Below are 144,179 nucleotides of genomic sequence, written 5' to 3' on the forward strand. Positions count from 1 at the left end.
ACTCTCTCCACTCACTGCCCATTCACAATTTTTCCACCTCACTCAGTTTTTACTCACCATTTGCTTTTTCAACTTCCGACTCTTGGGTTCAACGCCTCTTCAATCAGCCTCTTCAACTTTCCATCTGCTCAGCTTCCTGTAGAATTCGGGAGGGAGATTCTGCCTGAAAACAAGGGACCCATCTCACCTACCCTTGCAAGCATTATTTTAAACTAATTTCCGCTATCTACAGGGAGCTTCACGTCCTTTCAGCCAAATGGCAGAGGACATCCGATATTGCCGGGACCCCAAAGCTTAATATGTCGACTGTTCTTTAACCATCATCTCTGCTACCATGTGAACTGGGACAGCTGACTCAGCTCTTTAAAACGAGGTAGCAATACTTTGAGATGAGTGGGGATGCAGAAGATACTCAAACATCAACAATTAAAACAACCCAGAAAGTTGGCAAAGTTGACTGTTTTAATGTCAATTATCTAAAACAGGGAGTACAATGGATATCAACGGACGTCTCACAGCATTAACTTAAATTAAGTATTAAAAACATGAATTATATAGCGAAAACTTGTCACTACTGACGTTAACCTACGTATTTGCTAACGCCATCCTATGTGGCAACTACAAAATCCTAGTGGCAAATGTGATAGGCTTCAGGGGAACATCTAGGTCATGGGTGCACAACATACGGCCCACGGGCCAGTTGCGGCCCGCCATGCCATTTTGTCCGGCCCGCGAGGCACAAAGACTTTCCTAATGGAGTGCGGCCCACAAGCAGCATCGGCTGCCCTCCATTAGGAAAGTCTTTGTTGTCTTCTGGGCCGGACAAAACACTGGCCCTCATTGGCTCAGCACACACGGACCACGTCACTCCTACGAGCCACGTAGTGCATGTGTATGCACCAATGGAGTGCCAGCACTACGACTGGCGTGGTCCATAAGGCTTGATGCCGGAAGGCATTTCAGTCTTGCCACGCCAGCCGTAGTACGACTCCAGTTTCCTCGCCAGCGTTCCAGCTTACCTGCCTTCCAGCACGTCTCCGGTAAGTGGTCTGTGTGTTTGCGTTTGTGTGTCGGATCTGTTTTGCTGGATGTTTGTGTTGTGTATGTTGAGATGGGGGAATTGGGGGGTGTCGGGTGTGCATGAATGTTTGTTTTTGTATGTTTGTTTTGTGTATGTTGAGATGCAGGGGTGGGAGGTGTCGGATGTGCATGAATGTTTGTTTTTGAATGTTTGTGTTGTGTATGTTGAGATGGTGGGGTGGGGGGGATGTCGGGTGTGCATGAATGTTTTTTTTTGTATGTTTGTTTTGTGTATGTTGAGATGAGGGGGTGGGGATGTGTCAGATGTGCATAAATGTTTGTTTTTGAATGTTTATGTTGTGTATGTTGAGATGCAGGGGTGGGGGGTGTCGGGTGTGTATGAATGTTTGTTTTTGAATGTTTGTGTTGTGTATGTTGAGATGCTGGGGTGGGGGGTGTTGGATCTGCATGAATGTTTGTTTTTGAATGTTTGTGTTGTGTATGTTGAGATGCAGGGTGGGGGGTGTTGGGTGTGCATGAACGTTTGTTTTTGAATGTTTGTGTTGTGTATGTTGAGATGCAGGGGTGGGGGGTTGTCGGATGTGCATGAATGTTTGTTTTTGAATGTTTGTGTTGTGTATGGTGAGATGCGGGAGTGGGGGGGTTTGGATGTGCATGAATGTTTGTTTTTGAATGTTTATGTTATGTATGTTGAGATGCAGGGGTGGGGGGTGTCGGGTGTGCATGAATGTTTGTTTTTGAATATTAGTGTTGTGTATGTTGAGATGCAGGGGTGTGGGGGTGTTGGATCTGCATGAATGTTTGTTTTTGAATGTTTGTGTTGTGTATGTTGAGATGCAGAGTGGGGGTGTCGGATGTGCATGAATGTTTGTTTTTGTATGTTTGTGTTGTGTATGTTGAGATGCGGGGGTGGGGGGTTGTCGAATGTGCATGAATGTTTGTTTTTGTATGTTTATGCAGTGTTTGTTATGGTGGGGATGTGTCGGGTGTGCATGAATGTTTGTTTTGGAGTATAAGTGTGGTGTATGTTGAGATGCAGGGACTGTATGTGTGCATGCTTGCTAGTTTGTATGCTGATTTGGGGGTGGGGGGTTCTGGTCTGTATGGGTACATGCTTGTGAGTGTGTGTGATGAGTTGGGGGGTGAGGGATTCGGGTCTGTATGGGTGCATGCTTGAGAGTGTGTGTGCTGAGTTGGGGGTGGGGGTTTGGGTCTGTATGGGTGAATGCTTGAGAGTTTGTGTGCTGAGTTGGGGGTGGGGGGTTGGGTCTGTATGGGTGCATGTTTGAGAGTGTGCTGATTTGGGGGTGGGGGGTTCGGGTCTGTATGGGTGCATGTTTGAGTGTTGGTGTGCTGAGTTGGGGGTGGGGGGTTTGGGTATGTGAGGGTGCATGCTTGAGATTTTGTGTGTTGAGTTGGGGGCTGGTGGGTTCGGGTCTGTATGGCTGCATGTTTGAGTGTGTGTGCTGAGTTGGGGGCGTGGGGGGTTCGGAGTTGGGGGGTATGGGTCTGTATGGGTGCATGTTTGAGAGTGTGCTGATTTGGGGGGTGGGGGGTTCGGGTCTGTATGGGTGCATTCTTGAGAGTGTGTGTGCTGAGTTGTGAGGGGTGGGGTTTGGGTCTGTATGGGTGCATGTTTGAGAGTGTGTGCTGATTTGGGGGTTGGGGGGTTCGGGTCTGTATGGGTGCATGCTTGAGAGTGTGTGTGCTGAGTTAGGGGGTTTGGGTCTGTATGGGTGCATGCTTGAGAGTGTATGTGCTGAGTTGGCGGGTGGGGGGTTTGGGTCTGTATTGATGCATGTTTGAGTGTGTGTGCTGAGTTGGGGGGGGGTGGTGCTTTGAGTTTGTGCCTGATTGGGGATGGCGCCCCTGATGGGGGACGGGCACATCTCTTCATACAAAGCTAACACAACCAATTGAAGAGGAACTGTATTCACAAGAGAGACTACTTTATTTGCAATAGATTACTATCAAAAGTGGAGCAGGCCAAATTCCTGTTCTACCAAACTCTCTCATGGGCACAAAGCAAGTTCCGGTGCCATGCTCATTTGATCCTTCCGAGATTTGGGCTTAGAGGCCAACACAAGTCAGGAGCTAACCAATGCAGCTGGAAAAGTCTGCATTATTAGTGATGGCACTTATCAATAACGGCATATAACATAGTAAAACATTCATTCAATAACCACCCATTGTTGCATGTGCATGTTGACGGAATTTGATGCCATTGGGATGTTCCAGATTCAGGGTCCTAAAGGCTGAAGATTTCTGCATCAGTACATGAATCCGAATGCTGTCCCACTTGGTTGTGTGATGGGTGCTGGCAAAGTCAAATGGAAGCCACACATTTCTACCCTGCCACTCCACATTGCCCAGGTTCCATTGGAATGTTAGCTGGGGAGAAATGATTGGTGGGTGTCTGTCTACAGGTCTAACTCAAATACCCTGTAAATGTCCGATAGCGACGGCTCATTTAGTGATGCTCTTTGGCATTAGGTGCAGTCCCCTAAAGATCATACTCCTAGGTCCAGAATTGTCCCTGGACCTAGTATGATAGTAACAAATGTTTGCCCCCCACCCCCACTTACTATCCCCTCTCCCTCTCCAGCACTATCTGAAATGTCATCAGGCCTAGTGCGATAATAGCTTGTTTTGTTCCTCTCCCTCCTTTCTCCTCCCCTCTTCCTCACTTTTTGTAATTCTCCGGCTCTACCAGAAATGTTGTCAGGCCTAGGACGGTAGTCGCTGGTCTGGTCCCATTTCCTTCCTATTTGTGTCTTAGCACTTGCACCATCTGAAATGTTGCTAGGCCGAGTACAATAGTTAATTTCGCATTCTTGTTGTTCATGGCCTATAAGAATGTTTTGTATTTTCCCTTGTTCCCTCCCTTGTCGAGAAGCGCCTAGAAACACATTGTGTATAGGCTCTATAAAAATAAACTATCATATCATATCATTAGAGATGTTGGGCCAGAGTGTCAAGGGTCAGTAGTGGGTGTGGTTTATTTGTACATTCCTAAAGCTTTCAAAACCAGCTGCAGCCTTTTCTAGTCTGCTCCTGTAATTTTGCAACTAAACCTCGATCAAGTGTTTGAGAGTGTGGGTAATTGTTACCTTTCTACAACTCCATCAAGCATTGTTTAGGGGGATAGATGCACAATGAAATTGATTAGAGAAAGTAACTGATCTTTGAGGGCAAGCTTAACTGCAAAAGGACACTAGCTGCACACTACGAATCATACATTCAATTAGACAGTTTGAGTTATTTGATCCAGATTTTGTGGAAGGAAATGGCTTGCAATATTCAAACTGGTAGTACTTCCAGAAGAACCTATTTCTCTGGCGCAATATGGTAGGGCTCCTGTCAGTTTTGCCCTGGCCAGGAAGAAACTGAGATCAGTTTCTTTGTATGTTCACTAAAGTTATTGGTCATCCTGTGATAATTCCTTTCAAAAGCTCATAATTTGGCAACAGCTTGTGCTTTGAAATGTTTTTTTTTTAAAGAATGTCCTCAATTTCCACCTTAATCTCAAACATAGCAGTTTGATATGCTATGCAGCCCGCTATTCCTGAAAGTATCAATCAATAAGTGCATGAAAAGGTATGCTGGCAAGGCTATGTTCTTTATCTGATCTTGTTCTTTTGTCGCTTCTAGGCTTCTCAAAAAAGTATATAATTTGTATATACTCTAGACTTGGACCGTCGTAGTGGGAGCATAACAGTGGAGTTTGTATCTTTATCCAAGGATGTCCCTGCCAATGTTCAGTGCAGTAAAAAAAAAGAAAGATTGACCAGCAGCACCGTCAATTTAAGGATGGGTGGACTGAGAAGTTTTTTTTCATCGAGTCCAAACCTAATGTGTACTCCTGTCTCATAGCAGTCCCCAAGGAATATAATATCCGTCGCCATTGTGAAACAAAACATAGTGTTTGTTTGGGGGTGAGGGGCCCATGGGGCATAGTGTTTGGTTGGAGGTGGGAGCCATGGGGCATAGTGTTTGGTTGGGGGTGAGGGGGCCATGGGGCATAGTGTTTGGTTGGGTATGAGGGGGACATGGGGCATAGTGTTTGGTTGGGGGTGAGGGGGCTATGGGGCAAAGTGTATGGTTGGGGGTGAGGGGGCCAAGCGGCATAGTGTTTGATTGGGGGTGGGAGCCATGGGGCATAGTGTTGTACTCCAAGAGTGAACCCAATAATACAGCTAAAACAGGCAGAGTTAGGATATGTACATCCTTTGCTTTTTGAGGAAACCTGACTCAACGAAGGCCATATTCCTCTTGGGCAACCTAAACAGCAAACTATAACCGTCCAAAATAACAGAATGTCCAATCAAGGGTCAATAAAATATATATAATTTAATTAAACAGACGATATACAATAACTAAATAGAAATAAATTATAACAATAGAAAATGTGTAGTACAAAATGTAAGTTTGAAATGCAAACAAAAATCGTTACCCCTCAAAACATATTCTTTTTCCATGTGTTTAATTCAAATTGGGGGTTGAAAAAGCCTCCTGCCACGCCCCGCCTACCGCCACGCCCACATTTACTTTTCGGCCCACTATAGCCCTCATTTAAGGTACTTTCGGCCCTCTGTCAAAATCAGTTGTGCACCCCTGATATATGTTCCATACTAGTCGAAGAAAGTGATAGGCTCCTTAACATCAGGTGGACTGCTAAACCCACCCTTCAAACAGGTCACTATGAACGTCACTAAATATACAATGTCCCATTGGTTACACAAACTATAGGGCCCTTAATTATGCGGCCCTCTACAATTGGTTGGCACTCTTAAATCCGTCAGTACTTTTCCACCCGTGTTAGCAGCACGCAGGCTGGACTTCCAGGTGCTGGTGAGCTGGTCATAACCACAGCTGCCCACCAATGATCATATCATCTATCATCACCTTAGTGGTCTGCACATCAAATAATGCTTTGAAAATAGCCTTGGAAATGTTCCTTGCCCCAAAGAATTCAGGGGAGTAGAGGCATGCTCTGCCTCTCTGCGCAGGTGTGGTTCGTCATGTTTGTCCAGCTTCACCCCTCCATGTGACTGAAGACCACATAGTGTTTGGTTGGGGGTGGGAGCCATGGGGCATAGTGTTTGGTTGGGGGTGAGAGGGCCATGGGGCATAGTGTTTGGTTGGGGGCGAGGGGGACATGGGGCATAGTGTTTGGTTGGGGGTGAGGGGGCCATGGGGCATAGTGTTTGGTTGGGGGTGAGGGGGCCATGGGGCATAATGTTTGGTTGGGGGTGGGAGCCATGGGGCACAGTGTTTGGTTGGGGGTGAGGGGGCCATGGGGCATAGTGTTTGCTTGGGGGGTGAGGGACAGGGGACATAGTGTTTGGTTGGGGGTGAGGGAGCCATGGGGCATAGTGTTTGGTTGGGGGTTGAGGAAGCCATTGGGCATAGTGTTTGGTTGGGGGTGAGGGGGCCATGGGGCATAGTGTTTGGTTGGGTGTGGGAGCCATGGGGCATAGTGTTGCACTCCAAGAGTGAACCCAATAATAAAGCTAAAGCAGGCACAGTTAGGAGATGTGCATCCTTTGCTTTTTGAGGAAACCTGACTCAACTAAGGCCATACTCCTCTTGGGCAACCCAAACAGCAAACTATAGCAGTCCAAAATAACGGAATGTCCAATCAAGGGTCAATAAAATATATATAATTTAATTAAACAGACGATATACAATAACTAAATAGAAATAAATTATAACAATGGAAAATGTGTAGTACAACATGTAAGTTTGAAATGCAAATAAAAATCGTTAACCCTCAAATACATATTCTTTTTCCATGTGTTTAATACAAATTGGGGGCTCAAAAAGCCTCATGCCATGCCCCGCCTACCGCCCGCCCACATTTACTTTTCAGCCCACTATAGCCCTCATGTAAGGTACTTTCGCCCCTCTGTCAAAATCAGTTGTGCACCTCTGATCTAGGTATATGTTCCATACTAGTCTAAGAAAGTGATAATGCTCCTTAACATCAGGTGGACTACTAAACCCACCCTTCAAACAGGTCACTATGAACGTCACTAAATACATGATGTCCCATTGGTTACACAAACTATAGGGCCCTTAATTATGCGGCCCCCTACAATTGGTTGGCACTCTTACATCCGTCAGTACTTTTCCACCCTTGATAACAGCATGCAGGCTGGACTTCCAGGTGCTGGTGAGCTGGTCATATCCATAGCTTCCCACCAATGATCATATCATCTAGCATCACCTCAGTGGTCTGCACATCAAATAATGCTTTGAAAATGGCCTTGGAAATGTTCCTTGCCCCAGAGAATTCAGGGGAGTAGAGGCATGGTCTGCCTCTCTGCGAAGGTGTGGTTCGTCATGTTTGTCCAGCTTCACCCCTCCATGTGACTGAAGACCACAAATGTGAGCTCTGGTGTATTTAAAATACTACTATTTATTGAATCTCTGAGGTTTTCCTTGTTTTCGTCCATGTCTTTTGAACAAGAGTTTCATTATTTCACACAATTGTAACTAATGTCTGCTCATCCCTGTCTGATAAGACCTTAACTTCTTGGGACGAATCCAGCCTTGTCTTTCTGAGATTCACTTCTGTAATTCAATTGTTTTTCAAATGTGACACTCTGGAAAGGGCCTTCCTATTCTGGTCCAGCTCTGCTATAGTACATAGTGGAATCATTAATTCTTTATTTACTCCTACATATATATGTGTGCATGCCACATACTTTTCACTACATAACTAGCCTCAAGAATACTTCATCTGCTTGTGTTTCTTTTGCATCTGTACATGTGTAAAATAGCTTGATATCGTCATTGTTTCTGTAACATAAGCCTCTTCATTTTAAGCCCAAAATGTTGCTTATCTTTGATATTTTCCTCATGCCTTATAGACTGTCTTCACTTTCTTGTCTCTGCATCTCTCCTAGGTGCGTCAGTTTCACTTCGTGTGACATCAGCAATCTGCTCTCCCGTTCATTTTTCCTGTTTCTTCTGGGATTTCATTCAAATGGCCATCATACTATTGTGTATGCAAGTATGGCTTTCTTAACGGGAACCTTGCCTCCAGGATTCTCCTCGGTACCAGTATTTTCACTGGTACTGCTCGTGTTGTACACTCTGGCTCCCAACATATAGGCAATATGGGTGAGATGCTTGACGTGGGGTTATTTAGCTTCTTCTCTACAAATTTAAAAATAAACAAACCCACACTGGCTGGTCAAGGAGGAAAGTATTGTTTGACAAAGGGACAGCAGTGAAAACATAAGAGCAGCTACCTGGAGTGGAAATAGAATGAAGAGCATAGGACCAGGGTTTTGAAGATCTGAAATTGTTTAGAGTATCTGGTGAAGTGTCTACCACCCGGCAAGATCAATCTAGGGTTAGTGGCTAAAACTGTAGAAGGATAGTTGTAAGCTAAGGTGACTTCTGGGCTTGGGGAAAAGAGTATAATGGGACTGGAGGCCAGATTAATTGGAATGGTAGTTGCGCACAATGAAAAGGCTTGGAAGGACACCAAAAATAGGTATCCAGGGTATCAGAGTGTTTGGAGGAACATGTTAGTGCATGATCAAAGGAGCCTTTTGTTAGCTTTATATAGCCTCATAAAGTAAAGTGCCCATATATTAATTATGCGTGCCAGATTTAGCATTGCAGGTATGTTACCAAGTGGCAGTAAAACTGTATTGTCTGTCATGATAGGGTTGTGCATCTTTCAGCAAGAAACCCAAGAAGAGGGTTGGGTTTGTATTTGCAATGTCTTGAAATTGTATGTCTAAAGGGGATGGTCCCACAGTGAAGGCAGCCAATGAGATTGTGGGGATTAGATTACCTTGTACAGGGCTAAACCATTTGTATTTTGGGTGATGACTTATAAGGGAACATGAGGGAAATGTGGGAGTGTGTTAACTGTTCTGGAAATGTATATATATATATATATATATATATATATATATATATATATATATATATATATATATGTATATATATATATATATATATATATATATATATATATATATATATATATATATATATAGTACCTGTTCTATGGTTCAGGGAGACTCGGGTTAGTTCAAGTCCAAGTAAGTGTCTAGCCTCTTACAAGCAGTCATTTTGAAATAAACTTTTTTAACTGACAATGTGCATTCACTTCTTGAAATGTGGACTATTTTAGAGTGTAGATACCTGAGGTCAGCCCTGACAGCCTCTAGGGACGATCAGCGGCAGATGATGGACACCCTGATGTAAAAACTGCATGTGGAGATGTTGGTCTCCAGGGTATCCCAACATCAAGACGTGGAAGCCCATAGTAAATGCCTGCAGGCAGAGATGGTGGCTTTGTGGGTATCCCGAAGTCAAGATGGGTAAGCCCAGAGCAAATGTCTGCAGGCAGGGATGCTGAATCTGAGGGAATCCCAATGTAAAGATGCAGAATCCCATTGCAAATGTATGCAGGTCAAGATGTTGGCATTAGCCAATCCCACCATCAAGGCATGGATACCTTGAGCTAGTACCCGCATGATGAAATCTTTGCGACAAGGGACTTCAACTGCCAAGAGATGGCCTCCTTGAGACCAAATCTCTACTGCAGTTGTAGTTGTCAAGAGTGAGCATGCATAATGACTCTGTGGCCACTACCGATGTACATCATCAGGACATTGTAGAGATTTGGACCCTCACAAGTTGCTGTTGCCAATGAGAACCAGGCTTTGGCACTGCATAGTCAGAGTGCACCATCCAAGGATCCATCACAGACTGCTGATCCCAGATGATCCACGCAGGTGTGTCCCTTGGCCATGTGCACACATACCCTTGGCCTCTTGCCCACACCACCTCTTCTTCATGTACCCTGGTGTCCATGAGCCTGTGGAGGTTGTATGCATTTTGTTTTTTTTTCTTTTACATTTATGGCTCCCCCCATCCCCAAGGTTGACCATTTGTGTTTATCTTTTTTGATTGTTGCCCCCATTCAAGGTGGACTATTTTATTTTGTGTCTTCATTCAGGGTGAACTCTATTGATTTTCATCTACGTCCATGGTAGACTATTTCATTTGATGTCCTCATCCAGGGTGGACTATGTCATTTATTTTGTTTCCTCATGTCAGCGCCTTTGACCTCTCAAGGACCTATTTAGTTGGAGGAATGGTCATGCGCCCATGCACAATGGAGTCAACTGTTGTGATGTTGTGGACTGTTACATTCTATATTCATTTTCATATGTGCAGTCAGTATGACTGATTCCTTTAGCTGTTCCAAACAAATGGCCTATGTTGTTACAGGTATCATGCCTAAGTCTGTTCCCACAGTCACTGTGAGGACCCCCGCCCCCACCCTCCAGCATCATATTTCCACCCTAGTCACTGTTACTGAGGGTGTGAGTTGGCTTACATGTCTGTGAGTCTGCATGTGTTCCTTATCAGCTATGCATGTGCTTTGGGTTTCTGGTTGTACATCCACAACTTGCCGCTTGGAGACAGTCTCCTTGGGATTTTCCTATGCATGTCTGTGTGGTGGGAGCTGATGCAGTAGCTTAATTTTTTGAGCGGTGTTCCATTTACACTCTTGTCATGTCAGCCGTGCATGTCGTCTCATGTCCACTGGCCATTCCATGATCAGCAGTGGACTGGCTTATTGGGCACTGTGGTGAACTCAAGGAAGGCCTCTGTAACCTGGGACTCATTTGTGTGGTGCTTCAAATTTTTCTCATTGGAATATGGTTGGCCTTGTAGGTGAAGTGTGATATGGAGTCACTCTGGGTATCATTTCCATGGCCTCTGTTGTTTCCTGGTGCACCACTACCTGTGTTTCATGGGCATGCAAAACACCATGACTGCCTCTTTCTAAATAGGTGGATGATCCAGTTGACATGTATGCATGTGAAATGGTGTATGTAGTGTGCGGTGCATTGCTGCTGAGGTGCAGGTGTTGGATGCCAGTAATTGCTTCTCATGTGCCATGTTGCTGATGTGTTCCCATTAATATGGTCAATGAATGTTGAGGAAAAGGGGTGTGTTACCATACCTTTTCAAAAATGTGTGTGTATCCTGTGGTTGTCTAGATTTCTTAATGGTATTCCTGGACAGCATCTTCCTGATTGGATGGGGGACATGCTGAGGCCAACAGAGACATGCATGTGGAGGGTATGGGTGGGCAGCTGCTAATTTTCCCCATTGCAGGAGCATGTACATGGCAGGGGTGTTTGAAGGTGAGCAGATTAATCTGCATTGGTGCGGAGGGAGACATCATGAACAGAGCCCCTAGGGCCCCTTTGCACGCTCGCATAGGTATGCAGTGCAAAATGATACATGGACTGGCTTGAGGAGTCCTGCATGGACCTGGGAAATTTTACAGCAATAGTTTACTCAGCAGTGCCCTCAGGCCCAAGGCCCTGCAAAGCTGTAATGCGTTTAGTGGTTGCCTGCCCTGCAAAAAGGCCCTGCAGCTCCACCCTGCCAACTGCCTGGTTTTTGCCTCCCGGTGCAAAGCAGCAGGGGGTGGTTGCTTTGCCAGGAGGACAAGGGGCATTTCAAAATCTCTATTGTGACGCAGCCTGATCTCCAAGATGACTGGAGGTGCTGCCCCCTCCCTTGGGTTCCTGCCTTGCATATGGGTTGACCAAGCCCCCTGCCAAGCTTAAGAGCCTGCGGGCCTATTGTTCCTTTACCAGGATGCCAGGGGTCCTTCCCACATGGAACCATTGGAATGCATTGCACTACGAGATGGCCGCTTTTCGAGACAGGCCATCTGGTAGTGGGCCACAGGAATGGATCGAAGGACCAGATGACTGGCCTGCTCTCGAAGTCTGGATGGGTACCAATTAGAAATATTCATCCAGTTGTGTGTATAAGGCGACTGGACACCTTTGCCCAGACCTCCCCCTATGTGACCTAGGGTACATACATTACAAGAAAGCTTAGTCACTTTTCCCCTGAGTGCTGTGGGTCATGTCTCTGCTCCACTTGGTTCTCACTGCCCAACCCGGGCCATGAGGCACACCCGCCCAAGCCCGACAAGGGCCGCACCCCACGAGATGTCCCAGCAGAGCTTGGCCTGCTGAAGGCCCCCTCATGGCCCATGATGGTAGAACAAATAGCATTTGGTGCTTTTCCTAGTGGCCAACTTTTTTTTCTGACTAGCATGGTGTCTGCCTGAAAGTAGAACCTCAGCTGACTTGCATGTGGATAGCAGTGTGTCCTGCCCATGTGCCTCCCTGCACTCAACAAGATCTATTTGGTGCACTTGGTCCATCTAGGGTGGGACTGCTTTGCTGGACTCGGCTGTCGTTTCAAGCAATTAGCGCCACACATCTTGGGACTTTGCCGAGGGTATGCCCCCTCATAGAGGGCCCACTCATGTGGTTGGCTACCCAGTCAAAGCAGAGCAAAGGTTGAGCTGTCGGGCAGCTCACTAATGGTCATATCAGAGTGGATGGGGTTGGGTGGTGTTAGCCCCAGTGGGGGCCCTTTAACCCACGCTGTAGCCCCTTCTTCACCAAGCACGTTTCTACAGCAGTTCTGAATGACTATTCTGTGGGATGCCAATCCCCCCCCCCGTCACCAAACCAGTGGTGGCACATGTATAAATCCCTCCTGCTTTAAATTGTGCCTGATCCCAGCCTCTCCCCTTTGACTCCCCAGAACAGGCTGTGCCGCTGGGGCACGTGTAGTTGACCTGTCCATCCCCCACAAGTATTAGTGGGGTACACGCTCTGATGCTTGGGGCCTACAGATGGCCCAGATGGTGTGAAGGTCAACCTGAGGTGGCGCGTGGCTTCGCTCATTGCCACCCTCCACCAGGTAAGGATACCGGGCTGATCATGCCAGTAGCATATGCTTGTCTCGAAGATTGAGCCATGGACATGTAAGTAAACACTGCCCTATAGTGACACTGCAAATGGCTCACTGAATTAGTTATGGTTCCAGCAAAAACATGCCGACAAATGCCGACCTACCGGGATGCAGACATTTATCAGACTAAAACTATACCTGGCTCGCACATCGGTTTTGGTGACTCTAGCTAAGCTTGGGAAAATTGCATTTCCCTGTGACAGCGTCAATACATAATGATGTCTGCCCAATCAACTTCCAATTAAACTTCCTGTGCCTACCATGATGACCATGGGTACTGAGGAATCAGGCATTGCTTCCAGATAGAGAGCCAGAGAAATGGCTACCACATCCCAGGAAGGCATCAGGTACGCAAATTATCCAGTCCTGACTCCGGGAGGTAGTGACGGAGAATAACAATACAGAACTCTTTCAAGGCACTGTAATTTTAATGAGTACACTTTAAATCCATGAATGAAGATTAATTGAATGACAAGTCTGATGCCAGCAGCAACGCTAATTCCAGTTCGAGTAACGTATATTAAAGTTGCTGCAATTGATAAGCTCGTAATTGGATTGTGAGATCAAGCTGACATTCCAGCGCAAGGGGGCCTAACACCGGTCCCAGCCCCTGCCTCTCGGTGTCCCCTTGATGCTCTTGACTTTGTGTCCTGGAGGTCAGAAGCATTTACTTTGGAGTGGTCAAAGCACGCTGATCACCTGAATACTTCAGCTAGGAATGATGGAATAGGACTCCAGCTCTTTTTTGTTTGTTAACGTTATTGTTTGTACTGGTGCCATGATTAAGAGGGACAGCCAGGGGCATTCATATTGTGGTGCAAGAGGTGAAATTCTTGGACCGTAGTACTTCCAACCATAAACAATGTCAACTAGTGTTCTGATGGTGTTATTCTCATGACCCGTCAAGCATCTTCCGGGAAACCAGTCTTTGGGTTCCGGGCAGAGTAGGGTTGCAAAACTGATAATAAGTGCCTCATCATGAGTTGAGTGGTAGCCCTTAAATGCGGCGTTAACAGTGTTACTGCTGCATTTAAGACTCTGCCCAATCTCGAGTATGGTGTGTATACCCCCAGCTCAGAGCTCAGAACTGGAAAAATGTGCCTTTTCGGCACAATTATCAATGGACTAACAGCGCCCAAAACATGATCCGGCAGTAATACCGCTGGATGGGTGGGCGCTAATAAAGTTGGGCGGTATCATAGCCAGGGTTTACTGCCCAACTCGTGATGATGCCCTTTGTATTGGAATTGACGGAAGGCCACCACCAGTAGTGGAGACTGCAGCTTAATTTGACTCAACACAGGAAACCTCACCCGGCACAGACACAGATACGATTGACAGATTGTTGGCTCTTTCTCTATTCTGTGGGTGGTGGTGCATGGCCGTTCTTAGTTGGTGGAGCAATTTGTCTGGGTAATCCGATGACGAACAAAATTCCTCCATGCTGACTAGTTCAATTTCTTAGAGGCAAATGTGTTGTTCAGCGACTTGAGATTGCGCAATAACAGATATGTGATGCCCACAGATGTCCAGGCTGCATTTGCACTATACTGAATGGATCAGCGTGTATATTCCTTTTCCAAACAGGTGCAGGTAACCGACTGAACCCTGTTCAGGATAAGGATTCTAGATTGCAATTGTCTTGCATTAACAAGCAATTCCCAGTAAGTGCGAGTCCAAAGCTCATGTTGATTAAGTCCCTGCACTTTGTACACACTGCCCATCACCACTAATGATAGGATGTTTAAGTGAGGTCTTTGGATCTAACCCACCAAGGTCGGCAACGGCCCTGACAGAGCACTGAGAAGATGATCAAACTTGACTATCTAGAAGAACTAGAGGTCGTAACAAGGTGGATGCAGGTGAACCTGCAGAATGATCAATAATGGCACAGCAACTGGAGGAAGGGCTGTGGACCCGACCTCAGATGCATCACAGACATGCAAAGACACATCCCGGGGTGCCCCTTGTGCTATGGTCCAGCTAAGTGGAGCAGTCTGTGGCTGGGGCACATGGGGGAAAAGTTGCCAGTGGGCGGGATCCCTTCTGGTGGAGTCGTCCATGACCCAGACGATGGATGCGGATGTCTGACAGGGTTGGGTTAACCTGACAGAGCATCCCAAACCACGCTCTGGAGAGGGAGCACTGAGCAGACCCCCCTCCTTTGCTAGAAACCTCTGAGCTGCCTAGCCGGCCGGGCACTCCTGTCTCCAGCCCACCAGCGTGCGGGTGTTGGTGGGGGCCCCCCATTCAGAAAGAATTTTCTAAGTGGGGGCAGCTGGGAACTAAGGGAAACCTGGCTATTCTCGACCAATGCCTCCACAGGTGTATGGTGGCCTGGCATGCCCAGGGCTGTGAGAAGATGTGGTGAGGCCTGGGGCAAAACATTTGGTGAGTCCCCCTTACAATTTTTTGCACTCGGCCAGCGGCTGCACCTCCGCAAACAGGAGACTCGAGAAATCTCCCCTTGAGTTTGTGTGCAGGATGCCAAATATTGTTTATTACTTCAACTCCAAATCAACTACAGCAAAGTTAGATTTCTCTACTGAAGAAAGGTTCATGCCAGACTAACTTTTGTATTATATGAGTAAATATATATAAGATGGCATGAGCTCTCCACTGCGCCACCTCCAATTCTCTGAGGGTCAGTCACTTTTCCAAGCAAAGAGTTGAGGGCAGATCTCTTTCTTCGGCTGGGGCCTCCCACTGGAAACAGCCTCCCTGCCTCGCTGAAACTTGAGGAGAACCATATCCGGCTCCGGATGCACCTCAAGACCTGTCTCTTTGCTTCTGCCTTTGCTCTTCCTCTCCCTTGCTGATCACCTGCCTGATCCATGCACTGTCACCTGGTCAAGCTCTGAATTCTAGCCCAGGTCCCTGCCTGTCCTGTTGCAAACCCGCTGTGCCTCTTGGCTCCCCTGCACTTGTGGTCTGTATCTGTAACCCTACAGTTCCTGTTGTTGCTCTTATTCTCCACCCGTTGGCTGCACTTATCAGTACCCACACTTGCCACCCGTTGGCTGCACTCTTGTTTCTTCTTTGTTTCTGCACTTCTGCCTCCTACACCACCCTCGCCACTTCTCCCCTCCCCCCTTCCCTGCTCTTGCACGATCTGAATGACACAAGGCCTAGTAAGATCTGTGTTTTGTCCTACTCTTTTATTTCTCCCTCCTTGCCTTGTCGCACCTAGAAACACTTGTGTACAGACACGTTATAAATGCCATATCATATCATTAAGGAGCACCCTGCCCCTGTGTGCGCATTAAAACACACATCATACACAGTGACAAATGATGTACAGTGGAGGCTGGTACATTTCTGAACTTAAGAGGCTTAAATTTTTGTGTCAATTAGGCAGGATCAACAGAGCACAGTGAAGGAGTCCAAATCAAACAAGCGTTGTTTGAGGGGGGTTCTCACTCCCAAGAAAATGTTTGAAACATTGGGTTAAAAGTATGCATTTTACAGCACTTTCATTGCAAAATTGGGTAGAAATCCATACAGTTTGCAATTGGTTTTGTATGGAAGCACATGGAAATTCCCAATACTTGCAAATCACAAATTGTGCATAGGAACATTTTCCAATACATTTCATGCCGCCTTTCCATGCGAGATATGCTAGTATAAAAATATATTCATGCTGGTTGTTGTAATTATGTCGATGCAGGCTGCATCAATATATGCCATTATTACCATGTATGGACTCCGAGCTAGTAAAAATGCCCACAGAAAGTATATCCAGGCTGACTGTGTACCATAAGTGTTATTACTGGCTAGATTGGCCTACATTCAATGTGGGCCAATTTAGCCAAGTAGTATGTTTGCTTTAACCTTGATGCATAGTCCTGTGCATCAAGGGTAAAGCAAAAAGAGCACTGGCAATGCTAACAGTTTGGGCATTCGTGTAGGCATGGGAAAGGCACTTCTGTATTGGTATTAGCTGGCCATTGATAGTGCCAGTGCAAAATGGTTTGAGTACCTGAGCAGCTAATAGCGGTGCCTGGTAAATACCTAATACTTATACACAAGCCAAAACTGTTGGCTTCACCAATGCTTATTTTTAAAAGAACTTCAGCGAAAGACATGCAGGTTGTTTTTAAATTGAGTGGCCAAAGGCAGACCTGATTAAGACATTTTTATTACACCAGTTCTGTGTTTACAACTCCAATGAAGTCATCAACTCTCAGAAGACTCCTTTGAGGAAACACTTGCTGGCACATTGAGGGCAAAGTTTGATGGAAAGGCATGTTTAAAGAGTTCCAGCGAAGAGGTGTTTTGGGTGGGGAGGACAGGAACTGGGTGAGAATTGCCATAGGGATTAGCATGGCCATGAGAAGTCATTTCACTGTTAGCACCTGCATTCATATCCATACATTTTTACGTAATTGAAATCGTGATGTGGGGTTAGCACTTGCATGCTAGGGGAATGATTAGAAGGGAAGTGGTAACATGAGAGATCTCATTCTCACAGCAGTCCTTAAGTGTGACGTTTCAGAAATGAAGGCAAGAGGTAGCTACTTGTAACATTGACGCTTCACCAGAATAGTCTCATTCGAAATGTGGAAAGATGTTAGGTGCCCCCACACAAGGAAGTTTTGCACCTTCCTCACAGCCTCTGACGTTAGCGCCTCTCACAACATTTGAAGTGTTAGTCCCCTCTCCCCCCTGACATTTTAACCTCAGTGCACCTCTGATGCCATGAACCCACCCCTTAATGATGTGGCCCCCAAGGCGGCTACATTTAGGGGTGGTTCTGAACACACACTCACAAAAAACACTTTTCACCCATGCATTCATCCAGCAGGTACACAACTCCATACATGCATGTATACATAAAACCAAACACAGAATTGACACAAACACCAACATGAACGCATGCATTCATACATACACGTATAAATATTAATTTAATTTAAATACACATATACACTTTTAATTTAAAATAAAAAACACTTACCTTACCTCCATGCACCCTTAAAAAGCATCCACGCAGCCGACACGTAGACATGCTGCCTGACAAGGGAGAACTCCTCTCTCATCAGTCAGCGTGATCACGCTGACAACATGAACACACTGACTGACAGGAGAGGAATCCTCTCCTATCAGTCAGCGTGGTCATGCTGAGTATCATGAATACACTGACTGTCAAGAGAGAACTCCTCTCCCATCAGTCAGCGTGATGACGCTGACAACATGAACACACTGACTGACAGGAGAGGATTCCTCTCCTGTCAGTCAGTGTGGTCATGCTGACAAGAGAGAACTCCTCTGCCATCAGTCAGCATGATCACGCTGACAACATGAACACACTGACTGACAGGAGAGCAGCCCTCTCCTGTCAGTCAGTGTGGTCATGCTGAGCAACGTGAACACATTGACTGACAAGATAGAACTCCTCTCCCATCAGTCAACGTGATCACGCTGACAACATGAACACACTGACTGACAAGAGAGAACTCCTCTCCTGTCAGTTAGCGTGGTCATGCTGAGCAATGTGAATACACTGACTGACAAGAGAGAACTCCTCTCCCACTAGTCAGCGTAGGCACGCTGAGCAACGTTAACACACTGACTGACAAGAGAGAACTCCTCTCCCATCAGTCAGAATGATCACACTGACAACATGAACACATTGACTGACAAGATAGACCTCCTCTCCCATCAGTCAGTGTGGTCACGCTGAGCAACGTAAACACACTGACTGACAAGAAAGCACTCCTCTCCCATCAGTCAGCGTGATCACCTTGACAACATGAACACACCGACTGACAGAAGAGGAGTCCCCTCCTGTCAGCGTGGCCATGCAGAGAAACATGAACACACTGACTGACAAGAGAGAACTCCTCTCCCATAAATCAGCATGGTCACGCTGAGCAACGTGAACACACTGACTGACAAGAGAGAACTCCTCTCCCATCAGTCAGCATGATCACGCTGACAACATGAACACACTAACTGACAAGAGAGAACTCCTCTCCTGTCAGTTAGCGTGGTCATGCTGAGCAACGTGAACACACTGACTGACAAGAGAGAACTCCTCTCCCATAAATCAGCGTGGTCACAATGATAAATGTGAACACACTGACTGACGAGAGAGAACTCCTCTCCCATCAGTCAGTGTGATGACACTGACAACATGAACACACTAACTGACAAGAGAGAACTCCTCTCCTGTCAGTTAGCGTGGTCATGCGGAGCAACGTGAACACACTGACTGACAAGAGAGAACTCCTCTCCCATAAGTCAGCGTGGTCACAATGATAAATGTGAACACACTGACTGACAAGAGAGAACTCCTCTCCCATCAGTCAGTGTGATGACACTGACAACATGAACACACTGACTGACAGGAGAGGAGTCCTCTCCTGTCAGTCAGCGTGGTCTTGCTGAACAACGTGAACACAATGACTGACAAGAGAGAACTCCTCTCCCATCAGTCAGCGTGGTCACGCTGAGCAAAGTGAACACACTGACTGACAAGAGAGAACTCCTTCCTCTCCCATCAGTCAGTGTGATGACGCTGACAACAAGAACACACTGACTGACAGGAGAGGAGTCCTCTCCTGTCAGTCAGCGTGGTCATGCTGAGCAACGTGAACACACTGACTGAAAGGAGAGAACTTCTCTCCCATCAGTCAGCGTGGTCATGCTGAGCTACGTGAACACACTGACTGACAGGAGAGTAGTCCTCTCTTGTCATTCAGCATGTCCACATTGTCAGCTGAATGACGGGAGGCAGCAGAGCTCACTTCTGAGCCCTGCTGTCTCCCATTATTTTGCTGTTTGTTGCAGAGCCAAACGACTTTGCAACAAACAGCAAAATCATTGCAGGGGCAGAAAGCAGACAGCACAGTCCCCCGTGTGAATAAAGGACACAGGAGACTGTGCTGCCTTCCACAGGAGAGGGGGCCACGAGGCCCCCCGCAAGTGCGAGGCCTGGGGCAGTTTGCCCCCCCTGCACCCCTCTCGTGACGGCCCTGGGCATGCCAGGCACACTCTGACCCATGGTGTAGCCATTCATACTCAATAGGCATTCATTGAGGCTCTGGGCGCAAAAAGCCACGGGTTAGTGATGGTCAGGCTCATTGGTGCAGCAGACAACCTTCGCTCGTGTCCAGGTATGAAGAGCACGGCCCTTTGCAGCCATGCTGGGGTTTGAAGACTTTATCGGTCCCTCCTCACCCACCCGAGTCACCTCTGGCCTCCTCTAGGTCCATCCAAAAGGAGAGTATGAGGTCATGGTCGGGGGATGAGCGGTTCGGCCAGGTGTGCCAGCTGCAGAGCAGCCTGCTTCCATTGCTGTGTGAAGCCCAGTTGCGCTGATAAAGAAGACAGTGGATGGGCTTCCAGGGATGAGCGCCTGGAACCAGTTAGTTAAAAACCACAACACTCCCAAATGGGGAACCTAAATGCGGCACTGGTCCGTCTCTCCAGGCATGCAGGACGGGTGGCACTGCCTTCCCACAGCGTCTACTGCACCGGCAGGTTCAGGCCTACGTCTACATAATTGTAAGTTGTCTGTGGCTCAGGCCATTGGATCACTTGGCTTGCGTGTTGATGAAGAACGTAACCAGCTGCAGGAATCAGTGTGAATTTCAGGACAAATTGATCATCAACACTTCAAACATACCTTCAAACATACCTTGCAGTCTTGGAATCCTCCCATGACAATGCCCGTGTGAGGGTCGCTTGAACATCAATCACCCTGTGGTACCTCCCCGCGGTGCAACTGTGACCTTTGCAGGGACCCGGTTCCCTTTGTCCCCAAAGGTTAGACCCTGATCAGCACTGTTGCAGGATCATGGACCTGGTGCAGTGGCTGACATGTTCAGGCCTCCTCGTTTCACCCCTCGTGGGGTGGGGAGGGTCAAATGGCCAGTGTTCCCTGGTGGTGGCGGCAGCTTGAAGACCTGAACGCACCTTCCCCTTCCCCACCGCAGCTGGCTGTGCCGCATGTGGCTGTCTGTGGTCTCCGACAGATGCCTGCATGGGACAAATCTGGAGTGCAGGTCTGGTGACCATGTCCATCAGACATCTCCCCTGGTGGGCTTCGGCACAGATCAGGACAACACACATTCGGGCATGCTGGAAGCAGGGGCCTGGGGCAAACCCATACAGACCCAGCTCTCAAGCTAGTCGCCTGAGCTTTGGCTCCATTACTATGACCTCAGATCAGCATCTCACTAAGGCGAGGAAAAGTACCTTACCAGAATTCCCTGAGTAACGGCGAGTGAAGAGGGAAGAGCACAGTGCTGCTCCATAGGTGGGTGCCGGAAATATGCCATACAGAAGAACGACTCCTCAGATTCATTCAAGGGTCCCAAGTCCTTCTGATCGAGGCCCACCACGCAGATGGTGTTAGCCCAGTGGCAGCCCCTGGTGCACAGAGATCGGGACATCTTTGACTCAGGCTGCTTGGGCTCAAAGTGGGTGGCAAACTCTATCTAAGGCTAAGTATGTGCGCTGGACTTATAGCCAATGAGTACCGTAAGGGAAAGTTTAAATGAACTTGAAGAAAGAGTTCAAGAGGGTGTGAAACTATTGAGAGATAAATGGGTGGGGTCCGTGCAGGCCACCTGGAGGATTTAACATGGTGGGGAGGTTGGTCAGCGGGAATGGCAGACCCCCTTGCGGGACTGCCACCCGGGCACATCTGGCCACCGGGTCAGCTGGGAAGGCCCCCCAGGGCAGGTGGCACTCTACTCTTGTTGAGGGACTTACAGCCCCCTAGCTGCAGTTTTGGCATGTCCACAGGGTTGAGTGTGATTGACTACTGAGGTGCCATCCTCCGGCAACCACCCCGGCCCATCTCGGGGGTTGCCAGTGCAGCAATGGGGGACGGGCCGTCAACTCCCGGTGTAACTGTCAACTTGGGTGTTAACTATCGGTCCCTTCTCACCCACCCCAGTCACCTCCGGCCTCCCCTCTGTACCCCCAAAAGGAGAGTAGGAGTTGATGGTTGGGGGAGGAGCGGATCATCCAGGTGTGCTAGCGGCAGAGCAGCCTGCTCCCGTTGTTCTGTGATGCCCTGTTGCACTGCAACAGAAGACGGCGTGGGGGCTACCAGGGCTGAGTGCCTGGAACCTATTTGTTAAAAACCACAATTGCTTTGGCTGACTCCCAAGTGGGGAACCTAGATGGGGCACTGGTCCGTCTCACCAGACGTGCAGAGCTGGTGGTGCTGCCTCCCCGCAGTCTCACCTGCACCATCAGTTTCTGGCCAACATATAGACAAATGTAAATTGTTTGTGTCCCTTGCAATTGGAACACTTGGCACGAGTGTTGATGAAGAACACAGATAGCTGTGAGAATCACTGTGAATTTCAGGACACATTGATCATCAACACTTTGAACGCACCTTGCTGCCTTGGGTTCCTCTCGTGGCTATGCCTGTCTGAGGGTCCCTTGAACGTCAATTGTTCTGGGGAACCTCCCTGGGGTGCAACTGGGGCCATCACAGGGACCTGGTTCTTTTTGTACCCCAAGGTCAAACCCTGATCAGCACTGTTGCAGGATCCATGGACCTTTTCTAGAGGGAAGGCCACGGGGGGCAGGTGGCACTCCACTTTTATGGAGAGTGTTACAGCCTCCATAAGCAGTTTTGCCAAGTCTATGGGTCGAGTGTGATTGACCACTGAGGTGCCATGCTCCGGCAACTGTTCTGACCCATCTCAGGGGTTGCCGGTGCAGCAATGGGGGATAGGGCCTGTGTGATTGTCAACTGGGGTGGACTGTATTCAGTGTGCCCCGACCGGATCACACCTCTGGGCATGAAGGCACACAAAGGGTGTCAGGGGTCTCCGGTGAAGTTGGTTACAGACCTAACCCGTCTTGAAACACGGACCAAGTAGTCTATCACATGTGCCAGTCAGTGAGCCAAACAAAACCCTGAGACTAAATGAAGGTGACTGCCAGTGTTCGCTGTCTGAGTTGGGATCTCGTTATGCCATCGCATCGCTTACCCCACTGGCCCTTCTCGTCCACTCTGTCGTGGCGGTGGAGCATGAGCTTTTGAGATATGACCCGAAAAATGGTAAACTATGACTAGGCAGGGCTAAGTCAGAGGGAAGTCTGGTGGAGCTCTGCAGCAGTCCTGACATGGAATTTGGTAATCTAACCTGGGTATACGGTATACACATGTTACCTTGCTTTGATGATTTAGTTGCATTCCTGATGTGTGCATCATAAATTATGTTCCATGCATCAATATTGAGAGGCAGGCTGCCAATGTGCCGCCACTCCAGGGGGCACGGTGCCCCCTGGAGTTGGTGTCCTGTTGTATTAGTGATAAATATGTAATAGTGATATTAGTAATAAACACCAATTTTAGAGTAGAATAAGCATCCATTTCGGACTATGTATTTTGCCTTTTGCAAGTTGCAGTAATAGCATGTTTTTTTTCTCCCATTGTCTCTGTTACGATCATCACAAGACATTCCATCTCTGTGTCCTCGATCACTTGACAAAATCCTTGTGCCTAAAAGCTTCTGTACAGTGTACAAATATTTGACCATAGCACATCAAGTGGCCATTGACTTCATTGTGCCACAATGAATGCTTTGTTGTAACCTGTCTATCTTTCCCATCTCACTGGCATGCTGTTCAGGATGTTTGTTTGCATGTATGATGTAACAAGTGCTCAGAGTATGGGATGTCCTGTGAGTGCGCTGATTTCCCTATTTTGCCAACCTCTGAAGCCTGAAAGTAGATGCTTACAGGCTTGACACGCGGCTAACTTTGCACCAGACCTGCAGATGAACTTAACTGGCAAGCTGTTAAATCTCAGTTACCTGTCTAATAATTGCTCATTTTACTTTAGCCGATATGATAGCTCAGTGTGTTGAGTGCTCGCTGCTGCGATGTGTGTGAGATCTGCAGGTTCGAATCCCAGCAAGGCCATCTCAGCCTTTTATCCTTCTTAGGTCAGTAAATGAGTACCAACACAGGTTGGGTGATATTGTATGCAAATGTGTTCTATAAAAAAAGAGCTTAAGCGTAAGTGCTATAAAATAACATATCGTTTGGCCTTGGACATCTGCTTGCATTCACAGAAATTTGACAATATGGATCTATAGACACAGATATTAATGATACATAGGGTGATCCATTCATGTATGAAATGTCTATCACATTAGTGAAATCATAACCATATTTTTAGCATTGTACTTAGGAACAATGCTATTTGATGACACTTCCTGTTTTGTCAAGGTTGTGTTTCATCACTTCCCGGGATGCCACTTTGGGATGGGGTCAAATGACATCACGTCCGGTGATGTCATCAGAGGTCAAGGGTCGTGAGGTGAGGAGTGGGCCACTTTTTTGAAGCGAGGTGTGGGACACTTTTTTGAGGCGAGGGGTGGGCCACTTTTTTTTTGGGTGTCCGTGCCTATTTCTTGTCCCAGTCCAACCCTGCTGCCAGTGAAGGCCCTGGTGGGATTCAGGGTATGGTAAGAGTCCTCAGAAAGTTCTACTGGGGTTCAGCAAGCCAGTCAGGGACCTGGCACTTGTCACACCCTAAGATTATCTCACAATTTCCCCTGATCATGAAAGTTGAATTGTAGTCAACCCTCCCACCTTGATTGGCACAGGTTTCTGGTTTTGAGATAACAGGTAACTCGAGGCAGCCAATGGTGAAGAGGGTTAGGGAGGTGTTGTGGATAGGGAGGGGGAGTTTAGGAAAACCGCAGAAAGGATTAAAGAACAGTGGTTGGATAAGGTATGGGGAATAGATGGTAAAAACATACAACACATGTATCTTGTTGGGACTATCCTTGTTGGCCCTTTTTTGCATAACACTCCTACCCTGACACTATGAGTTGTATACGATTTCACTGACCATACCAAGAAACGTTGCCCTCCTTAATCAAGGAAACCTCCTACCTCCAGAGCATACCCTTTCTTAATTAAGAGTGTGGATCACCATCGTTGCGCCCTCATGCATCTTAAAGCAATGTACAAAACAAACAGTAAGCATATTTAGCAAAGACATAGAACAAATATAGCACGTGGCAAATCTCGACGCTAAACTGATATCAATTGTATTGTACCCTGCATTACAGATATGGAGGCATAAGGATAAGTGTGCCTTTTTCTTTACACATATAAGAGTGCTCTGAATGTAATCGGGGAAGGACGTACAAACAAGAAGCATTAAGTGTAACCACATGGACACATGCACAAATAAGCGTTGATGTTGACCATTCAGAGTGTGCTGTGTGGAACCTTTTATGATGGCTAGAACCCACATCCTGTCCAATGGTTAGTCTTTCCAGTTAGCACAATGCCCTCAATAGTAAGTGCCACAGCTTTCAATGAACTGAGCCCTAGGGAGTCTGTTCGGAACCTCCCCAGGCAAAGCAATGCCGCTGCTGAACGACGAGTAGATGAATAAGTCACTCACCACTCCTGCATACCAGGGGGCGGAGTGGGTGGTTCGGGAGCAAGTGAAAACATACCTTTAGTGTCTCCTTCTCTGAACAGTCGCCACCGCCCCACCTCCTAGGTCCCGGTCGTCACCATCTGTCAATGCTGTTCCTGAACTTCCCGGTCTGTGCCTGCCATCCACCAAAAAACGCAAGCACGCACAGGCCGGGGAGGAGCTTTTCAAGGTCTCCATGGCCTTGCACGTGTGTTACACATGCGTTCCAGGATCTCATGGAAATTGTGGTCCAAAGAGTTCTGGGGTCTCTGCATCCAACACCTCCAGGGCTTATTAGCCCCTGTATTGGGACTCCGGCCACAACACTCCCTATGCCAGACCCCAGCTCCCAATTTCCTCATAGCCCTCTCTGGAGGGCAAAGCTCAAAAGTGTTCCAGCCAGAGCCCCGAGCATCCGCGGTTACTGCCCCAGCCATTGTGCGCCAGCCTCTGATGCAGGGCGGCAGCCCACTAACTCACTGGCAGCCATCTTGGGGGCCACAGCCCTCACTTTCTCTCTCAGGCAAGATCTGAGGCATCAAGGCCAGTGCCCCAGACTGCCATGGGTGCCACCACCCTCTTGGTTGCCTCTGAGCAGACCACAGCTCTCAGGTTTTCCCTGTTCCATGTGGGATGCCTCAAACCAGTCCTGTTCTTTTTCTATCACACACTGCATGTTTATGCGAGCGGATGAGAAGATTTTGCATTCCCTGAGGAAGATGGCATTTCGGTGAGCCCTTTCTTGCAGTTGGTGTATGCCACTCAGGGGAGCACCTGTTATGGTGACATTATGCCTGGGAATGTCTTCACTCTGTTATGAGTTTTGACCTGTGTTGTGTGGAGGTGAGCAGATCCAGCAGCAACAGCAATGGTGCACAGGGAGACATCATGAAGATGGCAGTTAGGTGAGCCCTTTCTTGCAGTTGGTGCATGCCACTCAGTGGAGCACATTTTATGGTGACATTATGTCAGGGGATATCTTCACTCTGTTATGAGATTTGACCTGTGTTGTGTGGAGGTGAGCAGGTCCAGCAGCAACAGCAATGGTGCACAGGGAGACATCATGAAGATGGCAGTTAGGTGAGCCCTTTCTTGCAGTTGGTGCATGCCACTCAGTGGAGCACATTTTATGGTGACATTATGTCAGGGGATATCTTCACTCTGTTATGAGATTTGACCTGTGTTGTGTGGAGGTGAGCAGGTCCAGCAGCAACATCAATGGTGCACAGGGAGACATCATGAAGATGGCAGTTAGGTGAGCCCTTTCTTGCAGTTGGTGCATGCCACTCAGTGGAGCACATTTTATGGTGACATTATGTCAGGGGATATCTTCACTCTGTTATGAGATTTGACCTGTGTTGTGTGGAGGTGAGGAGGTCCAGCAGCAACAGCAATGGTGCGCAGGGAGACATCCTGAAGATGGCAGTCAGGCCAGCCCTTTCTTGCAGTTGGTGTATGCCACTCTGGGGAGTACATAGTATGGTGACAGTGTACCTGGAGCTGGCTTCACTGTGTTTATGATATTATGCGTGTGAGAAGGATACTGTTTTTTCCAATTGCTATGACTATGTAGGTAGTTTATGCACTTGATGTGATAGATGGGGATGGAGTGGCATTGTAGTCTTTGTTTTATTGGACAAGCAGAGATTGCCTCTCACAGATGCATATTCACAGGGTGTTCTTATGGGCAAGATAGATTTGCTCATTTCCTTCTTTAAGGGCATCAGAGGGATGTGGCTTCACTGTGTGTGCTCCAGACGGGTTGCAGTTCAGATGAAGTATGTTTGTACAACCTGATTGTGTGTGCTGTCATTATGCCCTTTGGCCTATTAATGAATGGGTGATGCCTGTGGATGAGGGCAGTGTCCCCCTGCAGCTCTAATACTACGCCACAACCCGTGGCAATATTGTGCAGGACACAACATGCCACAATGATCTTGCATAGTACAACGGGCGCATATCGCAATACACCACCTGAGTGGTCATGGGAGTGAAAGTATGACTTGAGCACCTGGATTGGGTGCTCCATTATGCCCCTACTGGCTGTGTGTGCCATGTTGTAACCTGCATCCCCTGGGGTGGCTGGATTCTTCGATGGGTAACAACAGGAATTTTGAGAGTGGGTGGGCACCCTCCAATACAAATGGAGTAATGGCTGTTGTTAGCATTGATTGTTATTCCTTGTGTTTCTGTGTGTCATGTGACTGCTTGTATGTGCATCAATGTTGATACTCACCCACCAACCAGGTGGGTCCATGTTGCCAAAGATTTCCGATGCCAAAGCACGGTACATTGGGGAATAGTGGTAGAAGCAGCTGTCATGCATGCATCCTGCGCAGTTGGCATTGACATGCATGATGTGTCCCTTAGCATCACAGATCACATGTGCATTAATGGAATGCCAAAGGTTCCAGTTGCAAAAGATGTGCTCAGTTTCCCGGGGCGACTGGAGTGCTACATGTGTGCAGTTGATGGCTCCCAGGACCCATGAAAAGTGTGCAATTGCATAAAATATGTGGCACACACTCTGCCTTGTCCGCAGTGTGGCTGGAATGTATATGTGCCTATGCTCGCATGCTAGAATGCCGTGCAATACTTGGTGGAGGCAGCTGGATTGTGTTGTCTGTGATATGCTCCCAACAATGGCTGTGGTGTGCTGAAATGATTAAGTTGTAGGGAAGTGTAAAGCTGATAGTACTTTCACTAGGGGTGTCACTACCTGTCATCACACGGTGGGTTATGCCAGTTCATTCTCCCACTCTTTGACCGCGTGTAGCATGATATGGGGAGGGAATCAGTATCTTCCATACACCTCCTCATTGGCATCCACATAATGTAGTTTGTGAATGGAAGAGTCTTGCCCTCCTTATCCTCCTCCTCCTTCTATCATGTAGTAGGATCAGTGCTAGTAAAGCTGGGTCCTGCATTGTGGAAGTCCTATGTTCTATGTGGTTGCAGTGCACTTTTATATTTGAGCTTTCATTGCGCTTTGTAATTTGTGACATGAATCAAATAGCAGTAATATCGAGAGCGGTGCATTCTAATTTGGACTCCAGGCAATTGCGCGCCAGCTTCCGTGAATAGGGTTTCCTTAGCGCTTGATAGGGCGTGTTTGTTGTTTGCATGGTGCGTCCCTACCCACGCCCATGCTCTTCCTCATTTTCCATCTTGAATGGGGATTTTGCATGTCCTGCACCGTATTCAGTTCTTTGCGCTGGCACTTCCCACAGATTGTGCTCTGTATTCGTATAAAGCGCTCAAGCGCAGCACAACTTAGGATGGACCAGCGCAAAGTCTGATACGTGAATCGCAAATTAGATTTTAGTGCTGCACAGTCTACTATTAACACGCAAAGTGATTGTGTCACGCCGAATATTTTAAATTTTGACCCTATATGTAGAAACGTTCATCTAGTCTTACCTGTTTGTGTGCCCTTTTCCAAACATGCCCTTGGTTCAACTATATATGAACAACACATACGCCCTGCCCTCTTACCTTTGCTCTAGCATGGCCTACCTTTAAGGTGCATAATATATTTCGAGTGGAAGGGTGCTAGTTGTGACAGCTGTTACACCAGACACAATAATTCCATATTTAGTACGTGGCTCCTTGCTCTTGAAACGCCTACTTTTTAATTTCTTTTGCTGAGGCCTAAATTGCCAGATACGAAAGGTTTGATTCAAGTTTGTTTTTTCTAAGAGATCTCCAATGTTTTTCTATGGGGGATGCAATTGAGATGATTTTCAATTTCACAGCTGGGTATTTGAGGTAGTGGGTTGCCCATCGGATTTATTTGTTACCAAACAGGAGTATGTTTTTCACTTATTCTTGGGTAATGACTCAGATTTTTCCCAATTAATTTTGGAGACCACACATTGGGAAATAATTTAAATTGCCCCCACCTTGTACCCCTGCAAGGTTTTTTTTTACAGCTATTCTGGATCCGACAGTGTTTACGTTATATCAGCAGCATATATGATAATTGCAATTCTCTGGAAAGGTAGCTCCCTCACTTGAAATCATTATTTACAATTTGCAGTGCAGGCCGGAGGTTCTTTGGCCTAGGAAAATAACAGGGATGCTGAGCACCCCCATCTTGTCTCCATTCGCATGGGAAACTGCACCCCTGATTATGATAGCTAGGCCCATCTTCGGAACCCATGTTTGCTGTCTGCACAGCTGTCTGAAGAGAAGAGAAATGAGGATCAAAACTAACCACTGGCGTGCATTTAGAAACGGATTTTGTTTTAATTAATTGGGTGCAAAGGTCTGCAATGCACCCGTCTCAGCCCCTCTGTTAATGCACAAAATGAAGCCTGGGCCTTTGCTAATGCAGTCTTGAATGACAGTCCATCCTAGAAGAAGGAATCCCACTGAGGGCCAGATTCTGAGGGGCATGCACCAATTGAAAAGTGTTGTTACATGGAGGAGCAACACTTTTATTTAAAGTACCATATTCTGTTAAATTAGCAATGTGGCTGCTGATCATCAAAGCCTCGCCGTTCAAATGCACCACATTTTACAGCCTGAGATCAACCCTAATGACCATCATTGATACAGGAGAGGAAATGTGCTGGCATTCTCCTTTGAAGAGGCTTTTCCCTTGATGAAAACATCACTTTTCTAATTTACCGAAGGCTCAACAAGACTTTGATGAATAGGAAAATTGAAATACTTGTATTTATTTATTTTTATCTGTTTTGGCTACACAGTAACATTTACAAAAAATAAACATCTTAGTAAAAATACATAAAATGTCAATGGATTAAAAACAAATACAAGTAACATAACATTTTCTTCCTCAGGCACTTTACATTTTCCCCCCAAAAAAATTTTGCAAAATTTTGCTACAATCTTACCATATTTGTCCTTAAGTTGTTTTTTGACAAGATGGAATATTTGAAATTTAAGACATGATTTTTCCTTAACCCATGATGTTTCATTCTACATTTCTTTAACCCAATCAACACCTGTCGCAAATACATCACAATTCTTACACAGACCTTACATATATAATAATCATACCTCAGCCAAGTAATTGACATTTGTTTTTTTTAAAACGCAGCACCGCCAGTTGCAGTTTAACCCTCGACCCGTGAAGCATCTCCATCCAGAGAGTTTCCAGGTTAACACATTCTGGGTTGGGGACATATTTCAGAAAGTATTCAATGCGTGCTGGTCTAAGTCCCACGCATTGGGTCAGAAGGTGCTCTAGTGTAACATCTCTAGAATCTAAATGACAAAATCTGCATTTCGACCCTACCACTTGCGTACCTTGCCTTATGCTCATGATCTGACCCGTGATCAGTACATTAAAACGGAATCTCGTGAATTCCTGTCTAAGCAACTTGCAAGGGAATTTAATGAGATATAATTCCATAGTGCCCATTTTTTTGTTTTCCTTTACAAGATGTGCATACAGTTTTTTACTAGATATTACACCAACCGTCAGATTCCAATCCGCATGCTGCAAGAGCATCTTAACTTTCAGAGGATTGTTGATAAGTAAATCTTTGGAGACCCCTACTTCTGTAAGTGCTTCCTTAGCCTCCCTTTCCAGTTCATGCAGAACTATGGATAACCCCTCGCCTACAACCAGTGACCTTCCGATAATTCCATAGAGGGTGGACATCTTACCCATAAGTATTTTCCTGTACAGAGATATTCTCCGCCAAAGTATTATACTGGATAATGAGAAAAGCCCAAGCTCATAGCGTATAGCTGCTAATGGGATACATTTGGGGAGGAACCAGACCAGGGACCTCAACAGACGCGCCTCATACTTTGTAAATTCATTTTTAAACCAGAGGGGAGCCAATTCCACTCCGTAGCATAGCTGGGCCACGGTCTTATTGCGGTACACTTTTAAACATGGCAACATGGAACATTTTCCGTATTTATTGTCAATTTTACGCAGTGGCGCACTAAGTGGCCCAATCTTCTGATCAAGGAAGGAACATAGATTTGTCCTGGTTACAGACTCAAAAATGGGGTATCCTAGGTAACAGAGAGCATGACATATAACAAGTTTAGCATAATCTAAGAACCAAGAGAATCTGATTGAACTTTTCTTGTAGCTTAGTCTCATGATGAAAGTTTTTGCATGAATAAAAGCCAATGAGTTTTCACCCGTATATTTCTTAAAAGCGGAGATCACACGCTGCAAACCAATGGGAGTCAGGTCAAAGAGTAATACATCATCGGCATAAGTGGTCCCCACAATTTTAGTCCCTTCAACTTTGGGCGCAGCAAATGATGCTTCCTCCAGAACAGGACCCAATACTTTTTTTTTAGAAATCATTGTACTGACACTGGTGCACATGTAGCTCCCACAAAACAATATTGTATGAGCTTCTGCAGCTGGAAACTACGACTTCTCTCCTCCAATCCTTTACGGTACTGCTGGAAACTGGAGTAAAGAATGCTGTTTGCAACAGTTTTTGCCACAGCTCTGGCCAGAGTGTGAGCTACATATAAAATAGGAAATTCTGATTTGATCATGGAAGGACATGTTTCTCCTTTGCTCCATCTTCTGATCTATAAAAATATAGGCACATATCATGGGGAATGCAAGGACGCTATTCTTATTTTAAATGGAACCCAGAATCCGCCTACTACACAGCAGTCTCCAATGGGAATCGAAATGCGACTCCCAAAATAACTCATAGATCCCAGATTAGATGCAAGGTTTGAACCTTGCCCAGTAATTCTTCCCCCAGTACACATCTCCTAAGGGCATGAGGGCATGATTCTGCGCTCTGCGGAAAGGAAGGGTACCAAGCTGGCATTCTCCCCTACAGTTTCCAGTACCACCAGTCTGAGGAGAGTGGAGGAATTGGAGGGTAGCTGTCGTGCTCTCCAACTGCAACATCTGATCAAAACGATTGCTGTGGGGACAGTACTGCACCAGTGTCAGCGATAGGATTTCTGAAAGGTTTGCCACTCCTCTGATTTACAAAAGTATCCTTGAGCCTTCAGTAAATCAGAGAAGTGGTAATGCTGCCTGGGAAAGGTCTTGCTTATAAACATGTGCACTAGATACTAACAAGACCTCTCTTGTTCCACTATTTAATTCCTTCAACATGTAAAAGTAACCTTGCAGTGCTTGCATTATTAACCATCACCATGTCTGTTGCCAGGCCGTAAATCGGGCACATGCAACAGTCGAGCCTTTGCCGTAAGTGTGCTACATTCTTTCTTTGAAAGAATATGGTGTTTTTAGGAAATGTGGTGTTCTTCCACAGAGCAACACTTTTCTAATTTGAAATTGACATTTGAAATGGGCCCTAGGAGTCCATAAAAAGATGTCCTCTCTATATTCTATCATGCAGCCATTTCGTATGCAATACTCCCAAAATATCAATGAGGGCATTTCACATACAGGAGTCGCGTAATGGAGTCCGTGAGTTGGGGCACCGATGAACTGTACTAGATCAGTGCACTTGCAAGCGGTTGGAGATGCTAATTTGCAGATTTTGGAACCGTTGTACAGAATGTTGGGAGTGGGAGAAAAAACGTTCCATCCACCATTCCTCACATGAGGAAAAATAGGGACTGGATGAAGACCAACCACCTAATCCTCAACCCAGGCAAATCAGAAATTCTAATATGTGGCAAAACTGCTTTGATCCCCTAACCATTACCATGGCCATGGGAGTCCCACCTGCCGCCTCCACCTCAGTTAGAAATGACGGATGAACCATGGACGCAGACACATCTCTCTCCAAATACATCAACTTTGTATCCAGAACCTGCCACTTCCAGGTTTGCTTCCAAAAAAGAAAATCTTTCCCTACCTCTCCTATCCTCAGAGAGCCTTGGCAATACTGGCAATCATCCTCTCCTGCCTAGATTATGCCTCCCTCCATTTCCGCATTCCAGCATGCCAGCTCAGGAAACTCCAACGAATCCACATGCAGCAGTCGGACTGCTCCTTGCTCTCTCGCCCAGAGAACACATCAGCACCACAGCCAGAGTACTACACTGGCTCCCTCTTGGCCTGAGAGCAACCTTCAAAGCCATGTGCATCACACATAAAGCCGTCCCTAATACAGGACCTGAGTTTCTTCAGAGCAAAAGAATTCCAATACCAACCGGGCTCAGCTCTCGTCCTTGCTATTTCCCCTTACCACTCCACCAGAGTTGGTGGCTCTGCTTTCTCTGTTCTAGCTCCCACCATCTGGAACACTCTTCCCCTGCACATCTGCCACACCAAAAACTATCTTTCCTTCAAGAAAAGTCCTCAAAACCTGCCTGTATGCTACATTATCCTGAAACCCCAATTTCCAATCCGAACATAGAAACTTTCAGCACCAGGCGGCACCGGTCACATTCGTAGTGGCCTCAACCTCTCAGCACCTGGCGACGCTGGCTGCTTTTGCGGCGGCCCGGACCACACACACTATCATACACCAATCATGACCCCCACAAGCACCACTAGCTGAAGCACAGTCTCCCATATATAACATTTCAAAAGGATTGATTAATCACTACACCTGGGATGTACAGGCAAACGGGCAATTAACACTCAACTTGGTTGTGATAGAACTACCACCAACACAATCAGATAGATTGGGATGCACTGCAAGCAATTGCCATGGGAGGATGTGTGCCATGTCTCACGCCAGTAGGCCGGGTAGGGGTCCTTTCGTGCATTACTCCAGGAGGGCAATCAAGAACTAGTCCCGGAATCACACTGGAAGGAATTGAGGGATGGAAAGGTATTGCACTTGTTTGAACTATAGGAGGGGCGGTCCATGGTAAATATAATTGCTAAAAAGGTTTGGAAGCGCACAATATCTGTGTGGACTCACCACGGTATCTGCCTAGAAGAAACTGGAACTACAACCCGTGCTCCTTGCGTTGGAAATAGTTTGAGCATAGACTTCGCTGTTGCTAACCATTTCATCGCAGTCGCAAGAATCGACAGAAGACGCCAATATCTGAGCACGCGCACAAATAACTCACCACCAAATCTTCTAGGTAGCTATAAAGCACCACTCCGGTGACACTGACTGCAGGCATGGATACCTGCACACATCAGAATACAGCAAGGACTATGACAAAATGTGGTTGTGCTGGTCATATAATTCTCTGCCTACTTACACCAGACTATTGTAATTGTAATTGTAACTATACCTCAACACCTCTGACATCAGAATGCAACAAAACCTATCAGAAATTTGGGAACGCTGAACACATAGCGAGTGTCTCCACTTACTCATCTCTTGACTCCTCTGAGCACCCACTCACATACCTGACCACATGGGTTGCTCTCTACCAGAGCCTGACCAGCCCTACTAAGCCTTATTTGGCGAAATGCACACACGCATTCTAATCTTACTTCATGACCTCCAACACTTTGGACTCCGGTCCACCAAGGGCGTTTTCACTACCAATTCATTGAGACCATAATAATGGTAAATGCCACTATATAAAAGTACACCAATTTAGATAATGGGGCTTTTAGGCCGGCGATAATCTTGTCCATTTTGGCGATTTCTGCCATGCACACATGACAACTCTAGCCAATGACGAGCCACACAATATTTTAGCTCCCGGATCGGCTGAAATGTTCACACATCTCAAACAAGCCGAGAATAAAGGGGGGCATTCACTATGAATTCCACTTCACTGTCAGATTCGTATTATGGGTGGAATCTACCAATTCGGCTCTGCAAACACATTTTTCGGCCACTCCAATTGGAGAGACTGGACTGAAAGAATAGAAAGGGACGCGCAAGAGTACACTTCCACGCCAGTGTTTACTTGAATATGAGTCCTTTATGTTATAAGAAACTTAATATGTTAGTTCTAGATTTAAAAAAAACTCATTTTATTTTAAATCATGAAGCAGTTCTAAAAGCTTTTTATGCATACTATATAACTGTCTTTTTTATTAAGAGCATGTGTGGCGTCCACACATATCAGTGTCACTTAAAGGGATGGAAATGTAATATGAAAATTGAATTTATTTCAATTTGCCAATGGTTTAATAAATATATGATGTGATGAAGGTTGTTTTCCAATCAATATAATATCTATTTTTTAAATAGTTTGCTGGGTTTGATAATTAGACCTAAGAAGATGAATGAGTCATTAGAAACAAATGCTGAGCAAGCCTTGTTTGCTCATTTTGTACCAAAGATAATAGAGGGCTGCTCTGCCAAATAAGCATGAGATGTATAATTATAGCAACAGAGAGATAGCAAGGTTCAAGGGCAATTAATTACTGGCAAGGACCCTGATACAAAATCTATAGCTGTTGTCAAGTTGGCAGATCAGGCCATAATGACCCTCATAATTCATTGACAGCATATGGGCAAAATGATCTAGAACATTTAGCGGGGGCAGGGGAGCGGCCATTAGGAAGGACATAGTTTACGAACATTCTCCCGTTAAAGCGAACCTGTGGATTTTTGCAGAAAAAGCGTAAGTACTACAGATAACAAGATACCTGTTCTGGTGTCTAAGCAGAGGGTCGCCAATGTTGTTCTGAATCGTACAGTGAAATGTCGGTGATGATGTACAGACAGTTAATCGCCTGAAAAACACCGATCAACATCATTGGATGAAAACATGTTGTGGAAGATTTCACTTAAATATGCCATTCTTGATGCATTTTATCTTTACATAATTCATCCTATAAATATGTTTTCTGCATTTTACGTGTATGCAGTCATGCCCGTGAAATATTGGTGGAAAGAAGACCATGGCCTGTGGAGGTTTTGCATTGCCATAAAGACCTACATTTTAATGACAGAAAGCACAGTCATGTCTGGTAGCATCTACTGGGCGAGTTAGAGTGGTCGCGTTGCCATTTCTGTGGATTGAGGGTGCCAATTTAGGCCTCTGCACCCTGGGCCTCTTTTGTGGGGTAGTTCCAAATGTTCTCATAGGCCAAGATTTGGGCTTTCAGAAAATGTGCAACACGAGGCCACTCTGCAAATTGTTTCGCTTTTGGTTCCAGTCCACCCCTGATTTAGTGATCTAGTTAAAGCCTACTTTAGTCACAACATGTCCCAGGATACATGTCAGTGCATATAGTCAGTCTTTATGTACCCTTTTAGTTAATACAAAAGTCTATTATTGTTTGAGAACCTAGAAACTTTACTAAAACTCTGTGAACGCGGGAGAGTGCTTCCCTTACCTTGCGCTCTGAAACACTTGTGTACGAGCGCGATAGAAATAAAATATCAATATCAAATGAATACCTTTATGTTAATGAAAAGTAGAAATGATAGGATGCTCATCAACTTGACATTATGGCAAACGAGCAGAGTCCCCATATTAAATTTTTGGTTTTGCAACCACCCCCTCCCTCAACGTGCACTCTCTCCAAACCCACCCCCACTCTCTCTACCCCCCCCCACCCCACTCCCACTTTCTCTACACCAAACCACCCACATTACCTGAGCTGGCTGGGTTTTGTTTGGCCTAATTTGGGCTAGCTGTGACTGCTTTGTTCTTCATGTTTTTTTGTCCCCAAACAACTTCCATCTTCCACCCACCCTACACCCACAAACCTTCTCTACCCCACACTACCGCCAGCCACTTTCCCCCAACCTACCCCCGCTGTCCCAACTCACACCCACCTTACCCCCATCCTCTCTACCCCATGGTCCCAACCCTACCACCACCCAACTCTCAATATAGCACCACCAACCCACCCTACCTCTACTTTCTGTACCACAGGCTACCCACCCTACCCCACACTTTATACTCCCACCAACCTTCCTCCGACTTGCTTACCCCCAACCACCCTATCACCACTCCCTCTACCCCCACCCAACCACTCAATCCCTGCTATCTCTACCCCCATCCACACACCCTAATCCGCTCTCTGTACCACCACCCACCCTACCGCTGCCCTGTCAACCCCACACACTCATCCACCCCTTTCTACCGCCACACACCCTAGGCCTGCTCTCATAACCCCAACCACCCACCTTACCCCTGCTCTCTCTATCAAACCCACTCTCCCCAATCCACCCATTCACCCTAGCCCTGCTCACACTACCTCACCCACCCTTCCTACCCCTGCTCTCTCTATCCCAACGTTCCTACCCTCACTCTCTCTACCCTCCACAAACCCACCCTAGCCCTGTGCTCTCTGCCCCCAGCCACCCTACCTATGTTCTATCCACCCCCACCCACTGTACACTGCTCCCTCTACACCCAACCAGACTAATGCTATACGCTCTAAACCCACAGACCCACCCTACCTCCCACTCTCTCTACCCCTAAAGTACCCTCAATCTCTCTATACCCACACAGAAATCCCCTGCTCTCTTTACCCCATCCACCCTACCCCTACTCCCTCTACAACCACAAGCCCTACCCTGATGCTCTGTACCCCCACCCACCATACCCCTGATCTATCTACAAATACCCACCCACACTATTACAGCTCTCTCTACCCCCACCCACACTACCCCTACTCTATCTACCGACACCCACCCACACTATCCCATGTCTCTCTCTACTACCCACCCACACACAGACCCATCCAACCTACACTGTCTCTACCCAAACCCACCCTGCTCCCTCTCCAACTACCTTTACTGATCGACCCTACCCCAACTGCCTCAATAGCCACCCGCCCTACCCCGATGCTCTGTACCCCCACAGACCCTACTGCCCCTCTCTCTAATCCAAAAACCCACCCTAACCCTCCCTCTATACCTCCCCGTCCTAACCCTGCTCTCTCTACCCTCACCCACCCTACCCCTGCTCTATCTACAAATACCAACCCACACTATTCCTGCTCTCTCTACCTGTTATGCTCACCTGGTCTCTGTGGAGGTGTTGGGGCACGGTTGCAGCCCTCCCGGGGGAAGAGGTTGCTCGAGTCCGACTTCGCCCTCTGCGCTTATTTGGTGACTGGTGGTAATAGTTCATGCTGCTCGGGACTGCTCCTGCGTAGAGAATAGGGGGCGAGAGTATACCTACTTGTGTGCCTCATCCCCTTCCAGACCCCTTCTCCAAAACCATGGTACCCATGGGATGCGCTGTCCCTGGAAAGCTCACCTGTTGATTAGTATTGGCGAGTACTCCGTCTTGCTGCTTCTGGCAAGGGCGCTTGTATGATCTGGACTGAGTTCCTTCACTGGTCCCTTGCACGTGGTAGTCCAGTCCTGCTGCGACTAAGCCACTATACTTCAGGTAAGTTTTCCTGTTTGCCTTTGTCTTTCCTCGTCTGTTTTTGTTGTATTGTAAAGTTTGTTGTCTTGTATTGCTGTCCGTTCCACTTTTGATGTTTACTCTCTTGCTTTCTTCCCTTGCAGGTGATCTGGCTGGCCCGGCAGAAGCTCCAGAGCTTGAGGCAACAGCCGGAGGGAATGAGGAACGAAGCTGCAGTGATACAGTAGCAGGTAAGTTGTTAACTAGGGGACGCGCAGGGTTCAAATGCAGCGCAGCCCTAGGCCGGATGTTCTAACCTTGTCTTTCTTCTTCTTCACAGGATCCAAGTTCATGGTTGTGGAGTGTGGTGCTGCAGCATCGGGATCAAGATCACTGGATGTCAGGAGATGAGTCTGCAGATGAAGCGATGAAGCACCGGTTCCCTGGAGGTGAATATGCAGGAGAACGCTTGGTTTGCAAAGGTAAGTAAATGGGTCCAAGTGGCGGTGAGCGTCACGTTGCACGTGAGTGCACAGTAACGCGAAGCACCGGCCTTAAGGATAGAGCAGCTTATATAACTGAGCTTCTGAAGCCACGCCCATCAGGTTCAGCCTGTCTGCCACACTCTGCCACACCCGTTGAGTCAGCACATGAAGACCAGGCTTTCAGCTCCGCGAAGGTTCTTGTTAAAATAAAAGCACTCCTGCACTGAAATAAAGTGTTCCTGCGTTCCTGCTCACATCTCTGAGCATGGAGCCAAAGGCGCCAGGAATTAGTCCAGCCAAGGCCCCTGTGTTTATAGGTCTATCACTAGATGGTGTGGTTTTTGTGTTCTGGGGCCTGTGGCCATGACACTACCCCACCAACACTACCCCAACTCTATCTTCTGACACCCACCCACCCAACAACCAACACCCAGTCTCCCTCTACTACCCACCCACACTCAGACCCATCCAACCTACAATTTCTCAACCCAAACCCACCCTGCTGCCTCTCCAACTACCTTCACTCATCCACACTAACCCTCTCTATCTCTATCCACCTGCCCTTCTCAGACTCTCTCTAATGCCACCCCCACTATCTACACCCACCCAACCTACCCCGACTCTCTCTCTCTATCCACACCCATCCATTCTACCCACACACTCTCTACCCCTGCTCACCCCATCCCCACTCTCCCTACCCACACTCTCTCTACCCCTGCTCACCCAAGCTCCACTCTCTCTACCCCACTCAACCACCCTACCAACATCCTCTCTACCCCACCCTTCCACCCAAAACCCACTCTTACTACCCACACCTACCTGTCCTACCCCACTCTCTCTACACCCACCTGCCCTACTCTACTCTCTCTAGCCCTTCCCACCTCCACTCTCTCTACCCCCACCAACCCTACCCCTCTCTCTATTCTCACGCACCTCTCTAACCCCCTCTCATTTTAGCCCCACGCACCCTACCACCACTCTCTACCACCACCCACCAACAATATCCCCACTCTTTCTACTCCACCGACCCACCTGTAAGGGCGGACCTATAAACTCTGCCCTCTAAAATAGCCCACCTCTCAGGAAGTGAATGCACATTGTCATTAAACCAAGTTTTTTTTCACAACAGCTACTTGGAGATAGAGCTAAACTGAGTCTCCCTGAATAAAAGATCTGATATAGGGCCTCATTACGAGTTGGATCAAGAATCAGCGTTAATTCTGCTGCCGCAGAATTATTGTCATTGCCATGCCCTGCAGAGGAAGTTCCACCATATTCCAGCATGGTGGGCACATGCACACAGCATTGGCGGTAACATAGTTCCACCAAGCGGAATTATCACCAAAATCCGTTGACATGACAGAATTTCCTCCGCAAATTGGTGGAATTACCGTTACTGCTGCATAACATAGTGGAATTTCCACTTACAGAATTTCCGCCAGTGGAAAACCTCACTGCTTTAAAAGGAAGCTCCCTGGTTGCCATTTTGGAAATGAGAATCCGTTGGATATCACAACACTGAAGTGCCATCCAAACACCAAAAAATTGTCAGGAGGAAAGGGGAAGAGCAGGGTCCCAGATATGAGGATGAGGAAGTCCAAGTTCACTGAGACCGAACTGAGCAGGAGGTAGTCAACTTGGAGGAGCTATACAAGTTACATCACCAGAAAGCCAGCTAGCAGAAGAAGAACGCCATATGGGGGGAAATTAGAGACAAGGGGGTGGCTGACGGGCAGGTGTAATGGGAAGCAGACAAAATACAGAAACGGTGGAACAACCAGAAGGTCAGAGTGAGGAGTCTTATCTCCATCCACTGAAGGCAGATGGCAACCGCTAGTGGCAGCAGCGTGGAACCCCTCCAACTTGTACCCTGGGAGGAGAGTGTGAGTAGCATTTTACACATGGCTGGCATATACGGTGTGGGCAATGCAGAAATCTGAAGCAGCAGCCCAGGTGAGTACCTGAGTGGATGACGGTATGAGAGCCCCATAGGTGTCGAACCATGTAGGCATAAACAAATTCTGTTACTGCCATGCATGCATACAACAGCAACCTAAACTATGCATGAAGTGTCCACGTAAGACAGCAGCCCAGAAATAAATGAGTCACTGAAGCCATGACACTCAACACATTTCAACAAATCAGGGTGGGGAGGGGATGAGACAGGCAAGCATCACCGTGGCATGACAAGATGGAAGGAACAATGCACATCCACAAAGCAACTCACAACTACCCATTGCCCACATACCGCCCACCCATGCACAGTCAACACTGCATTGACCGTGTCCAAGACCAACCTTGAACACCAATGGACATATGTTGTGGGATGTTTCAACCCACTAGTCCAGGCCCTGCAACATTACTGTGCATTGCTTGCAGCAGAAACATCAGAACAGCTGCCGGAAAGCATGCTGCTCGCTAAAAATCACCAGAAAGTGTGCAGTAAAAATATGAAAAATAGGCTGCCATCCACTTTTGCCTATGTAAGTGGGAACACAGGAGACCACTTCCAAAACCCATCATTTGGCTGCCCACAGAGCAAACTCCTTGCAAAAGAAACACAGAGCTGTTTAAAAATCAGTTTTTTCGCTGGCTGTCAAAATTGCAAAAATCATGGCTCACAAACAACACAAAAAGATCCAACCTCCTTGTTGGGTGGTGAACATCATTCCACTTCAAGAATCCACATAAATACAATGTCCACAGAAGTATATATTATCTGAACAAAGTCCACTTTTGAGGATGGTTAAGCTGGAAGAATTCTGTCAAAAATGGCTGTTGTACCGTTACTCACCTCTGTCAGAAGCCGGTGATTTAAAACTTGTCATGTGTAAAGTTGTACATTGAACTCAAACTATGCCAAAGAAAGACTTGCTATCAGAAGCCTAAGAGGTGGATACAATTCAAAACTATATTCTAAAAAGGCTTGAAGTAAGAAATTGGTTGAGGTATTTGTTAAAAATGTAAGTTATATTTTAAGACAAGTCAATTTCAGACATTGGGTTTAAAAGTTAAAGTTTCCTGCACTGGGCTTCAAACACATTCCACACCTCCTCCCTAAACAAAGGAACCTGTTCTCCTGTGCTCTGCTAAGAAATTGGCAGGCTGGTGTGAAAAGGAACTGGGAGGGGCACCCTGGCCTGTTGCTCTGAGTGCAGACAAAGGGCTCCCTTGAGCTGAATGGAAATGCTAATTTGGGGCATCAATAGATACTGCCCTGGCAAGAAGGAGGCCATGTGACTCTCTGACTCAGCCAAGACCTTGGTGGCGGCCAGACTGAAAATGCAGATTTGACATTGGATTAAATATATATTTAAGGAAAACACTTCTAAAATATTGTACCGAACTGACAAAAATATGAAACTTAGAGATTATTAAAATGAAAAATGTGCTCACAGTTAAAACTAATCTGCAATCTGTGCGATGATCTGAGACTGAACCACAAACGTTTTTAATATTGTGGCTACTGTGGTTGTGCTAGGAACATGAAAAAATACAGAAGTATGACCAGATGGTATGTGCATGTATATGTAAAAAATTGTACAGATCCGAAAATGTGTAACCAAGCAAAAGCGTGAAAAAACTGTCATTTGTGAACCGAAACTCGTAGGAACATGGGACTTGAACAGAGACGTGCCTTAATTATTCTGTGATGTGTATTTGTAATATGAACAAGTTGTTCAATATGGGAAATATGTTTTTGGGGAAAAATAGATTTTCTAAGTAAAAGCAAAGGGGAGGTTCTTCCCTAGGTTGTAAATGGCAGCATCACTTCGACACATGATGACACACTGTTCCTTTCTCAAATCAGGGGAAAGGGAATTCTCTGACCTATCAGATCCTTAGAGGGTTGGGTATAGACAATCAGCCTCCCCACCCACTTTGGAAAATGGATAAATAGGGACTGCTGAGGACAGGCATGACACACACTTTCTCACTCATCAACTGATCCCCTGGTGAAGCACCCTGCAGGAAGAACCCGACTTTAGATCCAGACTCTAGAACCAGACTCTAGAACCCTGAAGCAGAGGCCTAATCCAAAAAGCTGAACCCTTTTCAGCAGGCCTTCAAAAACATTGCAAACCTGATTTAACCCCTAAACGTCCAAGGGGCACCACAAAATCCAACAGCCTGGCTGAGCTGTTTTGCTGTTCTAGCTAAGAACCTCGTGCTAGAACCAAGATCCAGATCTGTCCGGCAGAGCTCTAACCCAGAACCCATCAGATCCAGTCCAAGAGGCCACGCAGACCAGAGGGCCTTGCTGAGAGCAGAACCCAGTGCCTGAGACCTGTCCGGTGGCAAGAGAATCCCAGCCAAACCCTTGACCAGATCTTTGACGGGCCCATTCCATTCTAAAGCCATAGTTGTAAGTATTTAGTGTAGGACTGTCCATAACCAACCTCTTAGTTTAAAGTAATCCTATTCAATCCATTTCAACCTATCCAGAACTGCATTATAGAATCTTGTGTCCGTCCTGAATTCTTCTCATTATATAGTCTGTGATAATTGTAGCGATAATCATCTGTGCGCTGATATTTTCTGAAGAACATCAAGTGTCCTGGCGCACAGCAATCAGAGCAGAAGGCGCCCTGTTCTGGTGGTTGTCCCGTTGGGTATCTTATACTTTCATAGCTCCTTAGTATAAGTCCATCTTAGTTCATAATCTTTAAAGCGCATCTTTCATTTTGAATCTTGACTCTGTTCCTGAAAAATCTACCTTCACTAAAACCTTCGTATGTCCTAGAAACAAAATTCAAATGTCATTTTGAAGCTCACATCCTCAGCTTTCAAACAAACCCAAAATGACATTCCAATTCCTTATAGTTTGGGGGGAATTGGGACTGAACTGCATTGTTGATTGTTATTCCTGATACCTGTGTGCCCTCATTCCATATCTTTATATTGCATGTTGGGGGGAGCGAGTAGTAACAGAGGGATAGAGTGATTACGCTATCTTTGGTTAAATTCATATCAGGTTTATTTCTGTGTTGCATTCTTTCATATCATTGCATTTCCTTGAACCACAACAAGGATTCTCTGCCACATTATTCTTCCTAGCCCTACTCCTAATTGATTAAAAAGATTGTTGATATTGTAATATTACCCATTGCTGATCATTGTTCATATTCATAAGTGTGATATTCAGATATTATTCATGTTCATAAAACTATAATCTATATATTGTTCAATTCTTCTAATAAATCTTTTAATTTGCAAAACAAACCTATTTCTTGGTTCAGTGAGACCGGGAGAATTCAAAGAGAGGGGCGTTATATAAGGGTAATCATCCAGAATTAAACGAACTTTGACATAAAAATATATAAATATGGGTTTCCATTGGGCATCCCATACTAGGCGTTGACATGGTTGGAGTGCTGGATTGAAATCACTTACAGATTGGGGGCTCATTCTGGATTAGATCTACCACTTGTGCAGCTTAATACAGTGTGCTAACTGACAGGATACATAAATCCTGCTGGGCTACTACGCTGTGTTACGCTGTAAAAGCACCCCTCAAAAGGGAACGCTCTAAGGAAACGGTCTGTTTTGCAAAATAAAATAAAAAACTTCTGTAAATCAGGAAGGAAATTAATAATTCCAAAATGGCAACATTGGTAGACATCAAGATAGCTACAGAACACCTTTTACATAAGTTATTTTTGAGAGGTGAGTGGACTGAGCCGGACCTGAATGTGTGGTTGCAAGCAATCACACAACAGATCACTGCAATTGGGTTAGATATATGGAGAGATCAGGGTCCCTTACATGTGGCCCTGAGTGAACTATACATGGCTCCTAAGGCCAAGGATGAGCAAAATAAGATTGCCAAGATAGCGGCATTTTTATATTTATTCATGGGAGCCATACAGGACAAATATGCTGAAGGCCAATATCTGGCAAGTAGGCAACTGATGGCATTAGAAAAGGCCCAATCTGATCTGGACTCTTCTGAGCAGAGGCTGCAGAGGAGCCAGGAGTCAGAAAATGAAAGCAGGCAGTATATAGGTGAAAATAAAGAGGATATGGGTATCCTGCAACAGAAAAAGGCAGACCAGGATACCAGAATTCTGGCCTTGCAGAAGGAGTACCAAGAAAGTTTGGACTGACTCCCTACTGCATAGCCAGAAAAAGCTGGAACAACAACTGGACTTCAACAGGGCATGCGCAGAGCAGGAAGTCACCCTGCAAAGCCACCTAGATAGAGAGAAGGCAGAGAGCAACAAATTAATTCTGAAAGACCTGGACACCCAGGCAGAGTTTGATGAAGAGCACCAGAAAGCTGGTGCCCTTCAAAGACAGAGGGATGACCTGGTGGCACAGAGGCAGGCTCTTGCTCAGTAAAGGGACACCTTAGGCCAGGAAGTCTGTCACTTAAAAGGGAAGAAAAATACCTGGCCTGCCAGGGACTGGGTGACCTCCAAAAAGAGCATGATAGATTGCTAGAGCACACCAGGAGGGTGGAAGATGCTCTGGCAAGAAAGGAACAGGCCAGTAGGGACAGGACCCAGGAGGTAACCCTCCTGCAGCAAAGACTGGCCCAGTACTCAAAGACAAACCAGGAAGCACAGAGAGAAAATGAGGCTCTCTGTGAGAACAATGATAGGATCCACAGGCAGGTAGCCATGCAAGAGAGACTGATAGAGACTAGTAAGGCCTTGATTGAGGAACAGAAAGCTCAGGTTCTTGCATACAACAGGGAGCAGGGGCTGACAGAGATGAGGTTCGCTGGGAAAGGGAAACACCTGAGCATAACCTCATGAATCCTAGTGCCAGAGGCCTTCATCTCTCCCAGTCCCTGGACTCTTCCACCCCCATGTCCACTGGTGTACATAAGCCCAGGGCCACGGGGATGGCAGATTACTATCCAGTCAGAAATATGGGACTCATAGACCAGCACCTCCCAGGAATGGATGGGTGGGCATCTGGGCATGGGTACCCAAGTACTGTGAAGTTTAGTGTAAAACTCCAGGAGAGTAGGCCCACTAAGGGCATCCTAAAAACCTCCTCCCAGAGAGGACAGTGGGGGGGTACCCATCACATCCTGGGAGCAATGAGGAATCAGAAGACTCCTGTGAGCACCTCAGGCCACAGGAGACTAGGTCCCCACATTCTGCCAGCCATTCCCAGGCTCGCAGAATCTGGGAGAACCTAGAAGACCAGACGGGTACCTCTGGGAGCAGTGCCTCTGAGTCAGAGGATGATTCGACCAGGGGGACCCGAACCAAGAAGGCCACTAAGGCAAAAAGGGCCTTTCTTAAGGACCCCTTAAAACAGATCAAGGCAATAAGGAGCGTCATCACGCCTTATCATAAGAACGCTAAATATTCTATTTGGGAGCATTTAGAGCACTTTGAGCAAATGATGGAAACTTTCCATTTGAAAGACAGTAGTAGCTGCATTCAGTATGTGAAATGGACATTCTCACCAGAATAATCCCGTTTCTTTGTGGGGCTGGAGGACCAAAATCATTCTAGATGGTCCACCTATAGGGCGGTCATCTTGAAGCATTTTTCTGTACACAGAAATCCCCAAGAGGCTCGCAAGGCAGCCTACAACTTGCAATGTGGGGAGGATCAGGCCCCACAAGAATTTGTGCAGGAACTAAAGCATGCCTTTGCGCAGACTACCAGAAGGGTGCGCACGGACAGCAGAGAATTTGTTAATACTTTTTTCCACGCTCTACCAAAGTACATCATGACCCAGCTAGTGAGAGATTTTCATGAGAAAAGATCACTAGACTGGGTCAGTGGACAGGCCACCCGGATCTATGAGGTGCAAAAGCCCAAAAAGCCCATAGACAACAAGAATACTCAAAAAAGCCCCAAAACAACCAACCCCCTGCTGCTGCTAAGGTGGCAGAGGTAAAGGTTACCCCCATTTTAGATTTGGAGGTGGGGGGCCTAAAAACCCGCCTGCACAGCAGAATAATTCCAAGCCCAGAAGGCCCTGGGTTCCCTCACTCCCCTTACTATGTAAGTCCCCGCTACAAGGGGAATAGATCCATCCTCCTCCAGCCCAAGGGGGGGGGGATCCAACCAGGCACCTAACCCAGGGAACTTCCCTCCTAACTTCCCCCAGGAGGGCAGAAACTCCCCAAATACTGGACAGAACTTCTTTCCCAGGTATCCACAAAACATTCAACCCCAAAATCATCCATCCTTCTTTCCCCAATTTCCTGAGCCCAGACAACCTAATCCGGGAGAGGGGAGGCCAAGGGTGGAGGGGTACCCAAATCTTCCCAACCCAGGGTATTACCAGAGAAGGGATAGCTACCCTTCCCGGGATCAGACCAGGGGAGAAATAAGAACCCTCTATCAGCCTGAGCGGGTTTCACATCTAGAGCGCCAGGTCCAAAATATGGCACAGGATCTGGGTCGCATGCTGAGGGCTCAGCAGAACCCTCAGATGGGCATGCCGGCACAGAATGCCTGCAACTCTGGACCTGGTGCTCCTGAACAATGATGGGGGCAGCACCCCGATAACCCACCGGTTCCCAGGGAGGAGGCTCAAGGGGAAGGGGTGTGAAGCCTTGGAGGAAGCTTCCTTCCCCACTTGTAAAAAGCCCCTGGGAACCCAGGAACCAAAGCAAAATGTCCTGACCCTGAAAGCCTGCCACCCAAGGAGAAGAGGGGGGTAGGAGAAACAAAGGATCCAAACAGACCCATTTTGTGGAGGAGGTACAGATCTTCCAATTTGAAGGAGAGGGGTCCTCAGAGGATCCTGGGAAAAGGATCTTCTCCTTCAGAGATGGGGGAACTCCTCCCAAAGAAAAATGGGTCCCAAAGGATTCAAATCCAGACTGGGTAGATGTGGGGACTGAGCTAGCGCCGCCCATCATCCCATCCCAGAACCAACAGCTTCAAAATCCCCTGGTTCAAACCCATCCTGGTAACTGCCTCCAAAAAGAGGGGCGGGGGTGGCCCAGAACTAGAACCAGGGGAACTCAAAACCTCTCCCATCTCTAGTTGCCAACTTTTTCTTTCAGATTCTGTAGGCTCCACACAGAATTCTGCCCAAATCTATTCTCTCTCAATGTCCAAAACTAAAAAACTAGCCCACCAGCTGTAAAAAATTTACATTATCTGTGCCCCCTTGCGGAGAAGGAGGGAAGATACTATGCCCGGGTACAAATACAGGGGCAGGGTACAATTTTGGCACTGGTGTAACCAAGTTCCCAAGCTACCATTCTGTCCAAAAAGGCCTTTGATGAACTGAATTCAGCAAGGGGGGAGAAATACCAAATTCCTCTCACCTCTCTTCCTGGACAACTTCAGAACTTTGACGGGAAGAAAATTCCCATCGAGGGGACTGCGGATTTGAACATTAAAATTGGGCGACACAAGGTGAAGCACCCGGTCATAGTTGTGACTCCGGAGGGCACCCCTTGTTTACTAGGGAATGACCTCCTGATAAGGTTGTCACCCCTAATAAACTGTGTAAACACGGTCCTCTGGACCCAGACTAGCCGACCAATAAAGTTAAAACAGAGTGTCAACCATGTTAGTTTAAACGGCACATGCCACATGGTTGAACAAAAATCTGAGCATGTAGAATTTCACTTCCAGAACAACCAAATTGCAGACGTGACAGTAATAGCAATAGGACAATAAACTGGTGATGAGGGGTCCTCTCTATTTCTGAAAATCAACCTTCCTTCCAGTGTAAATTGGCATTCCACACTGGAAGGAAACACTCCGAAATTCTTTACCAATCCACAATCAGACATTCCCACTCCTGATATTCAGCAAATTGGAGCGCAGTTGTTCATCCCTGTTCAGTTAAATGAAGGGAAGGACTCTGTTCTCGCCCGAGTGTGTGTGAAAAATGGTAAGAGCTTCATCAGCGAAGCCATGTTCCGCCAACTCCCAAAAGATCCAGCCATTCCCACATTTAGACAGATAGGCAAATGGGACATGGATCTGGAAACACCCAATTCCAAACATCTCCTGCCAAGCAGGTGTATGCTCAAAATCTCCATAGGCAACAAGAGCATAGTTCATAATTGTTGGGTTGTGCGAGACGTCACTGCTGCCTTTTACTTAGGCAGTGATATTCTCAATCGCTTTGCCATTAGTTTGGACCTAATAAACTTCAAAGCTTGGTCCCGATTAGTGGATAATCCCATGGGCTTTGATGATCCAGAGAAAGCATTTAGGTCATCTCAACTGCTGCCTTATGCATTTGAAATTCAGATTGGAAAGGAAGTCACCATCCCAGAAAGGACCCGACATTTCTCCCTGGAACTGAAAGTTAAAAGAGGACAGCAATTGAAAACCCCTGATGCTTATATTCATCTAAATGCTTCTCTCCAACAGAAATGGTTGGGGTAAACCCAACACCATTAGTCAATATAGAACATGACACCATTCCAATAGAGGTGGATAACAGCAACTTAAAGAGTATCACTCTAGCCACAGGCACCATTATTGGAATGGCAGTTGATGACCGACATTTTTCCACTGATTTAGGAAATGAACTGTTAGGACCAATCCACAAGGACTGTTTTGACAGTGACAGTGATGACAACACAACACCAGACAGGATCTTTACCTGGCATGGGGGAACTTTCTTGTGTACACTTCCTGCCCTTATGGTAAGGAAGATGTAACTTGTGACTTCAGGAGGGATGAGGTGATTTTCCATGTCCATGAGGGCTGCCTTTCCCACCTGAAGCCACCAGTCCAAATCAGCACTTGGACCAGGGACTTCTCCACCCAGCTGGAGGAGGCTGCTGAGATAGTGAAACCAGAAGTCTTTCCAGGCTCCAGCCAGATGGGTGAAGAGAGAGTCAACCTAGCTGATGCCTGTGAGACTCTGGAGCAGAAGCAAAAGTTGAAACAAGTTTTCTTGGATTTTCAGGATCTCTTTGCGGTAGACTCATATGACTGTGTTTGCACCGACATCCACACAACAACAATTCCCATGGACCCTGGCATGACTCCAGTGTTTGTGAGGCAATATTGCTTGCCTGTCACAGGTTTCCCCCATCTCACCTGTCTGTGTTCTTTCTTCGATGGAGTCTTCCTGCGTACAGTGTGGGTTTTGTATAACCCTGTGCGAATGTCCTCGGGTTCAATCGTGCGTTCAGCGTCGGAGTCCTGGATCGTTCTGAATGCCTGGGAAGTCCTGGAAACAGCGAAGTGTACACTCGGCAGCGACTACTCGGAGGTCCGGGATGCAAGTGAGGGCAAGGGAAGGGAAGAATGTGGAGGTAACAATTGGAGACCAGGAACCAGAAAACAAGAAGTAAACGAGAGCGAACTATGGCAGCACACGTCTAGCCAGAGTAAGCGGTAGCGTTGAGACGTGCAGAGCCGCGGGAGCGTGTCTGCTTTATACAGCGTGATGCATACAACACGGAAACTGGTACACAGTGTTCCGCGTTCGGTGGCCATGTTGGGAGTACTGCTGAGTGCAAGCCTCTATGGGTCAGGGACCAGGAAGTCCAGAAGGGACGAGTCCGATGGTTCATGACAGCATGCCTCCTCCGAAGGCCTGTTCCTCCGGGTTTACCGGGGTGTATAAGGTGGTACCTTTTGAGTAATCTGGGTGCATTGAGGTTTGAGTATGGTTCCCAGGTGCGTTCACTGGGAGGGTACCCCTTCCATTCGACCAGATATTGTAGCTGACCACGTCTGTACCTGGAGTCACATATTCTGGACACTTCATATTTGAGCTGGTCATTGACAATCACAGTGGTAGCCCTTGGAGCAGTCCGGGAGGACTGGACGTGTTGGTTTCAGTAGAGACGTGTGAAACACTGGGTGGACCCTCTTCCAGGAGTCTGGTAGTTTGAGTTGGAAGGCCACTGGGTTAATAATTTCCTTTATGGAAAAGGGACCATAGTACCGGGGAGCCAACTTATTTGGTCGTAAATGCCGAGGCATTAGTTTCGAGGATAGCCAGACCTTATCACCTACTGCATAGGAAGGCCCTGGTCTTCTTTTGGAGTCTGCATAGAGCTTGGTAGTAGCTTGGGCCTTTTTCAAGGTGTTCTTTGGCTTGCTTGTGTCCGTTGATGAGGTTTTCAATCCAGGAGTCGAGTGTAAGTACTGGTGTAGGATGTGGGAGCAAAGATGGTAGAACCGAACGATGGAACCCTTGGCTACAGAAAAAAAGGGCTTGTTTTGACAGCCGAGTGATCTGAATTGTTATAGGCGAATTCAGCCACAGGTATTAAGAGTGACCAATCGTCCTGGACCTTGGTGGTGAAACAACAAAGATATTGTTCCAGGGTTTGGATCACGCGTTCAGTAGCTCCATTGGTCTGTGGATGATAACCTGAGCAGAGGGCACGTTGGATTCCTAGTATACCGCATAGGTGTTTCCGGAATTGAGATACGTATTGAGGTCCCCTGTCTGATATGATTTTGGAAGGGAGCCCGTGAAGTCGGAATATGTGTTCCAGGAAGATTCCAGTGAATTCTGATGAAGATGGTAGTTTATATAAAGGCGTAAAATGAGCCATGTGGGTGAATAAATCAATGGTAACCATGATAGTTGTGTATCCCCTGGAAGATGGCAACTCCACAATAAAGTCCGTAGCAATGAATTCCCATGGCCTTGTTGGTAGTGTTGGTTGGAGTAGGAGACCCGCTGGTCTCTTGTTGTCATGCTTGTTTTGATTGCAGATTGCACAGGCTTGGATGTACCGTTGGACATCAACTTTCATTTGTGGCCACTAAAATTGTCTTTGCATCAAACGGAGAGTGTTGATGATGCCACAATGTCCTGAATGAAGGGTATCGTGGCAGAGGTTCATGATCCTTTGTCACAGTCTTTGTGTGGGGATAACCAAGCCATTATCCTTGAATAAATACCCATCCTTTGTTTTAAGATTCCATCGGTTCTTTCCAGTAAATTCCTTCCAGATCTCGGAGGACTCGGTTTGAATTTTCTCCGAGAAGGAAGATATGAATTTTCGGTAAATGTTTGAAAGCCCTGAGAAGGATTGAATCTGTTTCACTGTGGTTGGGACTGGGCAGGATAGTATGGCTTTTACCTTTGAGTGGTCCATCTCGATTCCTTCTGGACTAAGGACAAATCCTAGATGGTGAACAGTAGAGACATGGAAAAGGCATTTCTTTGGTTTAGCCAGGAGTTTATGTTCACTTAACTGCTGTAGGACTGCCTTAACATGCTCTTCATGCTTCGGATGGTCCTTGGAGTATATCAGAATATCATCCAGGTAAACTATGACGAAGAGGAACAGCATATCGGAGAACACCCGGTCCATGAAACGTTGGAAGACCGCCGGGGCATTGGCGAGTCCGAAGGGCATAACCAGGTATTCAAAATGTCCAAAGGGTGTTCTAAAGGCTGTTTTCCATTCGTCACCCTCCTTTATACGGAATAGATGGTAGGCACCTCTGAGATCCAATTTTGTGAAGGCTATAGCTCCTCTCACCGCTTCCAGTATATCTGAGATTAAGGGTAATGGGTAGCGGTCTTTGAGGGTACATTGGTTTAAACCACGATAATCAAGACAAGGCCTGAGCTCCTGGGTATCTTTCTTGGGAACAAAAAACAACAAAGCTCCCGCTGGAGATTTGGATGGTCGTATGGTGCCATTTTCTAGGTTGATACACAGCGTTCCGCGTTCAGTGGCCATGTTGGGAGTACTGCTGAGTACAAGCCTCTATGGGTCAGGGACCAGAAAGTCCAGAAGGGACGAGTCCGATGGTTCATGACATTCCTTCTCGCATCAATGGAGTCCCTTACTGAAATAATTAAGAACCTTGAGTCCCGTGGGATAATCCGTCCAGTCCACAGCACCTTCAATAATCCGGTGCTGGGGATATTGAAGCCAAACGGCCAGTGGAGACTCTGCGCCGAACTTAGGGAGCTCAACAAATGGGTCCATACTTCCTGATGTCCTCTTCCCTACATTGACTAAGGGCTCGCCCAGATCCAGGGGTCACAGGTGTTCACTGCAATAGAACTGACCAATGGATGCTGGACTGTACCTGTCAGTAGGGAGGACCGATACAAGCTGGCCTTTACCTTTGGGGGGCAGCAGTACACATGGACCTGGACTCCCTTCGGATACATCAACTCTGGCAATGAGTTTAACATTTTTTACATAAGGCCATGCCTGACCTGGGTGAAAGGGGTAACCTGGCTTATGCAGCTGATGTTCTCATCAAAAGCTCAACTGTGGAGGAGCACATAGCGGAGATCTGTTATGTTCTGACACATTAGAGGGCCGCCGGAGCAAAACTTTCCTTCCAAAAGGCACAGTGGTGTAGAACCCGTGTAAATTTCTTGGGGCATGAGATTACTCCTCAGGGTCTCTGTCCCCAGGAAAAGAAAGTGGAAGCACTCCAGAAACTGAAGGACCCCACAACTCTGCAGGAACTAAGGAGCCTCCTTGGACTGACTAATTACAGCAGAAAGTTCATTGTGGGCTATGCAGAGATCGCCAGACCCCTGATTCATTTTTTGAAGGGGGGGGGTCAAGTGGGAATGGGGTCCAGAACAAGCCGAGGCAGTAAGACAACTCAAAAGAAGCCTCTCCCAAGGGCCTTGCCTAGCTTACCCTGTCAGAAACAAGGAACAAGGAGTTCTTCTTGGAGACAGGGTTCTCTAATACATGCTTGACTGCAGTATTATACCAAAAGCATGACAAAGGCAATAAAATAATCTCCTATGCAAGTATAACTTTATCCTCTGTGGAGGAAAGATTCAACGATTGTGAGAAGGCACTCCTGGCAACAGTGTGGGCATTGAAGAATTACCGCCCGTTTATCCAGGGGGAACAGATCATAGTGAAGACTCCAGCCTCTGCAATATCTCCACTGTGACAGAATCTGGGCCGGAAATGTGAGTAATTCCCAAATTACTTCCTGTATTCTGTCAATGCAAGGCTTTCCTCTGGAGGTCAGATATGGCCAAAACAAGAAGAGTCCCCTCGTGCAAGGTCTGGCTGACTTGCATGATTGTGCCAGAGAAAACTGTCTCGAGGATGAAAGTCTAAAAATCAAGGACAACATGGAGGCATACCTCAATTCCCCACACAAAGTCTTTGAAGAAGACAAGTGTGAGGGAATGCCCACTGTCTATTTGGATGGATGCTCTTACCATGTTGACAACAACGGGGAAAAAGAACTTGTTGCCGGTGTAGGGAATGCATGGTGAATGAAACCCCAGAAACCTACTTGGTCCCGAAGTAGTCAAGTGGCAGAGTTGAGGGCTGTGCATCAAGCCATCCTCACTGCTGTCCAACATCAACGCCATGAACTGGTCATAATCACTGATTTGGATTATATACGGAACGGGTTTGTGGAGCACTGGTTAATTGGAAAACCAGAGGCATGTTATGTGCTAATAACAAACCCTTGAAACATGGGAAGTTAATTCAAAATATTGATGATCTGGTCCCCTCGAATGGGATGACCACCTACTGGAAAAAGATCAAGGGTCATTCCAAAGTAGAGGGACCAGACAAAACTGGAAATTACTTTGCTGATCAGCTGGCCAAAACCAGGGCCATCCAAGGGGATCTAATTGAGATTGAGTCCCTGTTGGGGGAAATCCAGGTCACTGCTATCACCAGGTCCCAGACAAATGCTCAAAATGACCTCTCAACTGCACAATGGAGTAAGGAGACCCCAGATGCTGATTTGATTACGGCTTGAAAAGGGGGATCATATAATTGGTAAGTTTTATGAACACATTGAGGAACCTGAAAACTTTCCCCTGACGGATACTGATTACTTCGGGAAACAGGACCTCAGAGTGTTGATGAAATGTCCAAAAAATGTTCCGAATCCAAGACGGTTTGTTGGTGAGGCGATTCCTAGCTGGCCATGATCAGTGGGTGGTCCCTACCTCATTCCGAAGCGGGATGTTAATTCACGCCCATGATGCGGCCACAGCCGGTCATAGGGGGTTTCATAAAACACTTGTTCATTTACTTACCAGTTGTGTATTTGTGGTTTATTAGTGTATGATATTGAGCTACTCTTGCTAATGTAATGTTTTCAGACTGACTGAGTAAATAAATGTATATTATTTTACCAAGAAACCTTGTGTAAGTGTATATTTGCATCACTGTATTGGTTGGTTCTTTGTGTAACTTGTTCTACTGCTCACTAAACTCTTGAGATAAATCTGGCTGCTCAGCCACTGCCACCACATAACTGTGTAGTACAGGATTGTACCAAAGGTGAAATTGTACTGACACGTGTAGACTTAATTGCATGTAGGTACTGCATGTGATTCTGCCTAACAGGTGGGGGTTTAGAGTGTGTGCGTGGGTGTGGCTAGAGAGAGTGGGGGTAGGGTGAGATGGTGGGTAGAGAGAGTGGTGGGTGGGGAGTGTAGAGGCGGTGGGGGTAGAGAGAGTAGGGTAGAGTAGGTGGGTATTGGTAGAGAGGGTGGGGGTAGGGTAGTGCGGTAGAGAGAGTGGGGGTATGGTCAATGGGGTTAGGGATAGCAGGGAAGGGTGGGTGTATGTAGAGAGAGCAGGAGTAGGGTGACTAAATAGGGCTAGAACAAGTAGGGATAGGGTGGGTGACTTGTGGTAAAGAAAGCAGGGGTAGGGTGCATGAATTATGATAGAGAAACCGGGGTACGGTTGGTGGAGGTAGAGAGAGTGGTGGTAGGGTGGGTGGGTGTAGGAAGAGTAGGGGTAGGGAGGGTGGTAATAGAGTGAGTAGGTGTAGGGTGGATGGTGGTTGAGTGTAGGTAGTTCAGGTGGGTGTAAAGAGGGTGTGGTTAAACATGGAGGTGATAGACACTGTGGGCATGTGGGAGGCAGTAGGAAAAGTGGGAGTAGGGTAGGTATGTGGTCTTAGAGAGTGTGGGGATAGGATGGGTAGGTGTAGAGAGGGTTTGGATAGAGAGGGTGGGGGTCAGGTGGATTGGTGGGGGTAGAGAGAGTATAAGTAGAGTGGGTGTGGATAGAGGGGATTGGATAGAGAGAGTGGGGTTAGGGTAGGTGGATTGGTGTAGAGAGAGTGGGGTTAGGGTAGGTGGATTGGGGTCGAGATGGTGGGGGAAGGTACACCCACCCACACTCTATATACCCCCACCCACTGACCTGACCCCCACAATCTCTCCCTTACCCTTTCTACCCAAACCGTCTCTACACCCACCTACCATACCCCCACTCTCTCTAGCACCACATACCTACCCTAACCCCACTCTCTCTACTGTCAACAACCCGCCTACCCTGTCTACCATCACCCTCTTTACACTCACCCACTCTACTCCCACACATGCTACCCATACTCTCTCTACCCCCCGCCCTACCTCCACTCTCTCTACTCCCACCCACCCTATCCCCACTCTTTCTACCCCCACCCACCCAACCACCACTCTCTCTACTCTATGCCCACCCACCAACACTACCCCCATTCTTTCTACCCCAACCACCATAACCCTGTTCTCTCTACAGCAAGCCACTCACCTCATCCCTGCTCTCTCTACCCCATTCAACCACCGTACTCCTGCTCTCTCTCTCTATACCCACCCAGCCTACCACTGTTCTCCATATCCCCACCCATCCTTCCCCGCTCTCTCTACTCACTCCCACCTTACCCACACACTCTATGCCCCCACCCACTCTAGCCCCACTCTCTCTACTCCCACCCACCCTACCCCCTCTCTCTAACCCATCCACCTGAACCCACCCATCCTACCCCCACTCCCTTTACACCCACCGACCATACTCCCATTCTCTCTTGGATCCTCCAATTCTCTGACCCTACTCCCATTCTCTGCAGCCTCTTCTCTGGTGCCTGAGTGTCTGGGGTGGACAGGATGTGACGGAGGTACCTGAAACTCCTAGGAGACCTAAATGCACTAGTGACAGCTAGACTGGAATGCATGGGAGAAAACTGTTTAAAAACAGGTCTCTGGGACTTGGAAAGCAGAGTCGACAACTGGAATGAAAGAACCGAAGAGGAGAGGAAAGAAGAGGACTGCTGCAACTCCTGAATGACCGGTGAAGCCCTGCTGCAGGTCTGTGACTCCTCCACCAGCAGAGCCTGTGTGAGGAACCACTTAGTGTGGTTGAATCCGCTACTGAGGAATCAGAGCTGGAAGAGGACATTGCTCCTGTTGGAGATCTGGATCCTGCAGATCATCCTGAGCTGCAGTCTTTACTGGCAGAAGGTGGACCCTGCAGGGCAGACTTCAGCAGAGGTCAAAGAGAGTGCCCTACTCTTGAAGGTCTTCGCCAACAGGCAACTTCCCAGCTGGAAAGGCAAGAGCCAGGGAAGCATAGGTTATACTGTGAGGATGGCCTCTTCTGCAGTGAACCTACTGAGTGTATTCCATGGGACTACAGAAGACGTGTAGTGCCTCTGGAAAGCAGACAACAGTTCCTACAGTTAGCCCATGAGATTCCTTTGGCTGGTCACTTGAATTTCAAGAAGACTAAGGAAAGGCTTTCTCTGTATTTCTACTGTTGGGTCTGATGTAGATAAATGCTGAAGGATATCTCTGTCATGATGCCTGCCCCCGGGAAGCCAGACCAGGCCCAGCAACCCCGGAAGCAGGCATCATGCCATTTGGAGCTTGCCCAAAAACCCCAGTTAGGGGCTGTTTGGGTGCAGTCCTGGCACCTATGTCGCCAGGCTCATAACGATAAAGTCAGTCCTGGCGCCATTGGCACGAGGCTCATTGCAGAAAACCTACCTAATGCAGACCATGCTGCATACTTACCTGGTGCAGACCATGCTGCACGAAGCCACAAGCCAAATGGGGCTTGGGAGGGACTATTTTACCTAAGGGACTACTTTCTACTCGGCTGGGGGCTGTGGAAGAATACTTACCTGGGACTTCTTCCAAGGCTATTTAAACCACGCCCGGACAGCCGCACGTGCTTCGCGTTATTCTGCATTCAGCAGCGTAACGCTCACTGTGCCTTCAGCAGCTTCCAGTCTTCAGCCACGCTGCTTCAGTCCTGGACCACCTGGAAACGAAAAGAAAGAAGGAGAAGAGGTTTAAACGTGAAACCATACCTGAATTCTGGATCCATCGCGCCATCGATCTTGAAGAAGAAGTCACTGCACGCGCGCTGCCACGTACCTCACAGCGCCGCGCTGAACTCACCATCCAGTGCAGCTTTTCCTCACTCCATCGCGAACTCTGCACTTCCAGACCGCTCTCCGATATCTAAGGGGACAAGAAAAGCCAGGTGAGCAAGGGAATGCAAAAGGGCAATACAAGCTACCCCCAAAGACCTACCGGATTACCACAGGGGGGTACTCACCTCATCTCGGGTCGGCGCAGTTAACTCTGCATCACCCCCACACCCCGGCCCCTAAGGGGAAACCACTGGACATTACAAGCTACCCCCCAAAGACTTACCTGATTCACCGCAGGGGGGTACTCACCTCATCTCAGGTCGGCGCATTTAACTCTGCATCATCGCCGTACCCCTGCCCCTAAGGGGAAAACCACTATAGACTTACCTGACTCTCACCAACTGCCATTTGGACTCTTCGTGGTGGTTAAACCGGCAACCTACAAGGAATCGGAAAGAGTGAAGATCAGACATTTGAACTCTTACAAACTATTGGATTCTAGAGTCAATACTGGAACTCACCAATTCCTCCACGCCAGTGAAGTAACTGGTCGTCTACGTGCCCCTAAGCTCGATGCAGGATGGAGAGCTCATCTTTCCAAACCATCAGGTGAGATTAAGAGGGAACATCAGGAGTGGTCAAAGGGCAGACAACTGGAGTGGAATGTGGGTTAACGCTCAAATTACGGGAGGTTAATCCCCTTTCTCCTTTGCAGAAAGATATTCATACGAGCCGACAAACGAAGTTAAGTGGGTCTGTCCAGTCAGTCATCTCGGCTCTACGTGGCACCAGGCCAGTCCAGATCGACGCCCCCGTGGGAATCAGGTGAGCGTAACAGAACGCAAAGCCTACCCACAAATACCCACCTGGGCGTCATGGAGACCTCGGAAACGGATCAGTTGGCCTAATTATTAGGGGAATTAAGGGCCGAAGTGCATTCTGCCCGCCAAGAAACCAATGCCCTCAGGAGAGAACTGATAGTATCAAACAAACAAATTGATGATTTGGCCAGACAACTATTGCAAAGCCAGGCTGGACAAACACCTCTACCAAGTCTCCGGGCAAGTCCAGCTCCTGTACCACTGAGTAACCCGGTGCAGATAAATCTACCTGGAGCCGTTCCCTTGGCTCCGCCTGAACGCTTTGCTGGAGACCCAAAAAGGTTTGCTATATTCATCAATCAATGCCGCTTGCACTTTTTATGTAGACCTGGAGCCTTCCCGAACGATCAGGCCAAGGTGGCCTTTGTGCTGTCATATCTCAGCGGCAGTGCGGCGGATTGGTCCATTCCACTAGTCAATCAGGATGACCCGATTCTTCGAGATTTCCAGGGTTTTCGAACAAGCATGGAAAGACTATTCGCCCGACACTCCCAAGGACAGGCTTTGGATAACGAACTTTTATCCTTACGGCAAGGTAATCAGGATCTTTTATCTTACATTGCAACCTTTAACAGATTAGTAGTGGAAACCGAATGGCCTGAAGCCAAGCGAATCACATTATTCCATCGAGGGCTTCGAGGAGAACTCAAAGATGTTTTGGCCCAAATCATGAACCCGCCTCAAGACTGTGCTGAATATATAGATTTAGTGGTCCAGTTAGATCACAGACTTCAAGCCAGAAAGGCTGACCGAGCCAAGTTTGAGAATAGGGTGTTGATTAAAACCCACGTAAGCTCCAAGGGAGTAGATGCCCCAGAACCTATGCAACTCGGGGGAATTAGAGGACCCCTAACGCAGAAGGAAAGAGAAAGAAGACGGCAACTGCAATTATGTCTCGATTGCAGAACTACTGGTCATTTTCTCGGAACTGCTCTGTAAAACCACCCAAGAAAACTATAGGAGCAGCAGATGAAAACCATTTGAAACCTGACTCGGGAAACGACAAAGCCCGACAAGTGTAGAGGTCCGCTTGCCGAGCTTAAAAAAGGACACTCTGACCTCGCATTTCACCATACCCATGGTCCTTGTAGATCCAGAGCAGCCATCACGCATGCACGGTAAAGGCATACGTTGATAGTGGAGCCATAGGAAACTATTTGGACTGTGAATTGGCTTCCAGGATGAATCTATCTCTCACCCGAAAGACCACTGCCGATGTCGTCACCACAGTGGATGGAACGGAAATTGTCTCTGGGCCCGTAACTCATTCCACGGCAGAGATGACATTGCTGGGTCAAGATGGGCACCGAGAGGTTATGGTGTTTGATTTGATCAAGGCCCCACAGTTCCAACTGATACTGGGAATACCTTGGTTGGAAAAACATAATCCCTGTATTGATTGGCGAGAGAAGAGACTAACCTTCCCAGAATGTGATCACACCTGCTACCCAAAGAAAACTCTAAACTCAGTCCTGGCCCCAGTAATCCCAGCTGCCATGCAATTACCTGCTGAATACCAAGACTTTCAGGATGTCTTCCAAAAGGAACAGGCAAACACTTTACCACCTCACAGATCATATGATTGTCAAATAGATCTTGTACCGGGTGCACAACCACCTTTCAGAAGAATCTATGCCCTTACGGAACCCGAAAATCTCCACTTGCGCCAGTACCTTGACCAGTACCTTGCTAATGGTTTCATTCGCCCGTCCAAGTCCCCTGCATCTTCAGCTTTGTTCTTCGTACCTAAAAAGGAAGGCGACCTTAGAACATGCATAGAATACCGCGCTCTGAATCAGATAACCATCAAGAATCGATACCCATTCCCTTTGATCCCTGAACTACTAGACCAGGTGATGGACACTTGTATATACACTAAACTAGACCTTCGGGGGGCATATCATCTGGTACGTGTCAAAGAGGGCGATGAATGGAAGACTGCTTTTCGCACCAAGTACAGATTATTTGAGTACCAGGTGATGCCTTTCGGACTATGCAATGCACCAGCAGCCTTCCAATTCTTCATGAATGATGTCCTCCGAAAGCTTATCAATGTTTGTGTGGTCGTTTACATCGACGATATCTTAGTATACTTTTATCAGAATCTGATCAAGTAAAGCATGTCCGAGCAGTCCTAGAGAAGTTACGCCAGCATAAATTATATGCTAAACTGGAAAAATGCGTCTTTCACACTACGGAAGTGGAATTCCTTGGATTTATTTGACCCCAAGAGGAATCAGGATCGATACACGTAAGGTGGACGCAATTCTTAATTGGCCTTCGCCAACCTCAGTCAAAGGCGTCCAAAGCATGCTTGGCTTTGCCAATTTCTACCGCAGGTTTATCCCGGACTTCTCACACATTGTACATCCCATTGCAACGCTATTGCGAAAGAATAAACGCTTTGTGTGGACAGAAGAAGCCGAGAATGCCTTCCAAGAGATAAAAGCAAAATTCACTTCTGCCCCTGTATTAAGACACCCGCACCCTGAGCTTCCATACGTAGTGGAAACGGATGCATCCAGTTTAGCCATGGGAGCAGTGCTCTCCCAAAAGGATCCCGAAACTAACCAGCTTCACCCAGTGGCATTTTGGTCAAGAAGGTTTTCGGCTCCCGAATTAAACTATGCCATTACCGACAAGGAGGTGTTAGCCATCAAGTCCGCCTTCAAGGCTTGGCGGCACTATCTGCTGGGTGCCAGACATACCATTACAGTCATCACCGATCACCGAAACTTGCAATACCTAAAGATAGCTAAGGCCCAATCTTCGCGCCAACTCCGTTGGGCATTGTTCTTCGCCGATTTTGATTTTGTAATAACCTATCGACCAGGTTGTAAAAATGGTAAAGCAGACGCCTTGTCCCGAATTGGAATGGGAGAAACAGAAATAGCCTTAGAGCCTATACCCATAATTCCCGAACAGAGAATCCTTGGCCTGACGTCCATACATACACTGGAGGACATTCAAGAAAAGATCCACCAGCTCTTTGATTCAGTTGCCTTACAGGACTGGGCCAAGAAAGGTCCAGAGTATTCTGTCACCGATGATTTACCTTATTACCAAGGCCGGATATTTCTGCCACAAAAGGAATTGCAAGAACTTGTCATTTCCCGGTACCATTATACCTTACTCGAAGGACATCCTGGTATAGCAAAAACGGAAGCCAAAATTAAGAAACAATTCTGGTGGCCCACCTGGCGCAAAGACATAAACTTGTTTGTCATGTCTTGTGGCATTTGCGCCCAAAATAAAAGTAAAAAGAAAAGACCTGCTGGACTATTACAACCTTTGGACATCCCACCAACTCCTTGGCATACCTTGTCATTAGACTTTATTACAGATCTACCCCCGTGCAATGGCTTTAACACCATTTATTTATTGTGGACCTTTTTTCCAAAATGGCCCACTTTTTTCCTTTAAAAGGGATACATTCAGCTTTAGTCCTGGCCAAAGAGTTCCTTGAAAACATTGTTCGCCTACACGGCTTTCCATCCGTGTTGATTTCGGACTGGGGCAGTCAATTCATTTCGCATTTTTGGAGAAAATGTTGCCAACTGGCGCAGATAGATGTTAGGCTTTCCACCAGTCACCACCCTCAGACCGACGGTCAAACAGAGAGGACCAACCAGACTCTTGAGCATTACTTGCGTTGTATGCTACGTCAGTCTGAGGCTACTTGGAAAGACATTCTTTGGATTGCCGAGTGTGCGTACAATAATTCCGTACACTCGGGAACTGGACAAAGTCCTTTTTTTACCATCTATGGACACCATCCTCGAACCTTGAACCTTGATTCGCCCCAACACTTGGAGATGCCTGCGGTGGACCATCTCCACGCTGTTATTACACAAGCCTTTAAAGAAGCAACTGCACATTTGCGAAAGGCTAAGGAAAAATACAAGAAAGATGCGGATCTGCACAGGAGTGAAGCACCGCAATACCAGATAGGGGACCAAGTATGGTTGGCCACTAAGCACATCCCACTCAAGGGAACACGGACCTTTAACCCTAGGTATTTAGGACCTTACTCCATCAAGGCCATTATTAACCCGGTGGCTTTCAAGTTGGACCTACCTGCTCATATGCAGATTCATCCCGTTTTACACGTGTCCCTTTTGAAGCCAGTACAACCAGGAACAAGACTAACCAAACCACCCGATCCCATCCTCATAGACGGAGAGCCCGAATTTGAGGTTAAGAGCATCTTGGACTCAAAAAGAGTGAGATCAAAAATCTTTTATCTAATCGACTGGAAAGGCTACGGTCCTCAGGAAAGGTCTTGGGAACCTAGTGACCACGTGCATGCACCTCAATTAGTGAAGAAGTTCCACCGAGAATTTCCTAACAAACCAAGGCCAAGGGGAAGAACGACTTTAGGAGGGGTCTTGAGGGGGAGTGCTGTCATGATGCCTGTCCCCGGGAAGCCAGACCAGGCCCAGCAACCCCGGAAGCAGGCATCATGCCATTTGGAGCATGCCCAAAAACCCCAGTTAGGGGCTGTTTGGGTGCAGTCCTGGCGCCTATGGCGCCAGGCTCATAAAGATAAAGTCAGTCCTGGCGCCCTGGGCGCCAGGCTCATTACAGAAAACCTACCTAATGCAGACCATGCTGCATACTTACCTGATGCAGACCATGCTGCACGAAGCCACAAGCCAAATGGGGCTTAGGAGGGACTATTTTACCTAAGGGGCTACTTTCTACTCGGGTGGGGGCTGTGGAAGAATACTTACCTGGGACTTCTTCCAAGGCTATTTAAACCACGCCCGGACAGCCGCACGTGCTTCGCGTTATTCTGCATTCATCAGCGTAACGCTCACTGTGCCTTCAGCAGCTTCCAGTCTTCAGCCAGCCCGCTTCAGTCCTGGACCACCTGGAAACGAAAAGAAAGAAGGAGAAGAGGTTTAAACTTGATTCCTTACCTGAATTCTGGATCCATCGCGCCGTCGATCTTGAAGAAGAAGTCATCGCACGCGCGCTGCCACGTACCTCACAGCGCCGCGCTGAACTCACCATCCAGTGCAGCTTTTCCTCACTCCATCGCGAACTCTGCACTTCCAGACCGCTCTCTGATATCTAAGGGGACAAGAAAAGCCATGTGAGCAAGGGAATGCAAAAGGGCAATACAAGCTACCCCCAAAGACTTACCGGATTACCACAGGGGGGTACTCACCTCATCTCGGGTCGGCGCAGTTAACTCTGCATCACCGCCGCACCCCGGGCCCTAAGGGGAAACCACTGGACATTACAAGCTACCCCCGAAAGACTTACCTGATTCACCGCAGGAGGGTACTTACCTCATCTCGAGTCGGCGCAGTTAACTCTGCATCATCGCCATACCCCGGCCCCTAAGGGTAAAACCACTATAGACTTACCTGACTCTCACCAACTGCCATTTGGACTCTTCGTGGTGGTTAAACCGGCAACCTACAAGGAATCGGAAAGAGTGAAGATCAGACATTTGAACGCTTACAAACTATTGGATTCTAGAGTCAATACTGGAACTCACCAATTCCTCCATGCCAGTGAAGTGTCGATGCAGGATGGAGAGCTCATCTTTCCAAACCATCAGGTGAGATTAAGAGGGAACATCAGGAGTGGTCAGTGGGCAGACAACGGGAGTGGAAGGTGGGTTTACGCTCAAATTACTGGAGGTTAATCCCCTTTCTCCTTTGCAGAAAGATATTCATACGAGCCGACAAACGAAGTTAAGTGGGTCTGTCCAGTCAGTCATCTCTGCTCTACGTGGCACCAGGCCAGTCCAGATCGATGCCCCCGTGGGAATCAGATGAGCGTAACAATCTCACACTTGTCAGATATATGGCAAGAGTGTAGCCAAGAATGTGGCACCCTTGGTGCCTCTCCCAGTGGTAGGAGTTCCTTTTGAAAGGGTAGGAATCGACATTTTGGTCCCTTAGATCCTCCAACTTCTTCAGGCAACAAGTTTATCCTGGTTGTAGTAGACCATGCTACTAGGTATCCTGAAGTAATACCTTTGAGGACTGTTACAGCTCAGGCTGTGGCTAAGGCCCTAATTGGTATTTTTAACAGGTAGGTTTGTCATCTCTGACAGGGGATTGCATTTTATGTCCCATTACATGCAGGCCATGTGGAAGAACTGTGGTGTGACTTACAATTTCTCAACTGCGTACCATCTACAGACAAAAGTATTGGTAGAGCGGTTTAATCATACAATGAAGAGCATGATGGGTGCTTTAGAGGAACCCCTTAGAAGAAAGTGGGATCTTCTATTGCCATGCCTTCTATTTGCTTATAGAGAGGTCCCTCAGGAGAGAGTAGGATTTAGTCCCTTTGAGCTTCCCTATGGCCATCCAGTTAGAGGTCCCTTGGCCCTAATTAAGGAGGGCTTAGAGAGTGCTCCTTCCCCCAAGCCAGTGAGAGTCACTGACTATGTGATAGGTCTCCAGAGGAGAATGTCACACATGATGGCAGAAGCATCAGATAACTTGAAAACAGGTCAGGCTCTGGTGAAGCATTGGCATGACCAGGAGGCCAACATGGTTGAGTTTACTCAACACCAGCAAGTTCTAGTTATGGTTCCTACAAGGCAGAGGGCCTTACAGGACAAGTGGATAGGACCCTTCAAGGCTGTGGGCAAACTTGGAGAGGTCAACTATCTGGTGGTCTTAGTCAATCCTAAGTAGGCTCCCAGAGTCCTTCACACCAACCGTCTAAAAGCTTATGTCTCAAGACCAGAAGAAGGAGCTTTGCTTCTAGCTTCAGCTCAAGAGGAGGGGAGTGAACCTCTATCTGACCTACTCAGAGGACAACCTTTAGATGAGAAGATAGAAGGAGTCAATCTTTCTTCTAATCTGACACTGGAACAACAGGAGGAGTGCAAGTTTCTGTTAAATCAGTTTCACTCTCTTTTTTCAATATCTCGAGGCTTGACCCGTTAGGGCCAGCATGATATTATCACTGAAAACTATTTTGCTGTTTACCTGTTAAAAGCAGAGGTTACATGATGTCAGATCATGTAAGAACACACATAAAGGAGGAGGTCAACAAGATGCTTGATCTCTCCTGCACTGTCCAGGGAAGAGGCCACAAGCTTGGCTAAGCGTCGGTTTATGGTGTGAGTGCCTTAAAGTCCACAAACTGGAATCCTTCTCACTGGCTATCTGGTTTTCAACAGCACTCTGATGAAAATTAGACCAGTATGGAGACGGTGTCCAGGTGGCTTACGAGTTGGTTGGTCCCACCAGCTCAAGGGAAGAAGTCATCCTTGAAGGAGTTTCTCTGTCGATGGAGTTTCAGGTAATTCAGACCTGCAGCAGGGCTTCACCGGGCAAACCAACGGTCCAGGAGTTGCAGCAGTCGTCTTCCTTCAGCTCGTCTTCCGTTCTTTCATTCCAGTAGTCGAATCTGCCTTCCAAGTCCCAGAGACCTGCTTTAAACAGTTTTTTCCCATTCATCCCAGCCTAGTTGCCACTAACCCAACATGTTGGCTGTCCTTGCCGGACAGTCAGCCAGCCAATCTCACCAGAGTGCATTTAGGTCTCCTAGGAGACTAAGCACAGGGAGTTTCGGGCACCTCCCTCACATCCTGTCCACCCCAGAAACTTCAGCACTGAAGCCTGCCAAAGGACATTGGACAAAGGGACCAAACCTGGGTTGGCACATAGAGTTAAACACAAGAAGGACCTTTCCTAAAAGAAATGACGAAAAAAGATGACCAGAGTCTGTTTTTTACTGAGGGGTCATGGCCGCCATATTGAAAAACATGGCTGACCCGATTTTAAGCTACCAGTGTTTGCGGTTGGGAAAAATCATGGTAGTTCATTCTAAAACCACTGCCACCAGCCATTTCAAGAGGAAAGGGTAACACTTAACTGTTACATGACTGTTTAGACACAGGGGATGGTAGGCAACCCCTCCAGCACTCTATAGGAAGATATGAATTTAAAAGGACTAGCAAAGTCAATTTAACATTACATGCTCTGGGAGACGGTAGTCTGTCCCAGAGAAGGTATTTAAACCTTGGGGAGTCTGAAAGACACTCCTATGCCACTGCACTGAAGGTGCTGTGTGACACACAAGAAAAAGATAAAAAGATGATGCCTATGGAGTTGTTTAAAACCCCATATCCGAAGAACACAAAAGTAAAACACATTGAAAATGAAAAGTTCAAAGCCCCAAAATATAGCAAAAGAGCTGGAGGCTCTAAGGTAGAGGGAATGTATCACTTGGGTGAGAATTCTCCCTAACACTACCTCATCCACCCTACACCTAATCTCTCTCTCCCAACCAACCTACCCACCCTCTCTAACCCCACCCTCTCTACCCCCACCCCTTCTATCCCCACCCACCCATCTCCTACTCTCCCTACCCACACCCATCTTAACCTCACTCTCTATTGTTTGCCAATCATAAAGCAAAGACATTCCTTGCACCCTTAGCTGTTCATTTCCAATGTGAGGGTCAGATTAGAATGTTTAGGGACCCACACACAGCTTATTAGCGTATAGACTTGACACAGACGGATCTTTAGTTTTAGCTTCCTAGGCAGGGACACTCTCCTTAGTATAGGGATACAGAGATGTTCATCAAACCCATTTTTATTTAATAAACATGTCTGATAATCAGAAAATTGCAACTTTGTGGCAGCCTCTCATTTCTGACCCATCACAATATAAACAAACGCTTTTATTTTACTTAGCTTCACATGCTGCTACTTTGGGGTCTTCTTGGAGTTCTGGTGTCGAATAGTCACCCCCTCTCACAAATTTTGGTTTGCATGTGTTGTAGGACCCTTTTTTAAAGGGAGTTTGGGCTTACTTTCCTGTAATGGAACTACACTCAAATTCCCTTAGGAAAAAGGCCCCAAAACACATTTTAAAAACAATGGTAATGCCCAGACTGTAGAAATTGTGGGGCCGCTAGCAGAAGCAGAGGTCTCTGCAGTACTTGCTGTGTGACTGGCCAGCATCAGGGGGCCCCCACTTGCCCTGGGGCTCCCCCGCAAAGTGGGAGCTGTAGGGGCCCCTTTTACACCGGCATCGCACATTTTTTTCAGAATGGCAACTTCACTTAATGCATTTTTGCCAAAATGTTTACACTTTTACTCCCTCTCTCCTGGCTCTTTCTATCTCATTATCCTTTTATTGCAGTCTTTCTTGCTCTCTAATAGGAATCTAATAGGAAACTTCCTCTGCTTGCATTCTTAATCTCTCACTCCTTGCATTGCCTGACTCTTTCTATCTGCTTCCACCTTCTCTCTCTCTGCTTGCACTTTATATCACTCTCCTTGCACTGTCTCTGGCTCTCTCCTTGCATTGTTTCTCCACGTTGCCTGTTCCCTAATGCATCACCAGTCTAAGGGTGCTCTAAGGGTGCTCAGCTGTAACCTCTCTTGAGGACAGCCATTGGCCATTTATTCTTAGATAACAGTTTATGTGCTGGCAGCAGCTCTGTTCGCTCAGCAGTTGCCCGCAGCAATGCACTGATGGGCACCCAGTGAATGCAAATGGCAGTTGTATCTGTGCACTTCAGTGGTAAGCCTGCCAGTTGGGTGGGACACTGGTCTTCTGGCATTTTACTACTCAACTCTCTTTTAATGACAGATATGTAAATCGTGTCTGGCCTAATGGCATCTTTGCCTAATCTAAACCTCTCTCTCCTCTTTTCCCATTGCCTGAAACACATTCCATGCTGTTTTCTCCTGAACTTCTAATTTTCGTCATTGAATAAAATACTATTATACAGTTGCAGACCGTGGGAGGGTTTATTATCACAGGACACTGACCTGCCACAAAGTTATGACCTAAGGCAAAGCCGGGGACCATAAGTCGGGAAAGGATTGTTATCTCAAGTGATAATGAACCCACCTGAGATCTGCATGGCTATTAGCATAGAGTGGTATTAGCAAAACATGTTTTGGAGTTTTATTGATGAGAAGAAAACATTAAGGCAAACTGAGTTAACAAATGAAATGTGGTTTTCCTATGTAGTGTTTAAATAGCAAGATTGTTTTAAGTATTTCAATTGTAAACTTGGATGAACTGGAGAAGGTTTAACATCAGCATGGATTCGGTGTCATTCAAAAGTAAACCGTTTATCTATAAGAAAATGAAAGCATATTCCTATATTTTAGCTATTTTAGCTTTCGTTTTGGTGTATTAAATAGAATCTTGCTGTGAAAAAAAGGTCCTCGCAGGAAGGAAGCGTTGTGTTGAAACAAATGTTGCATGGAAATTGCATTGTGGTTTCTCTGTCTTCTTTTGAATTCAGAATGTTTAGAATGCAGTCAATACCAGTAGTTATTGACTGTGTTCAGAGCATCTGGTTGGTAGAGAGGAGGTCAATATTGATCCCCATGTGCTAATACTATTCATTGTCGTTTCAAACATGCTCTGGGACATTTTGACTTCATACTTGATTAATCACCTGATTTCATTTGTATCACAAAGACATGGCTCTCTGACACGTCTGGCACTGCCAATATATGTTTGCAATTCCTCCTGATTTCCAGACTGCTCATGCTGATTGCTTCACCTCTACATGCTAGTATTTTTTGCTGTCATTTCAGGGTGGCAATTGCCCTCTTTCATGAGCATACTGACACTGAAATATTTGGATCCAGGGTTCTATTTCCTTCATTGGTCACTTTCACATTGTTTTTTTTATTTTTATTTTTAGTTTGGGCGATTAAATGTCGCTTGCAACACCTATAAGACTAAACTATTTCATTACAGTGCATATAGGGACCCATGGCATATGAAGAGGGAAACACAGCTTGTAGGTGTTGTTTGGTTATTTGCCCACCCATTGACTGCCCATGGCCATGCTTATCCCTATGGACATTCCCATCCAGTTCTTGCCTTTCCCCACCCAAAACACCTCCTCGTGCGAACTCTTTGAGATCACTTTGTTCAAGACTTACCATCAAACCTGGCACTCAAAATATCTACCATACCAGTGTTTTTCAAAGCAGTCCTCATAGTTTTAATGAATTATTTGGAGTTGTTAACCCGCTAATGGTGTACTCAAATGCATTAGCGCTCTGTGTAGTTTACTGAAGTCCTGTTAAAAACAGGCATTGGCAAAGCCAACACTTTGATGCATTAATCAGGCGCTGCTATTGGATACTCAGGTCAATGGCTGCTTAAAATGACTATGGTTGTGCCTGTCAAGTGCCTTTCCCTGGCCTACACAAAAGCCCAAACTGTTAGTATTGTCAATGCTTGTTTTATCATAGTCCTGGCACAAATGTTTCGTTCTGTGATAGTTTGATGTATTCTACTCTTTTGGCTTCAGCTGATCTTTAACTTTGGGTGGATTTCCCTTCACTCCCTGTTGGGCACTCTCTTCTTGTCAATGTGGAATTCTTCCTAACATGAATCTGGACATACACATGCCACAGGCCATGCCCTTGATTCATCCTATTCACTAGGGCCCTCCTCGTTGAAGTCTCTTTTGCTTTGCTTCTTGCTTGGCTGGATCCTTTGGCTATTCCCTTATCTATCCCTCTACATAACTCTTGATTTGGTCCTTTCTCTTCCACATCTTTCTTCCAATTCTTCTAGTATGTTGGTCCTGGAGGACACATCTAAAATGCAGAGTTGTTCGCTATTGCCAATCCCTTCTGACCCCAACACTGTTCTGACTTCTTACAATGCCTGGCTTAGTGAAGAACTTGATATTTCTGTTCTTTCACTCCCAGTCTAATCATCCTAAATGGTTCACCAACAATCTCACCACCCTTAACACTATCACTAAGCAGAGGAGCGGTGTTGCCTCTACAACTATTCTCCCTAAGCTTTAGTTCTCTATTGCTCTCATCTTAATACCTCTAGCAATGCTATTATTATGCTATTATTTTGCCTAAACACGGTTAAGATTCATCCACTTTGATTCAACTCCTAATCCTAAAAAATAGCCCTTTGTAATTTTAGCAAGATATCCCATACTGTAGCTTCTTCACCCAACCTTCACCCCTATTCAGTTGTATGATCAACTTTCTTGAATAATAGCGATACAGCTATCCGTGTCACCATTGTGAAAGCTGCTCTGTCTCCAGCTCTCTTAATCCCTTTACCTGCTGATATTCAGAATGGGTTACTGTCTTTATTTGAAGCCTTCTCTTCTCTTTCTCTTGATGGCCTTTCTGCTCCACGTTTTCAACTAAACTTAAGCCAATATTGATCTGTCAACTGCGGACAGGGTTTTTTATTTGTCAGTATCTTCTTTCCTGGGTATGGTTCCTTTATCTTGTAAATCCATTTTCTTTCACTCAGCTGCTCTTAAAAACACTGATTGGATCGCCAGACTCCATCTAGCTGCTACCCTAGTTATCCTCATTCCCCTCCTCCTAAGATTCGCATGGCCACAGGTCTTCTCCCAGCTTCAGTGTTACTCGGCTGGACTATCTATGGGCTAGCGCTTAACCTGGCTGTGACACTGATTCTGTTCTTTTAGCTATACTTGGTCATAACAGGCAGTTGAATGATTTTGACAGTGTAGCTGGCTTTGTCTTGCTTGACCTTTCAGCTGCCTGTGACAGTGCCAACCACATCACACTTCCGGAGCACTGCTCCATTCTTGTATGTTTGGCATTGATTAGACTTGACTCTTCGTGTATTTCAAGTCACTGCTAGTCTGTCTGTTTTCCTCCCTATATCTTAAAATCCTTGCACACTCACTTGTGTTGTTCCCCAGTGTTCATCACGTTCTCTATTTTAGTAATATCTATGTTCATCCCCTGTACTCCTTTATTTCTTTATTTTGTATTCAACTTTTTCACATTTCCCCATGAAAATCAGTACCTTATTCACTTAGATGGGGAGTGGGATACTACCACTGGGGATTGGTAATGCTGCAGGTCTGTCAATTTCAACAGACTAACCACCAATGCTATCTGCCTGAATTAAGACAATACTGAGGTCACAGATTTTAAGGTGCTGAGTCTATGGTGTTCTAACTTCTAGTCTCCTGCTTTAGGCCATTGCCCTTCTGCTGTTTCTGTTGTTAAGAACGCAGGTTTTGTGATACTGATGATGCAACCTATGGACAACTGATGGCGAGTTTCCTTAGTAGCTTTGACACATGTTAATATGGGGCTGGACACATTTGATTCTCTTATTATTGAGGCTGCCCAATAAAATGATGCTAAATTAAGAAGGTTTACAGGTATCATGGGTCGTGTGTTCCAGTCAATTTTATTTGTAGTTTCCAATTGAACACAATGTTGTGATTATCTTAGTCAATACATCGGTTTACTTCATTCACTAATCAACTTGGTAAGTTACAAGTGTTTTTAATGTTGATTCATTGCATGCGTTCATTCAATATACAGTTCATTTCATTGGTGAATTCAATTATGCCTTTAGATATGGTCCTTCTAAATTCAAATATTAGTCAATGCTTGTTCTTATTTTGAATGCATTCAGTATGCTGTTGTTGTCATGAGTATTATTAGATTGTGCCTTTAAGTGCGTTTCATCGACGCGTGTATCCCCTTTAGTTTTATTGGTTCTTCAAGAGGCTTTTCAAATATATGATTTTTTGCTCCTTGAACGTTGTACAAAAGAAGCCTTAATTTGCGGCTTGTGGTGATTTTTCTAACGTGAACATGTTTCCGCACTGGTACCTTTCTTTATTTTGAAAGTAGTCCTAAGTCCTTTCGGTTCTGGTCGCGTATGTTTGCCAGCAAGATAACCAATCGTTAGAACTTAGGTTTCACCTGTGATAACAGCCTCACTGTAATTCCCTGCTTGATATGATAGGTTATTTATAACGTGCTTAATACTCAGAGGTTTCTAGGCGTGGACCCAGGGATCAAACCTGCAGTGCTCCGTGTTGTTTTGCTGCCAAGGCGAGCACGTTGCCCCTGAGCTATCCTCCCGAGAGTAGGTATAGTATGGTGTCCTCTTACTGTTATCTTTATCTCCGGCTTCTTCTCCAAAACATTTATTTCCTCTGTTTGTCAGCTTGTGTTCCTACAGATCCAGCACTTATTTAATCTTGGCTAGACTACTCTAACTACATATTTCCCTCCTACTGTTCCAAAACATCTTTAGATTCTCCAGATATCTGTTGTCTGCTGGCTTTTGGTCTGTGTTGGTCTTTTCGTATCTATCCTTTTGTTGCTTGCCACCATTGACATCCCATGATTTTTAAAGCTCTTTGTATTGCTTATTTCTGCCTTTTCCACTTTTGGTCCCAGTTTTCTCTTTTTCAAGACTCAAGGGCTATATAACCAGTCATGGACTCATCAGGGGTTGGCAGTGCAGTAAAGATGCTGCGGTAATGCTATTACTGCTGCATCACCGCTCCGCCCAATCCTGAGTTTGCGAGAAACGCAGAGGATTCACCTCCAGCTCTGAGTTGGAGGTGTATGCGGCAACTTTCTGCCCATTTTTGGCATAATTACCGAGGTGCAATTACTGCTGTGGCAATTGCACTGAAAATGCCCCCTTGAATTCTATGGACTAAAAAAATGGAGACTAACACCACCACCACAATTTGGTATTGGGCATTGATAGCGCCGGAACAAGTTACGGTAACTGCGTTGGGCGGTATCCTGGCGGATTTACTGCCGGGATAACGCCCAATTTGTGATGAGGCCAGTTGTCTCCGTTCGACCAAGCATGATTGTCTTTTTGTCTGTAGGTATTTTTTCACTCATATTGGGGTTCATGTCTTCAGTGTCCTTGCCCCATTCCTGTGGAATTATCTTCCTATTTATTATATATCAGTCTCTGCTCGAGATATGTTCTCCCAGAAACTCAATGCCTGCCTTTTCAATAAATAATCTTTTTCATCTGCAATCATTTAGTGTTAATAATCAGTACTTTCTTATATCACGGCTAGTGTCAAGAAACTTCTTGCAGCGAATGTGCACTTTAGAAATGTACTTTACATACAATAACATAACATGACTATGGAACTTCCACGTCAACTCGCCAGAGGTATTAGTTATACTTACACTCCATTGGGGAGGGAAAGATGAACGAGAACACTGCAGGGCTTAACTAGATGGCCTTTACTGGTGGAATGTGAAGCTGGAATGGCAGTGTGGGAACAGGCATGACACATTTCAGGCGGGGGGCAATGCAGAATCTGGCATTACATCATAATGTTTTCATAATGAGATGCATATGTAATTACCATATGCATGTTGAAACTGGGGGTCAACATGCAGCCTGGCACAGTCATCTGTGCTCAACTAAAGTGATGTGAAACTGGATTGGCAATGTGGAAACTGACTAGCTGTAACATCGAGATGAAGTCTGGAAATGTGTGAAGGCATTAAGGTGCATTTGAGCAGCATGCTTGATTGCTGGCACATTGATCGGCGGTTTATGTGCAGCACAGAGGTTTCTTTGTAAAGCACTTCCTCTCGGGAAAGTCAGGATTGGAATTTACCAGCCAACACCGATCTTTTCCCATCTCCCTATTTGCAGGGCAGTGTGCTTGGACATGTTGCTGGGACAGCTGGGCAAAGAGGGATGTGTCGATGAAGTGTGATCTAGCAATTGCAATCAGCTGACCAACATACAAGGCTTTCCCCTCGTTAACTATCCCCTTTCCCTCTTACAAGATGTCTGCCTTTTCTAATCCAAGTCATGAAATGGCATCATTATTGCTTCAGTGCCTCCATTTTAATCTCCATTCTAAATTGCTATGAAGAACTAGAGGACACAAACATTGTGAGTCAGAGAAAGATGATTCGGTTGAACTTTTTACACCACAACGGGAAGTGCAAATTAAAAATATAGTGCTAACTAGATTGTCTGCGTTATTTCGTTACGACGGAGCTACACTGCAAAGGGGCGACTGCATTTGCTAGTGATCATTTACAGCGGGTGACATCCCAATGCAGTTTTTTGGCTCTTACCCCAGTATTTTCATAGTATAGTGAAGTAACATGAGGATGAACATGATGTTGATCAATACAAGTGCAACCGAAGCATAGGTGAACACCTCCATAGTGTCACTTGTACACAATAACAGCAATGAAACCACCCAGTGAGCAGTGTGCCAGAAAGGTGTCTGTTCGACACACTATAAATACAGCAACGACCAGAGCCTTTCACGTCCACAGGCGGGATACTGTGTGCAACTGAATGTACGGAGGTGTATTTGCAGACTCGTTCTCTAACAGACATTAGACACATCATTTTCCAGAAGCTAAAAAACACACACACACAACTGATATCTAATAGTTCTGTTTCAATGCTTCGTTGTTAGATATTGGAACGCGTTGTGTCCTTTAAAACGTGCATTTTTTTGTAATTTCTCTGACATCCAAATACCAAAAGCAAAACTGCAGCTGTAGGTTGCTTAAACATAATTGGCTTATTTTTCTCGTTAATAGCTCGAAAATGCATCACAATTTGATAATGGGCATTGATTTATCAACTGCGTGATCGCAGAGGCAGGGCGGCCATGTGGAGGATTAAAGATGGCGCACGGCAGTCTCCATCACTCACCAAGTCAAGGAACTGTACCGGGAGCAAATGAAGACATAAACATCGCGTTAATACCTTCAACGGAGACGACGTAATGATTGTTTGCCACTTCCGTGAACAATATTTTTCAAACTGTCATCATGCACACAATATTTACTGCAGTGTTGGGAACATTGGGCACTTAGTTTAAGTAATCTTCGAAAAATAATGCATGTGTAGGAGTACTTTTTCATAACCGAGGATGTAGTAATCGGAGATGCAATTTTTTATTTTGATGGCTTTGTCCACAGCGCTCACAGGTTGCTGTGTACAACATGGCAGAGTCATTCGCTCGACATGCGCCAAAGCATTAGCTAGTGTGTCTGCATTAAGCACATTTCCCAGATAATAAGTGGTGCGTTTCTGTGTACAGCGTGCACGAATCTCATTTCATTGCGCAGCTTTTTTTAATTCAACTAGTAGACTGGAACATTAGACATCATAAGTGAAAGATCAAGAGCAGATACATGTTCGTACAGGACCTATATTACAGAGTTCTTAGAGAAAAAATGGCGCCTTAAATTAAGCTTAGGACTCGTCTGTGAATTGCCACCACCAAATATGGTGGATGTTTCAGGAACGTTTTTATCTCCAAAAACAAGGCTGTGCAAATTGTGTTTCTCTGTGCATTGGTTTGTCCAAATACTCACAAGATCATGGTGACAGGAGAAATATCCAAAATTGTCCACTTTGATTTTTAGGATTTATTTTGGGAGTTTTGACATAAATCTAGCCTTGCCTAAAGACGCTGCATTCCACACAAATTCTGGCAATTGAACCTGCCTTACTGGAGATGTACAGGTTTTTAGAACAAATTACCTGTATCAATGTAACAGAAGGTAAGGAGTGACACAATTCCATTCTGTGAAGGAGGCTGTCCTATAGGCACAGGAACTGGCAGCCCATGGCACACAACGCAGATGACATGAGAGATTAACAGAACCATATGGTATATATCATAGAGAGATGGGTCGCCACCCTAATATAAAACCAATTTGCATTGGATTTTCCCAGAGTGCTATTGGTAATACCTTTAGACTCACTGGACTGATCTGGATGACATTTTTCAAAAAGAATGCCTTGCACAGGCCACTCTGATCTGAACATTTGGGCAAATTCATCAAACAGTTAAAAATGTATTAAACACTGAAACAAAATGTGTTTTATGGTATTCCAATTCATTTTCACATACAGAGAAAAAAGCTTCCATGGAAAACAGGTGCCCAGCGACAATCGCTGGACGGATTTGCAATACGTAAGAAAAAACTCAAGCACAGAGCATAGCAGATATTCCTTGTTTTACTTTGATGTAAAGCCATCAAGTAATCATTTCATCAACACATTGATATAGAAATAAATGCACCCGGTCCAAAAAAAACCTTTATATAGCCCTCATGGTGATTTGCAGCAATGATTTTTTTTCCAAAAATTAAGATCTGCCTTTTATTTGCTCGATGTAAACAATGCCTTTGCTAGTCCTGTGGAAGGGGTCAACATGAAATTTGGAGGAGGGGATGTTGAGTTTTCACACAATGGTGGTAGTAGGTTGGTGGAAGAGGACCATATGGTTAGTTGGCCACTTTGGGGCTGGGGGACTGAAGGCTAGAGAGCATGGGTTGTGTCAGATCATGTTTGCCTTACCGTGGGTTTCCCTTGGTATTGAAAAGACAAAGTGGTATGGGCATATGGACAGCAAATGCAGTAAGAATATTAAAACACATGCAGAAACATTTAACAAACGTTATGGGCGCAGGGAGAAGACCCCCTAGTATCTAGGTCTAAAGGGAAATACCAACATATCAGTGCAAAGACAACTGCCAATGGTCGCTCCACTGCGCACGCTTCAAGTGTGTCCACTCAGAACATGACCTACTCCATTCTTGATATAGAAATTAACTGTAATTCATTTTTAACACATATTTAATATCTGTAATACTATAGTCATTACACGGCCACAGTAGTGACCGTGTAGTTATGGTTAAGTTGCTGTTTCCATAGGAAGAGCACTTTTTGGGCGGCTTATAACTTCGCTCCCCCTGGACGAATCCTCACCAAACTTTGCAAAAAAAGTATATGGCCCACTCTAAATCTTTTTGCAAAGTTTGGTGAGGATTCGTCCAGGGGGGGGCAAAGTTATAGGGGGGTCCCAAAACTTTTTTTTCCCCATAGACTGAATGGGGAAAAAACTTTTCTCGCTCCTAGAGCCCAAAACGCTGGACGGATTTTCACCAAATTTGGACCAGGAGTAGCGGCTTGGACCTGAAAACGGGCTTTTGCAGATTCGATGAAAATCCGTCCACAGTTTTTTTTTTAAATGACCAAAAAGTAGGTCATAAAAAATTTGTGATATCTGTGTTCGGTCCGCGGACACACTTCCCTGTTCGCTCCGCGGACAGTGTCCTGATTGGCCAATCGGCTTGCGTGATATCCGCAGACATGCGACGTGTTCGCTGATTGGACGGCGTGGAGCGTGAAGCGCGTCAGATTTTCGGTGGTGTACGCCATCTTGGATTCGCAGACGTCCGCGGACAGCGCAGTGAAACTTGGTTTAAAATGTCTATTTAGTAGTGTGTGTTGGTGTGTAAGAGTGTTTGGGGAGGGTGGGAGAGTATGAGATAGTTTAAATGTTGTGTTTTTTATGTGGTGGACGCTCTTGTTGTGTTCGATTTGTCTGCGGACAACACAACTGTTCTGAAATGTTCTAAATAAACTAAATGGGGGGGTGTTCTGAGGACGCAATATGTGTCTGTTTTGTTTGCAAGCAAGCTGAAACTGTCTAAGAACACTTGCGGTGTCCTGAAATGTTTGTAAATAAACAAAATGGGGGTGTTCTTAGGACACTGTCCGTATTGTTCGTTGTGAAGTTTAAAGTGTTCTAAGAACACTCGCGGTGTCCTGAAATGTTCGTAGGGGGTGTCCTGAAGACGCTGTCCGTATTGTTCGGTGGTAAGGTGAATGTGTTCGAAGAACACTCGTTGTGTCCTGAAATGTTCGTAAATAAACAAAATGGGGGTGTCCTGAGGACGCTGTCCGTATTGTTCGTTGGGAAGTTGAATGTGTTCTAAGAACACTCGCAGTGTCCTGAAATGTTCGCAAATAAACAAAATGGGGGTGTCCTGAGGACGCTGTCTGTATTGTTTGTTGACAAGTTGAAAGTGTTCTAAGAACACTCGCGGTGTCCTGAAATCTTCGTAGGGGGTGTCTTGAAGACGATGTCTGTATTTTTCACTGGCATTTTGAATGTGTTCTAAGAACACTCGCAGTGTCCTGAAATGTTCGCAAATAAACAAAATGGGGGTGTTCTGAGGACGCTGTCCGTTTTGTTCGTTGTCAAGTTTAAAGTGTTCTAAGAACACTCGCGGTGTCCTGAAATGTTCGTAGGGGGTGTCCTGAAGATGCTGTCCGTATTGTTCTCTGGCAAGTTGAATGTGTTCAAAGAACACTTGTGGTGTCCTTAAATGTTCGTAAATAAACAAAATGGGGGTGTCCCGAGGACGCGACGCTGTCCGTATTGCTCGCTGGCAAGTTGAATGTTTTCTAAGAACACTCGCGGTGTCCTGAAATGTTTGCAAATAAACAAAATGGGGGTTTTCTGAGGACGCTGTCCATATTGTTCTGTGGCAATTTGAATGTGTTCTAAGAACACTCGAAATGTTCGTAGGGGGTGTCCTGAAGACGCTGTCTGTATTGTTCGCTGGCAAGTTGAATGTGTTCTAAGAACACTCGCAGTGTCCTGAAATGTTTGCAAATAAAAAATTGGGCGGTGTTATGAGGACGCTGCCCGTTTTGTTCTCTTGCAAGTTGAATGTGTTCTATGAACACTCGCGGTGTTCTGAAATGTTCGCAAATAAACGAAATGGGGGTGTTCTGAGGACACTGTCCGTATTGTTCGCTGGCAAGTTGAATGTGTTCTAAGAACACTTACGGTGTCCTGAAATATTCGCAAATAAAAAATGGGGGTGTTCTGAGGATGCTGTCCGTATTGTTCGCTGGCAAGTTGAAAGTGTTCTAAGAACGTTTGACTCTATGGGTGTGATATGCTGCGGTGGTTGTGGCCAGGGCATAGAGTCTTGGGTGCATTTGGCCATGCACCCAAGACTCTTTGCCCTGGCCACAACCACTGCAGCATATAACACTCATAGTGGCGTATAACTTTGAGTCAAAAGCAAATTTATAAGGAACAAAGTTATAAGCCAATATGGGTGTGATATGCTGCGATGGTTGTACTTATTATAATATACTTTCTGTTTGGTTTAGTAACTGGAGTACATGTATTTCTTGTTCAATTCTGTGATAAAAGAAAATAGCATGTTAGTATTAGTATTTTGTAATGACTTATTACATTGTATAATCAACAAGTTTTTTTTTGGACGCTCATATTTAGTAGATTACAAACCAGAGTACTGTGCAATATGCTCAGTTTCTGTGTTTGTTGCTAAAATCATTCGGTCTGTGGGAGAAAAAAAAATCCATGTTGGATTAAAAAAAAACCCTTTTTCTGTTATGCTACAGTTTATTTGTTTGTTTATTTTCAGTGTTCACTTGTTGTTTCTGGCCAATGCTTTATACATTGACTTGTTGCAGTTTTTTGGAGCAGTAACATATTATTTATTTGTTTGGATATTGTAAAGTTTTGGAGCAGTTAGATCCCATTAGGCATATTCTGATTGTCTAATTTTTTATATGTTTTAGTGTTATTGATTTATCTGTTTGGATATTGTTAAATTTTGGGACAGTTAGATACCAATTGGCGTATTCTAACTGTCTATTTTTTGCTCTAATTTAGTGGTATTAATTTCTCTGATTAGTTGTTGTAGAATCTTTGGACAGTTAGATAGCTTTTGGAATATTCCAACAGTTTATGTTTTTTTACTATAAGTTTACTTAATGTTTAAGTACAGTTTAGTTATCAAATTTTGGCTTTAAGAACATTAAATGAGCGTTTTTAAGATTTGCTGGTAATCTCTGCTTTAGAGTAATGGTCTATCATTACATTCAAACCATCCACATTTCTTTTTTATATATGCAGTGTAGTGCCCTGAATTGGTTGTGGCTCCTGCATGGTAGATTATACCTATTGTTGTGAAGGTTTTCTTACCAAGTGATATTTGACCATGTGTGAATCCAGTCAGCTTGCAGATGTTTTTGGTACCATCTGCATTGTAACATAGACGCATTAGTAATATGTATTTACTATGTGTTTGTATTACTAATGTGGAGCGATTATCCAAATTGCAAGTAGTACATAATCTATCATGGTTTGCATTTTGTACAAGTTGCTGAAATGGAATGGATTCACAATTAGGTATTGATATAGATATATGAAGCGTTCATTGGGGATTTCTTCTTTTGTCACATTGTTGCTTGAGTGCATGTATGTTTCCACATGTATGAAATCTGGAAGATTTAATTTATAGGTATGTTTTTATTTTCCAGCACTTGTAGTAAGTACATTAGAAATTCTTGTGGATGTTCTTGTGAGTTTATAGTGAATTTAACCATTCCAGCACAGTAGTCCAATTGTTGTCTTATTCCATAAACACTATACGTGTTATCAGGATTGCTTGTTGCATTTCTGTGAAGTACTAACATTTGCAAACACAATGGGCCTCATTACAACTCAGGCGTTAAGGGTTAACGCCATTGTTAACCCTTAACGCCTGATTCCGATTTTAACGGCTGCTTTCAGCAGCCGTTAAAATCCATGGCGCTAACCCGCCATGATGCTAATTACGCCACCGTAATTTACAGTTTGAGATTGATTTTCTAAACTATTACGCCACCGTAATTTACAGTGGCGTAATTAGGGCCTTCCCCACTCCCATTATGCCTTATGGGGAAAAAATGGGAATGGGGAAGGGAAAATGGGAAATGGGGATTTACCGCCCCACTCACCTTGGAATGGGGCGGTAAATCCGCCATCCACCATGGTGTAAACATAGTTTACACCATGGTGGTAAAGTTGGCGTAATTACCGCCTGGGTCGTAATGACCCCCAATTGGTCTGTACTGTGTAAGTAAATGTTGTCAACAATTGGTGGCAATTGAAATAGAATATGCATTGCTACATTTGCGTATCAACTTACTCCAACTATATTTGAGAGTTTAAATGGACCAGATAGTTCTGTATCTGATTGATTTTTTTTTAGTTTGTCTTCCTCCTTTGATGAAGTACCTGGTTTACTTTCCCTAATGGGTTCTTTTATGTTTGTGGTACTTGATGAAGTTTTAGTTTATTTTACTCTCTTTGGAGGATTTGCAGTGACACATCCTGTTGCATTTCTGTTTGATTTAGTTTTCTTTTACAACGTTTTACTTTTTGTGGTACAGAATATGTGTTTAGATGGGGGTGTAAAGTGAGCAAAGACTATTGTATTCTAAAATGCATGGAATATCAGCGTTTACTTTACTTGCATAAAAGTTGATTAGAAATAGACTGTCAAGTGTACGTAAGCATAATAGTGCTACGTAGCTCATGCCTTCTTTAAAGACTGTGTTACCAATGTCTATCATTGCTTTGTCTAGTGTAAGACCTTGTGATTTATGAATGGTGACTGCGTATGTAAGAGTTAGAGAAAATTGTTCTCTGCGTACATACATGTCTTTGAAGAGAAGGAATCAAGCTGTTGAGCGTCCTATCCTTTTTACTTCTAAAAGTTTGTCAAAGAGAATATTGACAAACTGAATTTTGTTGTCACGTGGGTATGTTTGAAAGCCAACAACTGTACCCAGTGCTCCATTAACTAGCCCTTGGTCCACGTCAAGGTTACGTTTAAGCATTACTCTGCAATTAAAGGATAATTTTAATATCTTTTCCAATCCTGATTTGTTTGAGATTGATTTTTCTAAACTATTTGGTCTTGTTGTGGCTTGGTCACACATGGGTAGTGTCATACCATGTACATCTAGTTTTCTGTGGCGCTAATTTCCATTATTGGTTTCATTTCTTTACTTAACATTATTTCATTGAATTTGAAACAGCTTGCAAGAGTTGGCATTAAGGCCATACAATTGACATTTTTGTGGGCTAATTGTTCCTTAACATCTATAGCACATGCATTATCACCATAAAGTGCTTGAATGTGCCGGGTTTTCAATATTGCTTCTGCTTCTTTAGAAAGTATACCAACTCTGATACTTTTTAAGATGTTGGCATAAGTGAGATCTGCAGATTGCCGCATGTTTTCTGTTAATTCTCTGTATTGGAAATGTTGCCAAAGGTTGACATTTCCAATGCTGCCAACAGTTCTACGGCAGAGTTTGTGTCCTAATGTTTTAAAAATAGGCTCACCTTTTACTGGTGTCAATTGAAGAAGATCTCCGAAAACAATAATGTGTTTTCCTGCAAAGAGCTCTTCATAGTCTGTTTTGAGTACTTCTTGTAATCTGAGGTGAATCAAAGCCAAAATTAGGTTGGACACCATGCTCACTTCATCTATTAGAAGCATTTTCATTTGTTTCAATACTCTACATAGTTCCATTGCAGCTTCTGTAGAAAGTTTGAAATAGTCTAATTTGTTTTGGTGTTATACTGGCAGGAGTAGTAATCGGTGTAAAGTGACACCACCTATGTTGTAAGCAGCTAAACCTGTGGGGGCAATGACAACAGCTGACAGTGTGTTGTTTGTCAATTGTTGAAGGAACTTACTGATGATTTTGATTAGGAATGTTTTGCCAGAACCAGCTTCACCACTGACATACAAAAGTATAGGTTTGTAATTTAGGCAGGTGCATTCTTTGTTTTCATGTTGTACACGATGTGCAATTTCTTTTGTTACTTCTTGAAAAATTCTACGTTGCTCATTGTTTAGTTTTGATTGTAGTATAGTTAAGTCTTCTTTATCTTCATACTGACACATGGTGTTTTCTACTTCTATCATAGCTAATTCTGCCTCATTTGTTATTAGTGGCTCTCCCAGTGGTTCTTGGTTTCCTGTTACAGAAGGTTGACTACTGTCAGGAGTGTCCTTATCTAGTTGGGCCTGGAGTTCTTCTTCGTGTTGCTGTTGATTGTGCAACATTGTTTTGTACTGTGTAACGTTTACATCAATTATAGTGCTTTCATTTGCTTTGAAAGCATCTTCATATGAGTCATAGTTATCTAGTATTTCTTCTTCTTTTCTCCATGGTTTAAAGAGTTGTAGCAGGGACATGTAATATACTTCTTTATGTTGAGGAGTCTTTAATGACAATTTGATATGATTAATTACATTTGGTTTGGTGAGTTTTACTAAGCTGCCTTCACAGTTTGTCACTCTGTATTTACCGTTATTTTCATCAGGTTTTATATTATTTTTGTATGTGTAGTTTTGGCCTATGTGGTATAGACACATGGTTTCTAAAGTGGTACTCCTGTTTGAGTAGTATGTGTCCAATAAATTGTTTTTTAAAATGTCTTGCCTGTTGGGATCATGTTTGACTATTGTTTCTATATTTTCGTATGATTTTAGAACTCTTTTTCTAGATTTAGCTGGACCAAGACTTAGCCATACTATATTTTCAGATTTACCATACAGTGCAGTACCAGTTAAATGATCAGCTGCTTCAGAGGATCCACATTCTCTATGGGACAGCATTGTTATGCCCAAGCTGTATAATTTTTGAGACACTGTTTTATCTGATGACAGGTCATTCCAGAGGTCTTGCAGCTCTGTCTTTTCTGCTTTGGTTAAGTATGCTGTGACATATCGTGCAACTGCAGTAGAATTGTCTGCAATGTACTGCACATCTATGTTTGCATTCCATAAGTGGGCAATGATTGCATTATAATCATTGATATATTTTTCTTCTTCTTTTCTTTTTATGTAATATGTATTTTTAGGTGACTTACCTTTAACACTATGTCTAACTGAAGACATGAGGTTGTTCACTTGACCTGTATTTGTAACTGGTCTAGGGAAACCAAATCAGCATTTGGTGTAGTATTTCCCTTTGTTTTTGTATTTGCGACAACAACATTTGCCACATTTGTGTCTTTGAAATTGTAAAATTTGTGCATGAAGATCACTATTTTTGGATTCCGATGGAATTTCACAAGTGACATATTTTTCAATAAACTGTAAAACAGTGGCCTCACTGTCTTGACCAAATTTAGGATCATCTTTAATCCATAAAAGCATTGTAAAAGCATCCATAAAAGTGTCGCACTTCTCCAAGGGGAGGAACAGTTTTATTACAAATAAAATGTAGCATAGAAATGAAGCGATGGTGAAAATATCTTGAAACATTAACAGGATCCAGAGAACAAAGTTCTCCAGGTGTTAGTAAATCTATGTTTGTTTTTGTTCTTGTTTGATATGCGCAGGAAATCATGTAAATCTTCCCATGCATATTCTGCACAACTTAATGTAAGAAACCAAGTGGGTGGGCCAAGGTTTCTGATCATACAACATACATCTCAGTGACGTCGAAACCAGTACTCTTTAGTACCACGCATATTTGCTAATAGATTTGTAATATTTGATTGTAAAACCTCATCTTTTTGTTGCACTTTTTGTAATAATTGTGTAGCTGTCATATTTTGAAAGTGTGATCCTGATTTTAATATGTGTGCAACTCCGTAAAATAAAGTTGCTAGTTCACTTTGAAAGAGTAGGTGGAATATGTATTCCACATTTTGTCTAAATCTGGGATCTTCAGAATACATCTGTAATGAGCGGTATTCTGATGCTGATATTTGAATAGGTCTATCATCGTACCTTCCTCCTTTGCCAGTAGGAAAGAGTAGAGGAAAAGCACGTGCTTCTACACTTTTTTCCCATATGCTAATTGGTGATCCTTTTATTTGACACATTTGGTATGTTTCCAGTGCATCTTCAAAGGTGTCAATAGAGTGCATTGGATGAATTGTATAATGGTCTAAGGTGTTTGATATGTTAGCAGGATCTAGGAGCTCAAATTGACCAGCTTCTTGTGTCTCTTGAATTATTTCAGTTGTATCCCTCAAATTTTCTTCAATATTAATTTCTTTGTAATATTCATTATTCTCTTTAAGATACTGCAAGTCTTCTCTAACTTTATGTAAATATACCAGCTGTTGCCAATTTTTTTTGTCTTTTGTAGGTATTCCATTTACCAAGATAATTAAAGATTGTTGCATTGGATGTTGCACTCCTAGAGCGTGCTCATTTTCCTTTAGATCTAATGGTAAATACACTACTTTTCCATGAATACCTTTCGCTAATTCAGAGGGAGGTAATTTTGCAGTTTTTGGTTGAAGGCATATTATTGCTTGAAATGGGTGCACTGTTTGAATTATGATGGTCTCATATAAATTAAGTTGTTGAAGGGGTTTTGATAGTAGATATAATTCCAAATTATTTGTGATAGCACGTGAAGGAGTTTGGTTGTTGTCAAGTTTTGTAGTGCAGTAACTGCAAAGTATTACGGGGTCAGTTTTTTCATATTTGTTTTCTGCTATAAGGTAGAGAGCTAATTCAAACCATTTAGAATCTTCATTGTCTTCTATTTTGTATGATAGGTCTACAGTTTTTGTCTTACTTTTATAAAACGTTCTGCGGTAACATACACACACATGGTTTGGTACTTCAGCTGATGTACTTTTAAATGTTAGTATTTCTTTTTTGTATGTGTGTAGTAAAAGGTTGCCATGTGTAGAATTGTTAACACATTTGGTGTACATCTATTTCATTCGGTAAGTGGGTTTCACTTCCAAAATAGTTTTTCTGGATATAGTCGATTCTTCTAGTAGGTCTTTTGCTGTACCATGTAGAAGAATGTTATTTAAATTGGCTAGTGCTAAAGCAGAATTTTTAGCATAGTACAGTTTATAAACTATATTTCTTATAGTTGAATGATGTGTTGATATCCTTTTGATATCATGGAAGGTGGTTTTGCAAGTAGGTCCTGTAATGCAGGCCAATAAATGTCCTTGTAGTCCTGTGTACTTGCATACTGGACAGGTATCCATATTTTTCAGTAGTTTAAGTTTGATTTTGTCTTTGCTTTTCACATATTGATTGAGGAATTGGCGTAAAATCTTGAAAAATTGTTTGGGAATGTTACACATTGACATGCATGGCCATTTGTACACTAGACGTTCTGATTCAGTTGAATGGAGGCGTAATTCTAGGTTTTCAGGACATATTTTTGTAAGGAGTACTTCTTGTTCCATTATGGTATTATTAACTTTTTCATAACCTCGACCACTGCTATGTATGGCAATTGTATTTGTTTGCTTTTGTTTGTACGCTTCTTCATTAAAGTATGGTTCTGTGCTCGTAGCGTGACTCCATTCACCTCCGCAGATACTTAAGAAGTTCTTTCTGTTGACATTTCGTTTATTGAGAAGTCTTTTTTGTAATTTAGTTATTAGTTTTGTTAGTGGTTTCATTTTGTTTAACACTAAAATAAATAACTTTCTTTTGAATAGAATTGCACTGTCTATCAACACTTCTAAGATTAATTTCCTACGATAGGTTTTAAGCGTTGAACCTGGATTCTCTCCTGTTTTTATAAGATTTTGAAGGACTTTGTGATGGAACATTTTGGCTAAAATACTTTTCTTGGTATGCTTACTTTGAACTATATCAAGATTTAAAGAAGCAGTTTTATCTGTAGTGATAGCTGATTTTCTACTAATTGTTTTTGGTTTGGTTTACATTTTGATAGAGGAGGCAAAGTATTTGTACTTGAAACTTCTTTTGTTTCACTAAATGACTGTATTAGCTGTTTTTTTTCAACTTTTTTTTACAAATTGTGCTGGAGATGGATGCTTATGTTGGAAACTTTTATTTTCATTTGCTCTACTTCTGCGTTGCTTTCTACGGTCTTGATTTTGGTAGGCATTCTTTAGGGTCTGTTGAAAAAAATAAAGAAGGCATGGGTTGGGGTGTTCTGCAATGTATGTGTTCTGTGTGCATGAGTGTTTGAGTAAGATGATAAAGAGGTATGTAATGGTGTGTGTTTGTGCATTGGGAAGTACAACTAGTAGGCATGGCTATTCTTGAATTAATGTTTTACTAAACTAGGGTTCAGATGACAGAAAAAAGTAAGCTAGTGGTGTGGAGAAGTATAAATAGTATATCTAATGCTTTACAATTAAAACAGTTGTTTGTTCTATAACATCTAAATTATAGCGGTTGAGTTGGGTAATTTGTGTGTCGAAAAAAAGGAATTTGTGGGCCATTCTGGCTGTAAATCGCTGTTTAAAACATGGGGATTCTTGGACAGAATGGTGCAGAATCTCTATTTTTAGGCACAGAAATAGCATGAATTAACCTTACAATGTGTTTGAGTAATAATACAAATATTATGGTGATATTATACTTATTTCTTTTCTAAAATGAACAAGTTACAGCTTAGTTGTTCTTTGTACTTCAAATTCAGTTGCTTCTTTTCAGGAGAATGGTCTTCACTGAAATTGTACAAGAAACAAATTAGTAAATTTCTTTTGTATATAGCACTGCTTTTAATTTAGACATTGATTTTTTTAATTGAAATCCTCAGCGCCTTCCTCAAAACAATTAAAACTATCTTATTTACATAAGATACGTCGCACTAGTTGAATACATATAATAAGTTCTTAATGAACAAATTGTATTGCAATGACTAACTGTAGCAAACAAAATATCTTTACTATGTCTTGTGAAATTCATAATGTACCACTGAATACCATTATTCCTGTAACTAAGCTCTTCCAAGTAATAGTGCCTCAATGTCATGGGCCGCTTTTCCTGTATAAATGTAAGTAGTTAAATAAATACAGAAAAAAATGTATGTAATTGTACAAGTATTATTGTTTGAGATTTGAACATAGAGTGTGCATGCAATTTTGTTTGACTATATGTAGTCTATATATTTCATTTAAAAAATGTTAGTTTAACATGATTGAGTGTGTGTGTGTATTAAAGAAATTAAATAGTATAAAGATTTGTAAGTGACAGTTGATTTTAGGAGATTTTGGAAAAAGACAGTAGATTCATTTTACAGATTATACAAGCTAAAAGCCATTTAGAAAATGTGTTCATGTACTGTACAGAAAATATGCATACCTGTAGTTTGTGTTCATGCATATGGATATGCATGGAGCTGCAACAAGAAATCTTGGAGACTTGTACCGTATTTCTTCTAGATGGTGCTTGCCAATGATATGACACTTGTACTCAGAGAGATTCACAGTACATTTGCAGTGCTGATTTATGATGATGCAGTTAGATGTAGAGGTCTTGAATGTGATTGGTGGATGGTCATGTGACTTCTTAGCTACGTCCAATGAGAGAATGGCACAGAGAACGAACTGGAAATGGTAGAAGGGCTGTTCATGTTGCGATATGTCTGCGGACATGGCGTTAGTTTGCGGACATCGGGTGTTAAATCCGGGGATTTTTGGGTTCAGAAGTCATGCAAATGAGAATGAGCATTGAAAGGGATTGGTCAGGAAAGTTTAGTGGGTGTGTTGTGCCAGGAGAGAGTTTATCAGATACTCTTTTTGCTGAGAGAAGAACAGATAGCTATGGCTGTGTGTTTCAGAAAAGAGATTGTTTGGATTTTTGGAGATTCGTGGATACCTTGGTTGCAAGTGCATGCAGAAACCTGTGGAGTAGCTGTAGATCTTGGATTCCCACATGTGAAAGTACACTGGCATGGAATACGTGGCATAAAGTGGTTGGACTTGTTACCTCTCTGTGCTACTTTGGAGACAGAGCAACATCCAGATATAATTATAATTCATTGTGGAGGGAACAGTTTAAGACTGGAATTTCTTTGCAATTTGCAATGAAAGAAGGACTTGGGAAGGTCATGGACATGTTTCCAAATTCTCAAGTATTTTTTTCACGGATTGCGCAGAGACAAATGTGGCTTTGTTCTTCTTCATTCGGTCCACAAATGGAGAAAGCAAGGCACAATGTCAAAAGGCTGTTTGTGCCTTTCTAAGAGATTTTGGCATGTCCGCTTTTCACAGTGAAAATATTATGTTTGGTAGTACATACATTTTTCGCAGAGATGGAGTACATCTAACTTATGCTGGCAATCAGATTTTTCTAAGAAACTTACAAAATGCATTGCGACCTTTTTTAAAATGACAGCATCCATTTTGAAGGAGGTGTTGAGTATTTATAATTTTTGAAACACAAACACCTCCCAAAGGCTCTTTTCAGAGCCACCACTTCCTCCCAGAGAAAATTGCAATGGTTTTGATAGGGTAGCACCCCAAAATTTTAGATGTCAGCGGACTGTCCGCGGACTTCTAAAAAATACAAAGGGCCCTGCTTCATTTATTTTCACTTCTATTTTTTAACTGTGCAAGGCGGCTCTGAAAAGAGCCTTATTTTTTTGATTTTTGTTATTTTATATATTTTTTTGGTTTTTTATACACGACACACTAGGAGAGGAGGGGAATTGAGGGTAAAGGGGGGACACCAACCACAGGGATAAGAAAGGGTGAGCTGAGAGAGGAAGATGTAGAGTGGGTTTTATTTGGGTAGTGAGCAGGTCTTCTCGTGCTCTGAGACGATAGTCTCAAAAGCACTACGAAGTCGCTCCCCCCTGCAGAGTACTGTGTCACAGTACATACACACAACTGTGACCCTCAAAAGGTAAGGGTCATCAGCATTATGTATGGCCTGTGAGGCAGCTTGAGGAAGACGCTGTCCCACAGAGGTGTTCCTTGTGGTGACAGGATCAGAAACGGAGGATGAAGTAGAGGAAATCAACCTACTACGCTTCTCGCAAGGTACAACCTTGCGAATGGCCCCAGAGTGAAATTACCTTAGGTGTCGCTTCATGGTAGTTGTCCAGAAGCTGTACGAACCATGCCTCCCGCGACTGAGTACCATTTTGCACTCATTGTAGGTGACTCGGTTTGCACGAGCGATAGGACCATCCCCATGAATGGTAAATAACCGCCACACCCAAGACTCACACCAAGTGAGGGTAGTAGTGATTTCCTCTTCTTCCTCCTCTGCATCCTCACTCCTGTTCCCCTCTTCAGGTCCTTGGGGAGGTGGTGGTGGTGGTGGAGGGGATGAGGGTGGTGTTGAAGCAGGTGCAGCACCAGGTGGCAGTAGTGCAGCCATGGATGCCATCTCGATGATGGTGTAATCTGCAAGTTGCAGGAAAAATAACTGTGCTCTGAAGAATAGCCAGAAACACAATGAGAATAAGCTCTAGGGCGTGGTCTTTTATAGGGGTGCTTGTACGCAGTTCGCGGACATGCACACTGTCCGCGGACAGATCGAACACAAAAGAAGGTTCAAAAACTTTCAAAAAGTATGTAGAAACTCAGGATTAGTATGTGGGACTTGTGCTATGGTGAGCTTTTATTGACAAATATTGTGGATTACTTGAAAATGTACATTTAAATTGTTCGGGGACAGGAACAGTGTCCACATTCAGAACACGCGATCAGCATGGGCGCGGTCACATGATCGCTTCGCGAACATGTTCGCGAAGGAAGCGGCTGTCCGCAGGACACCAAATGCATGGACATTGGTTTGCGCATGCGCGTTGATGTTCTACGGACACTGTTCATGTCCTGAAGTAATTAAAAGTGCGTCACACGTCAAACGAACAGTTACGGACAACCGATTGTTCTTAGAACAGTTTAAATTCCTTGCGAACAATACGTTCAGACATAGCATCCTCAGGACACCTCCATTTTCGTTTATTTACGAACATTTTAGAACACCGCGTGTGCTCTTAGAACAGTTTCAACTTGCTACCGAACAGTACGGACAGGTATACTGTTTTTCTGGACACCTCCATTTTCTTTTATTTACGAACATTTCAGGACAACGCTTGTGTTCTTAGAACAGTTTCAACTTGGTAGCGAACAATACGAACAGGTATAGTGTTCTTCGGGACACCCCATTTTATTTATTTACGAACATTTCAGGACATCGCGTGTGTTCTAGAACAGTTTCAACTTGCTAGCGAACAGTACGGACAGGTATAGTGTTCTTCAGGACACCTCCATTTTTGTTTATTTACGAACATTTCAGAACAACACGTGTGTTCTTAGAACAGTTTCAACTTGGTAGCGAACAATACGGACAGGTATAGTGTTCTTCAGGACACCCCCATTTTATTTATTTACGAACATTTCAGGACATTACGTGTGTTCTAGAACAGTTTCAACTTGCTAGCGAACACTTCGTACAGATATAATGTTCTTCAGGACACTTCCATTTCCGTTTCTTTATGAACATTTCAGGACACAGCATGTGTTCTGGAACAGTTTCAACTTGCTAGCGAACAGTATGGAACGGTATAGTGTTCTTCAGGACACCTCCATTTTCGTTTATTTACGAACATTTCAGGACACCGCGCGTGTTCTAGAACAGTTTCAACTTGCTAGCAAACATTACGGACAGGTATAGTGTTCTTCAGGACACCTCCATTTTCATTTATTTACGAACATTTCAGAACAACCGCGCGGTGCGCGGACACTTAAATTGTTTTTTTTTTTTAAACTGAAACTAATTACAACATATATTAACAATTCATGACAGAGAAGGTGAGGCAAAAACAGAAACAAAAACAGGAGAATTAGGGGTTTCAACTTGATTGGTATCAGGTGAAAAGGGATGGACGTCTCATCAAAATGTTTTGGGTTATGGAGAGGGTTTTGGGATAATTGAGTGGGAGATGGTGAGGGGGGACAAGTACAGGTGGGACAATGGTATGAGGTTCTTGTTTTAAAATGCTCCTCAACAAAAGTTTTCAAATTATTAAAATTGGTCAACAATATATCAATTTTTTTCTTTTATGCTGTCAAGAGTGTTATCCGTAACAGTTTCTTCAGAGGTATTTTCTATTTTGGTATGCTCTGTACAAAAATATATATATATGTTAAATGTATATAAAATAATAATAATTAAATGGTTTATATTGTAAAGTGTGTACCATTAGTTTCACTATCTTCTGACATGTTCTCATGTGGGAAATGCTCCTCTAGCCATTCCAGAGTACTAGACATTTCTGTGAGAAAAAAAAAGATATTTTTTTTAATCTAATACAGAAATTTTATAAATATATGAGTAAAATGAAGTACACTTACTATTTCAGGTAAGATGTGTTCTGAGTACTCTGTAGGTCTGGTCTTGCTCTTAGTTGTGGAGTGTCTGTGAGGTAATTTTGTTGGAAGCCAATTTATCTTCTTTTGGTATATTCCATTTTAGAACATATTGTATTTAAATGAATGGTTAGTGTGTTACATCTATGGGTTACATTTCTAATGTATTACTACATATAATATGTATGTGTGCTGCTTTGTGAATTTTTCAAATGTCACTATGTTATGATATAACAATTAAACATACCCTCCCAGAGTTTTTAGGTAGTGGTACTGTTGTCCGAACATGTCCGCGGACATTAAAAAAGTTTGCGGACATCAAATTCAGTAAAAGGGGTTCAGTATGTTCCATATTACATGTACATAAAGTCAAAGTTATTATTGTTAAGTTGTGCTACTAAAAACCTATGAAATTAAGTGAAAAATCTATGTTAAAGGGACATTATGGTTAAGTTGCGCTACTAAAAACCTATGAAATTCAGTGAAAAAACTTTGTTAAAGGGACGTTATGGTTCCAAGTAAAACCGAAAAACCCTTGAAATTCGACAGTTATGGTAAACTAAACAACCATAACTCGGGCCACCACTGTGCACTGCTAAGCCTAACACCCGGGACATCAAAGATGACATCGCAAATGTCATTGATGACATCACTGATGACATCATATGTGCATTTACCTTTCATGAAAAGTCTGTACAAGGGATTCTTAGTGTAATGTTAATTAAAAAAGTGTCAAAGATTATTGGAATACATATCAAGTGCTAATCAGTGCATTAAGCTATGCATTGATATAAATAGCATTCTATTATTAACTTCAATCCAGTATACTAAGGTACTCATGTAGAAACATAGGCATTGTGTGCAGCATACATGATGGAGGTGCAATATTCATAAGCTTGCCATGTTGAATAGTGAAATGATAACTGTTTTCATATTAGAGTTTTGCGTACAGTGAAACTTGTGATAAGTAGGTAATAAAACCCACTTACTACATGAATGCATTATTATAGACAAATCACAAAGAGACAACATCACATACAAATATGAATATATACAAGGGAATTGAAGTAAGAAAAAAAACAGTAATAGTAGCAGAAAGTGTTCATAACCTAACTGATTACCTTTATGCAGAGAAATGATTGCTCTGTTTCAAAGATGTTACTTACCCTATCTATATATATCACATGATGTGTCTGGACCCTAAGGAAAATAGTGTAAGTACAACATATAGAAATATGAGCATATACAGGGAAAGTACAGTAATATAAACACATAAAACACATAAAAACATATATAAACTATCGAAGGTGCTGATAACTCTACTGATTATTTTAATGCACAAAAAGGATTGCTGTCTTTCAAGGTTGTGTCTTCCCCTATGTATATGTTTCATATGATATGACTGGACCATAAGGGAATTATTATCAAGAACATACTTGAAGGATAAGTCTACAAATATAGTACATTTACAATTTTTAGTTCCTGACTGTTACTGAAGAAAACCATGTGGCCTAGATATGTCAGGAAAGGAAAAAAGGGGGCGTCAGACATGTGATGACTTAACCATAACATCACTTTCACAAAGTTTTTGCACTGATATAAATAAACATACATTTGAAATTAAAGATGAAGTAAGTGTAGGGAGAACAAAAAACTCTGCAAACATATAAGAAGTTGTCAATAAGCCTCGAAATCAAAGTTTACAAATGTAAATATGTAAACGTTAATAAGTTCAAGCACCCGTACAATAGTCTTCAGTCTGACTTTTGCGCCTGTGATAGAACGCTTTGAATGCTGCAAGAATCGAGCTGTGAATTGGTGTCTGATTGGAAACTTACCATCTGTATGCCTGCACCCTTTACTCCACTCGTGCCTTGGCAGAGAGAAAAAACACTCTCACTTTCTTGAAGTTGCACATACTCTGTTGCTAAAGTACTCAGGAGGACTACATTATACAGCATTTGTTGGGTGGTGTTTGTGGATTTTTCAGGCGCTTCTGGGGCTAGTCGGTTTTTGACGATATTTATACTGCTGTTTGCAAGAGACTTTTCTTAGTCTGACTTGTGTGCCTATGATAGAGCGCTTTGTTTGTTTACTGCAAGCATCGAGCTGTGAAGTGGTGTCTGATTGGAAACTTACCATCTGTGTCCCTGTACCCTTTACTTCCTGTGTGCCTCAGCAGAGAGAAAAAGCACTCTCACTTTCTTAAAATTGCACATACTCTTGTTGTTAAAGTAGTGCGGCGGACTACATTAGCCAGCATTCTTTGGGTGGTATTTGTGGTTCTTTCTGGTGCTTCTGGGGCTAGCCGGTCTTTGTCGGCCCACGCCCAGTCTCAACAGCAAGACGCCTCTCTCGAGGGTTCATTGTTTGAGTAAGTACTCCAGGTCTTGAATAAATAGTGTGTACTTTACACCTAGTACCCTTAGGAATTTTATTTTCTCGACCCACAGGATGGGCATTAACTTACTAGTTGCTATTGTAGACAGATATCTCAAAATGAGACTTGACCGTTTAACTATCATGCTATCAGACTCAGCCTAGCCGTGTCTAACTAACTCTTGTAAGGAAGTGTCACCTGCCTCTCTATCACAAGCAAAGGCAACGAACTGCTTCATTATGTTACCTCATACAAGTCCACCAAAGTTTCTAAAACCTCTTTCCTCCTTACCCACATAACTGACCTTCCTCCCACCAGTCCCTACATTCAAATGCTGGGAGATGGTGACACGAGTAGCTTACACTCCATGAATATTGGTTCTCAAAGCAAACACACTGTGATGCCTACAGATCCGGTGGTTTCCCTTACCAATAGCGTGTCCAAAACTGGTAAACACCACCATATGATGGAGTCATAACTAATTCCACTCTGAAGTGTGCCTTATTGAACACTCGCTCCCTCATTAAACATGCACATAATCTTCACAACTAAATTGTGGACCTCCACCTAGACCTTTTACTTCTTACAGACCCTGGACAACAGATTCCAGCAGCCGCTTAGTTTCCCTTGCTACACCAGATGGATACAACATCAACTGTGCAAATTGCTCTACAGTACAGGATGGCGGTGTTACAAACTATGCATACGATACACAGTTGGTACTGGAACTGTCAGGAGACTAAGACCTTGACTCCTTCCCTCTTCAAACCATTTGTAATCACATTGAAACATTGATGACCTGTCACTGGATGTGCCTTAACGGCAATGAAACTGAGCTGTTTGCCTTCGGTACTGCTCATGCCTGCTCCACACTAGATTCCAGATAAGTGTCTCTCCCCATCAATGACTGTCACATCCAGGTCTCCAAGAAAGTTAAAACTTTGAGCTTCCATCCTAATTCTGCATTAGACTCCAACTCTCATGTCAATCAGATTGTTAAAAACTGTACCTATTTCCTGCGACTACTTAGGAATCTACATCTGTTCCGCTCTCAACCTAACTGTGCTCTATTTGCCCGTGCTACCATTCTCTCCAGGTTGGATTATGGTAATGACCTTTTAGTAGGGGCCCACCAAACACACAGGCTTTGCAGTTGATACACAATGAGGCATTGAGGATCATTAAGGGGAGGACCAGAAGAGAGCATATTCCACACAGTCAACCAACACTTCACTGGTTACCCATTGACGCACAACTAAAAATCAAAGTGGCAATGCTAGTGCACAGGTCTTGGTATGGCGGCGCCCCACACTACATCAAAAACCTTGTGACCATGTATGAACTTATAAGAACTTTGTGCTCCTCTACTTTAGCAATGGGTAGGACACAAGCCAAGAAAACTCGCTACTGCCTGGGAAAATCTTTTCCTTTCCAAGCTGCTACAAAAAGATCTAAACTGCTTTTGACGACAACAGAAAACTTTATTATTTCACTGAGCATCCTCCCCACATTGCCTGGTCATCTGCACTCCTAATGTCCTGTCTATTTTACTTGCAATGTTTATAGTATGGTGCCCTGATACCTGCAGGTTTTCAGCACATTGTAAATAAACAATTAATAGTTATTTTTGGATATTAGTGCTATCATTTGTGCCTACAGTTCATTCTACACTATTCAAAGAAAAAAAAACGCTCCTGTGCAGATTGGTTAGAACATTGTAATTTACATTAGCACCTGGGTGGGGTGAGCCAGACAATCAGGTGGCTAGGACCGTGGGCTTGAACCGCCGGTACAAGCCCGTGTTCCAAGCTGCCGGGCGACTGGCTCCTCCGCCGCCATCTTCTCGTTTAATACATTTTTTTGTTAGTTCCCTCCCCTCACTTACCTTATTTCCTCTCAGCGTTTCATGGCAGCCATCTTTGTAAAGGATTTTCCTTTGTTGAAAAGGACTTGTGCGGCGTCCCATTCAACAAAGGAATTTTTTAGCACCCCAGGTTGTCGCTTTGGCAACCTGTGGTGCTCATGGCGTAATTTACCCATTCAACAGGCTTCACTGGGGGGTAATGGCCCTGCGTCCACATTATGGGCCTTCGCTTCACTTGGACCATTAACTGGGGCAGTGGGCTGTGTTAGGGAGAATTATCCAGAATGGCTAATTTCACTTACATGTTGAGTCCCTCAGCAGCTTTGCCGGATTTCTACAATTTATTTTTTGACCTGGTAAGAGTGTGAGCCCTTTTTACCACTCTTACAAGTGTTTTTTTGTGTGTTGTATATGTTGTGCTCATGGACTATGGCAACTCACCCACTCCATAGGCATCATATTTTTACTTTGTGTCACACAGCACCTTTAGTGCAGTGACCGATAGTTGTCTTTTTAGACTTCTGCTGTTAAACTCCATTTTCTGGGACTGACTACTGTCTCCCAGAACATATAAAGTTGCCATTACTTTACTAGTCTTTTTAAATTTACAGACCCAGTACAACCTATCTTCCAATAGAGTTCTGGAAGGATTAATAGTTTTTTTTTAAAACAATTTTTAATATTTTATAACAAACACGTCAACCATAATAACTTTTAGGACATACATAATCAATATCAAAACATCACATTATGCATTGTCGCTTCCTGTCCTCCCCCCTCCCTCCCCACAAACTCGAGCCATCACAGCCTCATCATCTACATGTGCATTTTCGGGAATCTCTGTGTTTGTTGACTCATCTGAGTCTTCTGTATCATGATTGACCTGGTGGGGGCTTACCATTGAGGTCACCAGCTGCCTCCAGGCTAAGGGGGCCTGCTTCCTCCCCCCCCCCTTGGTGACAGCTTCAAACCATACCACAGTTTCTGCTTCCGCCCATCTCAAGAGGTTTGCCCACCATATCTCCACTGTGGGTCTGTGGGCCGCTTTCCAGCCCATTACAATTCTGCGTTTAGCCAAAATATAGGCCAGGTCCTTCATTTTACTGATATGCTTCGAATGACGTGGCCTGGGGAAATTCCTGAGCATGCAAGCCCAAGCAGATCCTACGTCCAGTACCACTCCCCCACCAGCCATTTTCATCTTTATTTCCTCCCAGAATCTGTGCACCTCAGGGCAGGCCCAGAACATGTGTAGTAGTCCTGCCTCCTCCTCCCCGCAACTGGGGCATTTTTGTACAGCCGAGCCTCCAAACCTAGCTGTTCTACTGGGAGTCAGGTGAGCTCTATGAGTGACATACAGCTGGATCTGATGCAGTCTCGCATTCCGGGACACCTTTTTATGGTACCTTTGGGCTCTCTCCCACTGTCCCTCTGTCATGCGTTCCCCCACCTCCTCCTCCCAGTCATGCCTCAATTGGAGCAGCTCCTTCCCCGTCTTCGCCCTCAGGAGCTTATATAGCTCATATATCCTAGATATTTCGTGCCCACCCTCCGAGACATCATACATCATTTCTAGGGAGGCATCGGGTTCTTCCTCCAGCACAGTCTCAGGCCACCTCTCTCTCACCTTCTTCATGAGCCTGGTATAAGTAATAAATTGGCCTCTATGCACCCCTGTCTCATCTTGCAGCTTCTGGAATCCCAGCGCCTCCACTTCCTGCCATATGTCTCCAAGGGTGGCCAATCCCACTGGTTCCCAGTACCTACGGACCGCTTTGAACAATTGAGAGTCGTCCCCGCATAGCACCGCCAGCGGGGCCTGCTGGGAAAGGGGATCTAGGTCACCCACGTTCTGGAAGGATTAATAGTTATCCCTTTTTGTTTGATTCTCATGGAACATTATTTAGTTTCCCTTTCTCTAAGATTTGGCTGGTGGCAGTGGTATCTACCATTTTTATTGTACCGCGAGCTATGAAAATAGCTTTGGTAACGTTAGAGGCTATGGTGGTAGCCTCAAACTCTAACCCGCTGGTCCCCAATTATTTGTATTTGGTTCTGGTCGGGTTTATTTGTCATTTATTTGTAAAGGTCTTTTTCGTGTTTTACTCTGCGAGCCAAACCAGGTTTGGTTCCTTTGTTTGCCTTCCTTTGGCCTGCTTCTGCACAGAAGTCCTCCTTAGGTACCCAAGTGTCTGGGTTGATATAATATGATGGAGGGGTTTGAGGTCCCCTGCAAAGGGTCTACTTGGAGGCCCAAGTGGCACTCTAGTTTGATTGGCTAGGTGGCTGTCCTACTAGGATAGCCACCCTGCTGTGTGATTGACAGCCAGGCTGTGTGAATGGGGGAAAACTGCTTAAAAGCAGGTCTCTGGGACTTGGAAGGCAAAGTCGCCACTGGAATGAGAGAACCAATGAGGAGCTGAAGGAAGATGACTGCTGCAACTACTGGACATCCTGGTGAAGCCCTGCTGCAGGTCCGAATCGCCGAAACTCTGACAACAGAGAAGATCTGCAAGAAATCTTCTTCCCTTGAGATTGGTGGGACCAACCAGCTCACCAAATGTCGGCCTTCCTCTCCTGATCAAATTTGCCTATGCCTCGCTGCAGTGAACCGTATAGCCAGGAGGAACTTTGGGTTTTAAGGAGCGCACCTTTTATTCAAAGCTTTGCTCTGCTGCTGGCTTCTTCCCTGGGCAGTGCAGGTCCCTCCAGTCTTCCTGCTGCTTGTCTCCATGACAGTCGCTTCAGGAACCATGAGCATGCAGGAACTGCCAGGAACAACCGCCTCAGCTACAGAATTCTTCTTTATTTAAGGTACTGTGCAAATCCGGTCGTTCGTTCCTTCCGACCGTGGTGAAACTGTTTGAAATCTTTCCCCTCTCTGAAGACTTTTCCTTCTCTTCTCCTTTGAATAACATTTCTTCTGACCAACTTCGTTTTGAACTCTTGGCAAAGACTTAACCGCAAACTTCTCTGAACTGTGTGATCCTCTGCAAAGACTCTGATCAATTATCATTGGCCCAGGCCTATTGACTTGAATCCTAGTTGTAGTAGGGCTTTTTCATAGATTGCCCTAGCTATCACTTGTTGGTGTTGTTGATTTTGGATAACCTTGTCTTTTCCTACTTTTTAAATTGATGGAGTGCCATTTTGCTCACATTTAATTTTGAGCTTAACTTGTCCAGAATTGATTGGGGGTTATTGTAGTGAATCAAGATTGTGATTTTCTGCTGCTTTATATTAGTGAACTGTTTTAGAACTGATGGTGTACATAAATTTATATTCCTTTACTCAGAAACCTTGAGTCAGTGTTGTGTTTGAATCGTAGTAATTGCTGTCCTTTGTGTAACTATTGATACTGCTCACTTTACTCTTGAGATAAGTCTGGCTGCTCAGCCATCGATACCACTTTACAGTGTAGTACAGGCTGGTATCAAAAGTGAATTTGTACTGACACTTGTAGTCTTAATTGTGCGTGGGGTTCCCAAAGGGTACTGCATATGATTCTCCCTAAAAGGCTGTTACTCCCCTAGTGTTGCCTGTGGAACGTGTGCATAATGCTACATTATTTTGTTTTTACGTAATCCGACCACTGAAATTCAAGGGTTTGCATGGGTTTAAGGTACTTATACCCACAGTCACAATTAACCCTTATTTAAATAGTGCTACTATTCACTGCTTATTTAAGAAAACCCTGAGTGAATTTCAAAACATATCATTTCAGTCTGCACTTATAATTAGGGACACATTTTTCTTTTGCTGTGCTGCTTTTTGCATTCCATGGCTGCTCACCTGCATCTTTAAACCAACTTTACACTGCATTGTACCAGCATTGTAAAGTTGGTTTGGAGGGTCCCTGGGGTTCGGACACTGGCTCACCGCTGCAGAAGCCTTCAACTCACTGTATTTTTAATCAATGTTTACCACAGGGACAGCACAGAGAAGCATATTTCAACCCTGTCAAACCACCCAATGCTAAGACCAAGGTACTGTTAATATGCTATTTCCCCCTGGGCCACTTTCCTGGACTCTAGAGACTTGATAGCCACTATGTGTTGACTTTTCTTACCAAGCCCTATGCTTTAAAGTGAAATTGCTGCAATTCCCTGTCTTCTCACCCCTGCTCAGGTATCCGGGGTGCTATTCTCTATAAAGTATGTTTTTTCTGTGTTCTTGCCAAAGGGTTGGGCTTTTGGGTATATGCACTCTTGATTGTTTAATTAGAATATAACTATTGTCATAGAACCTTGATTGGACATTCTTTTATTTTGAAGTATTTGTACTGTTGATCTTTGGGTTCAACTGTGATCACGCCACACCTCTCCTAAAAGTATAGCCTGCCCTTGGCCCACACTACCACAAAAGGCAAAGGCGGTATACCTAATATGCTATGTTTTCCCTCTATGTTTGGGAGCCCTTCTTATTTAGTAGTAGTGTGAGGCTGAGTAAGAGTTTTGAAACCACTAGCCATCCCTGCACTCCTGCAGAACAAATGTAGTTTTGTAAGACTGGTGTCCTATAGTGGAACATAGCACAGCTTAGTCAGATTAATTAAAGAACTGTAGAGGCAATGTTTGAAACATTACCTGGTAATTTTGATATTACTAGAACTGAACATGGATTCTGTGAGGGGATTGAAAGTAGCACCCTTGCTGATCTGTGCTGTGAAAGGGGACAGTGAGGATAGCAAGCCAGGGCTTCTGAAAAGTGTCCAAGATTCGGATGAATCAATAATGGCTAGGGAGATACTGGGAGTAGTGACCTGATTACCCATGCCCGGTAGCCTTTCCAGTTTCAGACACAGTAGTGGATGGGAACAGCAACAGAAATAGCTGTTTATGGCATTCTTTCCAAGAGGTGGGTAGTGTTGTTTCCTAAAGATCCTGAGTTTCAGTCCCAGGTTTCAGTGGGGGCCTGAATTATGCAGATCCCCATGCAGTGGTGGTGGGGCCGCCTTACTGTTAATAATCTCCTTACAGAAAAAAAAGGATAGCGCTAAAAAAACAGAAATTGAGACATCCGGCAGTTCTATAGTAACATAAACAGAGAGATATGGTGATGCTAGACATCACTCAGAGGGTCGTCAGAAGCGGCTTGCTAGCTCAGTGCAGCTTGACAGTTTGATGACTGTCAGCACATCCTGGGTCCTCTCCTCTAAGGTTTTCTGCTTGTTCGTTCGATCATGGATGGAGGAAAAGGCTGTCGGCTGCTGTTGTGGGGTGCATTTAAAAGCCCCAAACAGAAGCCCCTTTTACATGAAAAGCAGCATGTAAGCACTGCCACCAAAAATTGCCTTGCTTTGCTTTCCCTGTCACATGAGTGGCAAACATTGGAACACTGCAAGCAAAAAATGGCATGCTTCACTTTTATTTCACATGAATGACAAGAAGTTATACACTGCAACCTAAAATGGTCTTGCTTTTTCTTTGTGTTCATGGTAAATTAAAGAACCATGTGGAAAGAGGCCTATAGATCATCATATATGGACAAAAAGCAAATGTAAATTCAGCCAAGAAGTAGAAATCAAAGAATCCTGTGACCTTCCAGACAGGATTTTAAACATTAAAAGCAAAAACAGTATGAAAAGAAATACGGCTATAAAAAGCCACAGTGGAAAAAGATAGCACTGCTCACACAGAAAATGTCAGGGAAATATGATGTGCGGGGTGACCAAAGCAAATGGATATTATGTTTCAAACCACAAAACTCCAGTCACCTTTGAAGAGTCACTTACTGCAGGAAAAAACAATTGAGGCTGGGGCAGGAACTTCTTAATGACTAATCCCCACTTCCCTCTGGATATCACACATATCCTATAACAATCCTGCAATAAAATGTGATGCTGCTAAGGGCGGCATAATTCCCTGTTCTGCAGACATGAAGGCAGGAGCCAGAGATTTCAAAGAAGGGAAAATGTAGCTGAAGCATGACAAGCAGGTGTGAGCCCTTCCTGCACCCACTTCAAAGAGCAAACTTCCAATTTCAAAGGGACTCATAAAACCCTCTGGTCATCGGCTCACCCTTGGGAACAGATGGCTGTGAGGGATAAGGCAGCCCCCCCCACATGTTAAACAAGACACTCCCAAATAATCTAAAAAGACTAATCCGTTTTAGGCATTTGGCGCAACCATCAGACTAAGATTTTATTTCAGTTTCATGCCATTTTTCTTGTAATTTCCAGGTGGTTTTGGGGATATAAATTGCATTTACCTGGAAATTTGTGGACTGAAATGGCCAGTTAGGCTATTTCTCTGGCTGATCTGACAGGTAACATATGTGACAGTTGATGAAAAGATGGACAATGAAATTCGGAACATACTTGAACATTTGCAGATTCATAACTGTTGTGCATTTTATGAAAAGGACAAACATGTGCCAAATGGCCATGCTACATCGTACAGAGTTGGCAATCGGCTCACCTAATTCCTTTTGGCCGGCTAAAACCAAATATATGTTTCACATGGCAGGGGCTAGTATAATTATGAAGTTATGATACATAACTAGTTTTTGCCAAAAAGTGGTCATGAGAACACAGAATGTTAATTAATGCAAGCAGATAGATGGTGCTCTCCTCCTTTGAAGCAATCTGGACGGCTGGCGGAGACAGTGATGGTAAATGTCCTATCCGAGCGGCAGGGATAATAACAGGATAGTCCCCCTAGATTGTAAAATTAGTAATATCATTTCTGCTATATAAGGGGGGCTGTACTAGAACTCAGGACACACACAAAAACCAGGGAGACAGGAGAAGGAGGACAGAGAGAAGGCTGCTGAACCTTACCATCTTTGAGATTGCAGTGACCAGACCCTTGCGCTATCTGCCCAGAGTGCCCTGAGATCCAGCTGGCTTTCCTGAATCCAGAACCAAGGCTTGCTTTGTAATTAGCATATAACCCAAGTCCTGAATTGAATAAGCTCTCCATTTTCGTAGTAATACATACAATATTTCCCCTTGAAAATTCCAATTGCCCATATATCCCAGTCATCTCCCCATAGAAGAATCTCATGTTTGCCTGTGTATGTTAGCATAACTCCTTTGAAAAACCTTTCAGTTGTCTGTGTAAATCCTTAGAGTTTTTGTAATTAAATCAATTAATTCCATAGAAATGCTGGGTTCATGATTGTCACAATTTGAAATTGACCATCTTGTTTCTGGTGTTTGTATTTCATTTTTATAGTTATTAAAGTGTTACCTCAAAAGATGTATTCTCCTTGTAACTTAAAACCGAATTTGTCTGTGTATTGTGTGCATTACCACACAAATTCCTATTTGCACCTGTCCTATTAAAAACAAACCGTTGTTCCCATTGTGAGCAATCCTTTTGCCTAGAAGTGTACCTGTTATGTACATCTGCCCTTGTCATAGAAAACTGATTTTCCTATTGTAAGCTAAACCACTTCACTGAGCTGCCTGTCATTGTAAGCCCCAAAAAAAGATTTTCCTATGTCATGTCAATTTTGCCCTGGTATGCAGATGAGTATTCTCTAAAACGTTGCCTATCTCCTAAGTGTAAGCAATACACATTTTCATCTATTCTGTCACCTAGCAGTTGTGAATAATAATCAAAATCCAATTCTGCCATTTTGCCCCAAAAACAGGTTTTCCCTTTCTTTACTGGCTTCCCATCTTGTGGTGGTGGGTTTCACCCCAATTCCGATTGTCCTCCTATATTCCTACTCCTTGCCACTGCCTTCCATTCAAAGGAATCAAACTTAACTAAGGTTTGGGAGCGAGTGTTGCTGGGGTTGTGCTAAACTGTGGTGCTATCACTTTGTGTGGAATAGTTATTTTCATGTTTTGTCATTAAAATAAAAGTGAGGGAACAGTCAGTTTCAACCTGATTGTATTTTCCAGTTTGTCATTATAACAAAAGTGAGTGTAACAGCCCATTTCAACTTGGTCACTCTAAATAGGATATTGCATTTGTGTTGCCACAATTTTTTTGGCTGCTGTGTTTTGATTAGTTTCCTTTTTCATTAAATCATAAATTAATACATATCTTATTGATACACACCGGCCTGGTTTCTAGTCCATTGTGACACGGGATATGTGTGGAGGTTCGATGTGAGACAGGTTGGAGGCATACTCAAAAATAATCTGTAGTGTATTAAGGATAAAAAGCGCTTTATTGTGCACCACATCCATTGGAGGGGAAGGTGTTTGCTAGTTGGTGTGTGCCATGCAATATCCTGTGATAAAGTGGGAGCTCGTCTGGGATTGAGAAAAGTGTTTTCACCCGTGGCAGCATAGTACAGCAGACTAGCCCATTGAAGTATTGTTACATTTAGTGGATGGTAAGCTGTGTTATACTGCGAAGGTGCCAGCTAAACCTATACCCTAGGTATCAGAGCGGTGTGGCCAAACAAAATATTGTAACCATAAACTAGGAAGGAGCAGGTGGAGATTTGCCCCTGCATAGATAACCCTGCAGCAACAGAGAACCCCGGGAGTGCGTGGAAGTGCTGTTTGGGCTGAGAGCCTGAGCGTCTCTAGTCTTGTGCACCGTTGCTGAAAGGATCTGATATCTGGATGCAGATGCCGTCTGCAAGAGGAAGAATTGGGTTTCCATAGCGCCCGAAACACAGAGGAGCTCCGAGCTACTGTGAAAAAAAGAACTGCCTATCAACCTTGGGAACTCCCCCCCTCTCTGCACCCGCCCCCAGGACAGCCTACAACTCAGCACGGGTCTATGCACCCGCGCGTGCACCCCAGAAGTGCCTGGAAGTGCTGTTTGGGCTGAGAGTCTGAGCTTCTCTACTCTTGTGCACCGTTGCTGAAAGGATCTGATATCTGGATGCAGACGCCATCTGCAAGAGGAAGCACTGTGTTTCCATAGCGCCGAAACACAGAGGAGCTCTGAGCTACTGTGAAAAAAAGTAAATACCCTTATTGCCTACAAACTTGACTCTATGGGGCTTTAGTACTTGTGCCTCTTTTATTGTTGATTCTTGGGCCAGTAACATCCCTATTGTGGATTCTTGGGACATTTCTGTGCTCTCTCCGTGCAAGCATGCAACTTTTCCATTGTGTTTTCCCATAGAAAGAATCCTTATGTGTCCGTTTTCTGGCTTTTCATAGGAACTGCCTATCAACCTTGGGAACCCGCCCCGCTCTGCGCCCGCCCCCAGGACAGCCTATAACTCGACACGGGTCTGTGCATCCTGGGAGTGCCTGGAAGTGCTGTTTGGCCTGTTCGGGCGTTGAAAGTGGTGATATGGTACCCAGCCCTTTTCATGTTTGTCATTTGAACAAGTTTAAGTGTTATTGCCTTTGAGCTTGAGAGTCATGCTATAATTACTGCATGTTGAATTTTTGTCATATATGTATTCCCTGCTGAATGAAGAACAGCAAAGGCTAACTCTCTAAGTTAATGCGCATAATTACGTGTTGGGAGCATGCTATAAAAGCAAGGACAGAGAAGCTACTAAAATATTCCATTGATTTAGTCGTGCACAAAACCAATTATGGTTAGCGGGTTAAGAAGCAGGAAGGTATGTGAAACCACAAAATCTGCATTTCTTAGTGATGAAAAAACACTATATACCCCCAAGGCACACAACATTAGTACTAAAAACAATGAGGAAACAAATGCACAGTTCGATGGAAAAGTCAAAGTACATGCAATAGTACATACACCTAGAATGCATACACATGGAATAGTTACCTTCCCATTGAAAAAAAAGTATGATGGGGAACGTTCCGTCCCACATAGCTTCTTGAGCATACGAGAAGACCAAAATGTTATACCAGCTGCATCTGGGCCAGGTGATAGGCTCAATCAGGGCATCTCTGATGATTCAATGTTTGCCCCCACCATACTGGCCAAATTGGGAAAACAGGTTTGTATGTTGTTGGGACCATCCACCCCTGTCAACCGCAGATATGGAGCAATCGAGGAAGTACATCTTTTTGGAGCTAGAAGTGCAGATATGGATAGCTCCAATACACCTTTGGTGGGAACTCATGCCACTGCCTTAGCATCATTGATTATATCTCTGCCTGCTGACAGCAAAGATTTACATAATTAGGAGGTAAATCAATCCGCTGTTGAAGGTGTTAGAGCCTATTCCAGTCCTGTAGATGCTAAGCAGGTGTCCTTGGCAGCCATGAAGCATTGCAAATTGCATCTATGGGCATGACCAATGCACTCAATGACTTTGAAAATGCAGAACATTCATTTCCTGTATTGACAAGGATTTTGAATTTATTAGACAGGGGGCATGAACTCACACATTTAGAAATCAGAGTACTAAAACAGTCATCCAAAGAAACCCTCATGAAGATAAGCAAGATAGAGGGATACCTAGTGGGAAAGAAGGAAGTAGACGAACCAAAAGCAAGCAAAACTGTACCAGAAGGGAAAGGCTCTGCTAACTCAGTAGCCTTACAAACTAAAGAACTTATAGTGCATTCCAGAACCACACAAATCAACCCCTCGGATAAACCATGTGTGGCCTCCTCAAGATCATATGCAAAAGTGCTGGACAAAAAACCAAGGTTGACAAAAAGCACACAGGTTGAGGTCTCTGGTGGAATACATACAGACACTGACGCAATTCACTCAAAATTAAATATGCTTGAATCAATGTTAACTCAGATAATAAGCAGATTATCATCCTTCTCCTCCACATGCTCCGCACATTCCCCACTCAACAATCAACCTGGTTCTGGAGTGACTAGAGACAGTCCTTCTGTCCTAATTGAGATAACTGAGAAGGAAAAAAAAGGAGAAAGTGATGAGGAACCTAATAGTATGGTATCTTCATCACTACCTACTAGTAATAAGGGATTCACTTCCGGCCCTTACATGTCCCGCAGACAAAAACGCATGCATACGCGCCACTTAAAGAGAAACTCATGGCCCAAAAAGGAGGCGAAGTTGAGTGACACGACAGACTCAGGGAACCTCTCTCCTGCTAACAATAAAGGCAAGCAGACGGGAGACATCCTGGGTGTTAATCGAGCTGAGGAGGGCACACTCGATCTAGATCAGCTAGATGATGAAAGCACAAAATTGCTTCAGATAGAAAAAACAAATTTGGCAATCTCAAATGACGAGGAAAACAAAATAAAGAATGCAAAGAAAAAAAACAACTAATAGCAAAGGGCGTAATAGCACCCATAATTGGGAAGAACAAAGGGCTCGAACAACCTCTTGCAATAGTAACATTATCTGGCGAACTCAAACCTGCTAGGCAATCACAACTGTCTGCCTTTTTCCCTCTATAGGGAGGCACCAAACCTTTAATCAATAAGTCAAAAGTGAAGTCTGACTTGAAATTGAAATCCAGCATAGTCTCTTCGACTTTGAAGGATGCTGGGAATCCTGTACCCTCCACATCTAGCACAGAGAAGGAATAAACAACTAATAAGGTAGCAATTGACAATCCACCAGTCACAACTGATGAAGCATGTGAACAGGTGAAGAGCATGGGCCCACATATGGAAACCACTGTTGGTGCCGCCAATGAAATGGATTGGGAAATGACGAACATAATAGGCTGGCAAAGTGATGAAGATGTAAATGGCAAAAAATGGATTAACCGTTCATATCTACTGCAAATCCTCAACCTTATTCCATCCTTAAGAAATCTGAAATCAGAGGACATTGAATGGGTCAAACTTCACAATTCTAATAATAACAGAATGGTATGCAAAACCCACTCTTTTATAATCACTAAGTTGCTGCGTGAACACTGCAAGGATTTTGAGTTACTGGGGTTTGAACTTTTTCAATTTGAGTCCCATGAGGCTGCCAAAAACTTTTTACAATTCCAACCTCCCAAACATACTACCAATGAGGAAAATGTTGGAACAATTCAAGGACTCAAGGACACAGATATATCTGTACTTTCGCAACTTGCCAATTTGACTTCGGCATGGTTAATCTCGTTGGAAAAAACACTAAATGAAGTAAAATCAACCCCCAATTCCTCGTAGTAACCAGGAGTTATCCATCCTATACTGGAACTCATGTGGATTTAAAAAATGTCAACACATGGCAACACAATTTTCCCTCACACACTCAAATGTCTATAATCATAGTACAGGAAACCATGGACACACAGGATTTTATGATGAATGGCTTTACAACGTATGTATCAAAGGCTAAGATTGGCAGAGGAGGGTGTCCTTTCGGAGGGCTTGCTATTTGTCTCAGCAATAGTCTAAATATTAGATCCCAACAATGTTGGAGAGAACTGTCTCCAAGGTGTCCACCCAATTTATTCAGTTGTCGTTTCCCAACGAAACGGAATTGTCATCTTTTCTTTAGTGGTCAGTCAGTCTCAATAGTAGCGGGTAGCGCAAACCACGGTGAAATCACAAGAAGACTGAGTCTTGAGTACATGGTTTCATCTTGAATAAGATCGACACAAGATACTACACACCCCTGAAGAATGTCCTACATTGTTGTGATAATGGGACAGAAACTTGTACAGGTGAAAAACTAAAATATGAAAAAGCCAAAAAAACATATTAGGCTAGGGGACTCAGTGTGATTAGGCCATACGGGTTCGACCAAAGATCAAATTTAAGATTTGAACCGACTAAGGCTGATTTACTTGTGTGATTTTACAATTGTTTGATTGTTTTATGTGATATGATCATTTTTTATGATGACTTTTTTAGTAATGAACTTTGTATAACTAATAAAATTCGTACTGTTTGAGTATCATAGTGCTACTTACCTGCTAGATAGGATACCCATGTGGGTTTTGGCACCTTTTAGGAATTGAACTTCTTTTTGCAGATAACAGACACTGCTCCACGGAGTAAGAAGTTTGCAAATCCCCACCTGTGGCTTTTTAGCCGTTTTGAGAATAGTGTACTAATAAATGTCACAACATAAAATGGTACCTTAAAATCAAAGACAATCAAGACACGATATCTTATCTTTGCAGAAACAATAGGAGGCCAATATGGGCTATTCTCCGTATTGGTGTGGACAAAAGAACTGACGTGCTGCAATCGCCTATACCGGGAATAACCTGGACCACCTTCTTTCAAAACAAATATCAATTGCCCTCCAGATTCTCTAATAAAATCCCTGGCCATGTAATTCCAGCTAAACTTTTAGCCTGTCCCTGGTCAGAAAAAGAGATAGAATGGGCAATTGAAAAATTGAAAGCCCCAGGACCAGATTGTATTCCAGCTTGTGTAATGAAACAAGATTCCAGTATTTGGGCTCGGATATGTAAAATTAAATACGATAACATCTTTAAATTCCCAAAAATTCCAACGACATGGAACACCGCTATAGTGGTTCCCATATGGAAAAAAGGCAGGCGTGAAGATCCAGTGAGCTATAGAGCTATTGCCCTATTAGACACATCAGAGAAGCTATTTTCCATTTTTATTCTCAAAGAATTAGAACTTTACATGAAACACACTAATATGTTATCAAGGTTTCAAGTGGGATTTATCTGCGCAATGGCTACCCCATTGAACGCTACTATCCTAGCACATTTCCTGGTAAAATCAAAAAAGGGTGAATGTGGCCCGATATATATGGCATCTCTGGACCTAACGTCTGCCTTTGATACAGTAATACGTTCTCTGTTATGGTCCAAACTAGCAAAGATAGGGTTTGACTCTACGCTTCTCCATATGTTGGTTCTTTTACATGAACACACTCATGTACGCATTCGTATCACCAAACAGGGCACTATGACCGATGCAATTTCCACTTACATCTAGCATCCACACTGTTTAATGCATACCTGTGTGTCATGGACGACAGATGGCAGGGAAAATAGTTTATCCTGCAAGGCTTGGGGACCTTAAATTACAGTGGTTGGCGTTTGCAGACGATATCTTACTATTTGATTTTACACCATTTGGTCTGCAAACATAATTAGAACTTTTGCATCATATGCACATTCACACAATCTGAAAACAAATACAGCAAAATCTAATATCATAATATTCAATCATCAAAGGAAGAAATTTGTCGCATATAAATGGTTGCTGGATGGGCCCCCAATAGAACGAATTCCATCAGTGAAATATCTTGGCTACAACCTATCCAATGTTGCGTCCAAAAATATGTGGAAATCTATGATTCAAGATAAGATCAAACCTTTATATTCGCAAATGTAAACTATATCTAACAGATATTGTTAATACTCAATGACTCCCTTATTTGAATATCACACCCTAAAAGTGGAAGCTGTAGTGCTTTATGGATTGGAAATGTGCCTGCTGAAAATTGGTCCTGAACTTAATCAGGCCCAAGCCCTGTATGGAAAAAAACCTTGAGACTTTCTAACTCAATCCCTTGTGCAGTGTTGCAATCCGAGCTTGGACTAATATCACTTGCTGCCTGTCTTAATTGGAGGCGTCTCAATAACTTTGCCAAAATGCTTGACCATCCGCAGAACTCCCTATATGAGAACATAGCGAATATGATGGCAGAACAACATCCAAAATCCATCAAAAAATATCATGAGGAAATGCTAAGTTTATTGGACAATATCAATGCAACAACTGACGATCTTCGGTTGCGCCCTACATACGTAAAAAAAAAAGCTTTGTGAACATGATTGGATTATCACCACTGAGACCTGGCAAAATTCAAACTGTACACGGAAATTCCACACTTTATCACCAAGTATACTACCAGATCAAGATACTTGGTACAATTTCCGGGCAAGATGGACCGTGATAAATACTTCCGTTTCAAATTAAATCAGTTTCCCAACTAAGAAAATATACAATATTGGTGTAAAAACCCCAAAGGGACTAACTCTGGTGGATGTCGGTTTTGTGTAAACCTGAAAACAAAGGAAACACTTACATCTTACTGTATACTGCAAGTATTTTGATATCTATCGCAATTCTATGTTTGGGGAGATCAATGTCAGCTCCACGTTAGGTGGGAGGGAATGGTTGTGGATTTGTTGTATGTGGGGCACAAATGTAACATTGATTTTGGCTCTGGCAAAGTTACTGCGTAACACTGATGCAGAATTACAGCAAAAGTTAGATACGTTTCGTGAATCATTGTGCTGAAATATCTGAATGTGTCTACCTGAGCATTTTTTGGAAAAAAGACAAGTGAAATATTTGGCAGAGGACAAACAAATGGAATATCCTTGATTATATATGTCAAATAACCACATTAGTGGCAGGCTGAAGCTCTTGAGTATCCAGTAAGATTAGATAGTGAGCAGACAGATATGAGAGGATGATGAGCCTTTGCCAACATATGTATAAGAAAAGAGTACAAAAGCACTATTTTTTTATTATATTTTGAGGTTACCAGTCGAACATGTTGGCTTATTTATTTAATGAACTTGCTGCATATTGGTTGACTATATGCTGGAATCACCACAAACTGAGCCTGACCATATGAGAAATAATAATTTGAATTTGTTTTAAGCAAAAAGGAATATAATGACTGAAACTGTTTTTCTTTTTGGTCCTTATCTCTCTTTTTCTTTTTTATATTACGTGTAAATATTAGTATTATTCTTTTAATGTAACATATGGGACTGCAAAAAAACATTGTAATTATGAAATTGTAAATGAAAGGTATTGTAAAAAATATCAACAAAAGAATTGTTGTAAAAGTTTGTTAAACGAACTAAACACAACAAATAAATAAAAAAATAAAAAAACTGCTGTAAAAATAAAATAAAAAGAACACTCTTCACAATGAGCACTGTGGAAATTAACATGGCTAGACAGCACCTTCTGTCCAAATTGTTCATTAAAGGGAAATGGGCAGAACAGGGACATGAATGCTGGCAGTCTAGTATGAAGCAACAGGTGACCTCTATAAATATGCATGTGTTGCAGAACAGTGGCCTGTTACATCAGGCTCTGACTGACTTATAAATGATGCAGACCACCAAAGATGAGCACACTAAAATTTTCCAACTTGCTGCATGCATGTACTTCCGCATGATAGTTATGGAAGAAAGATACCATGAGGGTGTAGCCTCTGGGCAGAATCAATCTGAGTTATTGGAGCAGGTAAAAGGGCAGTTAAGACAGGTACAGGAGAAAGTGAGAGAGATCCAAAAATCAGGGTTAGAATTAGGAAACATCATTCAAAATCTCAAGGAAGAGTTGGCAGTTCAGCAACAAACTAATTCAGGGCAGGAGGCCCAATTATCTGCACTGAAAGAGGAGTGCCAAGAAAGGGTGGACTCTCTGGAAGAGAGTCAACGAAAATTAAACCAATAAGTGACATACAATAGAGCCTGCTTAGGGGATATGATTGCATATCAAAAGCAGATTAAACAATTGAAAGAGGAGAATAATCAGTGGGTAACAAAGGAGGTCCAATCCCATGCAGATTTTGACCAAGAGTGGCAGAAGTTGGGTGCTATAAAACAACAGAGAGATCACCTCAGTGAACAGAATAGCAGGCTGTGTCCAGAAAAAGATGTCCGGTGCCAGGAAGTGTTCCAGTTGAAGGCAGACTTGGAGAAAGGAGAGTCAGGCCTTCATGAAGTGACTGACCTAAAATCAGAGTATGAAAAATTGATGGGACATATGAGGCGAATATAATTTGATCTATAGCAGGAAACGCAGGCCAAAAGGGCATAGAATGAGGTGATTAGCCTCCTTCAAAAGATGAGGTCTGAGTATTCCCAGATCCTACAAGAGTTACAGAAAGAAAGTGAGGCCATATGTGAGCAGAACAAGGGGCTCCATAGCCAAGTAGTAGCACAAGGGAAGGTCATAGAAGTCAGTCAAGCACTGATAGCAGAGCACAAGGCTGAGGCCTCTGCATCCTATCAAGAAATAGGGGCTGAGAAAGAGAAATTTGAGAGGTTAGAAAAAGAATGGGCTAGATTTAATCAGGATTTAAGGAACCCCAAACAGTTAAAGAGTGGCATGGCAACCCTTGATCACAGTGTGATGCTATCTATATAAAGGACCTCAAGCCAACTCATCACCTGGCATGCGCAAAGCAGTGCTAACTTCATGTCTACCAGTTCACAAGAATCGGATACCATGAGGCAGCTGGACTCAATTAGGCCTATTATGATAGAGCCGGCAGGCCAGTATGCGCCGGAGATTGATGGACATGCTTCACTGCTTAGGTAAAAATATATTTTGGAAAATATATCTGACTAGGAGGACTTCTATGAAGAGAAGATCAGGGAGTTAGAATGCCTGAAACATCAGCTACAATGGGACCACCTGGTCCACTTTGCAGATAGAAATTAGTCTGAATTTAGACCCCAAAGGAGCATCCTGAAAGCCTGCACGCAATCAGGAAGGTGGGGGGAGTTCTCCACCAACCCCAGAAGAAGGGAGGAGTTAGGTGGTTGCTCCCCCGTGCGAAAGAGGGAGTCCAAGGAAAGTGACCCAGTGAGCCCACAATACAACAGGAGAGAAGAGACTATGCACCGTCATTCTGGAAGAGACTCCCAATCTCAAACAATCAGGGAGCGCCTAAAGGATAGGGGCGGGACCTCATATAGAAGCAACTCTGAGTCTGAGGGCGAATGGCATCAGGTGCGGCGGAAAAAGAAGGCTGCCAAACAAAAGAGAACTCTAATTTAAAAAAAAAAACATTAGACAGATAAAAGCCATTAGAAATGTCATGACCCTTTACCATAAAAATGCTAAGTACTCTGGGACTCTCTGGAGCTTTATGACCAGGTGATGATGTCATTTGGCAGAAAAAAATGACCAGAATTCTATGGAGTTTGCCAAGTGCACATTCTCCCCAGAATACTTCAGCTTCTTTGCTGGGCTGGAGGATCAGAATTATTCAAGGTGGTCTACCTACAAGGCAGCCATCTTGAAGCACTTCTCCGTGCACAGGAACCCCCAGAAGACTCACAAGATGGCCTACAACATGCAGTGCAGAGAGGATCAGGCCCCGAGAGAATTTGTCAAAGAATTGAAGTGGGCATTTGCAAAAACCACTAGGCGGGTGCGCATGAACAGTGGGGAGTTCATTAATACCTATTTTCATGCCCTCCCTAAGTACATAATGATGCAACTGGTTAGGGACTTCCACAAAGAAACAACCCTGGACTGGGTAATAGAGCAAGCTACCCGGATCTATGAGGTCCAAAGCCTGTAGAAAATAAGAATTCCCCCAAAAATCCCAAACCAACCAACATCCCTGCTGCTGACAAGGTGGCAGAGGTGAAGATTACCCCCATTTTGGACCTAGAAATGGGGGGGGCCTAAAAATACACCTCCCGCTAACCAACCAAACCTGATGCAGAGATGACCCTCTGAAAAAGTCCCAAGCAGGTGGTAGGGGGGCCGGGTACCCCACAAATATGTCACCTGACTCTGCCCCCTACATCAGCTGAGGTAAAAGGGGAACTGACCCATCTTGGGGTATGTCTGGACTCCCCCGGCGCAGGGGAGTGGGTCCAATCAGGTGAGTATGGCCCCAGCACAATTCCCTCAGGAGGGCAGTAATCTTCCACCCTCTAGTTTAAGTTTCTTCCCCAGGTACCCTCAAAACCCCAACATTCAGAACAACCCTACATTCTCTTCCTGTTTTCAGGAGTCTAGACCCCCCAAATCAGGGAGAAGGGGGGCCAAGGATGTAGGATTACCAGGGAAACCCTCAATGCCCAAGTTACTCTGGGAGAAAGGACAGTTAGACTTCCCGAGAGCAACAAAGATTTGACTCAAAACCCCATATCAATCAGAGAGGGTGTCACAACTGGAAAGCCAGATGCAGATCCAAGACCTGGCCGAATGTTGAGGGCTCAGCAGAGCCCTCAAATGAACATGGCTGCCCAGAACAGCCCAAACCAAGGGTCTGGCAACCCGGAACAATGACAGGGAGAAAACCCCGACAACCAACAGGTTTCAGAGGAGATTGCTCGGGAGGAAGGGGGATGCAAAGTTCTAGAGGAAGTTTCCTTCCTCACCTGTGAAAAGCCCCTAAAAACCTCTGAACTTGAAAACAAATCTCCTACCCCCAAAAAACTGCAACCTAGGGAACACAGGCTAAGTAGGAGAAACCAAGGGACAAAGAAGACCCATTTTGTGGAGGAAGTCAGCGTCCTCCAGTTCAAAGGGGAAGAATCCCTGGAGGACTCTGGGAAGAAAGTCTTCTCTTTTCAGGATGGGAGGATTCCTCCCAAAGAAAAATGGGTCCCAAAAGACTGTAGCATAGACTGTGTAAGTATGGGGACTGACCTGGAACCACACATCCTTGAACTCCAAAAATGTCACCATGATGACTTTGAAATCCATAACCCAAAAGACCGTAACTTAGACTGGGTAAGTCTGGGGACTGACACAGAATCACAAATCCCTGAACCCCAAAAATGTCACCCCGGTGACTGTGAAATCCATGACCCAAAAGACCCTAACTTAGACTGGGTAAGTCTGGGGACTGACACAGAACCACAAATCCCTGAACACCAAAAATGTCACCCCGGTGACTCTGAAATCCATGACCCAAAAGACCCTAACTCAGACTGGGTATGTATGGGGACTGACCTAGACGCCTATCCCTGAACCCCAGCAATGCCATCCGTAGAACTCAGAAGTAAATGAGGGATCCTCCCCCCAAACTGGTTCAAGTGACTGTCTCCAGGAAAAGGGGGACAGCAACACATCAGGGGAAAAAGGGGATTCCCAGATCCCCCAAACCGGTTCAAGTGACTGTCTCCAGGAAAAAGGGGACAGCACATAATCAGGTGAAAAAAGGGATTCCCAAATCCCCCAAACCAGTTCAAGTGACTGTCTCCAGGAAAAAGGGGACAGCACATAATCAGGTGAAAAAAGGGATTCCCAAATCCCCCAAACCAGTTCAAGTGACTGTCTCCAGGAAAAGGGGGACAACACAGAATCAAAGGGAAAAAGGGAATTCCCAGACTCCTCAAATCTCAGAATGTCCAATTTTTTTACAGATTCCCGAACTCCGACACAGAATATGGGCCAAAATCACACTGTGTCGGAGTCCAAAATAAAGAAATTAACTGCCCAGCTGGCCCTAAATACCCATTTCCTTTGCCCCCTGGAGGAGAAAACCGTCCGGTTGCAATGGCAGTGTGCAATTTCAGCGCTGGTGGATACAGGATACCAAGCCTGTCCAAAAAGGCATTTGAGCAACTTAATTCAGGGAGGGGGAGAGTCACCAAATTCCCTTCACGCCTCTTCCTGGACAACTCCAGAACTTGGACGGGAATGACAATCCCGTCAAGGCGACTGCAGATCTGGAGATCAAAATTGGGTGACATAAGGTGAAACACCCGGTTATAGTCATTACTCCAGAGGGAACACCCTGTCTCTTACGGAATGATCTCCTTTGGAGGTCGTCACCCCTAATAGACTGTGTAAACAAGGTCCTCTGGAAACAGACTAAACGACTAAGGACATTAAAACAGAGCACCAACTATGTAAGTCTAAACGGCACATGCCACGTGGTTGTGCAGCGGTCTGACAAAATTGAGTTCCACTTGAGGACCAATCAAGTTCCCGACATAACTGTAATTGCTGTAGGAGAACAAACCAGTGATGGGGACTCTTCTCCATTCTTGAAAATCAGGTATTACCCAAATTGACCTTTTACAATTGACCTTCTGCACAATTGACCTGCAAAATCGAATGTTTTATTTTTTTAATTATATGTTTATTTTGGGTTCCGGGAGTAAAAAAAAAAAAGGGTGAAACACCCAAAAAATAAAATTTTAAAAATCAATTTAAAAAAAAGTGATTTTTTTCGACTTTTTTTGTTGACATAATGTCATTCGATTATATCACTATAAACCACATTCCAAACTGGAAGGCAATACCCTGACATTTTATACTGATCCACATTTTGAAGGAAACCCAAATCCCATTATAAAAAGTGATGAAAAACCAGCTCAAAGCTTGGCTTATATTCAGAAAAAGGGCAAACAGCTGTTTCTCCCCATTCAGGTAAATGAGGGAGGGGAGCCTGCTCTCGCCAGAGTATGCCAGAATAATGAGGAAAAGCTTTATCAGCGAAGCATTATTCAGGAAACTCCTGCCTAGTAGGTGCATGCTAAAAATGTCCATTGGTGATAAAAGCATAGAGCACAATTGGTGGGTCGTGCAAGATGTTCCCTCTACATTCTACTTAGGCAGTGACATTCTCAATCAACTTGCAATTAATGTGGACATCATTAATTACAAAATCTGGTCCTGACTGGAGGGTAACTCCATGGGCTTTGACAATCCTGAAAAGGCCGTTCGATCAGCTCACTTGCTACCATAGGCAGTTGAAGTTCAAAGTGGAGAAGAGGTCACCATCCCAAGACTGGCCCGACAATTCACCATCCCCTTAAAAATTAAGAGAGCAGGACTTGTGGCTGATTGAAGAACCAAGTGACGGAAGAGCCCAGGGATCCCCTGAAGAGTACAGGTAAGGAAATGGAACTCGGATGAAGAACATCATATATATATATATATATATATATAACAGGGAGTAATTTACCTGAAGTTATTGTACAAATGAAGAAAAAATAAAATAATAATAATAATATAGAAATTGTTTCAGTAGCTAGAAGGCATTGTAACTGTAGGTTGTGGGATGTTTTTACCCATGCATCCAAGCCCTACCATAAAACTGTGCAGTACTGGCATGGAAAACATCATGATGGCCAGAACTCCCCAGAGAGTGCACAGGGAAACCATGAAGAATAGGCTGCCACCCATTTTTGCATATGTTGTGAGCACAGGAGGGCACTGCCTAAAACCACCAGTGAGCTACACACACAGTAGCCTGAAACCATTGGGAATGGCAATGCTGATTACCAAAAAGCAACTCAGAACTGTGGGGAATTAATTTTCTTAATCCCAAAAATGGTTGCAATACCGGTACTCACCACTATCTGAAAGCCGGCGTTTTAAAACCACCAGACTTTTGTGTAAAACTGAACAAATGAAACAAAACCAGGCCAAGGAAAGACTTGCTAAGAGGTGGATACAATGTAAAACTATATTCTGAAATGACTTGAAGGAAGTCATTATTTAATGTATATGTAAAAATTGTAATTTTGATTGAAACTGGGACCAAAAAGTGACATTTAGCTGAAACCTGGCTTAATTGAACTGGATTCTGCCTGACAACTACCCCCAACAGGAGAAGCCTGCTCAGCCACTCTTCCCAGGCCTGGCTGCATCCTGCTGCCCCTGCCAGAAGGAGCTCACACCTCCCTGATTGAATTAAGGGAGGGGACCTTCAGACTGCAGGAGGTTGAACAAAGCCGTGTCCTGGACTCAGGCAAATGTTACATTGGGGGGGGCCGTAAAGTGGATTCCTCTTGGGAAAACTGGGAGGGGCAGTGCTTCTGCTAGCAGCTGAGCTTGGGGGAAGTGGATAAACCAGTTATTCCACCCTGTGATGTGGGAAGCCACACCCCTTTTTGACCAGGGCATAATTTTAAAAAGATAGATAACTCATAGAGCGGACTGGTCAAAATTATATAAATAATACCATTATTCTTGTGATTTTTCTGTGCACATTTTAAGAGGTGTTAGGACCCTGTGGTATGTTCCTGGGGATAGTAGTGGAAAAAAGGTTGTTACTCCAAATGTATGCATGGTAAAAATCTGACACTTTATCATCTGTAACCCATATCCCTGGTGCACATTTGTGTAAAATCTGGAAAGGTTTAGAGGTCCCTATCTGGATGAGAAGGGGAGAATTCTGTCATCAGTGGACATGACATCGTACAAAGACAGGGATCGGATGGTTTGGTGCTACAGAAAATATGTTAACTGGACCTATAATATGAGAGAAATGGTACATAGATAAATATGTATTTGGATCAGAAATAGATTTGTGTGCAATTTGACAAGGGGAGGTTCCTCTGACCATAAAACCTACAGCATCCCTCTGACACTCCATTTCTTCCCCCCAATCAAGGGAGAGAGGAAAGCTGGGCCAATGACAAGTAGAGAGGGGCAGGCTTAGCTAGGCCCAGGCACACACCCATTTTCAAAACACATAAAAAGAGACTGCTGGGACAGGTACAAACATTCAATTCCATTTGCTGCGGAGCATGCTGACCGACGACTTCCCATCCAGAGATCCAGACTTCAAATCCATCAATCTCCAGAACCTGTAGCAGAAATTATCTCCAGAATTTGTAGCAGAGAGGCATGAATCCACCAGCTGAATCCTCTTCAGCAGGCCTCAAAACCAACCAAACTTTCAACAGCCGGGCGAGCTGTTTGAATTTTTGCCAAGAATTTTTGCAAGAACCTGTAGCAGTATCAAGAAAGCAGTGCTGTATCCGGAACCCGAGAGAACCACGAACCAGACCATTGTGAGCAGATCCGGTGCTTGACAGACCCAGAGAGCAGAGCTGACCCAGATAGCCGGGACTTCAGAACCACCCGCCGGAAGTCCCGTCCAACCTGACCAGACCGTGACGAGGCCTATTTCAAATTGATATTGTGAGTACCTAGCAGAACTGTGCAGAACCAATCTCTTAGTTAAAATAATCTAATCCAAACTATTTTGACCTAAGTAGAACAGCCTCCTAGAAATCGTGTCATCTGTCATTTTTAAAGCTGCACAACTGTCACCTGTCAATTCTGCAGCTGCAAGCTGTCACCTGCCATTTTGAGTTTTACTTTAAATCCAAAAATTGACCTTTATTAAATTGTCTGTATCTCTGGAACCGTTTGGGCTAGGAACGTGGTTTAACTTTCATTTTAAAGCTGTGTTACTAGGCTTTCCAACGAACCTAGGACCAACTTCCTAATCTTTCCGCAATTGCGAGACACGCACTCACGAAATTTACTGCGATTTGCGATTTGGCCCGATTTCTTCATCCGTAGAAATCAGCAGCTTTTTGCTTCTCTTTGCTAAAATTGGTTTGCAATCTGCTAATCATTCATAGAGTATTGTTAAAGTGCACCTGAACTAATATAAAGTAGCCATCACCTACCCTGAACCTCTAGAGGGAATAAAAAGCAATTTTAGCACCTTTTCACTTCCTTGCAAACCACGTTAAACCACATTAAAGTAATTCGCCTGTGTTTAAAACTCATCCCTGTTTTCTCTAAGCTTGCTGGGGGAACTGGAACTGGGTATTGCATTATAAAGTGTGATTTGTTGGGATTCTTGAAGACTGTGTGCTCTCCTTCCATTTCTTGTATTGCATAGGGGGGAGTGAATTGTCAAAAGAAAAAGTGATCATATTACCTTTTGCTAAAATCATAACAAGTTATTTCTGTACTGCATTTTATTCCACCTTGCGTTTCCTTGAAACCATCAAGCATTTTCAGCTACCTCATCCTCTACACTACTCCTAAGTAACCAAATCAGTGTACCCCTGTAACATTATCCATTGTTGATCACGGTCATATTCTGAAGTGTGATATCAGTTATCCATTTCTTTATAATGTGTGATAGATATATATTGTTGAATTGTCCAAATAAACCTTTTAAATTTACAAAACAAACCTACTTCTTGGCTCAGTGGGGCCAGGGGGATTCTAAGAGGGGTGTGTGATACAAGGGTTGTCATCCAGAGTACTGAACTGGATATAAAAATACATCAATAAGGGTTTTCCTCAGCATCCCAGACTAGGCATTGACTTAGCTGTAGTGTTGATTGAATATCGCTTACAAAAGTGGGGGCTCGGAGCCGGGATATTCTGGGTTAGATTTACCACTTGTGCAGATTAATACAGTGTGCAAACTGACCAGATACACATATCCGGTTAGATCACCACGCTGTTTTACACTGTGAAAGCATCCCTCAAAGGAACGCTCTAAGGAAACGGTCTGTTTTGCAAAATAAAATACAAACTTCTGAAAGTCAGGAAGGAACTCAAATTCCAGAATGACGACCTTGGTAGATATGAAAATAGCCAGAGAGCACTTCTTACATAAGCTAATTGTGAGAGGTGAGTGGACTCATCAGGACCAAATGGTCTGGTTGCAGGCAATTGCGCAAAAGGTCACTGAAACAGGGTCAGATACATGGAGAGATCAGGGTCCCCTACATGTGGCCCTGAGTGAACTATATATGGCCCCTAAAGCCAAAGATGAACATAATAAGATTGCCAGGATAGCGGCATATTTGTATCTATAGATGGGAGCTATATAGGACAAATGTGCTGAAGGCCAAGATCTGGAAAATAGGCAACAGATGGCGTTAGAAAAGGCCCAATCTGACCTGGTCTCTTCTGAGCAGAGGCTGCAGAGGAGCCAGGAGTCAGAAAATGATAGTAGGCAGTATATCATTAAAATAAAAGAGGACATGGATATACTGCAACAGGAAAAGACAGACCAGGATACCAGAATTCTGGCTTTGCAGAAAGGGCACCAAGACAGTTTGGACTCCTTACTGCAGAGCCAGAAAAAGCTGGAGCAACAGATCAATTTCAACAGGGCATGCACAGAGCAGGTAGCCACTAGCAAATCCAACTAGACAGAGGGAAAGAGGAAAGCAATACATTGATTTTGAAAGACCTGGATACCCAGGTAGAGTTTGATGAAGAACACCAGAAAGCTGGTGCCTTCTAAAGGCAAAGGGATGACCTGGTGGCACAGATGCAGGCATTTAGACAGGAAAGGGATACCTTAGGCCAGGAAGTCTGCCACTTAAAAATGAAAATGGAAGAAAATCACGTGGCCCTCCAGGGGCTGGGTGACCTCCAAAAAGAGCATCAGGGCTTGCTAGATCACACCAGGAGGGTGGAGGAGGCTCTGGCAAGAAAGGAGCAGGCCAGTGGGGATGGGACTGAGGAGGTAACCCTCCTGCAGCAGAGACTGGCCCAGTACTCCAGGACCAATCCGGAGGCACAGAGAGAAAATGAGGTTCTCTGTCAGCACAATGATAGGCTCCAGCAACAGGTATCCATGCAGGAGAGAGTGATAGAGTCTAGTAAGGCCTTAACTGAGGAACTGAAAGCGCAGCCTCTTGCATTTCAACAGGAAGCAAGGGCGGATATAGATGAGGTTCGCTGGGAAAGAGAAACTCCTGAGCATAACCTTGTAAGCCCTAGTACCAGAGGCCTTCATCTCTCCCAGTCCCTGGACTCTGCCACCCCCATGTCCCCTCGCGCACATGAGCCCAGGGCCACAGGGATGGCAGATTACTATCCAGCTAGAAGTATGGGGTTCATAGGCCAGTACCTCCCAGGAATGGATGGGCGGGCATCCGGGTATGGGCACCCAAGCACAATGCAATTTAGTGGGGAACCCCAGGAGAGTAGGCCCACTAAGGGAATCCTGAAAACCTCTGCCCAGTTAGGTCAGTGAGGGGGATACCCAGCAAATCCTAGTAGCAAGGAGGGATCTGAAGACTCCTCTGAGCGTCAGAGGACACAGGAGACCAGGTCCCCACATTCTGCCAGCCATTCCCAGGCTTGCAGAATCCGGGGAAAACCTGGAAGATCAGACGGGCACCTCTGGGAGCAGCGCTTCTGAGTCGGAGGATGAATGGACCATGGTTACCCGAACCAAAAAGGCCAATAAGGCAAAAAGGGCCTTGCTTAAGGACCCATTGAAACAAATAAAGGCAATAAGGAGTGTCATCACGCCTTATCATAAGAACGCCAAGTATTCTGTTTGGGAACACTTGGAGCTCTATGAGCAAATGATGGAGACTTTCCATTTGAAGGACAGCAGTAGCTGCATCGAGTATGTCAAATGGACCTTCTCACCAGAATACTCCAGTTTCTTTGCAGGGCTGGAGGATCAAAACCATTCAAGGTGGTCCACATACAGGGCGGCCATCTTGAAACATTTTTCTGTGCACAGAAATCCTCAAGAGGCTCGCAAGGCAGCCTACAATTTGCAATGTGGGGAGGATCAGGCCCCACAAGAGTTTGTGCAAGAATTAAAGCGTGCTTTTGCGCAGACCACCAGAAGGGTGCGCACGGATAGCAGAGAATTTATCAATACGTTTTTCCATGCCTTACCCAAATACATAATTACCCAGCTCGTGAGAGATTTTCATGAGAAAAGATCTTTAGACTGGGTCATTGAACAGGCTACCTGGATCTATGAGGTGCAGAAGCCCATCGAAAATAAAAATAATGTGCCAAAAAACCCCAAAACCAACAGCACCCCTGCTGCTGCCAGGGTGGCAGAGGTAAAGGTTGCCCCCATTTAGATTTGGAGAAGGGGGGCCTAAAAACCTGCCTGCACCAAATAATTCACAGCCCAGAAGGCCCTCGGGCCAGTCAGAGACAGGGAGTCAAGGAGGTAGTCCCACAAATGGGGTCCCCCGCTCCCTTGACTATGTAAGTCCCCGCTACAAGGGAAACTGACCAATCCTGGGTTATGTGTGGACTCCTCCAGCCCAAGGGGGGGGATCCAGCCAAGCAGCTGACCCGGGGAACTTCCCTCCTAACTTCCCCCAGGAGGGCAGAAATTCACCAAATCCTGGGCAGAACTTTTCCCCCAGGTATCCACCCAATTTCCAGCCCCAAAATCATCCATCCTTCTTTCCCCAATTGCCTGAGCCCAGACAACCTAATCCGGGAGAGGGGAGGCCAAGGGTGGAGGGGTACCAAAATCTTCCCAACCAGGGGTACTATCAGAGAAGGGATAGCTACCCTTCCCGGGATCTGCCCAGGGGAGAAAATAGAGCCCTGTATCAGCCTGAGCGGGTTTCACAACTTGAACGTCAGGTCCAAAATATGGCACGGGATCTGGGTCACATACTGAGTGCTCAACAGAACCCTCAGATGAGCATGGCACCGCACAATGCCCCAAACTCTGAACCTGGTGCTCCAGAACAATGACGGGGCAGCACCCCGATAACCGACCGGTTCCCAGGGAGGAGGCACAAGGGGAAGGGGGGTGTAAAGCCTTGGAGGAAGCTTCCTTCCCAACTTGTAAACAGCCCCTGGAAAACCAGGAGCCGGAAACAAAATCTCCTGCCCCTGAAAGCCTGCCTCTCAAGGAGCAGAGGTGGGGTAGGAGAAACAAAGGACTCAAACAGACCCACTTTGTGGAGGAGGTACAGGTCTTCCAATTTGAGGGGGAGGGATCATCAGTAGATCCTGGGAAAAGGATCTTCTCCTTCAGAGATGGGGGAACTCCTCCCAAGGAAAAATGGGTCCCAAGGGATACCGATTCAGACTGGGGAGATGTGGAGACTGAGCTACCGCTGCCCACCATCTCATCCCAGAACCAACAATACCAAAATCCCATGGGTTAAACCCATCCTGATGGCTGCCTCCAAAAAGGGGGGGGGCGGCCCAGAACCTGAAACCATTTCCAGTTGCCAACTTTTTCTTTCAGATTCCCCAGGCTCTCCACAGAATTCTGCCCAAATCTCTTCGCTAGCAATGTCCAAAACCAGAAAGTTAGCCCACCAGTTGTCCAAAAATGTGCATTATCTGTGCCCCCTTGAGGAGAAGGAGGGAAGATACTATGCCCCGGTACAAGTACAGGGGCAGGGTACAATTTTGGCACTGGTGGACACTGGATCCCAAGCTACCCTTCTGTCCAAAATGGCCTTTGAGGAACTAAATGCAGGAAGGGGGGAGAATTACCGTATTCCCCTCACCTCTCTTCCTGGACAACTGAAGAACTTTGACGGGAAGGAAATTCCTGTCGAGGGGACTGCAGATTTGCACATCAAAATTGGGTGACACAAGGTGAAACACCCGGTCATAGTAGTGACTCCAGAGGGCACCCCTTGTTTACTAGGGAATGACCTCCCGAGAAGGGTCTCACCCCTAATAGATTGCGTAAACAAGGTCCTCTGGACTCTGACTAGCCGACCAATAAAATTAAAACAGAATGTCAACCATGTTAGTTTAAACGGCACCTGCCACATGGTTGAACAAAAATCTGACCAAGTAGAATTTCACTTCCAGAATAGCCAGATTCCAGGTTTGACAGTAGTAGCAGCAGGACAACGGACTGGTGATGGGGGGTCCTCTCTATTTCTGAAAATCAACCTATCTTCCAGTTTAAGGTGGTATTCCACACTAGAAGGAAACACTCTGAAATTCTTTACCAATCCACAATCAGACACTCCCACTCCTATAGTCTAGAAAGAGGTGAAATCAGCTCAGAGCCTGGCTGATATTCAGCAAATTGGAGAGCAGTTGTTCATCCCCATTCAGTTAAATGATGGGAAGGACTCTGTTTTCGCTCGAGTGTGTGTGAACAACGGTAAGAGCGAAGCCATGTTCCGCCAACTCCCAAAAGATCCAGCCATTTACACATTCAAACTGATAGACAAATGGGAAATGGATCTGGAAACACCCAATTCCAAACATCTCCTGCCAAGCAGTTGTATGCTCAAAATCTCCATTGGCAACAAGAGCATAGTCCATAATTGTTGTGTTGTGCGAGACGTCACTGCCGCCTTTTACTTAGGCAGTGACATTCTCAATTGCTTTGCCATTAGTTTGGACCTAATAAATTTCAAAGCTTGGTCCCGATTAGCGGATAATCCCATGGGCTTTGATGATCAAGAAAAAGCATTTAGGTCAGCTCAATTGCTACCTTATGCAGTTGAAATTCAGATCAAAGAGGAAGTCACCATCCCAGAAAGGACCCACAATTCTCCCTGGAAGTGAAAGTTAAAAGAGGACAAAAATTGAAAAACCCTGATGCTTATATTCATCTAAATGCTTCTCTCCAACAACAAGGGTTAGGGGTAAACCCAACACCATTAGTCAACATAGAACATGACACCAATCCAATAGAGGTGGATAACAGCGACTTAAAGAGTATTACTCTAGCCGCAGGCACCATTATTGGAATGGCGGTTGATGACCGACATTTTTGCATTGATCTAGGAAATGAACTGTTAGGACCAATCCCCAAGGACTGTTTTGACAGTGACCACTCCACCCAGCTGGAGGAGGCCGCAGAGATAGCAAAACCAGAAGTCTTTCCAGGCTTCAGGCAGATGGTGGAAGAGAGGGTCAACCTAGCTGATGCCTGCACGACTCTGGAACAGAAGCAAAAGTTGAAACAAGTTTTCTTGGATTTCCAAGATCTCTTTGCGGTAGACTCATTTGACTGTGGTCGCACCGACATCCACACCACAACAATTCCCACGGACCCTGGAATGACTCCAGTATTTGTGAAGCAATATCGTTTGCCTCTCGCATCCATGGAGTCCCTTACTGAAATAATTAAGAACCTTGAGTCCCGGGGAATAATCCGTCCAGTACACAGCACCTTCAATAATCCGGTGCTGGGAATATTGAAGCCAAACGGCCAGTGGAGACTCTGCGCCGACCTTAGGGAGCTCAACAAACGGGTCCATACTTCCCGATGGCCTCTGCTCTAGATTGACCAAGGGCTGGCCCAGATCCAGGGGTCACAGGTATTCACAGCAATAGACCTGACCAATGGATACTGGACCGTGCCTGTCAGTACGGATGACCAATACAAACTGGCTTTTACCTTTGGGGCCAGCAGTACACATGGACCCGGACTACCTTCGGATACCTCAACTCCGGCAATGAATTCAACATTTTCCTACATAAGGCCATGCCCGACCTGGGTGCGAGGGGTAACCTGGCTTATGTAGATGATGTCCTCATCAAAAGTTCATCTGTGGAAGAACACATAGCGGAGATCCGTTATGTTCTGATGCAGTTGAGGGCCGCCGGAGCAAAACTTTCCTTCCAGAAAGCACAGTGGTGTAGAACCCGTGTTAATTTCATGGGGCATGACATTACTCCTCAGGGTCTCTGTCCCCAGGAAAAGAAAGTGGAAGCACTTCAGAAACTGAAAGACCCCACAACTCTGCGGGAACTAAGGAGCCTCCTTGGACTGACTAATTACAGCAGAAAGTTCATTGAAGGCTACGCAGAGATCACTAGACCCCTGATTCATCTCTTGAAGGGGGTGGTCAAGTGGGAATGGGGTCCAGAACAATCCGAGGCAGTAAGACAACTCAAAAGAAGCCTCTCACAAGCGCCTTGCCTAGCTTACCCTGTCAGAAACAAGGAGTTCTTCCTGGAGACAGGGTTCTCTAATACGTGCTTGACGGCAGTATTGTACCAAAAGCATGACAAGGTCAATAAAGTAATCTCCTATGCGAGGAAAACTTTATCCTCTGTGGAGGAAAAATTCAACGATTGTGAGAAGGCACTCCTGGCAACCGTGTGGGCATTGAAGAATTACAGCCCCTGTATCCAGGGGGAACACATCATAGTGGAGACTCCACACCAGCCTCTGCAATATCTCCAAAGTGACAGAATCCGGGCCGGAAATGTGAGTAATTCCCGAATTACTTCCTGGATTCTGTCAATGCAAGGCTTTCCTGTCGAGGTCAGATATGGCCAAAACAAGAAGAGTCCCCTCGCGCAAGGTCTGGCTGACTTGCATGATTGTGCCAGAGAAAACTGTCTCGAGGACGAAAGTCTAAAAATCAAGGACAAGATGGAGGCATACCTCAATTCCCCACACAAAGTCTTTGAAGAAGACAAGTGTGAGGGAATGCCCACTGTCTATGTGGATGGATGCTCTTACCATGTTGACAACAACGGGGAGAAAGAACTGGTGGCTGGCGTAGGGAATGCATCGGTGAATGAGTCCCCAGAACCCTCCGCTGGATACAAAATTGGTCCCCGAAGTACTCAGGTGGCAGAATTGATGGCTGTGCATCAGGCCATCCTCACTGCTGTCCAACATCAACTCCACAAGCTGGTCATAATCACAGATTCGGATTATGTACGGAAAGGGTTCGTGGAGCACCGGGTTAATTCGAAAACCAGAGGCATGTTATGTGCTAATAACAAACCCTTGAAACATGGGAAGTTAATCCAAAATATTGTTGATCTGGTCACATCGAATGGGATGACCATCTACTGGAAAAAGATCAAGGGTCATTCCAAAGTAGAGGGACCAGACAAAACTGGAAATGACTTAGCTGATCAGCTGGCCAAAACCGGGGCCATCCAAGGGGATCTAATAGAAATAGAGTCCCTGTTGGGGGAAATCCAGGTCACTGCTATCACTAGGTCCCAGACCAATGCTCACAATGATCTTTCAACTGCACAATGGAGTAAGGAGACCCCTGATGCTGATTTGATTACAGCTCAGAAGGGGGATCCAATAATTGGTAAGTTTTACCAACACCTTGAGGACCCTGAGAACTTTCCCCTGACGGATACCGATTACATTAGTAAAGAGGACCTAAGAGTGTTGATGAAATGTCCAAAAATGTTCCGAATCCAAGACGGTTTGTTGGTAAGGAAATCCCAAGCTGGCCATGATCAGTGGGTGGTTCCTACCTCATTCCGAAGCCTGATGTTAAGTCACGCCCATGATGCGGCCACCGCCGGTCATAGGGGGTTTCACACAACACTGGAAATCTTAAGAGAGGTTGCATACTGCCCACACATGGGGCAGGACCTCGACCAATACTTGAAGGGGTGTCTTGTGTGTGCACAATTTCAGCCATCATCCCTCACACACCGTGCGCCTCTCCAAAAGAGGGGGATGACACTGCCATGGTCAGATTTGCAAATCGACTTTGTAGGCCCTGTGATTCGCTCGTCTAGAGGAAACAAGTACATGTTGACCGTTACATGCTTGTTTACCAAGTGGGTGCAATGTCTTTCGGCCCCAAATTGCAAGGCAGAAACAGCAGCTGCCCTGATGATTAACCACATCTTTTCCCGTTTTGGTCTACCTCAAAGGATTGAGTCAGACAGAGGTAGCCACTTCACCAGTGAAGTAATGACAAAGATGTGTGAGATACTGGGGGTTAAAAGGAAGCTACACATTGCTTACAGGCCAGCTTCTTCTGGAGCAGTGGAGAGATATAACTGAACCATTGTGAGCATCTTAAAAAAGTTTGTGGCAGATTCTGGGCCAAGTTGGGATATCTGATTACCTCTGGTCCGAATGGCCATCAGATCTACCCCTTCATCTGCAACCAAAATGTCACCATTTGAGTTGATGACTGGACGCAAGATGGTGCTTCCCCAGCATTTGCTCTACAGAACCCAAGAGCAAACGTTGATAAATGCCTCCACAACTCATGAGTATGTGGAGAATTTAAGGAAACACCTTCAGCATGCTTTTGCCTATGCTCAGCGGAATCTAGAAAGATCAGCTGAGAGTATGAAAACCCACTATGATTTGAAAACTACCCGAAAGGAATATAAGGTGGGGGATCGGGTCTATCTATACAATTTCCAAAGGAACCAGGCCAAACAGCGAAAATTCTTGCCTACATGGAAGGGACCGTTTGAAATTATAGACAAGATCTCCCCTGTTGCCTATAAGATCTGCATCCCCAAAGGCAGTCTGGCGGAAGGGGAAGACAAGTGGGTACATATAAATCAGCTAAAGTGTTGCCATCCCAGGCACACTCTGCAACAACTGGAATTGGAAGAAGAGGAGGCGAACATCCCAGATCTTGCGAGTTCCATCAGTGAAAGGACAGAATGGCCATTGCAAGAGGGGGGGCTTGTGGGATGTTTTTACCCATGCATCCAAGCCCTACCAAAAAACTGTGCAGTACTGGCATGGAAAACATCATGATGGCCAGAACTCCCCAGAGAGTGCACAGGGCAAACATGAAGAATAGGCTGCCACCCATGTTTGCCTATGTTGTGAGCACAGGAGGGAACTGCCTAAAACCACCAGTGAGCTACACACACAGTAGTCTGAAACCATTGGGAATGGCAATGCTGATTGCCAAAAAGCAACTCAGAACTGTGGGGAATTCATTTTCTTAATCCCAAAAATGGTTGCAATACCGGTACTCACCACTATCAGAAAGCCGGCGTTTTAAAACCACCAGACTTTTGTGTAAAACTGAACAAATGAAACAAAACCAGGCCAAGGAAAGACTTGCTAAGAGGTGGATACAATGTAAAACTATATTCTGAAATGACTTGAAGGAAGTAATTATTTAATGTATATGTAAAAATTGTAAGTTTGATTGAAACTGGGAGCAAAAAGTGACATTTAGCTGAAACCTGGTTTAATGGAACAGGATTCTGCCTGACAACTACCCCCAACAGGAGAAACCTGCTCAGCCACTCTTCCCAGGCCTGGCTGCATCCTGCTGCCTCTGCCAAAAGGAGCTCATACCTCCCTGATTGAATTAAGGGAGGGGACCTGCAGACTGCAGGAGGTTGAACAAAGCCTTGTCCTGGACTCAGGCAAATGTTATATTGGGGGGGCCGTAAAGTGGCTGCCTCCTGGGAAAACTGGGAGGGGCAGTGCCTCTGCTAGCAGCTGAGCTTGGGGGAAGTGGATAAACCAGCTATTCCACCCTGTGATGTGGGAAGCCACACCCCTTTTTGACCAGGGCATAATTTTAAAAAGATAGATAACTCATAGTGCGGACTGGTCAAAATAATACCATTATTCTTGTGATTTTTCTGTGCACATTTTAAGAGGTGTTAGGACCCTGCGGTATGTTCCTGGGGATAGTAGCGGAAAAAAGGTTGTTACCCCAAATGTATGCATGTTAAAAATCTGACACGTTATCATCTGTAACCCATATCCCTGGTGCACATTTGTGTAAAATCTGGAAAGGTTTAGAGGTCCCTATCTGGATGAGAAAGGGAGAATCCTGTCATCAGTGGACATGACATCGTACAAAGACAGGGATCGGATGGTTTGGTGCTACAGAAAATATGTTAACTGGACCTATAATATGAGAGAAATGGTACATAGATAAATATGTATTTGGATCAGAAATAGATTTGTGTGCAATTTGACAAGGGGAGGTTCCTCTGACCATAAAACCTACAGCATCACTCTGACACTCCATTTCTTCCCCCCAATCAAGGGAGAGAGGAAAGCTGGGCCAATGACAAGTAGAGAGGGGCAGGCTTAGCTAGGCCCAGGCACACACCCATTTTCAAAACACATAAAAAGAGACTGCTGGGACAGGTAGAGACATTCAATTCCATTTGCTGCGGAGCATGCTGACCGACGACTTCACATCCAGAGATCCAGACTTCAAATCCATCAATCTCCAGAACCTGTAGCAGAAATTAACTCAAGAATTTGTAGCAGAGAGGCATGAATCCACCAGCTGAATCTTCTTCAGCAGGCCTCAAAACCAACCAAACTATTCAACAGCGAGCTGTTTGAATTTTTGCCAATAATTTTTGCAAGAACCCGTAGCAGTATCCAGAAAGCAGTGCTGTATCCGGAACCCGAGAGAACCACAAACCAGACCGTTGTGAGCAGATCCGGTGCTTGACAGCCCCCGAGTGCAGAGCTGACCCAGATAGCCGGGACTTCAGAACCACCCTCCGGAAGTCCCGTCCAACCTGACCAGACCGTGACGAGGCCTATTTCAAATTGATATTGTGAGTACCTAGCAGAACTGTGCAGAACCAATCTCTTAGTTAAAAAAATCTAATCCAAACTATTTTAACCTAAGTAGAACAGCCTCCTAGAAATCGTGTCATCTGTCATTTTTAAAGCTGCACAACTGTCACCTGTCAATTCTGCAGCTGCAAGCTGTCACCTGTCATTTTGAGTTTTACTTTAAATCCGAAAATCTACCTTTATTAAATTGTCTGTATCTCTGGAACCGTTTGGGCTAGGTGTAACTTTCATTTTAAAGCTGTGATTCTAGGCGTTCCAACGAACCTAGAACCGACTTCCTACTCCTTATACTTATTCCGCAATCGCGAGACACGCACTCGCGAAATTTACCGCGATTTGCGATTTGCCCGATTTCTTCATCTGTAGAAATCAGCAGCTTTTTGCTTCTCTTTGCTAAAATTCGTTTGCAATCTGCTAATCATTCATAGAGTATTGTCAAAGTGAGCCTGAACTAATATAAAGTAGCCATCACCTACCCTGAACGTCTAGAGGGAATTTAGCACCTTTGCACTTCCTTGCAAACCACGTTAAAGTAATTTGCCTGTGTTTAAAACTCATCCCTGTTTTCTCTAAGCTTGCTGGGGGAACTGGAACTGTGTATTGCATTATAAAGTGTGATTTGTTGGGATTCTTGAAAACTGTGTGCTCTCCTTCCATTTCTTGTATTGCATAGGGGGGAGTGAATTGTCAAAAGAAAAAGTGATCATATTACCTTTTGCTAAAATCATAACAAGTTATTTCTGTACTGCATTTTATTCCACCTTGCATTTCATTGAAACCATCAAGCATTTTCATCTACCTCATCCTCTACACTACTCCTAAGTAACCAAATCAGTGTACCCCTGTAACATTATCCATTGTTGATCACGGTCATATTCTGAAGTGTGATATCAGTTATCAATTTATTTATAAAGTGTGATAGATATATATTGTTGAATTGTCCAAATAAACCTTTTAAATTTGCAAAACAAACCTACTTCTTGGCTCAGTGGGGTCAGGGGGATTCTAAGAGGGGGGTGTGATACAAGGGTTGTCATCCAGAGTACTGAACTGGATATAAACATACATCAATAAGGGTTTTCCTCAGCATCCCAGACTAGGCATTGACTTAGCTGTAGTGTTGATTGAATATCGCTTACAAGGTTATTGTTGAATTGAATTCTTTGTAAATATTCCAGGAAAAATGTTTGTAAAAGTACTGAGACTTGATTTTTCAATCTTCTATAGAGAACTAACATCCTTAAATTCCAGTCTGAAGAGATGAACACCAAGGACCTTGAAGCAAAGGAATAATGGGGGTGCTGTGCAACACTCTCCAACCCAAAGATGGAAGGGGATACTGGGGTGCCCACTCCATGATGAAGAAATATTATGCCAAAGGAAAACCCACTCTGCCCTTCTCTTCCCCAACAAAGAGTCATGGAAGTGCAGGGGGGATTTGTGGGGTGCAAATAAAGGCCCCAAACAGAAGCCACTTTCACCTAAACACCAGCATTTAAACACTGCCACCAAAAAGGGCCTTGCTTTGCTTTCCCTGTAACATGAGTGGCACGCATTTAAATACTGCAAGCAAAAACGGCCTTGCTTTACTTTTATTTCACATCAGGGGCAAGAATGTCAACACTATCACCAAAAACGGTTTTTGCTTTCCCTTTCACATGAACAGCAAACCTTTAAACACTGCTCCCAAATATGCCCTGGCTTTTTCTTTGTGTTCATGTCAAATTAAAGAACCACGTGGAAAGAGGCCTACCCATCATCATCTAGGGACAAACAGCAAATGTAAATTCACCCAAGAAGGAGAAATCAAAGAATCCTGTGACCTGCCAGACATGATTTTAAACGACCGGCACATGTGTGAAAAGGAACACGGCTTTAAAAAGCCACAGTGGCAAACGATAACACTGCTCACACAGAAAATGTCAGGGAAATATGATGTGGGGGGCATAGCAAATGGATATTATGTTTCAACTCCAGTCACTTTGAAGAGACACTTACTGCAGGAAAAACCAGTTCGGGCTGTGGCAGGAAATTCATAATGACAAAGCCCCACTTCCCGCTGGATATCACAAATATCATGTAACAATCCTGCAATAAAATGTGTCATAATTCACTGTTCTGCAGACATGAAGGCAGGAGCCCAGAGATTTCAAAGAAGGCAAAATGTGGTTGAAGCATGACAAGCAGTTGTGAACCCTTTCTGCACCCACTTCAAAGAGCAAACTGCCAATTTTAAAGGAGGGACTCAGAGAACCCTCTGCTCACTGCATGACCCAGGCGAACACATCACTGTGGGGGATAAGGCGGCCCTCCCACATGTTGAACAAGACACTCCCAATTAATATAAAAAGACTATTCCATTTTAGGCATTTTACGCAGCCATACGACTAAGGATTTATTTCAATTTCATGCAATTTTTCTTGTAATTTCCAAGCAGTTTTGGGGATATAAATTGCATTTACCTGGGACTTTGTGGACTGAAATGGCCAATTAGACTCATTTTATGGCTGATTTGAACAGATGACATATGTAACAGTTGGTAAAAAGATGGAAATGATTTGCAGATTCATAACTGTTCTACATTTTATGAAAAGGACAAAAAAGTGCCAAATGGCCATGCTACATCATACAGAGTTGGCGACCGGCTCACCTAATTCCGTATGACCAGCTGAAACCAAATATATGTTTCACATGGCAGGGGCTAGTTTAATTTTGAAGTTATGAAACACAACTAGTTTTTGCAGAAATGTGGTAATGAGAACAAAGAATGGTAATAAATGCAAACAGACAGATGCTGCTCTCCTCATCTGAACCAATCTGGATGGGGGCGGCGAGCAAGATGGTAACTGTCCTGTCCAAGTGGCAGGGATAATTACAGGTTACTCCCCCTAGATTGTAAAATAAGTGATGTCATTTCTGCTATATAGGAGTGGCTTTACTAGGACTCAGGACATTGTAACGCTCACCTCTTATCCACGGGGACGTCACTCAGTCTGTTCTGACCTCTTACAACCTCAAACCCTTCCATGGAGGCTATTCGAACTGGAGACTCGGCCTGAAACACAGGATTGGTAGAGTTTAACTCCCTATTGTCCCTGTGTGCTTGAACCCCTTCTTTATTGGGATCCAATACTTCCCTTTGGTCCACAGCTCACCTTGTTTTCTTGGATAGTGTGCTCTCCATCCTGCTTTCAGTGGAGGGGCGCGTTGATTGATGCAGGCTCGTTGCTGCCTAGTTACTTCACTGGCAAGAGTCCGACAGGTAAGTATAATGAGTCTTTTGAACAGTTCTCTAACTTCGTTCCTTTCCTTCCTTAAATGATGGCCGGCGTCCGGGGATGGCGGCGTGCTGCTGAGATGAGTAGCGCTGAAGGTGAGTGAGAGTGTGATGCGCAATGCACCCCTTTCGTATTTGTATTGAACTGAGTTCTTTTTCTGTGCCTTTTAGGTGCTGCGACATTTTCAGCGTGGATGCAGCTTATGAAGAAAAAATGTGGTGAGTAAGCGCGGTATGCAGCGCCTCTAGCTGTTTCCACGCTAACCTGGAGTGTCTTTCCCCTCTTGCAGATGGATGAGAAGTTCCGGAGACAGAGTTCCCCCAGAGCGGCTGGGATTCAGGTAAGCATTTGAAGCTCGAACAGTATTTAAAAATAAGCGAAGATTTGCAGAAATCTTACTAATGCCTTTTTTCTGTTCTTTTCCCTTTTCCTTAGGAAGCAGTGTGCCGGGATGGGAAAGACACCGCCGAAGATGCCCGCAGACCAGTAGGAGCGATGAATGATGGGCAGAAGTGCTGCAAGGTAAAGCTGTTCCTAACTGTGTTCTTGTTATTGCAGGAGCTGAGCACAGAAGAAAGATGCAGGCCTACTGGAGACCGATCCGAACACGGTGAGTGTCACGCTGCAGGTGCAGAAAACGCAAAGCATATTTCTCAGCATGGGCGTACCTTAAATATTCTCTGGGTATCCCAGGTGTCTCTGGGCTGAACCACAGCCAAAAGACTAGACTGCACATGCAGTTCTGGGAACCGAAATATGTGGGGGCATCCATCTTGTCCCCATCAATGCATTGCAAGTCCAATCCCCAATGTTATCCTATGGGAGTGAGTGAGTCTGGTGCCACAAGCGCCAAGTCTGACTCCAAGTGGGTCTTTGGAGGGATGGAGAGGCCCCTGAGGGCCATGTAGTTGATCGTGGCCTGGCTCCAGCCTGACATCTTGGAGGGCTGGGGACATGAGGGGCAGGAATCATGACAGACACACACAAAAACAGGGGAAACAGGAGAAGGAGGACGGAGCGAAAGCTGCTGAACCTTACCATCTTTGAGAGTGCAGTGACCAGACCCTTGACCTATCTGTCCAGAGTGTCCTGAGATCCAGCTGGCTTTCCTGAATCCTAAACTAAGCTTTGCTTTGTAAGTAACATATAATCCTAGCCCTAAATTGCCTAAGCCCTTCATTTTTGTAGAAATGCATCCAATATTTCCCCTTGAAAACCACAATTGCCCATGTAGCCCAGTCATCTCCCATAGAAGAATCTTTATGTATGTTAGCATATCTCCTTTGAAAAACCTCTCAGTTGTCTGTGTAAATCCTTAGTGTTTTTGTAATTAAATCAATTAATTCCCCCATTGAAATTCACGGTTCAAGATTGTTGCAATTTGAAATCAACCATCTTGTTCCTTGTTTTTCTTTTTAATTGTTATAGTCATTTAAGTATTACCTCAAAATAATTATTCCCCTTTAACTAAAAACCAAATTTATCTGTGTATTTTGTGCATTACCAAACAAATATGTATTTGCACCTGCCCTATTAAACCCAAACCAGTGTTCACATTGTGAGCAATCCTTTTGCCTAGAAGTCTCCCTGTTATGTGCCTCTGTCCTTGTCATTGAAAACCAATTTCCCTATTGTAAGCTAAACCCCTTCACTGAGCTGCCTGTCACTGTAAGCCCCAGTATAAACACATTTCCATTTGCCACCCTATTTTCCCTTTGCATTTTCTTTCTCCCAAAAAACGATTTTCCTACTTCATGTCAATTTTGCCCTGGTGTGTGGATTAGTATTCTCAAAAACTTTGCCCATCTCCCAAGTGTAAGCAATACAAATGTTCTTCTATTCTGTCCCCTAGCAATTGTGAATAATAATCAAAATCCCATTCTGCCATTTTGCTCTGAAAACGGGTTTTCCCTTTCTTTGCTGGCTTCTCATCTTGTGGTGATGGGCTTGACCCCAAATCTGATTTTCCCCCTGTATTACTACTCTTTGCCACTGCCTTCCATTCAAAGGAATCAAGTTTAATTGAGGTTTGGGTTGAGTGTTGCAGGTGGAGTGCTAAACTGTGGTGCTATCACTTTGTGTGTAATTGTTATTTTCCTGTTTGTCATTAAAACAAACGCGAGTCAATAAGTTGATTTCAAACTGATTGTATTTTCCTGATTGTCATTATAACAAAGTTGAGTGTAACAGTCCATTTCCACTTGGTCGCTCTACATAGGATATTGCATTTGTGTTGCCACAATTTTAATGGCTGCTGATTTTTTGATTATTTTCCTTTTTCATTATATAATAAATTAATAAATATCTTATTGCTACACACCAGCCTTGTTCCTAGTCCACTGTGACACAGGGTGTTTGTGGAGGTTGGGTGCGAGACAGGTTGGAGGCCTGCTAAAAAAAATCTGTAGTATATTAAAGATAAAAAGTGCTTTATTGTGCGCCACATCCATTGTAGGGGAAGGAGTTCCCTAGTTGGCCTGTCCCATGCAATATCCTGTGACACTGTGTGGAGCTGAGCCTGAGGGGATGTGGTGTACTGTGCTGGGGCCTCGACAATAGCAATGGTTACCTGGCGCTGTATGGGTGAGAACTTTGTGGGTAATCACTGGGAGAGCATACAGCCTTTTATGGGCTTATGTTCCCTGGGTGATGATGATGTTTGCCTAGCTCAGTTTGGCATATACCTCATTGGATACTGGCGGTGTTGTTCACCTGCCACTATCTGTCAATCCTTACCATTTGCAGCCCCTTTCATCGTGCCTTACTGTTACCAAACGGTTTACTGATTTACTGTTTTCTCTGTTGGCTGGTCAAGAAGGCCTTTGGAGAAACAACCAACCATATATTTCTACGTGCCTGTGCTGGCCAGTTTGGCGACCTCTGTTGTGTTTATTTTCTTTTTGCTTTATCCACCCCCATTCCTCACTCCCTCTCCTTGCTGCTGTTCTGACTTGTGTTCCCATCGCATGTGCTTTGCGTAGATATCTGTCTCTGTGGCTGTTAGTACTAGCAACAGAGGTTTAGCACTCCTTGCAAGTGTTTGGCTGTATCATATATATATATATATATATATATATATATATATATATATATATATATATATATATATTCAGTGAAAAAACTTTGTTAAAGGGACGTTATGGTTAAGTTGCGCTACTAAAAACCTATGAAATTCAGTAAAAAATCTTTGTTAAAGGGACGTTATGGTTCAAAGTAAAACCGGAAAACCCCTGAAATTCGGCAGTTATGGTAACATAAGCAACCATAACTCGCGCCACCGTGCACTGCTAACACTAACACCCAGGACATCAAAGATGACATCACAAATGTCATTGATGACATCACTGATGACATCACATGTGTATGTACTTTTCATGAAAACTCTGTACAAGGGATTCTTATAATGCTGACCAAAAACTGTCAAGGATCATTGGGATAAATATCATGAGATAATTAGTGCATTAAGCAATGTATTGATATAAATAGCATTCTATTATTAAGTTCTATCCAGTATACTAAGCTACTCATGCAGAAACATAGGCAGTGTGTGCAGCATACATGATGAAGGTGCCATATTCATAATCTTGCCATGTTGAATACTGAAATGATAACTGCTTTCTTATTAGAGTTTTGCGTACTGTGAAACATGTAATCATTAGATAATAAAACCCACTTAATACATAATTATTACAGATAAAACACAAAGAGACAACAACCCATACAAATATGAGTATATACAGGGACAGTGAAGTAAACAAAAAAGCAGAAGTAATAGCAGAAAGAGTTCATAACTTAACTGATTGTCTTTATGCAGAGAAACTATTGCTCTGTTTCAAAGCTGCTACTTACCATATGTATGTGCATCACATGATGTGACTGCACCCAAAGGAAAGGAGAGTGAGTATAATGTATACAAATATGAGCATATATAGGGAAGGTAGAGTAATACAAATAAAACTATGAGAAAGTGCTGATAACCCTAATGATTATCTTCATGCACAGAAAGGATTGCTCTCTTTCAAGCTTGTGTCTTCCGCTATGTATATGTTTCATATGATGTGACTTGACCCTAAGTCTACAAATATAGTACCTTTTCAATTTTTACTTCCTGACTGTTACTGAAGAAAACTACGTGGCTTCGATATGTCAGTAAAGGATAAAAAGGGAGAGCCAGCCATGTGATGTCATCAGTGATGTCATCAATGACATTTGTGATGTCATCTTTGATGTCCTGGGTGTTAGTGTCAGCAGTGCACGGTGGCGCGAGTTATGGTTGCTTATGTTACCATAACTGCTGAATTTCAGGGGTTTTTCGGTTTTACTTTGAACCATAACGTCCATTTAACAAAGTTTTTTCACTGAATTTCATAGGTTTTTAGTAGCACAACTTAACCATAACGTCCCTTTAACAAAGTTTTTTCACTGAATTTCATAGGTTTTTAGTAGCACAACTTAACCATAATATCCCTGACTTCATAAACATGTAACATAGAACATACTAACCCCCTCGTAGTGATTTTCATGTCCGCAGACTACCGCCATGTCCGCGGACATATCGAAAATCTGAGCGTGGTGAATGTAAATTTAAATAGTGTGCCCCATTTCCCCTTTGAAGTTGGCTCTGAAAAGAGCCGTTTTTTTTTACAGATGCCTGATAGACACCTGTTATTTTGTATTTTTTTTCTTGTTTTCTTTTCTTACTTTACTCCTAAAATCTTCACATAACCTTCTCCAAAGCAACCCTTACATTCGAAAATAGAAAGGCATTTCCAGTAAAAGATAAAGAAATGCCATCTTCTTTAAAATTAACAGCATTACTGGCATCAATATTCTCATTATTACAGAAGAACATACCAGCTCTAAGCATGAAGGCACACATGCCTCAGTAGATGACACACCTAGCAATGTTTTGCTGAGGACAAAAAACTGAACTATTGTCCCATATTGCCCTACGTAGTAATGCAGAAAAAATTACTTTCGCATTTGGAAGGATCTTCATTACAGCTTGAACCAAGCGTTCCAAATCAGCCAACAAAGTAGGGGCACTGACGTTGCCCAAATGGAAAGCACCATAGTGCAAAACTACCACATGCGGACTGTTCATCGTGGCCATATCCTCACAAACTTGTACAATTCCCTGTACATTGCAATCAGGCACAGTGCTCCACACCACCTCCACTCCTTTCACATCAAAGTTCTTTGCAACATGCCTGCATTGAGCGTACTGTTGTAAACCATACACAAACATATCTCTGAGCACCAACACCCTGACTTTCTCCACTTCTGCCATCTTCACTACACACAGTCTCTTTCAACACAAATCCGCAACCTCGACATCTGATTGGCTGATCTGTACAGTCTTCTTTCCATGTTGGATTTCCTGGAAAAACCCGGATGTAGCACCCCCTGTCCACGAACAGCTGCGGTGTCCGCGGACGGCATCCACTTTACTCTCTGTGCCATTCCCTCATTGCATCCAGCTAAGCAATCACACAATACGAATAACGTCCTCCGAACACCCCCATTTTGTGAATTTTCGAACATTTCAGGACAATTATCATTTCATTATTCAACATATTAACATTACAAATATTATACTTTCATCTTGTACTCTGCACACAATGCTATGTTTCTCCATTAGTAGCTCAGTATACTAGATAGAATCCCATAATACAATGCTATTTATATCAATGCATCATTAAAAGCACTAATAACAGTATGATATTTATTGCAATATCCTTGACACTTTTTTCACAACATTATAATAAAAATCCCTAGTACACAAATTCCATGAAAAGTACATACACATGTGATGTCATCAGTGATTTCATCAATGACATTTGCGATGTCATCTTTGATGTCCTGGGTGTTAGTCTTAGCAGTGCACGGTGGTGGCGCGAGTTATTTTTCATAGCTTACCATAACTTGCGATTGTCAGGGGTCTTTCGGCTGTACTTAGAACCATAACGTCCTTTAAACAAACTTTTTTTAATATCACGCAAACAATATACAAACATGGCGTGCAAAAACCAACTTCTACAGATGGCTTTACACAGAATGTTGCAAAGTAAGAATTTATGCTCGTTCACAGTGAAGGTCAGCTGCTTCCATTTTTTTCTCGGGCCCCAGAGAGGCTCACGAAGCGGACTATAAGGTTGTATTGTGTTTTGACCTTGACAGACAGAGATTGTGATGAAAGACTTCTCTTGAAGGAGTGTTGCTAAAACGTAAGAGAAGATAAAGATGAAATTTCTGAAACGAAACCACTTTTATATATTATATCACTATGCGAAAGATCGTTGGCAAACGCGGAGTCGTATTTTGGGACTGCACCACTCGTAGACAATGGAAATTGCAATTGTACTGTAAGTAACCCTTTAGATTACTTTATACCAAATATAATTACAATAACGTAGCATTAAAGACCGCTCAAGTTGAATTTGTTCGTTGAAAGTGGCATAATGTTTTCTACCGCGCACTATCACCGCCAAATTGATCCCCTGGCGTTTAGAGGGCTCTGAAAAAGGCAGACGACACAGGGTGGGTTAATAGAAATAATTTAACCGGTCTATAGACGGTCAAGCGCTCTACTCGCTGTGCCACTTCACTGTAGCCTGTCAAGTGGCACAGCGAGTACAGCGCTCGCTTTGACATCCGTGCACAGCTTGCTAACGCAAGTTTGAATTCCGGCAAGGCCAAACTCAGCCTTTCATCCTTCCGTGGTCGATAAATGAGCACCACACACCGTGGTTAATAATAAGCACCGCTTACATACCTCACGGTTCTTAGCGCTATATGAATGGGAAAATATTATTATTTTATTATTAACATACTCTGTTGCACTATCTTCGATAGCAAATATTTTCATGCCCTAATAAATAAAATGATGATTTTTAATGAAGATCGGCTGCTGAGACTAATTTATGTTTTTTAAAACAGGTACGTGGCCCCATTTTGCCTATGTCAGGATTTACAGACTCCAGCGGATGGGGTCTTCAACTGCCAGGTGCAGGTCCAAATATGCAACTTCATGACCCTCACCATTTTATGGGACAATCGCCAAGGACCAATATGCCCTTACGCAGTACTAGCGGCTACACACAACATACCAACCAATAGGGTGGTCTAATGGCTCGTTGTTGGAGCAACCTTCCGATTATCAGAGCGACCATTTACTGCTTTTATCATAAACCAACACCCTATCTACCGCAAAGGAACAACGCGTGGCTCCAAATAAACTTTTGCTGATCGACAGCAGAGACAATAGCAAATCGCTGAATATTCACTAAACATTTCATGTGAAATAAATGTACTTTATCAAATGTACAATCCTGCTGTTTACTTTTAAACCACAGTTTCATATTCCGAATTGTGGCACACTGAGTTATAAGCTGATCTAACGCTCTCTGTACTGCAAAGGAACATCGCGTGTCTCAACATGAACTTTTGCGGATCGACAACAATGACAAATGCAAATTGCTGAATATTCTCTAAACATTTGATGTCAAATAAATGTACTTTACAACATTTACAATCTTGCTCTTTGCTTTTAAATCACAGTTTCATATTCCGAATTGTGGCGCGCTGTGTTGTGACATGATGTGTGTTGTCTTCCGGGTTCTGTGTAAAGTCGCGTAGTACTGGAGACGACTGGGCGCGTTTCATTACGCACCCTGTAATGTCACGGAGAGAGATGGGGAATATGAATGCTTTGATAATATCAGGCTTAGGGGCGGGAGATATGATTTAGTGTCGCAAAAGCAAGTCAGCCAGGTCAATAGTGCCAGTCATAGGATTATCACATAATGTCGGCGCACACCAGCTGGATTTATTGTTTCTTTAGTGGACAAAAAGTCGGTTGACGCCCCTAGGAAATTGTACTATTAGCGGACAAAAGGAGTGCTCTTAAATCACTTTCACCCTGACAACGAACAATACAAACAACGTTCTCAGAACACCCCCATTTTGTGTAATTGCAACCATTTTGGGATACTGCGAGTGTTCTTAGAACACATTCAACTAGACAGATTACAATACGGACAGCGTCCTGAGGACACCCCCAGTTTGTGTATTTACGAACAATTAAGTACACCGCGAGTGTTCATAGCTCATTTTTACCTTCCTTGCGAACAAAAATGACACATACTCCGTCCTCTAAACACCCCACCATTTAGTTTATTTACAAAATGTCAGAACAGCCGTGTTCTCCGCGGACAAATCGGACGCAACAAAAAGGTCTAGCACATAAAAAAACAAAACATTGAACCTATCTCGTACTCCCCCACCCTCCCCAAACACTCTTACACACCAACACACGGCACTAAATACAATTATTTATCCACGTTTCACTGCGCTGTACGTGGTCGACTGCGAATACAAGATGGCGGGCGCCACAGAAAATCTGACACGCTCCACGCCCCTCGCCGTCCAATCAGTGAACACGTCGCATGTCCGCGGACATGACGCAAGGCCATGGGCCAATCGGGGTGCTGTCCGCGGAGCGAACAGGGAAGTCCGTCCGCGAAGCGAACGCAGATATCACTAATTTTTATGCCTTACATTTTGGTCATTTTTCAAATAACTACTGGACGAATTTACACCAAATTTACAAAAGCACGCTTTTGGGACCAGGCCGCCGCTCCTGCCTCAAAATTTGGTGTAAATCCGTCCAGCGGTTCTGGCTGTAGCCGTGCGCAAAGTTTTTTCCCATTCAGTCTATGGGAAAAAAAAAAGTTTTGGGACCCCCCCTATAACTTTTCCCCCCCTCGACGAATCCTCACCAAACTTTGCAAAAAAATTCAGAGTGACCCAACTACTTTTTTTGCAAAGTTTGGTGAGGATCCGTCCAGGGAGAGCTAAGTTATAAGCCGCCCAAAAATATGGAAACAGCAACTTAACCATAACTACATGGCCACTACCGTGGCCATGTAATATATATATATATATATATATATATATATATATATATATATATATATATATATATAAGTTGCGCTACTAAAAACCTGTGAAATTCACCAAATAAACTTTATAAACGTGACATTATGGTTCGAAGTAAAACCGAAAACCCCCTGAAATTCGCCAGTTATGGTAGGCTAAGCAACCATAACTG

Source organism: Ambystoma mexicanum, chromosome 6q, assembly GCF_040938575.1.
Source record: "Ambystoma mexicanum isolate Mex_15411 chromosome 6q, UKY_AmexF1_1, whole genome shotgun sequence".
Lineage (NCBI taxonomy): Eukaryota > Metazoa > Chordata > Amphibia > Caudata > Ambystomatidae > Ambystoma > Ambystoma mexicanum.